Source organism: Lytechinus variegatus, chromosome 2 (genome assembly GCF_018143015.1).
Source record: "Lytechinus variegatus isolate NC3 chromosome 2, Lvar_3.0, whole genome shotgun sequence".
Taxonomy (NCBI): domain Eukaryota; kingdom Metazoa; phylum Echinodermata; class Echinoidea; order Temnopleuroida; family Toxopneustidae; genus Lytechinus; species Lytechinus variegatus.
In genome coordinates this window covers 69,152,083-69,296,261 of record NC_054741.1, presented here as the reverse complement: position 1 = coordinate 69,296,261, position 144,179 = coordinate 69,152,083, and the positions used below count along the sequence as shown (strand labels likewise).

Genomic DNA, 144,179 nt, shown 5'->3' with positions numbered 1-144,179 from the left:
GGTGTGGTCCTCTATGTACACCGGTTAACACCACAGTTTTTGCTGTGTTGATTTAAACAGATGATATAAAATTACAAAATATCCTATATATTGTATAGGTGATGACAAATATGCGAACGATGAAATACACATTCAACACGTTCAAATATGAATTTCAAAATGCAAAAAAAAAACAACAGTCACGACAGTAACGTATAAGCTAATGATTTTCTGAAAATAGCATGTTCATTAAAAATTACTTCAGGATCATTAGATAACTGTTTTGGCGTTATTGCAGAGTGGCGATTATCAAGTACTTGGCGACGAAGTATGCAGACCTAGTTCCTGATCACTGGTACCCGAAGGATCTTGAGAAAAGAGCCAGAGTTGATGAATACATGGCCTTTCATCATACAGGAACCAGAGGAGGATGTTGTTCAATCTTCGTCAGTGAGGTGAAAAGCATTCATGTTCAGTGTTTTTGCATTAAAGCTCCTTGATTTCATATGACATGAGCATATGAGCATGACGTCTGAGCACTATCAAATGGGAATGCTATACCAAAGAGATCTTCCAAACTAGTTTACTGAACCGGCTTCAGTGGGGTCTTAACGAAACTTTAGTTCATTCCAGCATCCCAGCTAGCTGAGGTCAGGCTCTGTTTATGACTCGGGCCCAATCCTCGAACCTCGCTCGATATGAAGGACTGTCCTTACGTTATGTGTACATGTATATCCTCGTACGTAACTGTAAGTACAATCCCTCAGTCGCGTGTGACCTCGCCCTGTGATGATAGATCTCTGTCGCGTGCGACCTCACCTGACCTCAAGCTGAGGACAAATCTGTTATTAGTCCAGGGTTCCCGCGAGGTATATAGGGTCTCTCTAGTCAACAGAGTCTGTCCATGTGGCCCTGTATTCCGGGGGGGGGGGGCACTTCCATTCACGAGTGGATACCATGCGCGACCATGGGGTCTCGAAAAGCACCCTAAACACGTAATTTCCATATTCTGAAAATGCACCCCTTAACAAGTATTGGCGTGTGAAACCCTACCCTTAACAAGTATTGGAAACAAAACGATACTCTTGGCAAATATTCCCTGAAATGAACCCCTAAACAAGTACAGGAATGTTTTATTGTTACGGGTCCTTCGGTCGTCGGCTTTACCTTATTTGGTTTAGTACGACCCCACCTTCTACACCTCGCGCAAAGCAGACTCTAAACACGAAGTGTTGGGACAAAAAGGACATCCTTTATAAAACATTTTAATTTTGTTTTATCATCCCCGCAAATTCGACCCTAAACACGTAATTTTCCTAGCGAAATAGATACCCTTTTTCATTATTTTTGTGTTTTTGACACCCTATACGTAACGTGCCCTATCGTAAAAAGGACATCCTTTTTACGTGTTTTTTGGTCGCGCATGGTATCCACTCGTCAATGTAAGTGCCCCCCGGCCTGTATTACATAACATCAAGGGTCGACGCTCAGCCGAGTTCCCTGGAAAACTAAGCCGAGGATAATAAATGATGTTCTTGGGTCAAGGGTAGAAACGAGCTCCAGGATGATTTGCTCAATGACAGTATGGATAGCTCTCTACATAAAAGCTGGTAATTCGAATATAAAAAGATAGTTTCTTGAGACGAGTCTGGGAGTTATTTTTAAGTTGACTGTAGTTCGATTGTGCATCTTTTCAATTCTTCGAATGTCTTATTGATAAAACGTCGGAAATGGCATGTTTGGTTTACATGTGCAACGTGGTGGGACTTAAGGTCCGAGAGAGAGAAATAAAGAATTTAAGTGAGAACTTGGAGATTTATGTAGAGATAATGAGATGACGAGTGAACATGGGCACCTGTGCTAGCATATCTTGGAAATTTTGTAAATTCCAACCGGAACCCTATAAATTTTGAAACCATATCAACATAATATGAATTCTATGCAAGGGTCCAGGGAATGTGTAGTTAGGCCTCGAGCTGTTTAATTTTGAACATAGCATAAGCTTCCACTAAATTAAGCATTGTTTTGCCTTTAACACATTTATTCTTGCAAGTCGGGCACGGCTATGTTCCATGCATTCATAAAGTCAATTATCTGCAAAGTCACAGTGTTTTGTGATACACAACTACAAAATATTAGTTTACACTACATTTCAATTTAATATCAAGGTAGGAGCTATATGGGAAGAACACCCCTCCCAATCCATGCACCCACAAAATCTCTAAATGAACATTGAAATTATCATACCTACCAATAAAATTTTACAAGAGAAAAAAAAAGAAAATAATAGCAGTGTTTGATCTACCAGTTAAATAAGCTAGGCACATAGATTTAATACTTATTTTATCCTTAATCATACTTATTTGCAGGTTCTAGTCCCCTTGTATTCGAAAGGAAAAGAGCATGCATCGGAGGAAAGGTTGACGCGAGATAAAGAGAATTTAACTAAACGACTCGATAAGCTAGAGAACGCCTTCCTACGAGACAATGATTGGTTGGCTGGAGATGACATCTCTGTAGCGGACGTGCTTGCTGTTTGCGAGGTAAAATAAACGCTAACGACCCACCCCCCCCCCCCCCAGAAAAGACAGAAGACCTCCTCCCTAAAACAAAACTTTAAGGGAGTCATCAAATCCATTATATTATTATTCTGTTAAGTAAAGTTTCGAAAATGGGACAGAAAAATTATATTTGAAAGAAACAAATTTTTCGTCAGTATGAGCGCATTCATTTGGACATCGAAGAGGGCGCTATTAATTTCATTCTCGCAACAGGTTTCCTCCTTGATTCGGGGGATTTCAAAATAAAAGGTTTGTGCAAATCATGGACCTACTATTCAAATGCAACGTATTCGCAGTGCCAGTAAGTAATATGAGGGTCTTCACGATATTATACACAGATTTTAAAACATTCAGAAATTGCGAATATTTCAATATTCTTTTCTGTTAAGTCACAAAAGATGGTTGAAATATAGAATTGGCATGAATAATATTTCAAATATTAGGTGCAAATTTTTCTCACGGTCAGATAGTTTCTTAATTTGTTTCATTTGTTTGCAATAACAGTCTAAAGCTACTGTAATCATTCGATAATATTGGCTGACAGTACACTTGTTCATATGGGTGTTTCACAAGTATGGCATATTCTAGATGATTACAGCAACTTTTTTTTTTTGAGGGGGGGTAATATGATCGTCTTATTTTCTTAAATGTGTAGTGATGCTTGCTTTTTAGACAATTTAGACCAAAGGTTCATTGGCCCTTACAATATTGAGAATATTGATGCGCTTAGTGACTTTCCTATAATTATAGAGGAAATAATTTTAATGCATTGTGACAAGAATAACGTTAACTTGCGCCCGCTTTGTCGAGCCCATGGATTCCTCGTTTTTATGAAATAGCATTTTATCCTATAAAGGGAATATAAAGAAAACGAAAAAAAGGAAATTTCATCACAATAGGTGCTAGCAAATATAAAAAATAATATTGCACAATTCATACAGACACTCAGTGGCGTACCGTGGGTCACGGCATGGGAGGGGGGGGGGCACCATCAAAAATTTGGAGTCACTTAGTGAGTGCGCACGCGCTCATTTGCCAGGTATACTGACATAATAAAGATGTTTTAAGAACAGTGCCATTAAACGGATATGTATCTCACTGATCAAATAATGTGAGCGCGTAGCGCGAGCTGAAATTTTTTATATCAGGCCCAAAAAAGGGACATTGTAATCAAATTTTTGTAATGATGATACGTACCTGTCTCGCTAAACAAACAGTGTGAGCGCGAAGCGCGAGTTGATTTTTTTTAATGTATTGACCCCAAACAGGGATATTTTAAGGACTAGATTTTATGAATCCATTAAGAGTATACATAATTATATCTCACCATTGTCATCCAATGCGAGTGCCAAGCGCTTGCTGATTTTGTTTAGAATTAAATCTAAACACATGAAGCACTTGTAGTCATTGTAATCATGAATAACATACGCATCTCACTAATCAAATATTGCGAGCGCGAAGCGCGAGCTGAAAATTAGGAAATTCAGACCTTGAAGAGGGGCATTCTAAGGCTTGTTTGTAGGAATTCATTAAGACCATACGTATTTCACTAACCGAATGATGTGAAGCCCGAGCTGAAAATTGTTGATATTCAGATCAGAAAAAGGGACATTTTAAGGACTGATTTAGGAATTCATGGAGAGCAGACATATCTCACCAATCCACTAATGCAAATGTATTCACGGACAGGAAATGTTTCATATATACGAAGACCTTAACATGGGGCAATCACTTTAAGTAGTCATGAAAAAGAAGCATATGTCACTACATAAAACAATAACAACTCAAAGTGCGAGGTGTATATATTTGGTGTATATTGACACGAAAACTTGAGGTTTTAGTACAACAGGATTATACATCCTGTTAAACAGACAATTAATAGGAACAATGAAGACATAGGCCTTAAGCAAATTATGTTTCATAAATTTAAGATAACAATGTTTCTTATGTAATATAACATAACATAATTATAATATAATATAACATTATTTATAATGAACAATAATTTCTTCTTTCCCACTACGTTTCTCTTCCTTTCTCCCTCTTTTTCTCATTTTCCCCGGGTTTTTTTTTTGGTCAGCCGATGGGGGGGGGGCACGTGCCCCCCCCCTCCGTAGTTACGCCACTGCAGACACTGTATAATCTGACGTCAAGTCCATCCTTTTTTCCATTAACGTGTATGCTCATTTATGTAATGAATAACCGGCTACCAATATGAGGTACATCAACATGATCAATCCAAATTCAAAGCTAGATATGTGTCTAAATCAAACAACCTTTTTTATAAAAAAAAATAATAATTCATAGGATTTGCAGGGCGTCCTTTCTATTTTGATTAATTGCTCCAGGCGCTTAGAAAAGCGCAAAAACAAAAAAAAAGTAAAGAAAAGTACAAGAAAAGGCACATTACAATGAGGAAAAATGTCTGTCTTCAAACCTATCTGCCATGCCTGCTGGTGAACAAATGCAACTTTGGGTTGCCCTTAAAGGATGTTGCAGAATATGAGTTCTTCGGCTTCTGTGGTAGTAAATTCAACAGAGCTGATCCGGCGTGAGCAAAGGCTCGATCGCCCCAGGATTTTTTTTTAGATCATTGATCATGTAGAATATGTAGAAAAAATGATTGGGATGATCGCAGTGTGCGTACAGGTTGATACTGGCGTGTTCATGGCATTAGACACTTGTAATCAGGTGCGGACCCATTGATGATTTTTTTTTAATATTATTGTTAAACACATTTCTAAACCAATGCAAACAAATTTTAAGCATAGATATTTTTATGTATTTTTTTTTACCATCAGATGATGCAAAATACGGTAAATGGACGTGACGTCACAGAGGGACGACCAAAGCTCAGGGCCTTTTTAGATCGGGTGAAGAATCGTCTCAAGCCTTCTTTTGATGAAGTTCACAACGCCTGGTATGCCATGTGGGATACATACAAATGGTAGGGTTTGTACTCATTAACCCTTTGACTGCTGAATTGTGTGATTCCCATATGCTTTGTACAGGGTTTATCAGGTTCCAGCAGGCAATGTTCGAGGGAAGTTTGGCTCCAAGTTGTCCTTACCACGTCCTTATTTCTCGTGTTTTCCCAATATTTTAATGTTAGCGGGAAGAATCATGACATAAACTAGCTCTGGAAATAGAAACGACAAATATGTATAACTGTTTCAATTTCAGTTTGGTTTATTTTCATATCTCACAAAAAAAATACAATGTGACATTCAACGAGAAAGAAAAAAACCCAAACATTAATGATGAAATATTGCATTTGAATAATTCAATAGAAATAATACAATAGTAATAACATTTTTTAGATTGCAGATTAGAGACTGACACATGAAGATAAAAATATAAATTATGGTAAACTATATAAAAGCAGAGATTGTAATTCGTATTTCCCTATGAATCACTCATAAGTATTGTCGATTTGTTAAAATATCAATGAATTACATTAAAAAAAATGTGCTTAAAAGAAAAAAATTAGGGTGGAATGACGATGCTTTAGAAAGAACGAAAGAACATAAACGAGCCAAGGGATTATAATTCATTCAGAAAATGTCATGATTTGTGTTTTCAAAATGTGTTAAAATAATAATATGGAACTGTTTTTTCATTAAATGTTAAATTGCACTTAGCATGTTCTGATGCTCATTATTGATTTGTTTGTTTGTTTTGATTAGTATCTCTGGGACACATTTATCTTGTTCATAGACAAATAACATGAATAAAGATAAATAATAAATCTTATTTTAGTCCTTTGTCCTGGTGTAGACTTTAATAAGAGTAAACGCGATATGTAATTAAAATCAGAACCTCCGCTATATAAAGAGAGAGAGAGAGAGAGATTTATTTAATGTATTTGAATATTTAAATAAAATAGTTGCCAAAGAGCTGTTGTACATGTATAACTTCACACATTTATATATATATATATATATATATATATATATATATATATATATATATATATATATATATATATATATATATATATATATATATAGCGGAAGAAATTTTCCAAAAGCCTCGTAACACTGGCGGTCATTGATAGTGGTGAGGGTCGAAAGCTTGATTAAATGGAGAAGCAAGGAGCAACGACCACTTCGTAGTCATTTTTTCCTCTCTCTCTCTCTCTCTCTCTCCCCCTCTCTCTCTCTCTCCCTCTCTCTCTCTCTCTCTCTATATATATATATATATATATATACATCTACAAACGAGTTGGTGACTAATTGCATTATAAGGTTGTTCATAGATGTTAAATCAAATGTTTAAGTTCGGGCTCTTGCACTCGGTGCCCTCCCCAAAGATAAAGACCATACACGTATTATACCACTATAAACGAACGTATTCAAAAGAGACACTTTCATTCTTTAATTAGCAAGTGACAGAGCGGAATGTCACCCTAATGGTGTACGTCAACCGGTCGAAAAATGAAGCGAGGGAGACAAGCATGAAATCGGCGCTCGACAAAATGTATTGATTTTGATTTGTTGTTCTCTCTATACATTCATGTAATCCGTATAAACACATTTGTCGTAACAATACAAACATAATATTGTTTACTATTCTTGCCATGAATCATAGATAAAGTGTACCTGATGGTATCCATTTATTGAAGATATTACTGTATTGTGCACAATACCATTAGGTACATCATGCACAGTCACTCAGCATGTACTCTGATTATTATTCACGATTGTCATTCAATAACATTTCTAAAACAGAATCATATCCCATTTTTTACACATGTACTCATAAAACAGGAATATCTTCAATAAAAGGAGACTGTAAAGACAATATTCCTGCTTTGTATTATTATTAATGTAACACTAAATTCTGTCAATATATTTTTGCTATGCATGATGAAAAAATAGACAAATAAACAATGAATTACTAGTAAATGATTTCATGAATGTAAAGCCCAAAACGTGCTTGTAGGTTGTGTAGTGATAGAGAGAAAACCTATTGAAAGCAAGGGGCTTGTAAATAAGGCTAACTTTATGAATTTGAAGGGGAGACATGTCTGTCAAGGGAGAGCAAATAATTCTAAAGGGAGTTAAAGTTAGCTCACAGTAAATAGGGGCCACAAGTTTGTTAATATACTCATTCTATTGTACAATCTGGCTTTGACCTTCACTCCAGCCATTACATTATGAAATAGATGATTGAAGTGGATGGCCATGGGGTGAAGTTCCCCTTCAGTTCTATATGCTACAAATCGATGACCCGATTGTTGAAAAATACCTAAACGCTATACTTCAATTCAATTAAGTTATTTCCACTTTAAAACATAATTTACAAATAAACAGAATTCAATACACATTTATTAATAATAAAAGTGACAAGGTCGCATTAATCACGAAATGGCGGCTAATTGAAAGAGACTCTAGATAGTCCTATCACCTACTTCACTCTAACTTGAATTGTAACAGAATAAAAGTGGTTCCAAACAAGACAACCTTGAACCAGGTATAATTGGTGATTAGTTGAAGATCGCATAAGCAACTACAGACCCTTTCTGAGACAATTAGTCTTTACTTTGATTAAAACTCGTTACTAACATACTTTTTACCTTTGGGATGGGATCCTATATAGTTGCGCAATTCTGTTCTCTAAATTTCAAGTTAGTTGATCATTTTACAGGTTTAGGGAGCTTCTGAAAGATCAAAATAGGTCTTCATTAATGGTTTAGTTATCTTACAAGCATTAACTTAGAAATTTGTAAGGACTGCTCATCAAATTTTCCAGTATAACAGAATAAGGAAGTATATAGAAGAAAATTGAGAATCAGATTTGGTCTCAGTATTTACCAGTTTACAAACTTTATAAATATGACTGATGGATATATGAATTAATATAATGATGACCAGAGATTGAAATTTCATTCGGACAGAAAATGGAAGGACGAATGCAAATCAGACAGTCACCTGTTGTAGTAGGTCCATGCATTATCATGGTAGGACGAACGCAAATCATATTGTTCCTGGGAAATAAACCAGACCTTCCCCTTTACGTATCATCATTTTACGCACGACATGCACACCAAATATTAACATCATGTCGGTGCTGACCAACTTTGGTCCACAACACCAGGCAGTCACCTTGACTTTGACCTGGTGATCTGAAGTGGTCATTGTTTGGTTGATCTTCACCGTTGAAGGGTACGCCCGAAGACTCTCCTCTCTGTCCTGCTGATAAAGAATTCTATCATGGTTGTCAAGGTGTATGTCGACATGCTCTCGCAGCCTTGCAGGGCTCTCATCCTTTTTCTCAAGAACACCAAGATCCCGTTTGAAGTGGTAACTATCAGCCTCCGAAATGGTAAGTTTTTATATCATTTTCTGAATATTATGCCAAAATCTATCACAAACTTGGTTTTTGTAATAAAAATATCGACATTTTTCTTAGCTCGCTTTTTATTAATTTATACGATACACCAGATTGAGCCCCCTCAACATTTTTGGCTCAATGTGCTACTGATTATGTCATAGTAATTCTGTAACAGTTTTGGGGTAGAATTTAAGATTATTATCAAAATCCTCTATTACATTCTGTTATTTCACTAAAGTCAAATGGGAAGTTTAGATAAATGGTTTTAAAGATAGCAAGCTAACGCAAAATTATAGTTTACGCAGCATATTGCTTTTTTTGTAGTGTTTTAATGGAAGTTCAAAATAATGAGCACTGGTAGATGGGTTCGTTTGAAAAATGGCACAGGTAAAAATGACGAGGTAATAATGGTAGAGGTAATAATGGCAGAGGTAATAATGGCGGAGGTAATAATGGCAGAGGTAATAATGGTAGAAGTCATAATGGCAGTGGTAAAAATGGCAGAGGTCATAATGGCAGAGGTAAAATTGGCAGGGGTAATAATGGCAGAGGTAATAATGACAGAGGTAAAAATGGCAGGGGTTATAATGGGAGAGGTAAAAATGGGAGAAGTAAAAATGACAGAGGTATGTTTAAACCCCCGTGTAATTATTGTCAAAAGCCCCCGCATGTACATAGAATCAGAAGTGCATGTCACGGTTAGGCATTTCATCATCATGATCATATAATTATGACTTCATTGGCGAACAATGCTATTTACGAATTAGGTGGAGGTGTACCGTGAGGGATTTTTAAAAAGAATTAAATCAAAAGGCAGATTTTTTTTCAATTGATTTATCAGAAGCAAAATGAAGCTACACTGTTCTCATTTATCTTTTTATAACATTCCTTTTTGTCTGGCTGGTTCTTTTGATCTAAAGCTTTGCCAGGTTTACCGATAAACATGATAAAAAGGAGGAAAGGTAGACATGAGAGAAGTCAAGAGACGGAGAGGATTTGGGGGCGGGGAAAAACACAGAGAATAAAGGGGGGAAAGCTTAGACGTTAAAATTGTCACGAACGATTGTGGTTGCATATTTTGTCTGTACTATTCTTTTTAAATATTTGAATGACAATAAACATGCATTCCCAGGTTCGGCACAGAATTTGTAATTTATAAATATCAATTATAATCTTGTTTTGCCTGGTAAACCATCGAGGGTCTGGTTCAGATTCTTTTGAATAAAAGAAGACCCTGGATTTTTACCACTGCATCCAATATGATATTGAATAAAAACACTTTGATGATCATAACCCTTGGAACCGGGAGTGCTGTTGGGTATTTTGTACACCTTAAGCAGCACCCCCTGGAAATTAGGTGGTACGGTAAAAGAAAAACTTTATCTCATTGTTATTTTTTTTTACTTTTTCTGACATAAATGAACTTCATTTAGTTGGAATAAATCCCTTTTTGGTCATTTTCCCCATTCTGAACAAAAGTCCCTTTCATTTTGGAGTGAAAACTTGTTTCTTGGCTTTTTAACAAACCAGCATCCCATATCTCTTTCATTTTTGCCTCTGCCATCTTTACCTTTGCCATTTTTTTTTAACTCCGCCATTTTTACACTGTTAGAAAATTTCTACTTAAATAAACAAAAATTCCTGCAGCAAAGTCTCGAGAACACCTGTAATCTTACTGCACTGTGTAATATTACATGCATTCGTGTAAAATTACAGAAAATTTGTATTTGGTGTGTGTAACCATGGTGTAAGCTTACAAATTTATTGTAATAAAACTGTTTATTTTATTATTATTATTTTATTATTACAAATTTATTGTAATAAAACTTTTTAAAACAGACCTGTTGTAAACTTCTGGAAACAGTATTAAAAATTCTCTCTTGATATCACAATTTACAAAATGATTTGGTTATTTCTTTCTGTAAAATCTTCTGTTTTTTTTTTCTAAAAGTGTACCTCTGCCATTATTACATATTCCATGTTTACCTCTGCCATTTATGCCTCTGCTATATTTACCTTTGCTATTTTTACCTTTGCCATTTTTACCTCTGCTATTTTTACCTGGCACCGGTAGATGAATATCACTTTTTTTATTATTTGTCTAAAAGATGAACACAAGATTTTATACCAACAGTCATCTAGGTCATACTTTACCCTAACTTAAAATGCACTGAGTAATGTAAATAATCATGCGTTTTCTTACGCGATTGTCAACACCCTATAATACCAATATTCGAAGAGGCACAAAGGTTGGAATGCAAGTAAAATATTTTTCTTTCAAGTAAAATCAAATATTGAATTTTCAATATTCTTTAAGTACAAAAATTCAACAATGGAACCGTGATGCAGCCACTGGAAATAGCAGATGATTTTTTTTAATCAGCATGATCAGAGCTGATCCCGTTCATTTATCCCTAACTTTCCCATTTTCTCCCTTTTTTATTCTTTTATTTCTTCCTTATTTTTTTTTCTTGGTTCTGATATCCCCTTTTGTCTAATATCCCTTTTCTATGAATTGAGGTATATTCTGAGATAATAGTTTTTATTTGATAATGACTGTATTCGGGGATACTGCTATTTTTTTCAGGTGACCAGAAAAAAGACGAGTATACCAAGGTGACACCTCTAAACACTGTCCCAGCCATACAAGATGGTGACTTTTGCTTGGGAGAAACGTAAGAATTCCTTTTCTTCAAACTCACATGCACACAGGCCGATCCAGGGGACCAAGCCCCCCCCCCCATTGGCGGAGCAAAAAATAAATTAAAAAGGGGGGAAAAGAAAAAAGAAGGTTAAAGAGAGAATAAAAAAAGTGGGGGAAGAAGTGTGAATAGATTAAGATGAGGGGAGAGTTTGAAAAAAATCTTTCACGTCACTATATAAAAATTTCGCTCGCGCTTCGCGCTCGCATTGCCTGTTAGGTGATTTACATAATGTTGCTCAATATGTAGCTTAAAATATCAAATGTATTATACAAAACATATTTCAGTTCGAAATCGGACTTTATTTTTTTTCAGGTGCTCTGTTCCTGAATATCAACATTTTCTGCTCGCGCTGCCCGCTCTCAAAATTGCGCGCTCCACTATTGGCGAAGGCTGGATCCGCGTAAGAATTCCTTTTTCTTCAAACGTACATGTATTACGTTTCTTCTTTTTCAGATACATACATGTTGTTTTTCAACATATACAGGCATATTCTATAGACCACATTATTTCTAATACATGTACATTTACATCTTAAGTGTTAAAATAAAATCTGTATTTCTTTTATCACTCCTTGAATCCCACTCACTAATGCCGTACTTGATACCAGAGCTAAAGCTATAAATGCGTAAAGTTGCCAAATGCCATTAAAAAATCATGAAGGCTTCAAACTATTATCTTAAGATAGCAAGTATTCTTAGAATTACAATAATGTTGAAAAAGAAGAGAGGAAATGCTTAATCTTACAGGGTTTTTTATTGTTTAACTGGTGAAACAAATAAAAGAAATTGCAATACATATCAACTAACAAAGTGACGATTAGCAGAATTGAATTGGATCAGAAGTGTTAAAATGACTTTTGCGATTATAATACTATCAGATGGATTTTGACTATTCGCATTATGAACCGATTTATTTTGTTTTGGATGTTCCGGATATTCTGTAGACGTTTTCATCACTACCATCATCATTAACGATGTTGTAATGATCATGAATGATATCACCATCATCCTCTTCATTATCATCATCATCATCGCCATCACCATAAGCATTATCATTACCATTAACGCTATCATCATTTATAAATTATTGCAAACATGGGGGATGAATCAATCAAAAGCAAATCAAAGCATAAGCGTGGTATAGGGGAAAAGGAGTAAACATTACATTGGGACTTCTATTGGTTAATTCTGACTAATTCTGACATTGATTTCGTATTACAGGGTGGCGATTATTCGGTACTTATCAGCAAGGTATCCAGACCGGGTTCCTGACCACTGGTATCCAAAAGACTTGAAGAAAAGGAGCAGAGTTGATGAATACATGGCATTTCATCATACCGGAACAAGAGGAGGTTGCTGTGGGGTCTTCATTAATGAGGTGAGATTTTTCACTTCTTACCTCCTGGGGGTGTTTCACAAAGATTTAAGTATGACTTAGGTCACACCAACGAACGTAGAGGGCAGCAACACACAAGCGTGTTGCTCTAATGAAGGTCAACTCGATACGCGCATGCAACTGAGCTGCGCGCATATTTTATTGTTCATGACAACGAAATCAAATGCCGATCAAATACAACAACAAATTAGTAGTGATCAAGAAACGAATATGAAAGAATATGACTACAACGATATCAAAGATAACATCAAAAAATATGTTGAGGGATATACATAAATATGAAAACATACTTTGATATTTAAAACTTTACAAATGCAAGTTTCAGGAAACTAAAATCATTACCAAATCGGTGATTGTTGTTATCAGCGATTTCACCAGACGGCTGAATTAGGTGATTTGCGCCGAGACGATTTTGTGACCACTCGCAAAGCATTTCGGGATTGAATATGTCCCCCTTATTTTCTCTGGGCTCTTCGCTGAACCCATCATCATTCTATCCTTAAGCTACATTATGCTCCGTCGTCTGCTTAGATTTCAACCCCCTAGTCTAGCACTGGTACTTGTTCTGCTAGGCGTCGATCAGCATTTATCTGCAGTCCATATAGGCCGTGACTCATTTATTTATTTATTTATTAGAGCAGGCAGCAATGCCAATGGGTATTAAAAAAAATAATTCACGTATCTACCAATAGTATTTTATCATTTCTTTTCACCATTGTCCCCAAAACTTATAAATTTAGAAATACATTCCAATCAGTAATAAGTGAAGTCCACATCTAACCTAGATCTTGATCATGTTGATCGATAGACCAAAAGCTTCAGTCTCTGTATTTTGGTTGCTCTGCTGAACTGCGCTGGCTCACTCACCGATAGAGATTATAGTAAAATGTCAGAAATTGTTGAATAAATCCCCAGAAACGACGGTTATTCCTGTCTAGTTGATCGATAGACCCAAGTCTAAAGATCTAACTTTATTTGTCTAACTAGACAAATGCTCTGACCAGTCTCGATCTGTTTGTTGAAGATGTTGTTCCACACTGGATATCTAAGTAGATCTAGAATATATATAGATCTAGCACGACTAGTCTATGCAACAATAAAAAAATACTAAAATAATAATAAACTCAAAACAGATGAATTCCACATTGTCTTTTATAGTATAGGACGCCTAAATCATTTGAGGGTCCATGCAAGCTAAGTTTGGTTCAATTAAGGCCAGCCTGCATGGGCTAGCCGCTAGGAGGTTATGATTTTTTTAGTCCGTACGTTAAATGCCTACAGGGTAAAATCTAGATCTAGAACTAGAAGATTTAATGGTTGACAAGTTACCGTTAGGCCTTACCGTTAGGCATGAGAATTAAAATTCAGTTAGATAATGCATAAAAATAAAATCACGACGAGCTTAGTCACTTTGCTCTTTCACTTTCGAAATTTCTCCAAAAAAAAATACGCGTTCTGCCAGCCAAGCCCAGGCCATGGAGGCCCAGGAAAATTTACCAATTCTTGCAATATGGCAAACAAATTATGTAAAAGTCTTTGATTGCACAGAATCAATGGTCAAATTAAGATATGGATGCTGTCTATCAAATCTACTTTCTGCCCAAAATCATAAATTAAGATGGTGTATAATATCCAGCTCCCATTTCTTCTAATCTAGGCCTAGATCTAAGTATAACTAAGGTTAAGTCTAACGCAAAACGATGATGGCACTCTGCAAACGATGTAACATTGCAATCAATTTCCCAGAATTGGCTGATTTTTCTTAGAAATTATTGAAGAAAACCAGGGAAAATGTGAATAGGTTTAATTTTATTCAAGCTTTAATTTGGCTTTGGAAGTTTGGTTGCTCAATGATTATCGACCTTCGACGCGACGCAGCGCCTGGCTGTGCAGCTCAGCTGCAGCGCAGCCAATGCAATGCATCCGATGCATGGTTTTTTTTTTCGCCGTCCATAGTCTCGGACTCGAAGTTGAAATTTATACCCGGATTTCGGGGTTTATAGGCGCCTTGTATTAAGATTTATAGACTTAAAAGTCAAATGCAAATTAAAATTTGAAATCTGACCTTGAACAATCATCGTTGATAAACTTCAGCCCTGAAGCGATTGCACTTCAAATCAGACCAGGCAAATTAGACGTCATTGTGTATGTTGCTAGAAGATCTATGACGAGTCGACTGAAGCCCCAGCGCATCATTAACGTTACTAGTAGCTACGCGACCGGCCCAGACTCGGCGCACCCAGGCCAGAAAAATGACCTCGATTATTACCGTAACGATGGTTGTCTATGCATTTATTAGTGGTGCAGCGAAATTCAGCAGAGGAAAATAAGAGATAAGAGGTATCCTCGTTATAGACTTAATATTCCAAAATGAGAAAAAATGTCAATATCATGATTATTTAAGCTAAATAATTTCTTTAAAAATAAAAGTAATATTTTTAATATTTCTAGCTAGAATAACCGACGTAATAATTGTTCATTAAAAATATTTTAAATTAACAAATGAAAAAAAATCAACTCGACAAATTTCCGAAAAGTCCCCCTTATTTTTTAGAGTGGTCACAAAATTCGAGCGGAGTTGACCTTCCTTAGAGCAACACACTTGTGTGTTGCTGCCCTCTATGTTCGTTGGGTCGCACTTAAATGTCGACGCGTACATGATATGCAACGCGCAATCTTATTGATCAATACGCAGTAGTGCGCGTCCTCTTGGCATGATCTGACCAATGATGTCATGCCTTTTATACTGCGCGCAACTAGGCATTTAAGTATTAAGGCCCGTGTGAATTCTTTCGCTTTGGAAAATGGTCTTCATGCTGATTAGCTTGTTCTGACAAGGTAAATATTCGATGTCGGACTTTTTAAAATTCTTTCGCAACCAACTGCATACATTAACCATTTTAACCAATTCTTTTTTATGCTTGATAGCAACAAAAATTATTTCATTTTATTTGAATGCTTCCAATTAGGTCTAAAAGGGTATTCGTGCCTGGAAGTGGCATGAGCAAATATGGTTTACTATTATTTAAATTAATGTATTTGAACTTTTTAAAATAAAACCCAAAATATTGTAATGTTCACCTGTATATGTATACTTTTCAGATCATATTTCCATTGTTTAATGGAGGTAAACAAGTGCCTGAAGAAAAGGCGAAGAAGGACCTTGAAAACATGGCAAAACAACTTGATAAACTAGAGAGAGCGTTCCTAAAGAATAACAACTGGTTGGCTGGTAATGACATCTCTGTTGCCGATTTACTGGCCGTCTCCGAGGTAAGTATTTTTTTAATCAATTTTCTTTTCTATCTTTGCTCCTCTTCTTCTTTTTCAATTCTAATCCTTCTTAATCTCCTTTTATTTCTTCAGTAAAATTTTTTATCCGTCTTACTCTTATTTTCCTGTATAGGTTCCACAAGCTTTTCCATTTCCATATTTTGTCTTTTTTCAAAATTATTGATTTCTTCCAAAGAATTCCAACGATAAGTCACTAAATTGTGTTGTTTTGTTAAGAATTGATGTTTTACAATCAATGTTGGATGAAAGTTTACTGTCCATGGTGGTACTGTATTTAGTTCGGGAATGTATTCTTATCTAGCGCTTAGAGAATTGTGATACTAGCCGGCTCTTTACAAGCAGGTACTAGTAGAGCAGCAGTGGTAGTAGTAGTAGTGATAGTAGTAGTAGTAGCAGTAGTAGTAGAAGTAGTAGTAGTAGTAGTAGTAGTAGTAGTAGTAGTAGCAGTAGTAGTAGTAGTAGTAGTAGTAGTAGTAGTTTGTTATATCACTTTATTTGCAAATCTGCTCATTAAAGGACAAGTCCACCCCAACAAAAACTTGATTTGAATAAAAAGAGAAAAATTTAACAAGCATAACACTGAAAATTTCATCAAAATCGGATGTAAAATAAGAAAGTTATGATATTTTAAAGTTTCGCTTTATTTCACAAAACAGTTATATGCACATCTCGGTCGGTATGAAAATGAGGGAACCGATGACATCACTCACTCACTATTTCTTTTGTAGTTTATTATATGAAATATGAAATATTTTGGTTTTCTCGTCATTGTCATGTGAAATGAAGTTTCATTCCTCCCTGAACATGTGGAATTCCATTATTTTAACATTTTGTGCTTCAGGCAATGAGTTCCTATCATGAAATTCGTAAAAATTGAAATATTGTATAATTCAAACGATAAAAAACAAAAGAAATAGTGAGTGAGTGACATCATCGACTCTCTCATTTGGATGTAACTGGCTCGTTCATATAACTATTTTGTTAAAAATAAGCGAAACTTTGAAATGTCATAACTTTCTTACTTTACATCCGATTTTGAAGAAATTTTCAGCATTGTGCTTGTCTGATTTTTCTCTATTGATTCAAATCAACATTTTTCTGAGGTGGACTTGACCTTTAAAGGAATACAATATACGCCCAGGACCCTTGTTTGGTCAGATATGGATGGTCAGATATAACCTATCCATGGTAGCAAACATTCGACCCCCGAATTTCATCCTTATTTTCATTATTTTTTTTCAAAGTGCCATTTTAACACACGAGTCATGTCTATGGGAAATGTTTAAGCCTGTGATACCTCCAGAAAATCCAAATTGTTCTCATTCTCTTTCCACAGATGATGCAGAATACTGTCAGTGGGCGCGATGTGACAGAAGGGCGCCCTCAACTGAAAGCCTTCGTTGACCGTGTGAAGAATCGTTTAGGCCCAACCTTTGATGAGGTGTTTGCAGCCATGTATGGATGGCGAGAGAGCTTCAAAAAATAGAAATATTGCATTCGATAACACAACTCCGAAGGGCCAATAATTATCTTCGTTGATTTTTAATGAAATTTTCAATCCCCATTTATGCTAGTTTGATTTTTTCTCTTTATTCAAATCAACATTTGTTTTTTCTGTGACGGACCTTTAACTAACTGTTTCATAATACATGGGGATAATGTATAAACGATAGACCCATGACTATATTGAAAAAAGTGAATATTGTTATGATTGAATATTTGCGAAAACAATGGTGAACAGAAAGAAATGACCAATAATAGTCTTGCGATCAACATCTACCCCTCGGAACCATTTGAATTAAATAAAACAGAAAGTCTAGGCTTACCTGATGCTGTAGAGAGACCAATGCTAGAGTATGCAGCAGCTGTGGATCCTTCTACCAGGTAAAATATCCAATCATTTGAAAGGGTTCAACGACAAGCCGACCCGTAACGATCGTAGGGAGGAGCTAGGGCTCAGTGTCACTAAAAGCACTTATCTTGGCTGGGAATCTCTTCAGACAAGAAGAAGAATCTACAGACTTTGTATATGCTATACAAGATGAACAATTAACGGTCATGTCAATATCATGAGTTTATCAGACAGAACACGACGTACAAGGGGGATTCCTTCCCAATATTCCTCCTTTGTAAACACGATAAAGGACTGCAATAATCTCCCTCCTCGATTGTTCATTAGCCTTCCCTGCTAATGATATTTAAATCAAAACTAAAACAACTTCAATACAAGTCATTCCACATACGATGCGCTACTCTCTTCACTAACTTGGCGTGGATGTGTCTCTCAACGATATCAACTATTCAGATTCAGAAAAAAACATATCGCTGAAACTAAAAAAATGAATAATTAATGATAAAAGAGGATATCTGAGCATTTGAAATTTAAGATCGCTGAAAGGAGATCCTCCGATTGATAATGCAACCAAGATTCGGAACATGCAGGATACGTTAACACTTCCAAACTGACTATACATTTTTACATTTCTATGCAGGTTCCTTCACAACTTTTAACTTCAAATCACTGTACTATTTAATTCAAATGAAGGATAATGCAATGTCTGATTTACATCATGTTGAGTCTTCTGATATAATGATATTTTTTAATCATGTACTTGTGAAATATGCAGAATAAAGTCAAATTCAAATTCATTTTTTTTACTTGAATTGTCGCTTATTTCACCGTATATCGCGCGTTCTCTTTATCATGTTTATATTAGGCCACATTCGACTTTTCTATCTTATCTATTATCACATTTTCACTGTTTATTTTTTCGGGGGTATTTTCTTTTATCCACGTTAAAAAAAATGTAAAAAGATATTTTTTAGAATTGACAAAAATCGAGTGAAAAATTTTGACATGATATTCAGAAAATTATATCATATTTCACCCTTCTCTCTTTCCTTTTCTTTCTTTTTTTCTTGGTCGTTATTTATTTTTTTTTTCTTGGAGGGGGGGGGCCACTAAACATCCCCGATCGAAGTTGCAATACAGTATACGTGGCTAATTGGCCAATGGTTAACCCTACACGGGCCTAATTGCAAGTTGCGGGGGGCAGGGGGGGCACTTGCCCCCCCAAATAAAATTTTGGGGGGGCAAAACGAGATTTTGCCCCCCCAACGTGCCCCCCTGAAAGATGAAAAATGATAAATTATTTAAGGACAAAAGTAAATGAAGGCACTTTTCTGCCTGAAAATTGTCATTTCCATTGTCAAAAATGAAAAAATTTTGCCCCTGACGGGGCAAATACATTATCATAGTAAGCCTCGCGTCTTTTGACGAACAGTTCCTCTGTGAAACATAGCTTTGATAAGCCCCTTTTCCATCTTATTACAGTGTGATAACGTTTAACCTTTTAATGAATACATTTCAGACTAAAAGCGAATGGCAAATTGATAGTGGTCCATCAATGATTAGGTTTATAATTCTATGATGCTGGCTGTGTCGTCTTACAAACGCGCGGTCGCCCAGAAACGCTCAGACCGGACCCGATATAACTAACGCGCGTGAACACTAGTTACTCGAGCAAGATATGGAATCTATGTCATAGCTGTCAAGCCCAGAAACCATAACATCTCGAGAAACTTGTTTCAATTATTTCATTTTCAACTAAATATAAATTGAGTTAATACAGTGATAACAAGAGAGCGGTGTTGGCTCAGTCGGTAACGCGTCTGCCCGTCGAAGTCGAACCAAAGATCGTAGGTTCGAGTCCACCCTGGGCGGATGACTGAAGTCAGTGCGTTGTGTGTAAACGTCTCTCCCATGTTTCATAGATGCAGGCTATGTTACAATGGAAAACACTCCGTCCCTCGGATAGGACGTTAAATGGAGGCCCCGTGTAGAGGAGAGTCACCACCTTGGCACGTTAAGAACCCACTGCACTATTCGTATAAGAGTAGGGGGAAACCCCGGTGTCGAGGTCCACCTGCATCCCCCCCCAATCAGTTATATCGGAGAGACCTGTGGATCATAGTGATTCAGTTCGCTTTTCGCCTCCCAGGCACAGGTGACGCCAAACAAATAATAATAACAATTCAGTGCCCTAAAGAAAATACCAAGGTCATTTCTACTCAATATAGACATGTTATCAGAAAATTACACTCAGAATAATCATGTGTAGAGGATTATAATTTATAATTTGTAAAAATGGTGAATCCCACTCGAAAGCAACTTAGAGATAATGTTTAGACATGAAAAAAATAAAATCATCTGTGAAAGTGTCTTCTTGACCGGACTCATATTATCCGAGATATGAATAATAATGTAAAGAATATAAAAGAAAAAAAAAATAAGCGTTACAGTAGTGCTCTACAGTTTTATAAAATAAATCTTAAGATATTTTCACAGCCCCGTATTTTCCTCTATTTCTATTCATTGGCATGATTGGAAGGCGTTTTGTCTGATACTATTTCAGCTCATATATAGCACTTATGTATTTTAGATTCCAAAACTTCTTCCCATTACCTGTTACCAATCAGATCGAGATGGCAGCTATGTTCTCTGGTTCATCCCAGCTTTTGTTATTCATGGACGTTTGCAAAAATAAAAAAAAAACAACCCGGGAGTGGGTGGGGCTGCAAGACCTAAATTTTCGAAGAAACGTAAGAGCGAGGGGATTTGTGATGGGGGAGCTTTTGCATTTTCTAGAATGAAATTGAAGGATTTCGTGCACACTTTTGGTGAATTTTGTGAATTTTGTGAATTTTGCCCTCTCGATCGGCGGTCCCCGGCTGCGTACGGTCATGTTTGTCATCTTAAAGTCTTTAAAAGGCCTATATTACACTGGTTTGAAACAATTTCGTTTGCAATAAGGCTCGTAATTTGCTGGAACTGCGACCCTGGTCATGAAGAAACACCAGGCTGGGTCAGAAGGGAGGAAACAGAAGGAGCAAAAAGAACTCCAAGACTGTTTAATTCTCAAGAAATTTATTTTTGAATGCACTTAGAAACGCAACTTTTATACTCTATTTTTACACAAAATCCTTACCGTGGGGGGGGTCCCATAGCCTCTCCCGCTCGATCGCTTCGGTTACGCTGTCAAAAATATTGTGCCCCCTCAGTCGGGATTTTGCCCCCCCAAAACTGAAAGTGTTCCGGCGCGCCTGAAATCTCTCTATTTATTCGAGCCAACCCCTGACTGACAAAAGGGAATGAGTGTGATTGTCCATGTAACACTGATTTCAGTTTTGGAAACTACTGAACTTCCTTTTCCTGCACTGGGAAGATATATCACTATGTTTGGAACTAAGTTTGACTGGCAGAAGAATAAGGGCTATTTTACTGTCTCAGGTGCTGAATTTGATCCTGTTAAGCGTAGCCTTCATAAATTGCCGATTTATTTCTAAAATGAGCCGGTCGATGTACTTTTCTGGTCAGATATGGAATGCCAGATATATCTCCTATCCACTGGTAGTAAACATTCGACCCTCGAATTTCATCCTTATCTATAATTAGTGTTTTAAATTGCCACTTTAACACATGAGTCTATGGGAAATGTTTCAGGCCTGTGCAACCCAATTAAACGGGGCTCCATCTCAGTCGACACTGAGATGTTGCCACTCTGACAGTAACCATAGTAACGACTAGGGATGCTTCTCAGCCAATCAGAACCACAAATTTCACATTAAGAGTTCATAAAGTTCATGTAGGGCCAAGATTCTTAAGGGGCAAGGCGAAGAAATATGTAAGCATGGAGATACGGGAAATATGCCTCGCCTGAAATAGTCAGGAATAAGGCACCGCCCCCCTCCCCCCAACAATCTATGATAGATCCATTTATTCAGTTGCCTCCTTCAGTACAATGGCTCAATACCTCTGATATAACAAGTGAAAATAAAGGAATCGGCCTAACTGGTTATACGCCCACATTATACAACAAAAATAACACTTTGTGGCTTTCATGCTTTGTCGTATTTTGCATGTTCACTTGTTGCGTAACTGCCCCATACATCAGGGGCTAAAGCAAACAGTCCGATCCAGGGAATTAAATTGTAGGAATAGAAAATCGACGGCCGTGTTACTGTGTTAGTCAGATGTGGAGAGAGACAGAGGGAAGCGACACGTACACCAGTACCAGTGCAGTGAGAACAGGTCATAGTCCAAGTTAAGATATCACCACCATGACTATCCAATTATTTGTTGATCTGAGATCCCAGCCATGCCGCGCCTTGGCCATCTTTCTCAAGTTGACTGGTATTCCACATGAGCTGCAATATGTCGACCTATTTACAGGTATGCTCTTCTATTATGATATGTTTATAAAATTATTGTCAAGTATCTTAATGCCCTCGATTGATTTTCGCGCTCATATACATGCTATTCCACAAACAGGTCCTATCAATAGCTGACACAGAGGTATGATGGCTGTAGCTGCTAGAAAATTCCTATTGTAATACTCTCCCCCACCCTGCCCCCCCCCCCCCCCCCCGATCGTATGATACCCCAGGTATGACATGTGTTTTATGTTAAATGATCAATATCTACAACGTGACAACTGTTGTACTTTCTTAATTATCCGTATGATTTTATCTTAGAATTAGCATGGAACGTCTAGATGGGGAACCTGCATACTAGGTCCATGACTCAATTCGAGGTATATTCGATTCTCTAGACCTGGATTATACGTAAAGTTAAAACGTGCTTCTACTGCCCAATATTATTTATCAACATTTTTATTAGGGCCTAGTCAATTCCGATCCTTTCCACTCCAGAGCTCACTGTTTGATACTCCCACCATAATCTCTTTTTCAGTTTTGAATTTTACGTTAGATTGGTCTTGGAAACTTAAAAGTAACACGCAAAGTAATCTTTATAATAATCGATGCCTACCCGCCGCCCCCCCCCCCCCCGTCTCAATCAGGTGTGGTGGAGCGGAACGGTTAGAAGGGAATGTGCATGACTTGCAAAAAAACAATCAGATGGCAATTTTTACGTTTTTGTAAACGTTTATTGAATAAAGAAGGGGCTGATGCCACCCCCGGTTTCGTAACCCCTGTTTATCATTCCTTGTCAACTTCAGGTACAGGTAACTTCATATAGAAATTCTTGGAGGTTTATCTCTGATGTAATGCAACAGGTTTTTTCTCTAATTAATCATACAGTCAAAAACATTGTATAATCATGTATCATCTCTATAGAGAAATGGTCGTAAATTTTGCAATCTTGAAAAGGTAATTCTCCCGGGGCGGGGGCAGTCAAATATTGCTGTACACGCGTGACAAAAAAAGAAACGCGATTTAAAGGGTGTTTTTTCAGTTTGTGACACGGGCCGTGGTTGCACTCGTTAAGGGTAACAAAAAAAAGTTTTTAAAGGTGGTTTTGAAAGACTGGTCAGTGGTCAGTCGCGGGGTCAAACGTATAGGGTATTTGTTTTTCCCCAAAGTTTTTTTTTCTTTTTTAAGACTAGCCAAACGTGTTTAGGGTATTTTCCCCCAAACTTTTCCCTCCTCGTTTCTGAAAAGTGTTTGGGTTATTCCCGATTGTGGTATTTTAACCCCAATTTATGTATTTATTTATTCTATTTCCAGGCAAAAGACAACAAGAATATGTACAAGAGAAGAAATTACCACCGACTAGTGCCTGAGGATGACTAAAAGAAAAACTAGTTTCTGTTATGAAGCTCGATCTCCTCACTAGTCGGGTTTTACAAATATACAAAAATAAAATCGGCATAAAATGAACCAATACCCATATGACTATAGTTTTGTCTATTTAAGCTTATAGTTATAGGAAGCAGACAAAACTTGTTTAAGGGGTCATATTCTGACGACAACATGTTTAGGGGTCTAAATGTGTAAAAGAAGCCCGCGAAAAACATGTTTATGTACATCAATACATTTGACCCCCCCCCTCCCGTCGGGGGTAATCAAAAGGCCTCGCTGATCAACGTCGAACTTATACTTAATTGCACCTTCTCCTTTTCGTTCATTCATTTTATTTCAAGTTGTGTCATTTTTATTTTCAATACCATAAACCTTTTCTTTTTCTCCAAGCATATTGTGCAAAATGCCAAGTCATTCGCATCGATAACCCCAACGCCGTTATGATTGAAAGCTTTGAAGTGAGCAAACAAAAAGCACGGGCACATTTGAAAAGAAATCGCTTTGTCATGCCTAATGGTCATCTCAGTCCTGTCCAGTGTACATACAATACCCCCGGGGGGAGGGGGAGCAGTCAAATATATTGCTGTACACACGCGTGACCAAGTAATTTCCAAATACCCCCTAAACGAGTTTGTCTCTGTGTGCAAAACAACCCCCTAAACAAGTTTTCGCGGGCTTTATTTACATATTTTGGCCCCTAAACAAGTTGTCGCCAAAATCGGGGAAAAAGCAAATGGGAAAAACATACCCTAAACACGTTTGGCTAGTCTTAAAAAAAAGCCTTTTTGGGGAAAAATATACCCTAAATAACGAGGGGAAGCCCTTGTACCCACAGAACTTAGCCGATTACCCTTATTTTCACTGTGGACATTTAAATATACGTGATACGATTGAATAAAAAAAAGTGTCATAGGCTAAAGACGTATTCGATGAGTGCATGTCGAAAAGCTATGTCCATGGACAGTAGGGTCCATGGAATTCCCGCTTGCCTTTTCCGAAAGATGTAGGCCTACCTGCCTACTACATATTTGGTTTGTCAGCTTGTGGATACCCGGAGTGGATATACGTACCATGGACTCAAACAAAATGAATCGTATATCTCTCTCGTTGTTATTCTGATAACATAATTAATAAGACAGGTTCAATAATTGCTTAATCATCCCGATCTCAACAAGCTCAATATGAGTGTTTTAATATTTGTTTAAAGGGCTACTTATAACGCGTGTAAGAGAACTGTTTACCGGGGCTGTTTAGCAGTGTTTAGTGTTGCTATAACAAGCTGGGGTTAAGAAGTTACTGATGGGTGCACGTAATATCTTTTACAAACATTTCCCTTTGCAAGGCAGAGCAAACCCAAGCCTGTAATTGTGGCCGATCATTTGTGAGAAGAAATACAAATACGAATTTAAGTCTCATCTAAAATTCCAATCTTTAAAAACAAAAACAGCGATGACTAAACTTTTCTTCATTTGATTCTTTGTAAAATGTTTAATTTACATTTTGGGATATATATACATCTCAATTTTTCAGTGATGTAGTTGTTCCATTCTGCATAAAGGGCTGCTTGAAGTTTTAATTTTCAAATTAAGTGATCTTATCAGAAAGCGACAAACACAGATTACATATTGAAATTTTCAACCCACTCCATGAAAGTGATTTTATAACAAATGAACCAATAGTCATTTTTATTTGGGTCGACATCCCGACCAAATTTAGTTTTAAGGAAAGAAATCAGAATTCCAGTAGGCCGAGAAAATGGTTTGCGAAATATCATTTTAGAATATGATATCAAATCAAATTATTTTATGCATAGGGAAAAAGTAAAATATCATCCACACTAAAACGCTGTTTTAGGATAGACACATTCATGCAATGTAGAAATAAATTGGAATATTAACCACATTTTGGAGGACCAATCGGTGAAGAATATTTCATTTCGGTTCATTCTAATAGCTGTTGTTTTTTATATGTAATGATTATTTGGTTTAACATTGCCCTAGTATATTATCATTAATTGGTTTCCAGGGTTAAAAAAATGTTTTACTTATTATTATAACCATTTTTGGTTTTAAACTTGGATTTATGCGAGAAAATTCGGAAGGGATTTAGGAATATTCGCGCAAAAATTCGGTTCGCTTTGAAATGTTCAAAACCAGTCAAATACCCTCAAAAATACTTTCGAATGTGACCACAACAAATTTCATTTGGGGCACATTTGAGATTATTCGGATGATATTCGGTTGGATTGGAGGATGCATTCAGAGTATACTGGGCCGATTTGGACCTATCGTATTTTGCGTTACGGTCCGAGCTCGGCGCATTTGGCCATATTCGTTCCTATTCTGGCCATCATTCGGCTGTAATCGGATCAATCTGGTCACAGTCGGCTTGATATTGTCTCGATTTTTGCCACTATTCGGATGGCATTCGGATTTTTTTCCGCCATGGCCAAAATTGATTCAAGTCAATTGGCGATCCTGTCCTGAATCGGGACCTATTCGGGACGCATTCGTCTCTATTGATTGATTGATTCTTTATTTCCATGCAAAAAAAGTATTCATAAAACATAATATTGACAATATTTCACGGTAAAATAACAAACAATCATTGCATGGAAGGGGACAGTCATAAGCACAAAGGCTTGAAAAAGACGCCTCTCAAGAAAGACTACGGCCCTGAATAAAATCAATATAAGTCAGATTTCTTAAAAATACGATAAAAGCGGGACCAAAAGGAAAACACATAATGCATGTCAAGAATACTCTAATGATAATAGCATTCGGGGAGCTCCCCGAATGAGAGACAAATAGGTTCCGAAACCATCGAATCCATCCGAACCAGGCCATATTCAGGCAGAATCGGTTAGAGTTTATTCGGGAGAATTCAGTTTTGATGTAACCCTAGCTTAATTACATAAAATTTGGCCTTTTTAACTTGAATTATTATCTATTCTAAGAACAAGAACTATAAAAGTATGCTAATTGGTCTCAAATCTTTTGATATTATTCATTATTTTGATATTTCACTTTATTTTGTTATAAAAAATTTAGAACTTTAAGTTATAGCCTTTAGAAGCAAGACTCGGTGTAAACTTGAAAAAACATTTAGAGAACTAAATTAATGATGCTCCAATCATTTTGATATGAATGGTATTCTTTATTAAAACTAGAACACAAATAAGAAAACTGATGATATGGTTGACAAAAATTTAATAATAAAAACAACAACGTTTTATTTACCCAGGGTAGCCACTTCAATCATGAGACTGCTCTTCCAGCAGGCCCTGCATAACATAATATACTATGAATACCCTTCTCCAGTCTAAATGCTGAGCACCTAGCAAGAAGGCAGAAGGTCCCATTTTTATATGACTTTGGTATGACTCGGCCGAGGATCAAACTCACGACCGATTCATGAGGCGGACGCTCTACCACTGAGCCTCCATGTCCGGTCCCTATTTTGAACATATATTATGCCAGCATGAACACATTATGTAAAGCTACACAAACAAGATAAATTATTCCCTACTATATATCGGAGAATAAATAATGTGTTTACACCTTTATTTTCAGGAGAGCACAAGAAACCAGAGTACGCTGACAAGTTCCCTCTTCTCACCGTCCCAGGACTCAAAGATGGCGACTTCTACCTCGGAGAAACGTAAGCTCGTTTTTACATTAGTGACTGTCCTTCTTGGTATAACGTAGATGCCAGTGAAAGGCATGTAGATGCAGCCTTGAAACATCCGTCCTCGAAACATTGTTTTGATGCTATTCAGGTTAAATTGTTATATCAATGTGTTTTTTTTTCTTCTATTCTCAGGGTGGCCATTTTCCGCTATATCGCTGCAAAGTGTGACGGTAAATTCAAGGAATCTTGGTACCCAAAGGACCCAAAGGCCCGGGCACGTGTTGATGAATACATTGCCTTCCACCATACAGGAACGAGGGGTAAATGTGTTGCCCTCTTCGTGGCTGAGGTATAGAAAAAAAACATATACAAGCCAGTTTGTTTTACAAGTTCTTGAGCAACTATTCTGGAATGAACTGTCCCATTTTCCATTAGGATAATCACGGAAGGAGTGATCGCAGGTTTAGATGGCGTTTTAAACGGCGTTTTGACAAATAGCTTGATCCAATCAGAGCCCTAGCTTTGCTTTTGGCCAGATCGCTTTTTAGTGAATTAAAACATTGCGCTTGCCCAACGAAGCAATGCGCGCGGCAGTGACCGCATCTAAACGGGTGGGTGTTTCATAAAGCTGTTCATAAGTAAAGAGCGACTTTAAGAACGACTGGTGATCCTTTCTTGTGGTAAATGGTATTGAATAGGCGATTGTTTAGCGTGTATAAGAAGGGTTCACCAGACGTTCTTAAAGTCGCTCTTAACTTGAGAACAGCTTTATGAAACGGCCCCCTGCATGGTGTGATGTGTGATCCTATACTTTTTAAAGAAGATGTCGCATGAGCTTTCCCTTCGTAGCATTCGATATACATTCTAAAAATAAAAGAAATGGCATAGACCAGCCACGGTCGATAGTGCGGAAATTATCTATTTCAATTATTGTCGTCAACGAAATCACCGTTTGTACCCAAAAGATGTTAGCAAACTTTTGTGACCAGCACTAGAAGTTGAAGTTGAAGTCATCGTCATGACTAATTTTCTTATGTTTGATTTTGTTTCTTCAGGTTCTAGTTCCCGCTTTCAGTGGGAAGCCGATGGATAAGGAAAAGGTGAAGACTGACGCTGAGAACCTCAAGCAGAGTCTGGACAAGATCGAGAAGGGCTTCCTTAAAGATAATAATTTCCTTTGCGGAAAGGAGATAACTATCGCTGATATAATGGCTGTTTGTGAGGTAATGTATAAGTAATGCACTGGTTATTTAAATTCCGGTGTTGATTTTGGGTGTTGGTGCATATTTACACCGGGACAGCCGTCCAGTGGCATACGCAGGGGGTGGTCAAATTTATTTGGGGATATGAAACGACCTACAATTTGTAGCGAAGACCTTTTTTGGGGGGGAGAGTTGTCAATATTCATTCATCTTGACCCCCCCTCTTAACTATCATGCGTACGCCACGGACAGCACTAAGTAAGGAATAAGCTTGGAATAATTCCCTCTTATCACTGATTTTTAAGAGCCATTTTTGCAAATACAAATCAGGCTTTTATCATTTATTTTGGAGCTCTGGAAGGTATGCTTTTGACACCAACATCCACCAGCACAAACTTTTAAGTTGAAATCTCCCTTTATCTGGATAGGCTTGACACGCTAGATGGAAGAGGTAACGTGATATTTTTATGATGTAATGCTGATGTACTGTCTTGTAGGTTTGACCTGAAAATGATTTTGTGATGGGGAGAGTAAACGAAACATGAATTTGCCGTGGACGATTGGTCATGGAAAATAAATAGATATAGGCCGAATAAAGTGCTTTACCATACTGCTTCAAGTGTATGATCCAGTTCATACTGTCAAAAATATTGATTCAAGCATTTGTCCTTTCTAGGATGCACATATCATTGCATATTGGTCCACATGATCTGTTTTGATTTTTAACCTTTTTTATGGTATCTGTACTGAATGTTCATAATATTTAGGGTTTGAGGTTCTTATTATTTTGTCCTCGTGACACAAAATGCTCAATTTGAGTTCACATTTACTGTCACGAGTGTGGTCAACAAATAGATGCCACCTACCGTATTTTAATCTGTGTAATCAACGAAATATCAACGGAATCAATAGATACTGCACAAACACAACGCCACAATTTGGATATCAGCCATAAGCCTTGCCATAATCACGGAGAAAGGGTTGATGATTGATTATTAAAGAAATGAAAACGAAAAAACGGAGGAAGAAAAGGAGGAAAGATGAATGAAGAAAAATTATTTAAAAAAAAAAAAGCAGCGGTGCCATGTATTCATGGAAGTCAGATAAGAAATGAGCTAACCTTTAGTTCAGGCCTTTAGCAGATTGCATTTTGAACGTTTTATCCCCTCGGTTTCTCTTCAGAACGATATATTTATCAAAACGCTTCGGAATCGATTACGTGACATTCACCACCATCATGATCATTATCTGCCCTTATATTGAATCTCGGCACCTTGGTAGTCTTTCAATAATTATCATTGGATTGTTTTAAGGTTTTTTGTCTGATGCTTTTCCCTGTCTAATCTAATCGACGTTCTATATCTCTCTTGTTTTTATCGTATCCTCAGTTTTCACAATTCACCGTGAACGGTCGCGACATCTTGAAAGACAATCCCAAACTGAAGGCATACTTTGAGAGAGTGAAGGCCAAACTCCAGCCAGCATTCGATGAGATCCATGCTAAGATTTACGCGTGGAGAGATTCCCTCCAGAAGTAGACCTACCTGTAAAGAAACCTGCAAATCGTTTCACGTGACTTTATTTCATCCATTTCTCAATACTGAATTCTAACACCTGGGGGAGGGATAATATCAAGGGCCGACGAGTGTCCGTATTTCTAAAGTATCATAATACTGTCTTAATAACTGAGTTAGGCATTATTATCTTTGCACTATGTCGTTATTGTAGTATTCGTTCCCAGATCAAGTGTTGCAGTCCATGTGTATGTGAGATTGACCAGCATTATCGCTCTGTTAATTATTTTTCAAATAATTACATGGTTTCGATACATTCAACCCCTTTTTTTTCTTGAAGCATTGTATGCTGTACAAAATTAATGATACAAAATTTCAACCGATAGAACAATAAAATAATTAATGACTGAATCTGAAGACTTTCATCATTTTTCTACGATTCTCTTTATGTTTTTCATTTCTTCACCATGTACTAAACATTGTCCTTTAAACAACAATCCTGATTTTACTCAATGTATATAGATAAGCCCCTTATGTGTACATTGTTCTATCACCATCGAGACATATTTTATGTCTCTATTTTTATGTTTTTATTTTCATATATTTCGTAAAATTCTTTACTGTCAAGGGCATTACAAGGAAAGGTATGAAAGAAATATATATTCTCTTATCATTAGATATTTCTTCAGTTTGATTGCGTTGTTACATGTGCTGCAAATTTTATCTGGGTAATACGAATACCGAACCAAATCGAAGTAATTAGATATACCACACTCACACAATATTCTTCTTGTGCCAAATGCTTCCTGCAATCATTTACCTCCAGATTCATTTCTTTACTTTGAAGTGTATATTATAACATCTTATATTCTTGAATAAACCTATTTAAACTCAAATTGACTGCCTGACTACAAGTTGTCATTATTTTGATCATTGCTATCTACAGGCGCTGACTGTGATTTATCGAATAAACACTATTTTCTTTATTTTACCCACACAAATCGGATTTTATGGATCGCATCTACCACAGAGGCTTATATTTTTGTTGGTTTTATCTCGTAACGAATTTAAATTTTGAAAAGGAACATTCTTCTGCTCTAGCAAAACGCCTTCCAAATAGTAAGAGACGGTAGCTTTTTGGCCCTTTCCTATACAGAGATGGAGAGGGTGGCTTGGGGAACTCTAAAAAAATAGGACCGAGGGGGAAAAATTGGTATATCATGTTGAAATTTTAAAAATCAGATTTTCATTTTAAAAAGGTCACATTTTATGCCCACTTGCAACTCCCTGAATATTTCAACCCATATGCTATGTTCAGTCCCTTAAAAATTCGGGCTCACTTCCTAACTGTTTTCAGACACCATTAGTAATTGTATACATAATAATTATGTTTGACTTGGGGACTAGATGCCACCACCCCCGATCTTCCTCCAAGATTTTATAGCCGTCCAACGATAACTATAACCATACTAAAAGATTCCAATTAAATTTCATCATCGAGTCAAATAGTTAATCATTGCGAGGGATGTGTAGGCCTATACAGTGCGTATCAAAAAAAAGGTAATCCAAATTTAGAGGGTTTAAATTCAAAGCTTATGTAATTTCACTATTTTAATATACCTAAATATGAAAGAGGGACTTCCCAGCTTTTCATTGATACCCTATTTGTACCACTGAAATTATGCTTGACCGAATGAATCAGTGCTGAAGACAACAGGTACAAATTCCACTTTTTGCAAGTTTTTGTAAGCTAGATGAAAGGGCAAGGGCTGAGTTAAGAACTTTTACGGAGGCCTGGGCTGGCTGAATTCTTTGTCTTCGAACATGGCTACATTGAATAGCATTTTGTAGGATTTGATAGTAATGAATACACAAATGAAACAAATGGAAAGGGTTGCTTTCCTCATGTTTCAGACTGATAGTCTGTAGTAGCTTATGTGGGTTACTTCTGGTCTTGTTCTACACAACTATTCTTGGAAAAATGGTTCAACTTACAGTTGGAGAGCGAAGCTTCCTGGTGACCACATTTCACCAAACACATAGTTTGCAGAGGACTCGAGAAGCTTTTAGGGAACGTTTACCAGAAAGAGGGCCTCCAGCAAACAAAACAATCTGGGCGAACGTTAGGAAATACCAGGAGCACGGGACCAGCCTTAATCGCAATAAGGGCAAATCTGGAAGGAGGCGTACAGGGCGGTCACAGGAGAACATTGAAGCAGTAAGGCAACAGCTTTTGGAACATTCCAGGGACACTAGCGCAAGACGAAACGGAATTGGATTGCCTTCGGCAACCTTTAAAAGAATAACAAGACTGGACCTTCACAGGCATCCATATCGGATACACATGCGCCATCAGCTTTTGCAGGGTGATCTTCCCAGGAGGCTGGCATTTGCCTGATGGTTAATAGGCCACCATGAGTGAGATGTCAATTTTATTCGGAATATCATTGTAGGTGACGAAGCTGCGATTTCCATGGATGGCAAGGTCAATACACACAATGTTTTGGAATATGCACTGGCAAGACATCCTTCAGAAATCAATTATGAGGTTAACATGAGTCGTCAAAAATGGACAGTCTGGGTTGGACTGTGTGGCAGTGGGCAAGTGATTGGACCTTTTTTCTTTCGAAGAAATGTTACTGGTCATGTGAACTTGCAGATGATCAATGAGGACGTCTTGCCACGGTTAGAGGAACATTTTGAGAGACAAGTTCGAGAGGTTTTCAGACAGCTCTGGTGGATCCAAGACGGTGCCCCTGCACATCGTCTCATCGCTGTCCGAGATCGACTCAGAGAACTCTTTGGAGATCGAGTCGTTGCCCTAAACCATGAGGTAGAATGGCCTCCAAGATCGCCCGATCCTTTGGGGACATTTAAAAAACAAGGTGTTTGCAACTCCTCCCCAAGATCTTGACGATTTGCAGGGCCGAATTCGACATGAAGTGGATGCTTTGCGAAATGACCCGGCTATGGTGAGACGAGCTTTCCAGGACATGGTCCGTCGCTGCAGGCTTTGTGTGCAAAGGGGAGGAGGACATGTCTAATCATCATTTCAAGAAATGACTTGATTTGTCATTGTAAAAGAAATCACTTTTAATGAACTTGAGTCTGCAAACCATCAGTTATTTATGTCACCCATTTTACCAAAACTTGCAAAAAATGGAATATGTACCTGTTGTCTTTCAGATCAATTTATTTGGTCATTCGTGGCATCAGTGGTGAAAGTAAGGTATCAATCAAAAGCTGAGAAGTTCCTCTTTCAGGTTCATGTAAATTAAAATTATCAAATTAAGTAAGCTTTGAATATCAACTCTCTAAATTTGGATTACCTTTTTTTTGATACGCACTATAGAATGCAGGGAGATGCTAGAGAGGAATGTTTTGGGGAGCTTGGTCGTTTTGCAGTGGTGCTATAGCCGACAATTTCTAAGGGGCAAGATATGGCGTATCACATAAAATCTATACAAAGCTGCGAGCAAAAATTTCAATATTTTTATTACAAACAACCAATTTGTGATACATTTTTACGCAATATTCAAAATATGATATCATATTTCACCCATTTATCTTTCCTTCTCTTTCCTTTTCTCTTGTTTTTTTTTCTTGGTAGCAGTTCTTGCTACCAAGAAAAACATAAGAGACATAGAACACGACCGTACCGAATGGGTCTGCTTTATGTAGTTTCTGTTTGCATTCGCCACATTAAAGTTTGCTCTATGATTCGATTTATCAATATACCACTGTAGAGAACAGTTTTGGTATAATACTTGGTAGGAGCTCAAGAGGCCGAGGGGGTGATGGGGCGACCGCCTTTCCACTGCCATATGTTTATTGGGAAAAACAGATATAGGGAAGTGGCGGAGCGGGGAAAACGCGGGAAAAGGATGCAGGAGGATAAGAACAATGACAGGAGTCTATAAAATCTGAAGATGATAACTAGACGATGAAGTACGGTAGACATGGTAGAAGGCCAAAAAAGAAGACAATTACTTATTAAAATGGAAGAAGAAAACAGAAAAAAAATTAAAATTAGAGACATGCACATGAAGATTACCAAAATATTACTTCTGAATAAAGATTTTCGTTTGTGATGATTACAGCGTTAGGAGACTTCTCTTTTCTTATTTGAATGAAAAGAAATAGATAAATGTATAAACTAATGATAAACTAAATAAAGTAACGAATCGTAAAGACTTGTGGAGAAACTATCTGCGTCTGCATGGCGTTATAATGCAAGAACTTTTCAATTTAGTAAGAAAATTGGGAATCGAACATTTATTTCAGTTTACAGCGTCAATTAAAAAAAAAAATCGTTTACCCGAGTCCCGACCGAGACAAGTTGCAACCTTGATGATGTTATTATGATTATCACGTTCATATAGTAGTGTAAAGTATTGGTGAGGATGGGGGTGGTGGTGGGTTTCTGGCGGGATTGCTAGTAGTATCATGATATTGTCACTATTTTACTACCACTCAGTCATCCTCCCGCCACTAGAATTACCCTGCTGCAGCCGCCCACAGTTATGTCGTCACGAAACGTCCTCTCTTTTTTCGTCCCTGTTTGGTTTCGACCCTTCTACTGCACGTAGCTTGCTTGTATACCATAAACATATACTATTCTAACCAAGATGGTGCCGTTCGGGTGCGTGCGATTTGCCTCGACATTTCTTCTCATGATATTATTATTGAAAGTCTGCCGTGGTCGTAAGCATTTTTCCCAATAACTCTCATTACTGTCTCGTTTTATTCTATTACTTTACCAGATACAGTGGTAGTTTGTTTCGTTAAGTTATAAGAGTTGATCGAAACAGTCAAAGCAATGGATGTGAATGCACACAAACTCTCTTTTTTATCTATTTTTTTGTCGTTGTTGTGTTCTAATGTATGCTATAGTTCGCGTGTTTGATCGTTATATACAGGGAGCCCGTGAATCATTATTCACTAGAAGGTATTTAATATACTATTAAAAAATAAATGATTTAGGCCGAATTTCTAAATAATCTGAAGATCTTTCTTTCCTTTTTTATTCTCGTTTCAGTTTGGCTCTTTCTCTTGCATTTTTTGTTATTCATAAACGGAGACACGATAATCAATTAATCATAATTGGTCATTGAAACATTAATTTAAGTTAATCATTTTTATCTTTATGCACATAGAAAACTGATAGATCTAGATATTTTGCTATAGGAATATCAAATTTTAACCAAGATAGGCGAGGTGTTGTACGGCGAAATTATTTATAAAACACGGATTCAAAAAAGGAGCCGCCCTCCCCACCCTTCCCAAAATAAAGTATAATAGAGAATTTATATTGACCAAAACCGCTGCGCAATACTGGATCATAACCAATATACTTAAAATATTCATATTCCTTGGAAACAGTCATTTAAGGGAAATCCACCTAGAAAGTTGATTTAAATACCAGAGAAAACTCAAATATGGTTAATGCTTAAAATGTCATCGACATCGGATGTCAAGTAAGAAAGCTACAGTATCTCACTTTATATTTTTTCACAAATGAGTGATATGCAAATGAGAGAGTTGATGATGTCCCTTTATACTCACTATTTCTGTTGTATTCTATTGTTTGAAATATTTTTTACAGATTTGACAATAAGGACCAACTTGACTGAACCATATATTTCCACATGTTCATGGATGAATTAATCATTGTTTCACTTGACAAAGTGGAGAAAATTAGAATATTTCATACAATAAAATACAAAACAAATAGTGAGAGGATGACATCATCAGTCTCCTCATTTGTTTATACACCGACCAGGATGTGCTCATCTATAATGTCCACACCAGAGAAGTGTTAAACAACACCAGTTTGGTTTTGGTCTAAATCCATATATACCAATTTGTATTAAAACAGCATCGGGTTTGATTCCAAACTGGTGTTGTTTTAATACTTCTCTGGTGTGAATATAGATTCCGGGCTGGTGGTAAATCAACACCGGAGCTTTTGCAGTGCGGATGGCATCATCGGTTCCCTAAGTTCATGAAGTTCGACCAGGACCCAGTTGTAGAAAAGTTACTCTTATGGTATCTCTGCCTTCCAATGGTAACTAGCATGGTGACATAACCCAATCAACAGCCAATCGAAATGAAGGATTCCTTGACAGATACCATTGGATAGCAAAGTAGCTTTTATGCAATGGGGCCCAGGATATGCACAGGCCTCCCGGACAGGCCTACAATAATTGTTTTGTGGCATTAGGCGAAAGTTTGGAATGTCATAACTTTCATATTTTACATTAAAAAAAATCAACTGGTTAGACGACACCCTTCAAAGGAAAAGAAGCGGGGAAAATTTACAATGATGGTGCGATGATAATTATGGAATCATTTGATAAATATGACTTTTACTATGACTATTACGTCTTTAAACCACGTTATCTTCTTCAGAATACTTTTATGACATTCGTCTTGTTGGCGGAAGTCATGAAAACGAAGGGAGGGTAGAGATATACTACAGCTCTCAGTGGAATACCATTTGTGATAGTGGCTGGGGCATCGAAGAGGCCAGGGTGGTATGTCGGCAACTTGGCTACAACACCATCAACGTGGTAGCAAGGCACAACGCTTACTATGGTCAAGGAACAGGTTCGACCCGAAAGCTACGTTGCAGTGGCCACGAGACTAGAGTTCAATACTGTTCTCTTACCTATTCATACTGCGATCATTCTGAAGATGCTGGAGTTGAGTGTGGTAGGTTTTTTCAAAAGTATGTAATTCTTTTGACGAATCGCTCTTCTGAGAACTCAAATATTAAGAAACAAATACATCCTTAAGACAACCTCAATAAGGCTGTGTTTTACTACTGAAACCACTAAAGGGCGATTCCATACGTGTCGTACGGGACATTTTGACAACAATTTCCAGTTTCCTAGCCGAATGCTTGAGCAATAAAATATTCTTTTATGTCAATGATAAAGCTATATCATGTATAGTGGATAGTGAAAAACTAATAAAAAAAAAATGATTATGGGTAAATTATAGGTGAAAATGATGTGTGTCCTATATACGGGACGCAGAAATGTCCCGTAGGACACGCAACATTTAAAGCTCTAATTCACCTATGGGCAACATATTTTTGTTGGTTGTCGTTTTTTGCATGTCTACCCAGTAGTACTTTAATATTACCTTACAGCAAATTTAAGTTCTTCTTTCATTTGGACAGCAGGTTGAAAAATGTTGTGTAAATGGCTGATTTTTCGAGCATGGAATCGCCCTAAAACGTTTAGTATACGGATTGAGATGATCAGACCAGGGAATGTGAAATTGAACATGTACCATTATTTCCAATTTCCTTAATTACTTTATCATTCCACTTTTTCTGATCTACTGTTCGAATATGTCGAGTGTAGTTTTCAGAATGTTCATAAATATTGCAAATTATTCTGCACCAAGATACGGATCATTTGGGACATTTCTTGCGAGATTTTTTTAACTGTCATGCCTCCGTTTTATAGGTATTTTTCTTAAACATTAGTCAGCGTTTGGGCTGCCCCGTATCCGCACAGCATGAATATGAATATGGTTCCATGACATTTGCTCCGGCGACAATTCCTCCGCTCTAAACTTCACACACTTATCGAAATAAAATAATGACCAATTTCAACCCTGAGTTCGACACCATATAATCTACCCGAAACTTTTCCCTAAACCTAAAAAAAAACCTATTGCAACCCTAACCTTATCAATTTAATCCAGAGCAATTGTCGCTGGATGAAATGTCGAGTCACCTAAATATACACCGCCTGAATTTTGGTGGACTACTATCATGGCTATTAACATCGTTAAAATTATTATTAGTAGTAAATCATAATCATGATAATCGCCATAATTGTCATTATCATTTCCTCCTTGGATGTATTTTAATCTATATCTCCCTGCCTCTGCTGATACCATACAGGGTGACATAAACGATCGGCTCAAGTACAGACTGACTAGACGTCATTTCGCAGTCACACCCACAAAACCGAGCCCACTCCGATCGTAACTGATGGGCTAATGACAATAATATACCACGGTTAGGTTTGGAATCGGTCCCTTGACTGCGACATAGCTGTTTAAACAAACCATATTACTTGCTCAGATCAAAACATTATTTGTATGGCATTATGTTAAATTTACTCTATCGTTGCGGGTAAATAATATTAAGAAGTTGGGATGGCAACGAAAACATGACGTGAGTCCACGGGTAGATCCAGGATTTTCCAAAGGGGGGGGGGGAGCAAATTTTCGCGAGGAAAATTTTGACAAGCAAAACAAATATTAAAGGAGGTCATCACTTTCAAAGGGGGCACATTTCTGTTGTAACGGCGTTTTTACTTAAGTTTACAAATTTCGGTGCCTCTCAAAAGGGGGCACGGGCCGGCTTTGCCCCCCCCCCCCCGGATCCGCCAGTGCGTGAGGTCCAACATTGGCAATTAAAAGGATGAATATGAATCAGAGTTTCCTATGGTTTTACCTTCACCAAGATTTTGTAGTACCTCAACAGGAAACTAAGATTGCGAAATTACAAGGTGGACACCATGCTCGTCCATGGACTTTCAAAAAGGACCTCATCCGATCGTCACCTCTATGCTGGATTGTTATCAAGTGTTGTTACTTGGGATCTTGCATCATTGTCAGATTACCCTGTCGTAAACAAAAAAAATTGTCACGCTTCCCCCATCCTAAATAATGTCTAAAACACTGGCGGATCCTGGAGGTACATCCGGTCCGTGCCCCCTTTTGAGAGCCATAATCAAAATTTGTAATGTAAATATGCAGTTTTTACCCAAGTGTGCTCCACCCCCCTTTTGGAAAATCCGCCCCTGGTCTAAAATATTACATTTTTCATAATAGGGTACACCCCTTTCACGCACCAAGCGCACCGCGGGAAGTTGAAGTGTTCGCTCCCCCCCCCCCCCCCCCCCGATTTTGGATGTTTGATACACTTTCCAATGTTCAGGAGACCGATCACGAAAAAGAAACACACGTGTTTTTGTTGAAATTTCTTTTTTTTATTTGCAAGACGGATACGAAGAGACTCAGTCCAGGTACTGGACCAGTCAATGTCCTGGACCAGTTAATGTCCGAAGAGGGTTTCATCAACATTTGCCGTCTGATTGTCATTGCCAACAACTTTTATAACAATATTCCCAGCAGGGGGGCATTATAATTTTAATTTCAAAATGGCCACAGTGGCCTATATACACATGAACTGCCATTAGCACTCAAGCAATCAATAATGTAAAGTTATCCGATGTTGATTTTTGATGGGGCGATTGGAGCTAAAGAGGCAAACTTGTTTTGATTCTCTCCAGAGGTGTTAATCTTAATAGGTTATGCCTTATTTTTAGCCACAGATAGCTGAAAATCTATCTCTTACCAAAAAAGATGAATCTTAATCCTGTTTTTATCTAGGATCTGAATCTCTTGAGTATGCCAATTATGACGTGAAAGATCTTGCTAGAGTTGATTTGGACCTGTCAGTTCTGTTTCTAGGCATGTTGGCCTGGATCCTGCAGTTATGTGATTGGTCTATCATGACTCGATCCTGCAGAAGTTGATTTGGACCTGTCCGTTCTGTTTCCAGGTGTTTTGACCTGGATTAATCCTGCAGCTCCAGGATCCATGACTTGAAAGCTTGTGCAGAAGTTGATTTGACCTGTTAGTTCCCATTGCAGGTATTTTGGCCAGGATTCTGCAGCTTCAAGATTGATCATGACTTGATAGCTCTATGCGCAACTGACTTTCTCACCTACGTATGTGAAGCACTTGTGATATCAGGTTGGCTGGATGCGATCCATACTCGGCCACAAAACAGTAGCTTTAAGTTCTGATATGATTCTTCTTCCTTCCATATACTTCCAATACTTGGAGGCATGTCCAACGCAGATGGAAATTACCACCTTGCCTCGCAATATAATTTCCTTATGGAGAGAAACGTTTCTTACATTTTGATTGATGAACATCAATGAACATCATCCATCGAAGAGGATGATGACTGTAACTTTCTTGATGTATTTCTCTGTTGCTTGTGATATTCTTTGTCGAGCATACTGCATGCTTCACAGTAGTCTTGTTTTCCCGTATTTATGATTAACCCAGTCTTAACTTAAATTCTGAAATAAATATATGCCCTACTTTGAAAAGGCATGTGCGACACATAAAATGTACGTTCGATTAATTTGCTAAAATTGTACCCATAGTCCCAAGTTTTTAAAAACTTGCAGTGTAGATATAAATCACTTATTTTCTTCATCATCTAGAAACTATTGCAAAATATCATGGTAATTATATAAATGAATCAAGTGCCCAGTATTATGATTAAATAAAAGAGAAACATACAGTGGAAATTGCTTCTAGTAAACTTGGAATTAGAATAATTAGTGTGTTTTTTTAAAGATGCTCAAATATAATGGGCAAGAATGATGAAAGAAGTCATTTTAAGCAGGTTGCAAAGCTCTGAACGAACACCTTCGCATTGCTTCCCATTTTCCATCCATACTTTTTGATGACCCGGTACAACATACAATATCTTGCATTTTACTGCTTCATCTTCATGATTTGTAGGATGCGGCGTTAATGATAAGTGTCAATTACAGAGATAACAATTTCCCTTAAAAGATTTTGTTGTATAATCGACAAATGTACTGCTTCGTGACATATTCACAAGTGGTACATGTACAGTCGATGCTTGAAGCTGTTTCATGTCTACTGTTCATGATGCTTGAGGCTGTTTCGGGTCTACTGTACGTGCTATTCAAGTCAGAAAATAATATCAAAACTTTACTGACAAGTAAGTGTGTGGGGCATTAATCGCCGTTGCTTCCCAATGAAGCTTTGTCATTTGGGAGCGATTAGTTCTAATTATCAATCAAATTTTAGCTTCCCCTAAAATTTAATTGTCTTTCCCAGTGTTCCATGTACATCCACTTCAATCGTGACAATACCCTGTCACATTTTTTTAACAGGCGAAATGCTAATAAATATTAATAGTAAGAACTTTCAATGACCCGGTGATGACTTTTGTTGGTGTGTTAGATTTGTCATGTATGAGTAAAAAGTATGAAGAGATATAATCACATCCTGTAGATCAAAAGTAGGTTTATTACCTAAATACGATTATTATGCAGATATTAGGATTATTTGGACTGCTTTTGATGTTTTCAGGCTTATTAGATAGTTTTTACCCCTAGGTTTCATACTTTGACCAATTTTCTAACAATTTTCATTCAAATATTTTTACCAGATGTGGTATTCAGGAATATTAACTATAGTTGCTATGGAAAATGTGTTGCTTAGCAACTGTTGCTGTAGACGATAGGAACGTTGCTTGATTGTGATAGTAAATTTGGCGCTTAGAAGTAAAATGCTGTTTTTTGGATGAAGATAACACCCCCAAAATGGTGGTTGCTAAGGTAAATATGTTATGTTGCTATACGAAGAGAGATCAGGTTGGCACCCTCTGCTAAAATGTTCAGCACTGTTTACTCTATCTGTCAGCCAAATTTCATGCTTGTACCATAATCTGAACAATTCTTGCTATATTTTGCACCGATCATCCAGACTATTACTGTAAGACCGAGGTACTCGTGCACATGTCATGAAGTAATAGACCATGGCAGGTGACACCGTAGTTACTGGTCCGTTGGCTGGGTGTAAGGGCGCACGAGATGCAATGGGCCAGCGAAGAAAATAGTTAAACGAAATATCGAAAATTAGTGAAATTAACCGATATCACAATATGGAGCATGCAACCTATAAAAGCTAAACCATCCTGCACGGACGACAATCGAAGTATCTGGTAGATCCTAATACGCAATCATCCCTAATGAAAGTGCTTCTTGAAGAGACATCTCCATCCTATAGTGACAATTAGATATAGGTTTGCAAAGTTGTAATAGGCAAAAATACCATTAGAAACCCATTTGCAATTTTTTGGTCGTACTTCTAGGTTACCCTTCCACAACCTATGATCCATTCTGGTGGCTGACAACAATTGATTACTATGATAGGAACCGTGTACGTCTTGTGGGTGGCAGTACTCCAAGAGAGGGACGAGTGGAGATCTGGTTCAACGGCCAGTGGAGCACAGTCTGTGATAATTCATTTTATAATGACGAAGCAGAGGTTGTATGTCGCCAGCTTGGTTACAACACCGATAACGCAGTGGCGAGAGGCTATGCTTATTATGGGGAAGGATCGGGACCTACAATTCTACGAGTCACTTGCTACGGTTGGGAGTTAACCTTAAGTTCCTGCACTGTCACGTCACGTTATTCCTCGACATGTGGTCATCATGAAGACGTAGGCGTTGAATGCGGTAAGCCTGCACTTCCAATTTCATGTGTGAATATCAAGAGATGCTATAGTATGGTCTGGCAGGAGTTTTGAAAGAATCACGTCCTGGTGTCATTGTCCTGGTGCACTGAGATGGTTAAAAAAATTAAATGGAAGATAGTCAAATGATCTCTTACAAAGATCTCTTACCTTGGTTAGTGGTGTAAGTTAGACATGGCATATAAACAGGATAAAAAAAAGTTCCTAAAAATATTAAAAGACTGCAAGTGAGCGAGCAATTTTCGGAAAATAATACATTTCACCCTTTTGATGGGAGGGGCGGGATCCACGGCCCCTAAAGGCCACCCCGACTTTATTTCATGCACATGCATTTGCATGTATGATAGATTGTGCGCTTTTAATGAAGTTTTCAAAAATTGCAAAAGGTTTAATCTAGTAATTGAAACGCAAATGCACATTTACTTCATATTACACGAATGCTAAAGTCAATGTTGTTTGCGAATCATGTGTATTATATTTTACAAGAAGGCTTTGATTTGGTAAACTTTGTTTATACTAAATGGAATTGTTTTGCAGGATATTCAACAAGTCCCACCTACACGCTACCGCCATCCTGGTACACATCCTACCCTTCATCCAGGATCGTCGGTATAATGTCTTTCATCGGCGTCTCCTTGTTCCTGCTGACCATCGCCTCGTTTGTGGCAGTGTTATACACCTGTAACAAACGCCAAAAATCGAATTCGGCAACGGTGGTTGAACTTCAGCCTGTGTCTTCCACATCCACCACACCTTCCTCAGCTCCCGGTCCCACTGCAATGACCCATATGCAGGTCAATCTACCCAGAGAAAGCGAGTAGGATCTATGCTTCATATTTCGTATTTTATGAAAAAATGATTTTCATAGCTCTATGTAAAGAATAACATAGCATTTTTCAATCTTTCCAAAAAAAAAACCAAGAATATAGTACCAGTAGTTTATATGCAAAATATGTAGTGGATGTGTCACACCACCGACTTATGACAGGCCGTTCATGCCATAAGCCATTATTCATTTACTCAACTCGAGTGAGTGAATGATCTGTACTTATTTTACAATCACTGACTCGGGAGAGTGAATGATTGAAGAGTTTTATTCAATTGGAGAGCTAGAATCGTTATCGAGACCCCCCTCACTGAAGTTGTACATTCACTCGAGTGGTTGTACATTCACTCGAGTTGTTGTACATTCACTCGAGTGGTTGTACATTCACTCGAGTAGTTGTACAACCACTCGAATGGATGTACAACCACTTCAGTAAGGGGGTCTCGATTACGATTCTAGCTCTCTGATTGGATAAAACTCTTCAATCATTCACTCTCCCGAGTGAGTGTTGGTAAAATCGTACAAATCATTCACTCACTCAGCATGCTCGAGTGAGTGAATGAATGACGGCTTATGGCATGAACGGCCCGTCATACCGACTGTCTCATTTACTTATCATATAATGTATTTGAATTATGAGAACTTCAAAATGGCAACATCCTTGATTTTATGTTCCACAAAATTGATAACGTTTCAGTGTAATATTTTGTTTGGATTTTTGCTCTGTTTTTGTTCAAATTAACTTGTTAGTGAAATATATTTTAATTATATTATTTTTCAAACGATAGAACATTGACTTACGGCTACAGAAAAGCTTGACAATGTAGCAGAAGTCTGATAAAAGTTGACAAAATCTATTATTTCCAACCGATGAAAGAGTGTTTAGAAATGTCGTTACTGGTTACATATATCCTTCTACTATTGCTTTAGTTAATGCTATAACTTCTGCCATTTTCCTTAGCACTTTGACCTCTACTTCACTACGAGCGGAGAAAATATGCATTATGTCACCAACAGCAACAAAAAAGAGGTTTGGCAATGACAGATCATAAAAAGATCCAGTATGTCTGATGTGAGCTGGTGAAGGTTTAAGAAGATTGCGCAGACTTATATATTTCAATTTACTGACCGATGGACCTACATGAACATTTGACATGTTTGAGAATCCACAATATTTTTTTATAAAATTGCCCCTAATCTGCCAAAGTTAGTTTGTATCATTGGTTCCCAATGATAGTTTACCATCTATAATTATGTTTGCGTGTTGTGAGCAGTTTTTAATTTTTGATGGTGAGGAGTTGTGCGAAATGATGTGCGGTAGAACGAGTGAGTGTGTGCGTATATGTACGTGCGTATACTGGTATTCGTGGGTGTGTTTAGTATAAACACACGGGATGTGTATCAACGAAAGGCAATCAACTTTTCATGTATAAGTATTGATGCAGCTTTGATATGGAGTAGATGTTGTCCCTATTTGCAATGCTATATAAGATTTGAAAACTGCAATAAAACAGATATACATATCGTATTCATGTAATGAGTGATTCTATCCTTCTTCGAAAATGTAGACACAGCAACAGAAATGATGCACGAGCTTTTAAAAATGATCTTTGAAGCCCAAAATGTCATGAAATAATTCATGATTAAATTATTTTCTTACTTCGTTTCCTTTTATCTTTAAAAAATTCAAATGTAATATATGTCTCAAGCCATCAAAAGAAATTGGAATTTTTCCCTAATTCCTGAAACGAGGGAATTTTCTTCTGTTTTGTTTCCTTAAGGGGAAATAAGAGGAAATGACTTTACGTGAAATCGTCATTTATTATCTCAATCGTGTAATTTCCATTTTGTTCACACATACCTTAGGAAAGCGCCTTATCTAAATTTAAACTTAATCTCTTTAGATTTTGAATTTGCCAACAAGGATTTTGTACCCATTCGTTCATACAATATGCACAATTAATGAAATCTAGACCACTCACATTCCATTCATCAAAAACTTCGTGTCCATAATTTGGGATAACTATCATGACTATTATACCACATTCGAAATGTCTCATGTTTAGAAAATGGACATAAACAGTTCAGGTGGTAACTTGATCATCTGACGTTATCAAATAATGACAGCATAATTTAATTGGAGGTGCACATATTAGTCCACCGTGGACAATGAAATCAAATGTTTTTCTTTTCTGACTCATCAAACAGATCGATCAATGCGATCTTATTTACTGGGTTAAAAGCCATCAGTATTAAATGGTTGGTTGGAAAGTTTCAATATATTGTAAATTACAATATATTGAAACTTTTCAACCAAGCCTTTAACATTCGATTTTAATCTCCACACCCCAATTCGACACTCACTTGGCCTTTCCTTTAATATTCTCAAAGAAAACCATGAATTGATTTGTTTAGGGTTGTAATGATATAGGTTGGAATAAGTAGATACATGTTTATCATAATGCATACAAACTAAAGAAACGGTAAGGGTAAATGTAATGGTAAGATTTATCATTTTCCAAAATCTCAACAGAAATTTTACTTTTCATATTTCAAATTCCAATTCAAACTCTCCATTTTTTTTAGATAAGACAATCTATTTATATGTCAATTATAAATTGTTAAACAAGAATTTTTGATAAATTTGGTTCTGGTCCTGCTAAGACATCAAATGTCTATACTATCATGGTAAAGGTTCAGTCTTCAGAAATGACAGTTAATAGAAATGACAATGTAGTCTGCAAATTTTGATATAACAACATTTCCTTCAGTACTATCTGAATTGTCCGTGCAAATTTCATTCAATGTATGTTGATAATCGATTGCAATCTCAAATTTACAGTTATATGGGGTTTTCAGATTCTAACCAACCACTTCACCTTTGACATTATTAAGTAAATTTGGAAAGTTAAAAATAGATCTCCGTCATCTATTTGTATTTCTACGAGTTGACTCGCCATCATGATGCAGTTTGGCTCTTGTGTATCGCAAGAAGGATCTACGATCATGGATACGTGTTTGTATTGTGTGAACTGTTTCATATAGCGTTCTGCGCACCATGGTGGCGCCAGTTCGAGATGAGGGATATACTTCATACTTAACGTTTCTTTTAGCGACAGTCCAGTGGTATAGTTGTTATAGCCGTACGTACTATGTTCTTATCTTCTTCTAGTCTTCTATTATGTTGATTTATATGACTTTCTAAATGAATTTCGGATGATATCTGTTTTCATTGAGGAAAATTAATATACATGAAGAAATAATATGAACCCTGTTATGGTGCAGTAACGACACATTCGATTATTAGTTTTTTCTGACCAAGATGGTGCCGTTCGAGTGCGTGCGATTTGCCACGATATTTCTTCTCCTGATATTACTGTTGAATATCTGCCGTGGTCGTAAGCATTTTTCCAAATAACTCTCATTTACATTTACTGTCTATTTTACTTTATTACTTTACCAATTATTATGAAGTGGTATTATGTTTCGTTAATGTAAGTTTTGAGAGTTGATCTTAACAGTCAAAGCTATGGATGTGAATGCACACAAACTCTCTTTTTAATTTTTTTTTGTTGTTGTTGTGTTATAATATTATGCTATAGTTCGCATGTTTGATTGTTATATACAGGGAGCCCATGGAGCGTACCCTGGATCATTATTCACGAGAATGTATTTTATATACTATTAAAAATGAATGATTTAGGTTTAATTTTTTATATTTATGCACATACAAAATTGATAGATCTAGATATTTTGCGATAGGAATACCAAATTTTAACCAATTCTAGATTGGCGAGGTGTTTTACGACGAAATTATTTTCAAAACACGGATTCAAAAATAGGGAACCGGTTTCCCCCACCCTTCTCAAACTGAAATAAAGTATAATAAAGAATTTATATTGACCAAACCGCTGCGCAATTACTACTCAAAATATTCATGTTCACCAGAGACAGTCATTTAAGGGAAATTCACCAAAAAAATTGATATCAATAACATAGAGACAAGTCAAATATGGTTAATGCTGAAAATGTCATCGAGATCGGATGGAAAATAAGAAAGCTATGGCATCTTAAAATGTCACTTTATATTTTTTTCACAAATGAGTAATATGCAAATGAGAAAATTAGTGATACCCCTTACTCACTATTTCTGTTGTATTTGGTTGTATGGTTCATCTATCTTTTTTCTCGTAAATTTGACCATAATCAGCCTCTACATTAAATCATTAATGGCAATAGCGATGGATATTCTACATTTTCCGGGCGGGATAAATCAAGTTTTATTTCACATTAATATAATGACATGGAGAAAAATTGAAATATTTCATATTTCATGTAAACAAAATTACAAAAGATAAGCACTGCAAGAACTCCGATGTTTATTCAGTTTATACCACCAACCCGGAATCTATATATTGTCCACACCAGAGAAGTGTTAAACAACACCAGTTTGGTTTTGGTCTAACACCATATAGGTGTTTATACATCACCAATTAGTATTAAAACAGCATCGGGTTTGATTCCAAACTGGTGTTGGTTCAATACTTCTCTGATGTGAATATAGATTCCGGGCTGGTGGTAAATCAACACCGGAGCTTTTGCAGTGCGGATGGCATCATCGGTTCCCAAAGTTCATGAAGTTCGACCAGGACCCAGTTGTAGAAAAGTTACTCTTATGGTATCTCTGCCTTCCAATGGTAACTAGCATGGTGACATAATCAACAGCAAATCGAAATGAAGGATTCCTTGACAGATAACATTGGATAGCAAAGTCACTGTATAATAGTAGCTTTTGTGCAATGGGCCAAGGATGTGCACAGGCTTCCCAGACAGTTCCAAAGTTTGGAATGTCGTAACTTTCATATTTTACTTCTTTTTTTTTAAATTCAACTGGGAAGACGACACCCTCAAATGATGAAAACCGGGGAACAATTACAATGATGATGCAATGATCATTTGATAATTATGTCTTTAAACCATCTTTTCTTCTTCAGAAAACTATTATGACATTCGTCTTGTTGGTGGAAGTCATGAAAACGAAGGGAGGGTAGAGATATACTACAGCTCTCAATGGAATACCATTTGTGATAGTGGCTGGGGCATCGAAGAGGCAAGGGTAATATGTCGGCAACTCGGCTTCAACACCGTCAATGCTGTAGCAAGGCACAACGCATATTATGGTCGAGGAATAGGATTGACCCGAAAGCTAAATTGCAGTGGCGACGAGACTAGAGTTCAAGACTGTACTCTCACCCACTATGACTGCTATCATTCTGAAGATGCTGGAGTTGAGTGTGGTAGGTTTCTCAAAAATATGTCATTCTTTTGATGAATCCCTCTTCTGAGAGCTCAACAATTATTAAGAAACGAAATACGTCCTTAAAAAACAGGAAGTTATTGGATTTTAAAGTTTAGCAATATTATGTGAAAACAGATATTCAAGTTCAAGTTTTATTTTCATTTCCATCGATAACATTACAAAGAAATACAAATCAGACATACATCATAATATAAACAATACAAATGAAATATGGTTACAATGATTACAAATCAACTACAAATTCCAAAACATTTGCAATGTAGCTTTAACAAAATCTTGTATGAAAATGAGGGGATCCACTAAGATAATGCACGCCCTCGTCATCATTATAGGTGGGCTGATGACGTCATATCGCCACATTCCTTTTCTTATGTTACTCGTTCATGGTTGTGTACTAAAGGGTCTCCATATTATTGCAGCAATGAATAACTAATGCAGTCAATAAGTTGTCGATCCAATTGTCTTAGTTCTTGGTAATTTTCTTTGAATAAACCTAATTTCATATAGTAAATAATATTAAGTATTCACGAAGCCATGTTCATTATACTGTTTCACTGGAATAATGCAAATCTTTAAAATCCAATAACTTCGTTGTATGTTATCCGATTTTGATCAAAATTTCAGCAATTTGCTTTGCATGTTTTACTTTATTTATTAAAATATTATTCAGCCTAGAGCATGGCTCTAAGACACCCTCAATAAGCCTGTGTTTTATTACCGTAACCACTAAAATGTTGAACGAAAGGACGTGACAAGAAACGGAAATGTGAAATTAAACACGTTCAATTATTTTCAATTTGCATAGTGACTTCATGAATATACAGTGCGTATCAAAAAAAGTTTACACTTTGAAAAAATCCTGTGAAATTATACATTTGTAATATCCTGAAGATTTTTCCACATTTTAACATTGGTACAGATCCATTTAAGCATATGAAGATATAACTATCAAAAAATATTTCCGCTTGAGTGAGCACCACATACTTTTGAAAAGTTAGTGAAAAATGATTTGCGCAGAACTTTGAAATAATAATATGCGAATAAAAGTAGACCTTATTAATGAAGAACACGTGGAATTTAGCTAGTAAAATGGATCTGAAGATACCTTTTACCTTTTTAAACTTGTTTCCTTGCCCAAAACATTTTGAAGAGTGCATTGCGCCCCACCCCACTCCCGTACAAACCGAGGCCATCAAGACGATATTTGCTTTACACTGAGCTGTGATTTAAATGAAATGGCTTAGGCTTGATTTTCATTTTGTTAATCATTGTCAAGCTTGGGAAAAGTGTAGAGAAACAAGTATTATATGAAAAATCAAATGTAAACCCACTTTAAATGATAAAAACTTAGTAAAAAATGCTGGAGATGTCTGATGTAAACTTTTGTTCAGATGAATTATGTCCTCAGATCCAGCTGGCACAAAAACGGTAAAGGTTGTGCTTACTAAGTGTTGAAATTTCAATTTGGGTGGCAAAATTGTTACAAAATGCTTGAATGTATCCGTTTTATCTAAATTGACTAAAAGTGCAAGGGAAATGTATGGAAAATGTTCGCAGGGTAAGTTTGATTTCGCCTGTTCCCCTTGACACAGCGTGAAAAAGAGCATTTCTGTGCAGACAGATTTCTGCAAGCTTTACAAAAATGGACAGTGCTCACTCAAGTGCAACATTCTGTCAAAACCTTTACTTTCAATTGATAGATGAGACCCAAACCCAAGATTATATGTAAAAAAATTACCCACATGTTGTATATTTTTTAATTCCCAGGGTTTTTTCAAAGTGTAAACTATTTTTAGATACGCACTGTATTTTTACTTTTACTGATCTATTGTCTGAATATGTCGAGTGCTGAAGTATTTTTAGAATAATTAGATTGTCATGCTTTTCCTTTCAAAGAAATCTCCCTAACATTTAAAACAAACTACTCTGCGTCAAGATACGGATCATCCTGACGGGTATTTCTTGCGAGAATGTGGAATTTGAATTCATATCTACTCTGCTATACCTCCGTTTTATGGGTATTTTTTTGTAAACATTAGTCAGCGTTTGGGCTACCCCATATCCGTACAACATGATTGTAATATGGTTCCATGACATTAGCCCTGGTGGCAATTGCTCCCCTCTAAATTTCACACACTTATCGAAATAAGTGACCAATTCAACCCTATAAGTTTAACACCATAATCTACCCAAAACCTATAACATAATACCCTATTGCAACCTTACTCCTACTTAAACGAAATTAAATTCGCAGCAATTGTCGCTGGATCAAATGTCGTGTCACCTATAAATATACACCTCCTCAAATTTCGGTGGATTACTATCATTCCTATTAACATCGTTAAAGGTCAAGTCCACCCCAGAAAAAACGTTGATTTGAATGAATAGAGAAAAATCAAACAAACATGACGCAGAAAATTTCATCAAAATCGGATCTAAAATAAGAAAGTTATGGCATTTTAAAGTTTCGCCTATTTTTCCACGATACAGTGATATGCACATCTCAGTGTCATGCAAATGGGTCAGTCGATGATACCCATCATTCACTATTCCTTTGTTTTTTATTGTTTGAATTATACAATATTTCATTTTTTACATATTCGACAATAAGAACCATCTTGACTGAACCATATAGTGTTTAACAATGCTAATTCCACATGTTCAGAGAAAATTGATTGCCGTTTCCCTTGACAATGAGAAGAAAATTATAATATTTCATATAATAAAATACAAAGAAATAGTGAGTGGATGACGTCATCAGTCTCCTCATTTAAATACCGATCAGGATGTGCATATAACTGTTTTGTGAAATTGAATAAATATTAAAAATGTCATAACTTTTTTATTTTACATTCGATCTTGATGAAATTTTCAGTGCTGTGCTCGTCGGATTTTTCTCTTTATCTTCAAATCAACTTTTCGTTGGGATGGACTTGTCCTTTAAAATTATTATTAGTAGTAAATCATCATCATGATAATCACCATAATTCTGATTCCTCCTTGGATGTCTTTTAATCTTCTCCCCTCTGCTGACATCACACCACTGTTATAATAGGGTGACATGAACAACCGGCTATAGCACAAATTGACTGTAGATGCTATGTCGCGGTCACACCCACAAAACCGACCCCACTTCGATCGTAACTATCGGGCTTGTGACAATAATATACCACGGTTTGGTTTGGAATCGGTCCCGTTGATGTGACTGCGACATAGCTGTTTAAACAAACTATATTACTTGCTCAGATCAAAGCATTATTTGAATGGCATTGTGTAATTTACTCTATCGGTGCGGGTAAATATTATTAAGAAGTTGGGATGGCAACGAAAACACGACGTGAGCCCAACATTGGCAATTAAAGAATAAATATGATTCAGAGTTTCCTAGTTTTAACTTCACCAATATTATGTAGCGCTATACCTTGTAAACGGAAACTAAGATCGTGGCCAAAAAGGTAAAATGTATAATTGCGAAATTACAAGGTGGACACCATGCTCGTCCACGGACTTAAAAAATGGACCTCATTCGATCGTCACCTCTTTGCTAGATTATCATCAAGGGTTATTATTGGGATCTTGCTTCATTGTCAGATTACCCATAACAAAAATTTTGATATGTTTCCCCCATCCTAGATAATGTATAAAACACTGGCTGATCCAGGGGTACATCCGGCCCCTGCCCCTGTTGAGAGCCATAATAAAAACATTTTATGTAAATATGACATTTTTACCCAAGTGTGCCCCCTCCCTTTGAAAGTGAGGACTTTTTTCTCTTTCTTTTTTGCTTGTCGATCTTCATCGGGAATATGTGTACCCCCCTCCTCCGTTTTGGAAAATCCACCCCTGGTCTAAAATATTTCATTTTCAAGATAGGGTACACCTTTTCCAAGCACCAAGCGCACCGGGATGTTGAAATGCCCCCCCCCCCCCGATTTGATACCCTTTTTACTGTACATGAACCCGATTTGATTGTTGATATTCCTTATTTAATTGCAAGAAAGAGATTTAGTTCAGCTAGGCCAATATAAATGACAGTCAATTACCGAAGAGGGTTTCATCAACATTTGCCGTCCGATTGTCATAAGCCAGTTCGAGTTCCTTTCTGCGCATGATCAAAAGATTATACGCATGATCAGTAGAAGGTCATTTGTACTAAAGTGACATGGTGCTTTAAAATCTAATGAGATAAGCACCAAATTTGATGTCTTGATTATTCATATATTCTTTTGAATTGTCGTTTCCATTTACAACCACAAAAAACAACAATGCTTCCACGAACGACTGGTATTTCACAGTTTGTCAAGTACATTGTGCAACATCCTAAGATATGCATTCAAAGTAGGAATGCAACAAATACCTTCATTAAGTGTTCATTGGTGTGCTATTCTAGTCACCTGGTCTATTCAATTTCTTCATCCTGCTATGTAAGGCAAGCTTACGTAATATCGTGCTTTGAAATCTGCCTATCATGATGAAAGAAATTAAAGGTCATTTGACCAAAATTGCCCATGAAGTAACTACGAACTGGTCTATTGCCAAACAACTTTTATAACATTGTTCCCAGCGGGGTGGGGGGGGGTTGGCATTATATAATGTTGATTTCAAAATTGCGACAATGGCTATGTACTGCATGATCTGCCATTAGCACTCAAGCAATGGATGTAGTTTTTCTTATCCCATGTGGATTATGTTTAAAATACAATATTAATTCAATTTTGTAGGTCTATATGATAATGAATTACATTCCTTTACCCTTTCCTAAACAAGATTTTAAACTTGTAGGATGTGCAAATAATCATAACTAAATCTATATCACTACCAAGACTACACACAAATTATAGATTTTGCCTAACTCTAATCCCCTAACAACGTTCTCTGCCTTCTGTGCGGTAATTCTACCCATGTTGTTAAGAGCTGATTTGTTAATGGATAATACTACACAGATTGTGATGTCAAGCGTTGATCTCAGATGTAAATAATGCATTATAGCCATCGCGGCGAGATTAACGGTTGTAACAGGGGCCCTTTGCTAGCGCATTGTTAGTGAAATGTTACGCTAACAGCGTTTCTGTGCGGTCGATACTGGTCTTTCCAGTTCCTCCGATTCCACAGAGGGAATGGCTTTTCTCATTGTTTTCTTAAATTCAAATGTCGTCTATCCGTTAATGTAAGACCGGGTACCCGTGCACATGTCATGAAGTAATAGACCATGGCAGGTGACACCGTAGTTACTGGTCCGTTGGCTGGGTGTAAGTGCGCACGAGATGCAATGGTCCAGCGAAGAAAATAGTCACAGCTGTCGAAATATTAATGAAATTAACCGACATTACAATGTAGAGTATATGCAACCTATAAGCTTTTTTAACCTTCCTGCACGGACGACAATCGAAGTGTCTGGTAGAGCCTAATACGAAATCATGTTTATACCTCATGAAAGTGCTTCTCTGCACCATTACAGTATATAGAGGCAGACATACTAAAGATGATGTTTCCATAACTCATTTGTTCTAAAATATATACAAGTTCTGTACATTGTGTACAGGATTATGTCACATCACTCGCCATCAGCTCAGTCCGCTCGCTTAGAAAACAATAATGCGGATATGATTATGACAATGGGTGATATAAGGCTAGTTGATTTTTATTGTAAGACTCACGATCTTACTTCAAGAATCAGTAGGTCTTACTGATGCTGTTCACAATTTCAGTAGCCATCTCCATAGTCACAATTACCTGTAGGTTTGCAAAGTTGTTCTAAGACAAAATACCATTAGATAACCATTTTTCGGTCGTACTTCTAGATGACACTCCGACAACCTATGATCCATTCGGGAGGCTGACAACCATGACGACCATTGATTACTATGATAGGAACACTGTACGTCTTGTTGGTGGCAATACTCCAAGAGAGGGACGAGTGGAGATCTGGTTCAACGGTCAGTGGAACACAGTCTGCGATGATTCATTTTATAATGACGAAGCAGAGGTTATATGTCGCCAGCTTGGTTACAACACCAATAACGCAGTGGCGAGAGGCTATGCTTATTATGGAGAAGGATCGGGACCTACAATTTTACGAGTCACTTGCTACGGTTGGGAGTTAACCTTAAGTTCCTGCACTGTCACATCACGTTATTCCTCGTTATGTGGTCATCATGAAGACGCAGGCGTTGAATGCGGTAAGCCAGCATTTCTAATTCATCAAATCATACTCATGTGTCAATATCAAGTTTGAAAGAGATACAACAATGTAGGGAAGGCCTTTATCACTATAGCCAAAGTCACATCATGATGTTGTATGAGAATATATAGATTCAGTGTATTTACAAAAAAGGCCTTGATATCCTGAACTTAGTTGATACGAAATGGGATTGTTTTACAGGATATTCAACAAGTCCCACCTTCTTGCCGCCATCATCCTGGTTCACATCCAACCCTTCATCCAAGATTATCGGTATGATGTCTTTCATCGGCGTCTCCTTGTTCCTACTGACCATCGCCTCGTTTGTGGCAGTGTTATACACCAATTTCAACCCTAACTTTAACACCATAACCCTTAAACTTTCCCTAAACCTAACATAAAACCCTATTGAAATCCTAACCCTACTTAGACGAAATTAAGTCTGGAGCAATTGTCGCTGGAGCAAATATCGTGTCACCTAAATGTACACCGACCAAATTTTGGTGGATTATACCATCATCGTTAAAATTATCATAAGTAGTAAATCATCTTCAAAATAATCGCCATAATTGTGATTTTCATTTCCACCTTGGATGCATTTTAATATATTTCTCCTCGCCTCTGCTGACAAACCAGACTAGGGTGACATGAACAACCGGTTAAAGCACAGACTGACTAGACGTTATGTCGCGGTCAATCCCACAAAACCGATTTCATCCCGATCGTAACTATCGGGCTGATGACAATGATAATATTATCACGAATTGGTTTGGAATCGGTCTCGATGATGTGACTGCGACATAGCTGTTTAAACAACTTATATTACCTGCTCAGATCAAAACATTTGAATGGCAATGTGTTAAATTTACTCTATCGTTGCGGGTAAATATAGTTATGAAGTTGGGATGGCAACGAAAATACGACGTAAGTCCAACATTGGCAATTAAAGAATGAATATGTATCAGAATTTCCTAGTTTTACCTTCACCAATATTATGTAATGCTATACCTCGCTTAGACAGCAATAATGCGGATATATTTATGACAACGGTTGATATAAGGCTAGTTGATATTCCTTAAAAGACTCACGATCTTACTTCAAGAATCAGTGGGTCACGGGGGGGGAGCGCTCGACCAAAAAAGTAGTGGGTATGTGCCGCGGGGGAGACAAAAAACGGGGGCCTTGGAGCGGGCTTATTGTAAAAGGGAGGGTCCTCGGAACGGGTTTCGGAACGACAAATGTTTATGAAAACGGGGGTCCTTGGAACGGTACGTCGCCTGCGTGTGATTGCGTATCCATCCCTATGGAGCGGGCATACGAGCATGCAGCTAGCCCGGCGGCCGTGCACGGGTGCCGGGTGCGCTAGCGCAGATGCGATGGTCGGACAGCTCTGCGGCCGCTTTTCACCAAAATTGCGGTACATTGTAGCAGATCAATACGGCTGGAACGTCGTAACGGAAAATGTTCGAAATTGCGAAGCTTTGGAGTGTATTTCTTTCTTCTTTTTTTCTCGATAAGAAGAAAATGCTAATGCTTTATATTGGAGCGGATTTCTGTGTTCTTTTTCTAAATAACACAAACAATGCTATGCCTTGGAACGGAAATTTGAGTGTAAAAATGGGGGTCCCCTCCGCGGCACATACCCACTATGCATTATATACTGAGTGCCCCCCCCCGGGGGGAGCTATATAGTGGGTCTAACTGATGCTGTTCACAATTTCTGTAGCTATCTCCATAGTCACAATTACCTGTAGGTTTGCAAAGTTGTTCTAGGACAAAATACCATTAGATAACCATTTTCGGTCGTACTTCTATATAGGTGACACTTCGACAACCAATGATCCCTTCGGGTGGCTGACAACCATGACAACCATTGACTACTATGATAGGAACACTGTACGTCTTGTGGGTGGCAATACTCCAAGAGAGGGACGAGTGGAGATCTGGTTCAACGGTCAGTGGAACACAGTCTGCGATGATTCATTTCGGGATGACGAAGCAGAGGTTATATGTCGCCAGCTTGGTTACAACACCAATAACGCAGTGGCGAGAGGCTATGCTTATTATGGAGAAGGATCGGGACCTACCATTCTACGAGTCACTTGCTACGGTTGGGAGTTAACCTTAAGTTCCTGCACTGTCACATCACGTTATTCCTCGTTTTGCAGTCATCAAGAAGACGCAGGCATTGAATGCGGTAAGCCAGCATTTCTAATTCATCAAATCATACTCATGTGTCAATATCGAGTTTGAAAGAGATACAATGTAGGGAAGGCCATTATCAGTAGGGAAGGCCTTTTATCTCAAAATTTATGAAAGAATCACGTCCGTGTGTCATTGTTCTGGTGTACCTGAGATGTCCTTGAAGTTACACTTATATGAATTGAATGGAAGACAGTTAAATGATCTCTCACAAAAAAACTTTGGTTGTTTAACGTATGGCTTTACATGAATTTCATCACGTGCATTAACAGAATGAACATTGTGTTCTAAAACGAGGTTTTCAAAAAAAAAATGCAAGGATATCATTTAAAATTGAAACCCAAATGCGTGTTTCCTTCACTGGCCAAAGTCACATCATAATGTTGTTTGAGGATATATAGATTCGGTGTATTTACAAAAAAAAACCTTGATAGCCTAAACTTAGTTGATACGAAATGGGATTGTTTTACAGGATATTCAACAAGTCCCACCTTCTTGCCGCCACCATCCTGGTTCACATCCTACCCTTCATCCAGGATCATCGGTATAATGTCTTTCATTGGCGTCTCCTTGTTCCTACTGACCATCGCCTCGTTTGTGGCAGTGCTATACACCTGTAACAAAGGACGCAAGATATCGAACTCGGCAACGGTGGTTGAACTTCAGCCTATGTCTTCTACATCCACCACACCTTCCTCTGCACTCGACCCCACTGCAATGACCCAGATGCAGGTCAATCTACCCACACCAAGCGAGTAGGATCCATGGGTTAATACTTATGATCTTTCGTATCTTATTAAATGGTATTTTTTTTACTCAAATAATGTAAAAAAAAATGGTTGCTTTCAACTTTGAAACACCTTTTCTATCTTGTAAATTCACACACGAAAAGAATATTGTAGTTTATATAATTTATGCAACATAATTATATAGAGGATGTGTGACATCACAGACTACTAAATAAATGTATTTGGTAACACCCTTAATAATATATCCCTCGAAATTGATAATGTTTCAGTGTTACATCTTGTTCTGAATTTGGCCTTGTTTTGTCCAAATCAACTTGTTATTGAAAAATATTTTAATTATATCATTTTCAACAGAAAAAAACATTGAGTTACAGCTACAGAAAAGCTTGACAATAAAGCAGATGTCTGATAAAAGTTGACAAAATCTATTATTTTTAAATTTTGTTTAGAAATGTCGTTACTGTTTACATATATCCTGCTACTGCTGCTTTATTTAATGATATAATTTTTACAATTTTCCTCAGCAGTTTGACCTCTACTTCATGAGAACCTTCCATCTTTTTATCATGGTTTCATTTAGTTTGTTAAGTTGCTACTGACAACCGTAATTTTGTTTGAGGTACGCGCAGAGAAAATATGTATCACGTCACCAACATCAACGAAAAAGAGGTTTGGCAACGACAGAACGTAAACAGATGTCTGATGAGAGCTAGTGAAGCTTAATAAAATACTAAATTTGGTCAGACTTTCCTCGATTTATGTATTTCAATTTACTAACCGATGGGCCTCCATGAATATTTGACATGTTTGAGAATCCACAATATTTTCATGAAATTGCTCCTAATCTGCCAAATTTAGAGTCTCTCGCTGATTCCCAATGATAGTTTGCCATCATAAGTTCGCGTGGGTTTTTTTTTAGCAGTTTTTACTTTTTGATGGTGAGTGAGGAGTTGTGCGAAATGATGTGCCGTAGAACGGGTGAGTGCGTGCGTATGTGTGGGTGCGTATACTGGTATTCGTGGGTGTGTTTAGTGTAAACTCACAGGATATGTATCAACGAAAGGCAATCAACTTTTCATGTATAAATATTGATGTAGCTTTGATTTGGAGTAGATGTTGTCCCTATTTGCAATGCTAAGAGTTGACAAATAAACAGATACACATCGTAATCATGTAATGACCTTTTTGTTCCTTCTCTTTTTTCTTTCCTTTATATAAGCGCATAATGAATAAGTCGATTAAATTTTCTTTATTTCCAAGGGAAATCCACACTTTATAAGCTTTGCTTTTTAGTGGACCCCCCCCCCCTCATTTCCATTTAAGCTCAATATCATCCTGTTTATTATACTGGAAGAATGCTCATCTGTAAAATTGTATTTGATTTATATTACTTTATTACTTTATATTACTTTGTATTATGTTTTGAATGGAAATGGAATAAAGAATTGAATTGAATGAGTGATTCTTTCCTTCTTTGATAATGTAGACACGGCAACAGAAATGATGCACTACATAGCTTTTAAATATCATATTTGAAGGGCAAAATGTCATGAAATAATTCATTATTAAATTTCCTTACTTTGTTTCCTTTATCTTTTAAAATTCAAAAGTAATGTATACCTCAAGCAATCAAAGGAAATTTTGTCCCTAAATCCTCAAGCGAGTGAAATTTCTTTTGTTTTGTTTCCTCCAAGAGAAAATAAAAGGAAATGACTTTACGCGAAATCGTCATTTGTTATCTCAATCGTGTAATTTCCATGTTGTTCACCTATACCTTAGGAAAGCGCCTTATCTAACTCTTAAAATTTCTTTAGATTTTGAATTTGCCAACAATGAAACTGTACAACAATCGTTCATAAAACATGCATAATTAATACATGATCTACTTTCCATTGTCAAATCTAGATCACTAACAATCCATTCATTAAAGACTTCGTGTCCCTAATTTGGGATAACTATCACGACTATTGTACCACAAAAATGTACATATCTTAAACAGTTCAGGTGGTAACTTGATCATCTGACGTAATCAAAATTAATAATGATAGCATAATTTAATTGGACGTGCATTCTTATATGAGTCCGCCATGGACAATGAAATCAAATGTTTTTCTTTTCTGACTCATCAAACAGATTGAGCAACGCGATCTTACTTACTGGGTTGAAAGCCATCAGTATTTACAATATATTGAAACTTTCCAACCAAGCCTTAAACATTCGATTTTAATTTTGTTGGTAAATACTACCATCTCCACACCCAAATTCGACACTCACTTGGCCTTTCCTTAAATATTCTCGAAGAAATATATGAATTGATTTTTTGAGGGTTGTAATGATATTCGTTGGGATAGGTAGATAATGTTTATCACAATGCATACAAACTGAAGAATCGGTATTTTAGATTTATCAATTTCCAAAATCTCAACAGAAATTTTACTCTTCCTGTTTCAAATTCAAACTCTCCATTTTTTCTTTAGATAAGACAATCTATACGTGTCAATTATAAATTGTTAAACAAAAAGTTTTGATAAATTTGGTTCTGGTCCTGCTAACATACCATTGTCCTGGCAAATTTCATTCAATTTATGTTGATATTCGATTGCAATCTCAAATTTACAGTGATATGGGGGATTTCAGATTCTAACCAACCACTTCACCTTTGACATTATTAAGTAAATTTGGAAAGTTAAAATAGATCTCCGTCATCTATTTCTACGAGTTTACTCGCCATCATGATGTAGTTTGGCACGTGAACGGAGGCGCTTGTGTATCACACGAAGGATCTACATTTATGGATACGTATATGTTTGTATTGTGTGAACTGTTTCATAGCGTTCTGTGCACCATGGTGGCGCCAATTCGCGATGGGGGATATACTTCTTTAAGCGACAGTCCAGTGGTAAAGTTGTTATAGTCGTACGTACTATGTCCTTATCTTCTTCTAGTCTTCTGTTATGCTAATTCATATGACTTTCTAAATGAATTTCGGATGATCTCTGTTTTCATTGAGGAAAATTAATATACATGAAGAAATAATATGAACCCTGTTATGGTGCAGTAACGACACATAATATTATGATTATTATTTTTTCGATGATATTTACATATATGTATTTACATTGGGTGCCTTTTACTTTGTACATTAGTTTATTGAACGAACCCAATGCAAATCAGACTCTGCATTAGTTTGGGGGGTTTATCGAATGAAAATAAAATGTATCTTACTACCCCGTAATGTGTTCTATTATGCACATGTTATCGATCTTTAATAATGCATGATGATAACTAACTAAAATCTGTATCCCAAAGGGTATACAAGAGATGAATGATTTCTAAAATGTGTCTTATATGCAACCAAAAGCGGAGCAAAGATATACCAACTATGGTGTAGAGGAGCATTTCCGGCTGCAAAAATTGGAAAATTTTGCATATTTGCACCTGTTTGACTTAGGGTGTAGGGTTACACCCCAAGGTGCTTTCCACTGGCGGATCCAGTGAGCGCACAGCTGGCCCGTGCCTCTTTCCTTTTTGTGAAGCAAAATTAAAATTCGTAATGTAAAAATGCCATTAAAACAGAAGTGTGCCCCCTCCTTTTGAATTTTTTTATGTTTGTCATTTTTTTTCTGGGACGAAATATTGATTTTTGGTTAAAAACCTTTGTTTTGTGCTTCCTCGAAAAATGTGCCCCTCCTTTTGGAAAATCCTGAATCCGCCTCGGTGCTTTCAGTGTTTCATTTAAGGTGATCCTGATCCTTATTTCTGAGAGAGAAGCCATTAATAAAAATTTGGTTCGCTGTTTATGATCACCAAGACCATGAAGGTAACAACTGAAATTTATTCATTTTATCGTATTCTCACTGAAAGAAAGTATTGTACATCTATATTAATTAAGGACTTGAATTCCGAATCGGCAGTTCGCATTACGGCAGAACTGGAGGGAGATTTTTTTATTTTGTAGCATTCATAGAAACACATTCTATATTCAGCGTTTAATTTGCACAATCTGTAGTAGATATGAACAGGGCTGTAATCTTGGTTCATGGAGTTGATAATTGTGCATAAATTTCCCCAAATACGTTCACAAATAAAAACACATTTATGCTGAAGAAGGAATCATTTAGACCCAGAACTATTATAAAAGTGGATTGGTTCTGACAGCCTCGCCTGCAATATGCAATCCAATATAGAAGCAGTCCTTAATTTGACCCGTTATACACAAAGGACGATGCTGAAGGAAGCTTCATTAAAGATGGAACATTAAAACAAATTTTGATGATTTTATTTTTAAATAAATAATTATTTGGTATAAAACCTAAATTTCATTGACCTGAAATGTCATTTGACCAATAACTTGGTTATTCATGTGACATCTATTTCATTTAATTAGATAAATATATTAGACATTGAACAAAGTATATATTTGAGACGTTCTACGACTTGTAAATTTCAGAGACTGCCTATGATATTCGTTTGGTGGATGGCAGTAACCCAAATGAAGGCTGCGTAAATAGGTCTACTACAATTTCCAATGGAACACAGTATGCGATGACACCTGGATGGGGAGCCGAAGAGACTGAAGTTGCAATGTATGTCGCCATCTTGGATACCCTGTCATTGATGTCATTCCCAGATTTGCAGGATATTTCGGCCGTGGTTCCGGACTCAAATTCAACAAAGTTCTTGCTTCGGTTCGCAGTCTAGTTTGGCTTCATGCTCTTTTACTTCTGGGAACATAATTTGCGGGCATTCGGAAGATGCTGGAGTACAATGTGTAATTATAGCCTTTGTTATACCTTGGTCACATTTGCTTCACGGCGGCCTTACGGCGAGTCGAAAACAGCCGTTTTATTCATTTTAATGCAAACCACCTATATGCAGTTGGTACAAAAAATGTTAAAACGGCTGTTTTCGACTCGCCGTACGGCCGCCGTAGAGCAAATGTGACCAAGGTATTACTGGACTGAGAGGTGGTGAGAGGTTGTACAGGGTTGAACAGCCTTCTTTTGCAATACGAATAACCGACTTATGTCATTTAGTTTAGTTCCTGAACAAAATTATTACACAGTAATTTAGATGCGGCATGAAAAAAAAACATATAATGTGAGAAAAAAATAAGAATGATAGAATTTCCGCATAATGCTTATATATGTACATACTTTTTTCCCATGTTCTTTGCCATTGAGTCTTTCGTCGATTTTTACAACTAAAAATGTTTATGATGTGAACACTTTCGATTTCGGTATTATCTTTTCTTACCCTTGAGTTGGAGACAGAATGTATTTTGAATGCACGGAATATCAAGCAGGTCGCTCATGACGACGGTCTCCTGCGTTCTGAAATTGAGTTGAATAATATTTTTCATATGCTTTTTTTATATTCAGAAAGAGATTGTAAATGATACGTGTGTCTAAAATGTATATGTATGTAAAATCTATGTAATAATTGATTATGTTGTATTATGTTGAACATGTTGAACGCAGAAATAAATTTCAAGCAAACAAAGCAAACAATATGTTTCATTTCATGTTAATCTTCATTTTGTTTCCCTAAAAGGGGTACTCCTGGCTAAAAATTACTATATCTATAGATAAATAGAGTAGAATTGTCTGGGCAAAATGATTAACTAACGATATTTTACATTCAACGAACATGACGAAAGGTCGGTTTGGCACACTCTAGTCTTAATTCTAAAACAAACATTCATCGCACAATGCCAAACCTTCATGGTTCATCTTCATGGTACATTACCGTGATTACCAACGGCTACATCTGCAAGTAATGATAAGTTGTAATTGTAGTAGTATTATAGAAGTAGTAGTAGTAGTAGTAGTAGTAGTAGTGGTGGTAGTAGTAGTAGTGGTAGTAGTAGTAGCAGTAGTAGTAGTAGTAGTAGTAGTAGTAGTAGTAGTAGTAGTAGTAGTAGTAGTAGTAGTAGTACAAGTAGCAGTAGTAGTAGTAGTAGTAGTAGTAGTAGTAGTAGTAGTAGTAGTAGTAGTAGTAGTCGGTATAGTAGAAGAAGTAGTAGTCGGTAATAGAAAAAGTAGTAGTATTAGTATAGTAGTAGTAGTAGCAGTAGTAGAAGAAGTAGTAGTAGTAGTAGTAGTAGTAGTAGTAGTAGTAGTAGTAGTAGCAGTAGTAGTCGTAGTAGTAGTAGTAGTAGTAGTAGTAGTAGTAGTAGTAGAAGCAGTAGTAGTAGTAGTAGTAGCAGTAGTAGTAGTAGTAGTAGTAGTAGTAGTAGTAGTAGTAGTAGTAGAAGTAGTAGGAGCAGTAGTAGTAGTAGTAGTAGTAGTAGTAGTAGTAGTAGTAGTAGTAGTAGTAGTAGTAGAAGTAGTAGTAGTAGTAGTAGTAGTAGTAGTAGTAGTAGTAGTAGTAGTAGTAGTAGTAGACGCAGTAGTAGTAGTAGTAGTAGTAGTAGTAGTAGTAGTAGTAGTAGTAGTAGTAGTAGTAGTAGTAGTAGTAGAAGTAGAAGTAGTAGAAGAAGAAGTAGTAGTAGTAGTAGTAGTAGTAGTAGTAGTAGTAGTAGTAGTAGTAGCAGTAGTAGTAGTAGTAGTAGTAGTAGTAGTAGTAGTAGTAGTAGTAGTAGTAGTAGTAGTAGTAGTAGTAGTAGTACCAGTACTAGGGGTATATCAATGCCCCTATTTGCCTCTATTTTTCAGGTGATTATACTGTTCTTCTTGTGACTGGGCCAACTTCAAGAGAAGGTCGAGTAGAGCTCTGGTATAATAGCCAGTGGAATACATTTTGTGATGATCATTGGACTGAAGATGAGGCACATGCAAGTTGTATGTCGTCAGCTGGGTTATGACGTCAGAAATACAATACCAACGACAGCGTCCGGGTGTGGGTCAGGAACAGGACAAGCTTATTGCTCTGGGGTAGAGGCTATTATTTCTACTCATGTTCTCACGCGTCTGGGAGTTTTGTGTGTCAACATTATGAAGATGTTGGGGTTAATTGCAAGTGTCACTTTTTAATTTTCATCAGTTGTATATGGTTAACAAGTTTTGCAGGATGTAAAAACCATGGACCTATTTGTAAGACCGAATGGGGTAACAAAGTTTTTGCGATCAACAACAAACTTTCGATCCAAAAAATATTTTGTAATATGCTTACTCTGTAAACTGACATTATTAAAACAGTAGTAAATTTTACAAACCCAATTTTTCTCTAAACACCTCTTGACCAATAGTAGCTTTCCATATTAACACCCCTCCCCGCCCCATTATTAGGGAGCTTTCGCAATTGCAACGGGGTGAGTTCTAGAACATAGTAAATGGTCTGAAAATGACAGTCAAATCGCAATAAACAGCTATGAGGTCTTTGTCGAAAATGTGTGAGCCGAGACAGCAGATCGTTCTAAGATTCGGAGCTCACACAAAATGACAACTATGTCGTTTGTCAAGAGTCACTGATAAAACTGCTGTTTTGATCAATCGATTTTCGAAAAAAAACTTCTTTGTCATGAAGGGCTTTTTGGCAATAGATTATCTGCGTTCCAAGGCTACGTAGTGGTTACGAAAACTATTCAGACCGAATATACATCACTGGACGAACTGCTGTTTTTTATTCACCGACTCTCGACAAAGACTCCTTTGTCATGAGGACTTTTGACAATAGATTCTCTACGTTCCAGAAATCGTCTGCGCAGTCGTTATGGAAACTTCCCATTCCGACCGAATATACACCACTGGTCAAAATAAAAGTTTGTATCCATATGGCATCGGGAGCAACTTTAGCGACGTCTTTGATTGGAGCCTCTCTTTTTTCTTTTCACGATACTTGCCCTGATTGCTGTTTGGTGTAGCTGCAGACACAAAACCACTCCTGTACCCATACAACTGCAGCATTTACATACTGACACTATGACCGACTATGGCAACAACACAATACATCACTACTACCCTATGAATAAAATTGCTCAAATTTTATGGATATTCAGTTCTAAGAGCTATAGATCGAGTTTTGCCCATTGTGCATGTCGACACCAAACTGAAACTTTTATTCTTGTGGGGGTTTTACCATTTTAATTTTGATGATATTTCTCTAAACGCAAGGGAAGATTATCAACGGCTTTTTACAATGGACAGTTTTAAGAATTTATACATTTGAAAGTTGTTACGTTCACCATAGATTTTATAAGTTAAAAGAAAATGTTTAAAGTCCAACTTTTATTCACTGAGATTTTCATTTTGAGGAGGAGGATTGCAAATGAGATCTTCTCTTCTGCACCTTATCAGGCTTTATGGTGCAATACGTACATGATTATAACATCAATTTTTATTTTGTTCCTTTATATACATGTACATATATATAAATGTGTGTATGGGGGTGGGTGTGTTTGAGGGTGTGTGTGTGTGTGTGAGGGTGTGTATGTGTGTGTACATAAGCGTATAATAAAGATTGACTGATTATAATGATTAGAGTCCTTGCGTCTTAAAAATTCCAAATTTCCTTGAATTATATTATGTCCATGATATCCAAAATGTGCATGTGTGCGTGTAGGTGCGTCTGTTTTCATTTGGGGTTTTTGTTTTTTGAGTGTGATGTTTTTCATGGGTGTTGTTGGGAGAGAGTCGGGTTGCGGTAGTGAGGGAGAATGGAGGGAAGGGGGTATGATGATTGGCTTAAGGCTTATAAGTATCTTTCTCTTTTAATGTTCTGTTATCACATTAACGAATGTCTCTAAAGAAAAAAAAAATCACGTAGATTTGAGTTGAATATTAGTAGTGCTTGATGTAAGGCAATTTATATTAAGTTCGTAATATTTTTTTAATTGTTTTAAGTATTTGCATATTTAAAAAGTATTTGAATGGAAAATCCAAGTTTAGTTAGACATCCATACTTTCATTAGGTGTGATACATTGTAATAATTTTCATGTTTGAAGAGGGAGAAATTACATATCATTGAAACATTAAGTAGTTTAATTTGCTAACCATAATGCTTATTATTACCGAAAATTCTTAGAATGTCCAGTTCTTTTAGTCTAAATCTTTATAAAAGATCCCCTCTCGCTCGTATTCTTTGTTGTTTATTGAAACATGCTAAAAAAGTGTCAAGTTCAAAGGTCGGAATACACAAATGTACGTTCTAAAATATCAATATGTATTAGAAATTTTCTTAACTTGTATTTTGAAAATCCATATCAGGTTTTTTTCTAAATTAATCCGTTCCACCATTAATCTATTGTAAAATTAATACTGTGCATTATTGCTTACATTTTGATATTTGTATTTTGTATTATACATGTATTTTTGGTAATAATAATGAATAATTTTATTAGAATGGAATAAATGATCGATCAATGAAATATTTTCAGCTCTCTCTGTTATTATCGCATTATTTGATTGGTTAGACATGTATCATTATCCACTGCAAACATTTCTTATTATGCACTTTATGAAAAAAAAAAATATCAACTGGGCCTTCAATATAAGCCAGTCGAACATCCTAAAAAGCAAAAGCTTTACGACGGGCATCTCAAGCAATCGGAAACCCAAATGGAAATAAACTGAGGAATTTTCGTTACGACCGCCATTCATACCAGTTCCGTATTTTGTGTAACTAGGGTATAATTATGACGCACAAACTTGAATGTATTGTGTCCTTTATTTTTGTTAGCTACCATTGTAACGCTCTATTGGTAGAATACAATCATCCTCACATTCCTGGTTTATACGAAGTGCATGCGGCGATGAACCGCAATACACTCGTGTATATCATTTCATTTTCAAAGTAACCATAATTTGATGCCAACGTTGAATATACATGTATGCCTTTATTAGTATTCACTGCATCAAAATGGCGTCTTTTGGGTGGTTGCGACACCACTTGTTCCTGTGGCGACCCATTCTGGTGTTTTTCTGGATAAATTGTGTTTACAGCCGTAAGTAAACTCACATCGATGCCCCTTTCAATAAAAATGAATTTGTGTAACCTGTTTTCTTTAATTGTAGCTCTAAATGGTATCATAATTTCCTTGAAATATAATCAAATTATACCACTCGTAATATGAAGTCGTCGCATGATATCATTCAGTTCATTGTGTTCATGTTCATAATTCTGTCTACAATAGTAAATAAAATCATGTTAATTGAAAGGAGTCAGCAATAAAATGGAGTCTTTCGTTATCTTTAAATATGTTTTTCCATTAGAACAGATGAAATAGTACTATATTACATATAACTGATTTAGTAGGGCATAATAAAACCTATTTCCTTAGGGTTCTTTGGCTCTCTCTAAACAGTTTTCATAATTTAACATGTATTTATTTAGAAACCTACAAAGTGATCGCATGGTTTACTTATAGTGTATCGATATTGGTGTTAGCAAATTGGGTATTAAGAAATTGGGTATTTCGATGTCGAGTGTCACCGGAAAGCGAATCTCCTTCTGCTATAAATGAACATTTCAATTTGTGCTTTCACATCAGGGGCCGCGGAACGGTTTTAAAGGTGGGAAGGGGGACCGGGCTGACCATGCAAAAAATCACAGTCACATGGTAATTTTTACGTTTTTGTACACGGCTGAAGCCCCCCCCCCCCCCCTCTTCCGCGGCCCCTGCACATGTAATCAATTATTAGAAGGGTCGTAGGCTTACATAATTATCTAATATCGCAATTAATTTCTTTCAAGCAGAACTATTGCCAGGTAATGAATACGGTATCGCGTGTACGCATTTGGAGCAAAAGAATAAGAACATACAATAGTTCACAAGTAATCATTATCACAGTGGTCACCAAAATTCACAACATATCCTCGGTAGTAAATGAATAAAAGAAAAAATATGATTAGGTATGATAATATCGATTTATGATAATATCGATTATGACCACCAATTTTAATTTAAATCTTCAGAAAGCGATGGCTCTGTCCGCCTGGAGGATGGATTTGGAGCTAGCAGCGGTCGGGTAGAAGTTTACTACAACAGTCAGTGGAACAAGGTCTGCGATTACTTTTTCACTCTTGATGAAGCCGAGGTTGTGTGCCGACAACTGGGCTACGATAATGTACAGTTGAGAAATGGAGATTTTGACTACGGAACATCCGGGATAAATTCATATGTACAAATATTTTGCATTTATTCGGGTTCTCTTGATCTGAATGGTTGTTCGATTTCACCTTTGATTAGCCCAACGTACTGTTCCGCTGCAGGAGTAGACTGTGGTTAGTATTTTTCTTTTCAATGCATGGGAAACCGAGGGATAAGGCAAGCGTCAACCCATAATAATTTTGTCGGATGTCTTGTATATCGTAGAATGGTTTCAATGTTGTTAATATCAGTCCATCATAATAATTGAATTTTCTTTATTTTTGTTCTTGTTCGCTACGCTATATAGCACAAGAAATCTAAGTTCAGGATGTTTTTAGACAGCAATCGGTCTAATGAACCTAGCTGCCGATTAGGGTTGGCATACTATTATAGGAAGCAAGGTGGCCAACATTTCAAAATGTACACGAAGATGCCTATTATTAGTAACTAATAATAGGCATCTTCGTGACCATAGCCAGGATGTAGGTGTAGACTGCGGTAAGTTTGATACATTTTGTTCATTCAATAAATTGGAGGGGCAAAAGGAGCCCCTCCCCCGGCCTCATGTAAGTAGACCCCAGGGGAGCATTTCATGAAAGAACTTGTCGGACGTTTTATCCGACAAGTCCCATTTTATCCGACAGTTACTACAGTAACAGTGCCTCTCAGCCAATCAGAATCGAGGACAGATGTCAGATCTGACAACTTGTCAGACAAAAATGTTCATGAAACGCCCCCCAGATGTAGGCTTAGTAATGGGAAGCTGGGAACTGTCTCTGGGTAAAAGTCACAGGTTCGCAATTTTGATAATAATGATAATACTAATGATTAAAAAAAAATATCAAGAAGATCACTTATGAATGCCCATCTTCCCAATTATTTATCATAGCCCGGATCAAGCGCGTGGAACCCTTTCCATAATTTGCAATACAAAGAAAGGCCCTGACGGGGACTTGTGAGCTGAAAGCCCCTCACTCTCGTTTAGGAAAACCTCTTCTTCTCCTCCTTGTTCTGCTCTCTGTAGCCTTTTCGTCCATTCAGGAGTCTTCTTCTTAGGTTTGTTAGAGTGGTTTGATGAATGCAACCCGGCCGGCCGGGCCCCATATTAAATTCTGCTACATGTTTTGCTCCTGCCGAAAGTGGATGATAATAATAAAAATGATGATGATGATGATGATGATTGTTAATGTCATTATTATCATTATTATTGTCATCATCATTATGTTGTCTTTATTATTATTATATTATATTGTTTTCCATATCCCTTGTTTTCAAGTTAAAACAATATTAGAAATTGATATCTGGGTGCCGTTTAAAAAAAGACTGTGTCAAGTTTTGTCAACCATGTAAGGCTCTTCTATTGGAGTACCATTAGTTTTCCTTTCCTTTTTCTCACATTGCAGGGTATGGGAGTTACACAACGACAATAACCCCCACGGACAGCATTGGGATCTACGATATTCGGCTTGTGGACGGTCCGTCTTCCAACGAAGGGAGGATCGAGATCTGGTACAATGGCCAATGGAACACCATATGTGGTAGTACCTGGACACACAACTCAGCAGAGGTTGTTTGTCGGCAGCTTGGTTATGACACTGAAGACGTCGAGATATCAACTGGCTACTATGGCCAAGGGTCAGGACCGATTCAACACGCCCAGTGCTTTGGATGGGAGTATACCTTGGATGATTGTACTCTTTCTTCTGGGATTTACTTATGTAATCATGATAATGATGCGGGAGTAAGATGTGGTAAGCCGCGTTTATCAGTCCTATATTATATTGGTGAATATTCTGCATGGGTGACGTGTGGTGGTTGTCACTTAGGGAAGACCAATTCGATTTACCATATATAGATATTTTGACATTCACCTTATTAATTTTCACATAATGTTTCAAGAGCAATATCAGATGTATATAGAAATGCCCGATAATTGGAAAATGAGTTTGTCTACCACTCATGATATGAATGCATGATATTAATCTTGATATTTATTTATCAAAGTTTAGTTCTCGCTCGGAATATCATTTCAATGGGGTTAAAAGTCGATGATCATCACATCATGACCAATTTTCGATGTGATTTTGGACCATGTGTCTTATCCACTCCTTTGTGACTTGCCATTTTTTTTATTAATGTCCTTAGTCTGGATTTAAACACTCCCTCCGCCAAATACAGTCTGGTAAATTGCAAATCCAAGATCGATTTCAGGTTCTTACCCCTCTACCTTAATGCTAATCATTATTTCCCCTTTTCATAATGAAAGATGGTCAGACATGATTATGTACCTCCAGCATGACATCCTACTTTGGTTTGATTTCACTTTTATATATTTTTTGGGGTCATCATTCTGTTTTCTTGATATCTGTCCTGACTCTGCTTGCAGAGCAAGGACGGACGGAAGTTTATTGTGAGATCCACATTCAAGATGTATTTTGGTCACCTTTAATTTGTAGGTTACACATCATCAGGGACTACATCTAGACGACTGATCGGTACTATGGCATTCGTCGGAGTGGCTTTGTTTCTCATTACCATCGCTGCCATAGTAGCAGTCGTGTTCGTGTGCAGCCAACAGAAGGCTCCTGCAGGAGCTACTGTTGGAATGCAGCAGCTCACTACTCTCACCACCACCACCCCTGGACCTACACAGGCATCGGTTGCACCAATGCCTGCTCCTGTCTCTGCTGATGTTCCAGTTTAGATGATATAGACACAATAGAGATAAACAAACCAAGATCAGGATGGTTATATCCAAGCAGCTGTTCTGAAGACTGACAATCTTTGCGGACAAGTTCCTCATTCAGCAATATAAAAGTTTTAGCAATAAATCAAATAATTATTATCGATATAGTCAAGACGTACAGTGAAAACAAATCATGTTAGATGGTAACGACTTATATTAGCCAAATTCAAAGCGATCTTATTTGCTTGAGAATCAAACCTTTCGGCTTCTGTCGTTGTAAGCAATGTCTGATCTGACATAGCTTTTGTATTTTTTTTTGTTAAACCCATATACAATTTACCTTTCAACATGATTGCTTATGGATTGTATCCATTTTTCCCAATGTCTATACTCAAATTTAAATGGTTATATTTATTTATATTTGAGTCCTGATATTGTTCAATATTATATGCAGACCCTTAATTCTACTCAAAGAGTGCGGTAATGTGATTTTGCTGCAATTACGTACACCTGACTCGAGGACTGATTTTAGGGCTATAGGCTTGGGATGTGGTATGATGTACAGTATAGTGTTTCATACGTGATATATGGGCAGATTTTCCATCCAGAAGAAATCTTCGCCTTGCAAATTCCATGGAACCGCGCTGAAGTGCCAGGTAGACTGACCTAATAGAGACATCCCACTGATCAAATAATGAGAGCGCGAAACGCGAGCTAAAAATTTTTGTATTCAGATCTTAAAAGGGATATATATAACTGCATGTATAAGCAATTTTTTATAATCATGACACATACCTGTCTCGCTGAACAAATAATGCGGGCGTGTAGCGCGACCTGAAATTTGTGTATAATTATATTGACCCCAAAAAGGGGTCAATATATATATATATATATATATATATATATATATATATATATATATATATATATATACATATATATATATTGAGACTCCATTAAGAGTATACTTATCTCATAGTCAAATGCGAGTGCCAAGCGCTTGCTGATTTTGTTAGAATTACATCTAAACTCGAGCACTTTTTGGTAATCAGGCATGATTATCATACGCAGCTCACTAATCAAATATTGCAAGCCCGAAGCGTGAGCTAAAAAAAATAGGAAATTCAGACCTGAAGGAATTCACTAAGACTATACGTATTTCACTAACCAAATGATGCAAGCGCGAGCTGAAAATTTTTGATATTCAGATTAGGAAAACGGACATTTTAAGGACTGATTTTATAGGATTTCATGAAGAGCAGACATAGCTCACCTAGCTATCCACTGATGCGAACGTAAGCACGGACAGGAAATGTTTTATATTCAGACCTTAAAATGGCAATCACTTTAAGAATTCATGAAAAAGAATTATGTCACTACATAAAGCAATAATAACTCGAAGTGCGAGGAAATATATTTGGTGTATATTGACGTGAAAACGGATTGTATGACTCGTAAACAGACAATGTGAGCTTCAGCAATGTTCACTGAACACATAGGCCCTGAGCAAATTTTGTTCATAAAGTTATGAAAAATATTTCTTATGTATCTTATAACGTACAATAATTTCCTCTTTCCCACTAGATTTCTCTTCCTTTCTCCATCTTTTTCTCCCTTTTCCCGTTTTTTTTTTTGCTAAAAAGGCTAGCGTATGGGGGGGGGGCACGTGGCCTTCGTCTTTTTTTATTTATTGGTGTAAAAAAATGTAAAGTTTAAGAAAAATTATCAAAACAATGGTCTGTAATTTCATAGGCGACAATATCCGTTGATTAGCGAGAGGTCGACCAAAGCTACGGTTGGTGTAACCAGGGAAGTGAACACTTCCCTGGTGTAACTGTACTGTACAGGATCATGCACACTTTCTACAGGGAAGTGTTATGTAGACTTCCCTGCTTTCTACATAGTGCAACATTAGTGCAAGGTGCCTTCTTATAATCACGTGACGTTATTTTATCATCGTTTTTAAATGGATTAAACTTGTAAAATTAGTTAATTAACTGATTAGGGCTATCCCGGGGGCTATCCTCCCGTGTTCATTTTGTTTATTTCACCTATATTGGTATTGTGACATGTTTTAACGAAAATTAATTCAAATAAAATAAAAATGTTACGCAACAGAAAATAAACATTCCACAATTAGATTATATTTTGTACATGATGGCGTATTTTTATACTTTATTTTGATATAAATCAATTTATAAATTATTCACAAAGTGATGTGATTTTAAAGGGGGTGCTCCAAGCTAAAAATGATTGATAAATAGAGTAAAATCTAATGAAAAATAAGATTTAAAAATCATCAAAATCTGAAGAAAAAAAATGAAGTTCTTAAATTGTATAAAGTAATGCAATATTTTGTGAAAATATGCATTACGTCATGACACAATATGTAGGTGTGTTAGTGTCATGTACCCGCCTTTTTTATGTTATTAAAAAAATCATAAATATTCAGGATTTTCATGATTGTGTATTACAACCGCATCTCCCTCAGGTTCTGCAACAATTCACCGTAAATCAGTACCCAACCCTATTTTTACATTCTTGGAGGATGAAATTTGAATATTTTGGGGGGTATGAAAATATAAAATCATAAAAGTATAAGTGGGGAGCCTGACCATCACCTAGCTCATTGCATATTCATCGAGGAATTGCATCACAGCTGTTTCATTAAAGTAGAGTAAAACTTTGAATTACCATTAAACTGTTAACCCTCGTCGAATTTTGATGACATTTTTGTTGTGTGTTTTCTCAAATTTTCTAAGTTTATTCTTCTGTTCAAATCAAATAATTTTCAGCCTAGAGTAGGCTTACCCTTTCATTAAAGTAAAAACTATAGGCCTATATATATATAAATCGCGAAAGATATTTAGATTGTGTTTAAAAATTAATCATTTCTTATTTTCTATAGATGAGTGTATTTAGTTTATTGATTTTGCTATATAATAAAACGCCTTCTGCTATATTGAAAAGGCTTTGTATAAAATATGAATAGTTTTGCGGTTCTTTTTTCTGTTTGCTGAATGTGTCTGATGTTGATTGTTCATGGGAGAGGAGCTCTTGATGAAATAAAAACAATATCTGGGTAAACTTTATGCAAGCTTTTAACATTGGGAAGACGTGCGTGTGTATGTGTATGTGTGAGTGGTATGGTGTGAGGATGGATGTTTGTGGCTAAAGTTTACTTAAGTTGATTTGAGATAATTTAGCTTGTTAATGCCAATGTGTTTAAATTGTTTTGAACTTATTGTCAGCCTTTATTGTTTGTTACTGTTATTTTATGAAAACCAATAAAAACAGAAAAAAATGTCGCATTATTTCAGTGTGCACATGATTTTTATTAGTTTGCATGATTTTATGAGTGAGCTGATGTTGTCATGTCATCACTTTGTCTTCTGTATTATTTTCTTCACAGCGAATTCAGATATGATTTGTACTTTTATCTGCTAAAAAAATACAGGCAAAACGAAAATGGAACTAGTATAAGGAAATGTCGAAATCATCATGAGCCCCATGAGCACATGCACTCATTGTACATTTTCGCGGTACATTCATTCGAAATCATAGGTATTAGGCCTATAATATAATAGATTGAAATTTTGCATTCCTTCAACATCATATATCATGTTTTACTCATTAATTTTGCCTTAGTACTTGAATTATGGGATTCTTGTCTGTGGATCCACTAATACATCCTTTAGGTATAAAAAAATACTTTGGCAAAATGATATAGCCTTTTATATATAGGCCTGAAAGATCTCCCACAACACTTTGTATTTATACTAGTTATGTTTTCCTTTTTCACACGGATCGTCTATGCTTGAAAGTAAACTGTTGAAAGTCGATCTGTATTATTCCAATTAGGGTACGTAATTCAGGTCTTAGGCTCAGCACAGAGAACTTTTATTTCCGACTATAGGCGACATGATCTGCAGAAATTCTTACTTTTCAATTAGACTTCATTCTGGGTTTGGCATACCATACTCCAAACGGTGTGAGTGTGATGCTGCACAGCTCTGCAACAATTCAACATGTTCGAACTGTAAGTTGTGTGGTTAAGAAGCTCTACGAGTGGGGAAAATGAGTGAGTATCTGTTTATGGAGGACATTTATGAATACCAAAAGTATTAGTACTTTATTATGTGAATGACATTTTCAAAAAGCTGTAAAATTGTGTGAAATTTTGTTCTCACATAGGTAGTTCACTAGTTGGTTCTACGGAAAGAGTTCCCGTCACTAACCCGAAGCTCTGGCGTAGGGTTCGCCCAACATGTCGGTCAGCATCGTTAATCCTGCTAAAGTGCTACTGCTAGCTAGCTCACTCATTCAATGAACAAGGTTATAATATAACCTTGTTCTCAGTTATATCTCCATGTGTGACAAAATAAGGGTGGCAATGTTTGGCTTATTTTCTCTTTTTCTTTGGGGCAAATGCTTGATTTTTTTACACTGACCAGCACTCATTCAATGAACAAGGTTGTAATATAACCTTGTTCTCAGTTATATCTCCATGTGTGGCAAAATAAGGGTGACAATGTTTGGCTTATTTTCTCTTTTTCTTTGGGGCAAATGCTTGATTGTTTTACACTAACAGTTTCCATCACACCTATTATTCATCCAACTTGGCTCTTATTTAAATTTGATTCTTATAAACATTTTTTTCTTAATTAAAAATAGAGATTAAAAAATGAAAATTTTCTTGCCATATTACTTTCCACCAATAGAGGGCGTACATAAAAATATGACCATAATTCAAGTTTTTGAGCGCTCTGGCGATTAAAAAAATTATTCCCAAGTTACTAATGAAAAATAAATTGCAACTGTATGGAAATTAGTAATTTTGGTCACAAAAGTGATATTAAAATGATTTTTTAAAGTGTGTGCCCTGTACAACATTGGCATACCATAGTCCTACCTGTAAATTCATCACAGGCAGGGTGGTAGCAGTGAACAAGTGCTGACAGTTTCCATTAGACCTGTTAATTCATACCGCTTGGCTCTTATTTAAATTTGATTCTTCATATCATTTTTTCTTAATTAAAAATAGAGATCAAAAAATGAAAATTTTCTTGCCATATTACTTTCCACCAATAGAGGGCGTACATAAAAATATGCCCAAAATTCAAGTTTTTGAGCGCTCTGGTGAATACAAAAATTATTCCCACATTACTAATGATAAATAGATTAAAACTGTATGGAAATTAGTAATTTTGGTCACAAAAGTGATATTTTAATGATTTTTTAAAGTGTGTGCTCTATACAGCATTGGCATTCCATAGTCCTACCTGTAGATTCTCCACAGGCCAGATGGTAGCAGTGAACAAGTGAGCTAGCTCAGACTCCGTAGCTGCTGGAGCAGAAATAAGTTAGCACTAAAATTGATTAAAAAACAAAGGCTTCGGAAAGACTTCCATATGTCCCCTCCACTAATTTTAAAAAATACTTCCCCAAAACCCCCTTCTGCCTTTCTTTTTTTTCTTCTTTTTTTTTCTTCTCACTTCCGGTGGGATCTTGGATTCGAACCTCTCGCTGCAGAACGAAGCATCTCCAGTCTGTCGCCTTACTCACTGAGCTAGCAGGAATTGTTGAAAGCCATGGGTTTCATAACAATTATCAACCAATATTACGACTAGTCTACTCTCCAAGAGTATTGGGTATTTATTTTTCTGACTAAATAAACTGATGCCATTGGGAATTACACACACTCAAATTTTTGACGGAATAAAGCCATATTTTGGTATGTATCCGACTTTTCCTTCTTAAATCTCTTAGATATATGTTAGATAATTCTTAAAGGGGAAGTTCACCCTGACAAAAAGTTTATTGTAAAAATAGCAGAAAAAATAATAAAAAATATTGCCGAAGGTTTGAGAAAAATTCATCAAATAATTAAAAAGTTATTAGAATTTCAATTATTTGATTTGTGACGTCATTTGCGAGCAGCATTCCTACATAGTGAATGGTAAAAAGTCAATGAAATGTCATTTTCTCAGAAAATTGAAAATGGTTTTCACTGTAACTTTTTTATATCAATAGACAAATCATTTCACACCCGATCATGAAAAGAAAATAAAATTAAGTCATCAGGAACTATACAAAATTTGAAATTCATACATTTTACATTACATAACACATGGGGCAGCTGCTCGTTTATGACGTCACAAATCCAAAATTTTGAACTCTAATAACTTTCTTACTCTTTAACGGATTTTCCTCAAACCTTCACCAATATTTTTTATTATTTTTTCGGCGATTTTTACAACAAAGTTTTCTTCAGGGTGAACTTCCCCTTTAATAAACCTTCTCCATATTTTTTTTTTCAATTTCAGTGGAGGGGACATATGGAAGTCTTGCCAAGGCTTCTTTGCTACAATAAAGCTCTTTGCAAAATAGACACTATCTACATACACTACTCAAAAAAAGTTAAGGACCACTTTTTGAAACGTATATAACTTTTTATACAAGGTGTTTTATTTCTGGAAATACCTCAGTACAACTGTCCTGAATGTCCTTAAACACGCTGTAATCAATTTCACGCATGGGTGGTTTCAGTTGTTGCACACTGTCGCTCTCATCACTGCACATCCTGAAAAGTGGGTTCACAGGGGTATCAACTATCGACATGAAGAGGAAAAAACGAATGTCTGAGTGTCTTTCAGGCAGCCTAGTATCGCGTATGACCTCCTCCTGCAGCAATAACGGCTTCACAGCGCTGTCTCATGGAGCTAATGAGGTGATTAATGTCTCTGACGACCAGTGCATCCCATGCAGCCTCCAGAGCCACACCCAGCTGCTGCAGTCCAAGTGGATGGGCTTCGAGCTGCTGGATACTTCTCCCCATCATATCCCAGACGTGCTCTATCGGGTTCAAGTCCGGGGACCTCGCTGGCCACTCCATACGCTCAATTCCATGGCCCTCAAGGAACTCGGTCACCACCCTAGCTCGGTGGGGACGGGCATTGTCATCCATCAAAATGAAGTTTTCACCCACATTTTCAGCAAATGGCACCACAATAGGTTCGAGGACTTCATCCCTGTACCTCACTCCTGTCATTGCTCTCCCTGGGACCACGTAGACACGAGTACGGTTGTCATAGGTGATGCCTCCCCACACCATGATGCTGCCTCCCCCATAACGGTCATGTTCTGCAATACAGGGGTCAGCAAATCTCTCTCCTGGTCGCCTCCAGACTCTCAAACGTCCATCATTGTGGTCAAGGGAAAATCCGCTCTCATCTGTGAACAGAACTCTACACCATTGCTGTCTGGTCCATCTGACATGCTGCCGAGCCAAGTTGAGACGAATTCTTCTTTGAGCAGGGGTGAGTTGGACACACTGAGCTGGCCGTCTGGCATTCAAATTTGCTCTGTGAAGTCGGTTACGGATTGTTTGAGTGGAAACAATCACTCCAGTTGCTGCAGTGAAATCATTATTGAGGCGGCGTGCACTGTGAAAGTGGTTGCGGAGACTGAGATTCGTCAAGTAGCGATCATCTCTAGGGGTTGTTGAAACTGGTCGGCCACTACGGGGTCTCTCAGAGTATAGCCCTGTCTCTCGGTGTCTTTCACTTGCTCTGCTAATGACACTGTGTGACACGCCCATCACTCTGGCTACTCTTCGCTGACTGAGGCCAGCTTCGAGCATCCCTAGGGCTCTGGCTACATCTGTTTCACTTAGGTGGTGTCTTGGCATTGCTGTTGTAGGCAAGTTGTTGATTTTAAAGACAGTAATTGCTTTGGAAGCCACTTTTATACGGGACCACTGCAATGATGTGAGAAACATCGTGAAAGAACTGCATGTTTGAAATTGATTTCATTGTGTTTGAGGATATTCAGGACACCTGTATCCTGGCATTACTGTTGTCAGCAATTTGTTGATTGTAAAGACTAAAGACAGAAAATGCTTTTGAATCCACTTTTGTACCACTTCACAATGGGCCCGCTTTTCAGGATATGCAATGATGTGAGAGACATCATGCAACAACTGAAACCAAATTGATTACAGTGTGTTTGATGGCATTCAGGACAGCTGTATCTTGGCATTGCTGTTGTCAGGAAGTTGTTGATTGTAGAAACACCTTGTACAGATGTATATAAAAAAAAAATTACATACGTTTTAAAAGTGGTCCTTAACTTTTTTTGAGTAGTGTATATTCATATTCTAAGATTATCCAGTATTACTATTAGAATGAAGGGACCAAGGGCAAGGTCATGAAGGTGGCAATTATTCTGATATGACCATGTTCATTGAATGAGTGCTGATTGACATTTATTGATGATGATTGGTGAGGTAAGTGCCAGAGTAGTGATATGGATTTTACCCAAACACTTAAGCGTCAACCTCTCAAACACACCGCGCGCCGCCGTGAAAAGCCGCAAAAATGTGCCATTTCCCCCTTTTTTCAACCACATATTTTGTCCGATTGGCCTAGTTCACCACCGGAAAAGGCATTAGAAAATTTAACTCTTCTTCGTTATGGTGATGTAAAATCACGATTTTTTTGTTGTGCCATTGCACCGTCATTTATTGTTTATTTTCCATCAATTTGGTCAAAATTTCTGTGGTATTGAACTTTTTGACTGAACGCTTCCGGCTAGATCTGGCAGTTTCTTGCTGGGAGTGGGCTATTTTTTACCACCGGAAAAAGATTCAAGTCATTCAGTTCATTCTGAACATTTTGATATATAAATGATTCACATTGGATGAAAAAAAAAACCTGTCAAAAGATAAAACTAATTGGAGCCTCCGTCTGCCTTGGGGAACTTTGCTACATTTGCGCATTTCATTTCTCCACGAGGAAGGGGAAGAGAAACCCAACACCGGGTATCGATGAGATTGAATGAGAAAAAAGATGAAGAGAGACGACATTTGTACTAATCTTCAGTAAATAATCACGTAGGCAGAGAGCGATGAGACAGCTAATGAATTGCATCTCACATTCCTTGAAAAGAAAATGACAAGAAACAATGCCTGCTGAAAATAAACAGTCTCAATAAATCGCTGTACGTGTCCCTCCCACCATGCCCACCTCCGTGTCACCCTTGCTCTAAATAGAACGGTCGCGAACCTAGCGTGATCCAATCAGATTCAACCGCACAGCTGAGCGACAATTGTACACTTAGTCAGTTCTGTGTGTGCACGCAGCTGACCTGGGCTGATTAAAAGCTTCAAATTAGGTGAAAGAAATCGGGGGTCTCAAATTCATATGTTGATGTGTGGGAATGTTTACCAAAATAATTTGAATTTGGAAAAGGGAAAATAGAGATGCTGGTGGAAATTTATACAGAATAAAAATGTCAAAAGTTAAATATAAACTTAGTTACAAAAATAGAATTGGAACTGATCATATCTTTTTACTTGCACTATATTTTAGTTTTGTTCAACTCCACCAAATGTCGTGTGTTTATGTAATTGTGGCCTCAGTCAAGTACAACGATACTCTACAAAGAGGACTGTACTCAACAGAAGAAGAATATGTAAACTGAGCTGAATAACTAAAGCAGGGCTCAACATTAGCAGTGGCCCGGTGGCCCGGGGCAACCAAAAATGAGAGTCGGGCCACCAAAAATTTGTAAAAGCCAACACTTGGTGGCCCGGTTGGGCTACCAAAGTTTTGATAAATTGTAATGTTTTCTATTGTTTTAGGGCCACCAAAAATATGAAATTGATGATTTTGGTAGATTGTTTGGGCCACCAAGAAAAAAAGTTAGTGTGGAGCCTTGACTAAAGATCCCATCATTAAAGTCAATTCAATGCCGATCATAGACCATAACTTTAATTCTTTAGTTTGTTTCATCAACATCAGTTCACTAAAACACACTTTCTTCAATTTTATAAGAAATAGATTCATTAAAGATAAAGAAAATTCATTTTGTGTGCAATGATTATTGAGCCTATGAGGCATAGGTCCCTCACACTTGTGTGAGATGGCTAACTGTCTGTGTAGGACTAGGACTATGAGGAGAAACCCCTGAAAAAAATAAAAATATGTTTATAAACTCCTCCAAACAGACATATTTCAGCTGTCTATGCTAACCAAAGCTAAAAGTGAAATCAAAACACTGTCGTAGATAAGGTATGAAGCATAACAGTGCAAGTTTTATGAATATTCATTGCTTGCCTGAGTATTTTAATGAAGAAAAGCTCTAATTAGGGGTAAGCTAATAACTAGCCAGAATGACATGACATCATCCAGATCCTGTGTCAGGAGAGTTGAGATAATATAGGATTTCATGTTTGAAAAAAAAAAGTTTTTCTTGATTTCCATTTTATAAATTCATTTTTAAAACAATATTCATTTGTTGCTCATATGGATTAATACTTAAAACTCTTGTCTATTTATTCAAAAATGCTGCAAAAAAAATTGAAAGCTGTGCCAAATAAGCAGGAAATGAAATCCTGGCAAAAACTAGTCCATCAATTTATGCATCTAGAGGAAAATCAATCCATAATATCTACATGTACAGACTGTGATAATTGTGAAGAATATCAAATGCTTAATCTGGAAAACAAGAAAATCATCCAGTTTTTCTGTGTTCAAACTTATGTAATCACAACCCTTCTAAGTCCTAAAATATGCTGATGTCACAGACTCTAGACCCATGCTGCGGCAGTGAGAAGATATAATACTTATTTTGGAAGAATACTTAATATGACATTTTCCCAAGCTAGTACTTTACTGGTGAGTGGTGAAACCATGAAAATGTATAAACATGAACCTTATATTTCTTCAAGTATTTTTTTTTTTAATTCTGTTTAATAAAAGATAGATTGTTGGGGGTAAGTACAACTCCTACAGAGAGTAATTTTCTTGGTATCTAATCACAATGATCATTGCCACCTTTTTATTACTGTCCTGCAAAAAAAATTGTAGAGCATTTCTTACATAAGACTGTAAAGAACATAGTCAAGAGCTTTTGTCTTTCAGATATAAATGTTATTGAAATTTGCGAACTGAAATGATTTACCTTATTATGTCAGATTTTCATCTCCATGTAATAATTTATAAATGATACTATCATTGATCTAAAATGTATTTTTTAGTTTAATCCATGATTTTCATCATTTGATTAAAAGTCATTTCCTGCTAGTGTCTTCATTCTTGTCGTAGTTGCGTAAACTTCAAAACTGATGAGATTAAGTTTCAGTTCATTTATCACACATTTGAAAATTAAGAGATTTACACCAAACATTGCTGTGATACCATTCTGTTTTATAGGAGTTCCAACCTTGGTTAACAATTGCAGAGCACTTGATGAAAAACTTGTTGGTGACTTGGAGCATGGGGTCAAAGGAAAGTAGCTAGATTCATATCATCATCCTGACGCTGCTGCCTGGTCTAACCCTTACCCAGTTTCAGTTAGAGTTGCTGAGAGATGCAGCTACAATGACATTTCTGAGGAGGCTGTCCAAGTTTGTGAACAACCCATTCTCATTACCATATAAGAATCAAAAGCTGAGTGGTAGATGGGACCGGCGAAACATCTTCAGCTTCAAAGGCTATCGATTTTCAGACTCATTTGGAGCAAGGCAAGTGAAGTTTTATGGAAGATATGGTGTTTTCTCTTTCAATTTTTTTTTTATTTCCTTCGCATATATTTTGTTTTGTTTACACTGATGCGCTATTTCTTACTCTTTTTATTGGTCATGATCTTACAATGTACTTAACGAGAGTTGATGACATGCATTCTAGTGATTATCAGCATCTTTTTTCATACTTGATGAATGCCTGAAAAGATCTGCTCTACATTTAATAGCTCATGAGATACTGCATTTATGTGCCTTCAAGATATGCCCAATGATAAACATTGTTTAAGAATGACAATTGGCTCTCTAATTGCCCCTCTCTCACTTTTCTCTGACTATCTCACTCTCTCTTTCTCTCTTCCTTTCTCTCTGTCCCCCCTTGCTAACTCCAGAGGTAATATTATGCACGTTATTGACCATGAGTATGTTTCTTTTTGCTCGGCAGATTATTTGGATTCACTTCCACACCTGTAACAGCACCTTACTTCACACAGACAAACAAAAGTTGTGCTGCTCGTTTTTCAAGTTCCAAGCACAGTGAAGATGGGATCCCAGCCACAACTCCCCCTGGCCGCAGGAAGAGCGCCAAAAGCTCAGCAGACCTAATCATGCAGCACACACAAGCCACGAGAGATCACCTGACTCCAGAGATAGCACTGAGGCTGATTACAAGAGAATGCCCCTTGTGGCATGAGACCACTGACCAGTGCCCATTTATTGACCCTTTCTGGGCCTTCTACTGGCCTGGTGGACAAGCTCTTACAAGGTGAACCATTGGTGTTTGGTGCGGCTAGTGATTGACTGAGTAGTTTTTATTGCTTGGTCAAATATCATAGCACCATGGATAAATTGAATTTGATTTATATTCATGCAATATTATAGAAAAATGTATATAATTAAATAATGTATAAAACAAATCTGATTAAAAAGATATAACTGGGCAAAATTTGTGAAAGACGGCTTACCTAAGTAACATCCAAAAAAGTAAACAATAAATATGATAATGCCATGGACCAGAACAAGCACGGATCCAGAGTTTTACAGGGTGCGAATTTGTCCAAAAAATTAGACAAACGAAAAAAAAGGTCATCACTGAAAGATGGTGGACATTACGTCTCCAAAAAAGCTGGACAAGCCCCCCAAAAAGGTCAGGGCCCAATTTACGGGATGCACAATGAAGGCATTCTATGGGGCACATCATTACGTTTTCAAATTCTACGGGATGCACTCGCACCTTCCGCCACACCTTCTGTTTTTTGTGTTTAATTCATGGGAGCCATGGTCTTATTCAACTAACATCTTGAGAAGGCCCTTGGGCCTGTTTCATTCTAGGTTATGAAGATTATGGTACAAGGCTGATCGGCAGATCAAAATAGAAGTTTCCAAGGTGCTTACAGATAATTCTGTGAAACATGTCCTCAAAATCTTGATTTTGAGTTTTAAGTGAGCCCTGATTTCAGGAGTTTTGAAAAAGTTAAAAATGATTCAACAAGAAGGAAAGAATTAAGGTGGTGAAGGATTAGCGAGATGGAGGAAGAGGGAAAGAAGGAGGCGGGTTATGATATAAGAAGAAGAGAAGGGGAAAGGAGGAGGAGGGTTATAGTCGTACTAGATCAGATATGGACATTAAATAGCTACGTCAAAATTATTCTTCATTAAAAAATTGAACTGATCCCTTTGGTTAGTTTTCTTCCATCTGATAGCTAGCAGGTCGTAAATTTTAAAATTTTATGGCAAAGTGACTTTCTAAAGTGCAATTTTCTATTTTGCAGTACAATTTAAACATATAGAGCACTACAGTATTTCTATGTCCAATGGGAGAGGCATCAAGGCTATTTAATAACTTTGGGTGGCCTTTGATGCCCAGAGATTAGTTTCAGCAATGGTCAGACATTTTATACAACATTTACCATAGGAACTGTCCTATTAGCCAATCAAAATCAAGGAAAGCTGTCCAACAAGTGTTGATGAAACCCTCCCCTTAGCTGGTATTATAGGAATAGTCTTTCTTAACCCATGATTATATGTCTTCCTTTACATCTTCCTGCAGGTTTATTCTGGATCATCCAGAGTTGGTCGAAGGTAGATCTGTATTAGATGTAGGATCCGGGTGTGGTGCTTCAGCCATAGCAGCATCTATGAGGGGTGCTAGTAGAGTACTTGCTAATGATATTGATCCCGGTGAGTCACTTTGCCTAGAGATGTTTCACAAAACATAAGTGTGACTAAAAGTCTTTCTTTTGGAAACCTCAAGTCTACAGTGTATCTTCTCGTGTAGGTTCCATAGGGTTACCATTCCAGCTGATCTAGCCCATTTATTTAACAACTTTGAGGCCTCCCCCGACTTAACTCACCATATATATAATTAGCTCTCAACTGAGTACATTAAAAATTGCCAACACAGATAAACTCATGTAGGCATGTGCACTGAATCTTCCTTGGAAAGAGACACCTGTCAACTGGTAGAGAGCCTTGCTGTTGGGCAATTTCGTAGCAATTATTCGTTTTCTAGCACAATCATCAGCATAAACAGGTGTTTATTAGTACATACACATGCTTGTCTTTTTCCTGTATTTTGTTTTTCCATTACTTCCTCTGGCGATTGTGTCTATGTGAATCCTGTTAGCTAAATGAATTCATTCAGTTTTATTAGGCTTACTTTACAAACCACTCATCATTTCATCATATTAATTACAGTCTACTGACGCTTTCAACTGTTAATTAATGTTTGAATACCCAATCGATCCCAACAAGACGTTGATTTGAAAAAATTAAGCAGAGCACTGGATATTTCATCAAAATATAATGTAAAAGTTTGTTTTCACACAATGATCTGCATATCCTCTTCAGTATACAAACAAGTGCTCTGATGATATCACACACTCTCAGTGATATATATATATGATGTATAATAAATTATTTCAGTTTGTATAGATTTAAGGATTTAGGGCTTTCCTCCAAATAATGCTGAATTGGAGGAGTTAGATTAAGTTCTGAATTGACAATGAAAAAAATCAAAGCATTCCATACCTCATAATAATAATACAAATGAATAATGAGATGTATGGCATCAGTTCACTCTTTTGTATATAGGTCATGATGTGCATCACTGTTATGTGAAGATAGGCAAACTTTGAAATTTCATAACTTAAAATCCAATTTCAATCATATTTTCAGTATTAAGATTGATTTTCATTCATTCATTTTGACTTATTCCTTGGGTAGACTTGACCAATAAATTCACATTTTGGGGGGGTATTATCTCAATTTCACACTCTAATTTTGATATTATGGATTTATTATCCTTTATTTTCAGTTGCAATTCAAGCTATGAAACTTAATGCTGTTCTCAATGGTATTACTATGGACACAACTGCTGAGAACTTGATACATCAACCTTGCCAAGAAAACAACCAATGGGATCTAGTGTTACTTGGGGACATGTTTTACGACAGAGACTTCACCAACCTGGTTGCTGATTGGTTGATTTCGTTGATCAGGAAACACAAGAGCAGAATTTTGATTGGTGACCCAGGTCGGGTGTATTTGAGAGACCATCCGATGAGAGAAAACCTTATCAAGCTGTTTGAGATTAGTCTACCTTCCAGTTGTGTTGAGGAGAATAGGGGTCATAGTTCTGGCTATGTATGGGAGTTTGTCTTATTTTAGTTAATCATTTGTAAAGGCCTTGTTGAGTACAGGGTCTGATGCAGAACAAATATACTTGCAAAATGCAATGAACATTGAGCATAGCAAGATGGTATATTGCATCTTTATAGAAGCCAGTCTGAAGCCAATGCCAACATTCCGATGATGGCTTGTTTTGATTGTTTAATTGTTGTAAAAGATGAACTTGATTTTATGCTGCAGTGAGAGATGAATATTTATGTATTTATCTTGCCGACGAGATTCAAAAGGCTGTATGGATAGCTTGTGGGTATGTAGTCTACATCAGACATTTCAGATAATCGTCAGTTATATATATCGTCAGTTGAGAACCAGAAGGGTGCTATTACATTTACTTTGTATAGCAATATTAGCACTGTTCTTGTTCTCAATGGAATATCTTCAAAGCTGCAATAACACCCTACTAGCTCTCAACTGATGGTATTTTAGTCTGAAAGAAAATATTTTGTAACTTAATCAAACTATGCACAATCTTTTAGCAAATCGATATATGTTTACTGGGGGAAAACACTGTTTATAACTCTGTCTTACTCTTAGCTGATGACTGTTTAAACAATTTTCATTATTTTTGTTACTGGCATACAATTATTGTCCTGGTATACATTACTCTTGTACTCTGATTATGGGGAGAAAGAAAATCAGCAACTAAAATTGTATTTATTTTTGTAAAGGTTATATTGTTTAACTAAAACCTGAATTATAAGTGACTTCATGTAGTAAATTACATTACAGCTCACTTGTTAACATCTTGGTTTCTTAAAATCATCTGACAATAATGAGATTTTGTTGGTTTTCATTCAATTTCAATGAAAAATTATCACTTTTCAATTTATTTAATATAACTTTATTTTGACAAATGTTTTTTTTTTCTTTAAACATGGGAAAGAAGCCCATTCAGTGTAAACTAAGATTTTATAATTGTCGGGATTCCAAAATTTTAGCAAAGATCTAGACCTTGTCATTGGGTCATTAAATATGAGCTCAGAATACAACTCTGTGTCGTTAATTATAAATGGTAAATGGTGATGATTTTTTACCTGATTGATAAGAAAGCATGAATGCTTGTAAGCAAGCAACCAGAGGACGGAAGGCTTAATGTCCTCTCCGAGGGACCTGGTAATGAAGATTATTGTCTTAACAAGAGGCACTAGCACACCAATTGGGAGTCGAACTCGGGTCACCGTAATCCGAAACCTCCGCTCTACTGACTGAGCTATCAGACCTCCTAATCTAAGCAGTCTCAAGGCTTTTTGTAAGATATTTGAAATCAATTGCAAATTTCTGCTGGAATCTATACAGTTGAGAAATCAAATCAATTTTTGCTGTAGCAAATCACTTTGACCCCCTTGTTAGTAGAAACAGATCAGTAACATATTGCAAAATTGAGAATAAATTGCGAGACATATGATTGACCTAGGGACTCCAAACAGATTTGCAATTGACCAGTATTTTCTAGCAATGCCCATTCAGATAAAAAATGTCAAGAAATTGAAAGAAACAATGCTTCATCCTTCTTGGTGCTGGTATTGACGTAGGTATAAGGATGAAAAGGAGTTTATTTATGCTTATGCTGATGTGTGCTTTAGTACAGGAAGAGGTTTTTTTACGATTATTGTCTTGTCTTATGTGGGGGTTTTTTTCCTAGCTCTTTCTTTGGAAGGCCAAAATTCAACTGTGCAATAAAAAGTTTACTGTTATCAGGAAGGCAGTTCCATAAAATACATGTACGTATGACAGATCCCCTTAATATTGGGTCTTCATGAATTTTTTTATCTCTGTTTCCTCGTTCATATGAGAGGCAGTAATGTCCTTCAACCATGGCTAGAGCAACCCATTAAGTGAGGTGAGAATGGAGCAGAATGGGAGCCGGACATACAAATGTGCTGATTATTTTATGGAATTGCCCAGTAAGAGGAGGAATGATATTACCTTGATTTGTATTATCATGGCGATATGATGATGTGAAGGTGTCATTTTTCTGTAATTTTTTAAAGAAAAAAAAACGTTGCTCAGAGAAGTGCTAGATACTAAACAATCATAAATTTGAATTGTAAATGTTAAAACAAAATCAAGATTCATTGGATTCTGCTACACTTATGTATAATTGTAAATTTGGGTGATACACATAAACCCTTTATGAAAAGTTTAACCAGGTTTTAACTTCCAGTATTTGTTATAGCTGTTTATTTATCTCTTTTGTTTATGTATTTTTTACAGTTTTTATTCATGCTATTTATTTATTTTTATTCCTTTCTTTACTTAATTGTTATTATTTTGGAAGACAGGGGTCATGCATGCACTAAACAATATAGATGAGTGCCCATGCTCTTGACACAAAGTCTAGATTTCAAGGGAACAAACATACCTTTACAGAATTCAAACATTTACAATAATGGTAACCAAAGTGTGTTGATTTGTTGAATTTCGAAAGTTCTTGTTTTTTTTAGAACATATATTTGTACTCAAATACTCAAGTCAGTACCATGAAATACAAAGAAGATTGTAACGTATTGTATTCTGTTGGTTGGGTTTTTACCATTAAATTCCTTTTTGGATTTATTTTATCTGGATATTGATGCATCACAAGCAGTGGCACTAGATTCTTTTGGCAAACATGCTTGAAACTTGTTCCCCCCCCCCCCCAGTTTTGTCTGCTAAAAGTATTCTTGGACCACTGATCAATATATATTTTGATACTATTTTGATTAATAAAATGAAAATCTAGTCAGATCTGCCTTGTCTATTTTGTGAAGTTTATTTTTCCCTCATTCAGTCTTTTATCTCTCATGTCTAATCACTTAATGTCAATGCCCCACCCCCTTCTCTCTCTCCACCTCTCATCCGCATCCTCTCACCCCCCCCCCCCCCACCTCTCTTTCCCTCCTCTTCCTCTCTCCCTCCTCATCCTCTCTTTACATCACTCAATCCCACTCCTCTTCTTCACCTCTCTCCTCCTCCCCCTTCCCCCTCTCCTCACACTTTATTGAACTCCACCTTGTCTTAACTAAATTCACTTCTCTTTTTCTACCCTTCAATCATTCTGCATGACTGTTTACAAAAAGGGAAAACACAACCAGTATACAATTACATTTGTATTTCAATGAAAAAGAAACTTAGAATATTCCATCTGTGCTTTACATATACATGAAGAATGTATCAAAGTGCACAAAGCATTAATATCTGCATATACTTTATGTATATATAAACATATTTATATATTCCTTACAGGTAAGGTATTCTCTGTTATAAAAACAAAAACAGACAATTTCATAACAAAGTTCAAAAGAAACACATTTCTAATCTTCCTGTATCACCAGTATTATGTTTTGGTTGTAGGTAAAGCATAATTCTGAAGGAACCTTATAATAAAATTAATCAATGCCATCCACCCCTCACCCCAAAAAATACTTTGCTAAAACTTGCAGATTAAATGCATTTCAAAATTTATCTTTTTAACATATTTATGCACACAATAATGAACATAACTTCATGAAAAGACGGATGGACCTACCAACAATATATGTAAATTTTGTGAACAATACATTTTTGTATATATACAAAACATTTGTATATATTTTATATACATATGTTCAAATCAAAGGTTACTATTTAGAAGAATACAATTATAGATATTCATTCATTTCTTAAATTCCACATTTCTTAACTTGATTATTTTAATACCAACTGCAAGGCCTAACTGAATCAGCCCTTTACATAATAGTAATATTCTGCATTTAAATTAGATACACAAGGTGCAAAAAAATATAGAGAAATGATGGAAAGACTTGGCTTAACACTACATTTAAAAATCATAGGGGTTCACAGTGGCAAGCACTGCTCAGAATTCGATCTAATTAAGGTATCTAAATTTAGGTTATTTTAGGAAACACCTCGAAACTGACCACAAAAAAAGTTCCAAAAGAGCAATGATAAGTCTTATCTATGATCTAATGTGAATAACCCAAGCCCAATAATAATAACAATAATAATAATAATTAACTTACTTATGGGTGGTGAGAGACCACAAATAAGAAGAGCAGCAAAAAGCTGAAATCTGCTGAAAAGCTCTGATACTGTAACGATTGAATTCATTTAAAAAAAAATAAGCTTAAGAATCCCCCCCCCAAAAAAAAGCTTCAAATCTCACATCCCTGTAATTAGTCTCATGAATACAATTTTCTTAAGTGACTATGGTTATATTGCTTGCTTTTTCACTCTGAAACATGCCATCAATGACATACAATGTGAGAATACCTGAATTCAACAAAAAAAACAAATAATTGGGTAAAGCAGCAGAGATGACCAAACTTGCATGGTATCAAAGCTTATAGCCAATCATACCTCCCTTTTTCAAGAACTTTTCTCGCAAAAAATCCTTTTAACCTTGTCTACATGTATGGTATGCTGAAATTAAAGAGTTAAAACATGGAACACAATGAATCGAATAAAACACTTTATGGTCTTGAAATCTTTGAAATAAATAAAGACTCAGCTGGCTATTTTAACATAGGCATACATTTACAAAATAAAAATTATTTCACTTGATAAAACAAGCAGACCATGAATATTAATCATATTTTAGTTGACCATATTTGGGGTATCAATAAAAATGCTAAAATTCAAAATTAACTTAAAATCAAACCATATCTGAGATATGTAACATCCATAAACTCAAAAAAATAAACTTAATTCATATGTTTCCATCAGTTTTTTTTTTTGTAATAGAATTACACTTTCTATCAACATTCACTTGCTAACAATTCCATGATATTACATGTATACATGACTTCATTTACAAATCATTTTTAAAAACCCTGAAATCCAGAATACAATAGTTTTCCAATATAAAATTTATTACTAGGAAGCCTGCATCATGTATATCGGTAACCATTCATAAGTGATTGGTTCCAATTCAAAACACACACAGTAAACCGTAATGTTGCGAAAATACCAGAAAACCATACTTTACAACATTGCACAAATGTACCATTATGATGGTAATATTTAGTTCCAAAATATACATATTGGGATGAAAGAAGAGAGAGCAGATATAGGGTATGTCGTACAGCAAATACATGAAAAAAATATTAGGTCAACATTTCATTATTAGTAAATGTGTGTGACTCTTTATTCTCTGAGCATATTAGCTACTCAATACCCAAGATATAGTCATGCTTGGCATGCCTAATCAAGATACTCTATTGACTCTGTGTAGAGCTGTGTAGCCAGTATACCTTAATAGCACTCTCAATACAGAACAAAATTACCTCAATCAATTATAACACACTTAAAGATAAAATTTATTTCTGGTTCCGAATTCGCATAATGCAGGAAACCATCTCAAAATTATTGAGAAAGGGTGTTTAGGATGCACCTAAGAACAGGTGTTTGCTAAAAAGCTAAGGAATCAAGTCTTAAGACAGTCACATGTACTGCTCACAGATACGCATATATGGGACTACCATATTTTCTGTTTCAGCTGTTAATTTGTCAAATTTTGAATGCGAGTGAATTTCAAGAGTAATCCCTGGACAATGGACTATTTTTCAGGATATTCAACAGCAATATCTTAAATAGAATTTGACAGATCACAATGATTTTATTCCCCATCTTTACCACATCTTTTGGTTATCTTTAAAGGAACCGTTTTACACAAGGGTAGAGAGTCGTACAATATGTATCAAACTATGCCACAATGCATAAGCAACACATTACATACAATGAATCAAAATCCAAGCAGTTATTTTTTTATTTTTAGTCTGGCAACCTGAAAATGATTCTTCAACTTCAACTATTGGGATTTATAAATTTTCCCCAGAATGCATATATGCTGCTGAATTTAAGCTTAATAAATTATTTTATCTATGCACATAGATTCCATACAATTTTGCAAAACCATTTATGATAAATATGAAACTGCTGATTAAATTAATGTGGTACACAGAATGATTTACAAAGGAAATGAGGACAGTACATAAGGCAAAGAAATTGAATATTTGAGTGTCAATATAAATGGCAATTGTTCATAATTCATATCAATATTCAATATTTATGGAAATAATCCATTGAAAATTGGTTATAAATCATTCACTTCATGAAAATAATAACCTGCTAATATGTACAAACAAATTTGAATCAATGAATGAATGATTATATATTTTCATTGCAATCGAATTAACGAGTTCTACTAAAGATTACCAAGTGGGTTCATGTTGACACAATTTTATTACAAAGTGTCAATGGTTGAGGGTAGTCGTTAAAACGACGAACAACGTGCAACACAATATAAATAGAGATAACAGAAGACTCTGAGCAGATATCAAAAGAGAATAACTTCAGAGGGTACTAAATTCAAATGCAGTCTAACAACTAAAAGAAAAAGAATACACTAAAAGTGTTCAACATACCTAAGACAATTAAAAGCTGTTGGAATAAACTGAAGATCAACTACCTAGAAAACTTATTGCAAACATGTAAACTCTTCTTTCCCCTCTGCCTTCTGGTTCTAATTCAAGGGGGGTTGTTTCTTTTTTTTCTTGAGCACTGGTACCCAAAGCACACACACACTAATCTACATGATATCTCATGAAAAATATGTCATAGAAAAATGTACCCTGCATGAGTATTCAATTTTTCTCCAATTAAGATATAAATTGATTTGACCAAATCAACAACAAACACACCAATAACAAGGATGTAAAAAATGATAACCTTATTTTCCTGATCTACATAGGGTGATTCAAGAGTATGTACATCTATCTAACCCCCTATTGGTGGAACCCTCATGAGTAATCATTTCCACTTTGTGTTTGGTGTAAGATTCAGATTATCATGACTTGATTCATCACAAAGTAACAGAGGAGAAAAAAGGATTACTTTATGGAATTGCCCTATAGTAAATACATTCTCATCTATCAGAATAGCTCCTATTTTGAATATTTTATTTTTATCAAAGTTCTCCTATGCCTCCAATTATAGAATTATAAAATAGTGCCTATCCTTTTAATTTGAATCTATTATTAATCATTCAATTATTATTTATTTGGCAATCAACTAGTTGACACCCAATTCTGAAATTCACATAGGCTTTGTTCATAGACCAAATTATTCCAGTATGCAATGGTTAACCCATTGACTACCAAGTTCTGAAATTGTCATAGGCTTTGTACAAGGATTGCATGATTCTGTTGACTGAATTGTAAAATTCACATAGGCTTTGTACATGGAGACCACAAGGTCCCAGTCGCAATTGGGTTAAGAAATGCTAAAACAATACACCGAGGACAAAGATAAACGGATGCTACAGAAGTTAAGGTATTAATCTGATTAGAAATCTATGCACACCAACGTGCTGTGACACAAAACTTAGCGATTGATCATACACTTGATTGTACACTGTGTTTGATAATTCAATCATAAAAAAGAGAGATTTCTACCAACATTTTTAAGCTCTGTGTTATGGACACATGGTGAAAATGAATCATTTCAGAATAGCAGCGCATCAAAAGAATTGTTGCAGTTACTTAACCAAAGTTCTATTAAAATGTAAGCTTCTCATTGGTTGAAAGCCAATTGTCTTTGAGTTGCACTCTTTCCACAATTGTCCTTAGATCGACCAAAAATTATATCACATCAGTCACACTTTGATAAAATATCAATATAAATAATAAATAAGCGTAACTCTAATTCATGAATACAAGGGCAGCATTAGACAGATTCAATTATCTTGGGACAAAAAATGGACAATGAGATTTCATTTCTGCTTATTCAAGGTTTATGGTACACAAATCTGTATAGAAATCTGATGACTGAAATGGAGATGAATGGTGTGTTATCAATTGGTTATCACGCACACTTCACTAAAATTACATAGCTAAATTCACTTTTCTATAATAGAAATTAGAATTAATCAACTGATTCAAAATAGACAAGTTCACTGATCCAAATGAATTTCCCAAATTATTCTACTAAGATGTGTGATGAATATGAATAGGAAACAATCTGAAATAATTACTTATTGCTGTGTCAAATAGATCCTAAGGAAGCTTTAAGGTTGTTGAATCAAATTAACCTTGTTTTAAGAATATGGATTTAAAATACATATACCGGGTACCGGGTATACATTACATCAGTAACCAAGTATCAAAAAATCATATCAAGAATCTGATGGCAAATGCAGAGTGTACAAAAATATCCCCATTCATGCAAAGGGTGAACGCTGAAAGGCAAGCAATTCTTTGAGGTATGTTGATCGTATCATCTCAGTTTCTATGACATATTTTCATTAAAGAGATACCCACTGTAGAAATACAAAATTTTGTTCATATAATGATATCAACCTCGTCATTGTCATCTGGTTTATGGTAATGATATCCTACACCATTCTCTTCTTTCTTCCTCAAACGAAACTTGGTGATCTGTGGAACAAAAGAGAGACCATAGTGTGGTAAAGAATTATAAAGTCACTACATATTTGTATATTCATTAGTTCAATATAACATCTAGTCCATATCAAATAGTGTCATCAATGATTTCATCCCCTCCCCCCCAAAAAAACTATGACATGCTTTTAAAGATAAAATTTAGTTTTGGTTATGAATTTGAATACCAGTTATGGAGGCAACTATTTCACAGTGACGAAACAATGATTTGTACAATGCACCTATGAACATTGGAATCTCCAAAGTTAAAACGAAAAGGACTCAATTCTTCTGACAGTCACATATACTAGAAGATAAGTATGCAAGTTACTACACAAACATTGTCAGCCTGACAGTTTCAGCTCTTGTTTCTTATATTTTCAATATGAGGGCATTGTAAGAGCAATCCTTTGCATTAGGCTTGGGCGGTTCTAGTCTTGGCAAGAGTCGACTCCGATTCTTGCCCCAGGCGTCGGTTCCGAAGAGAGTCGACTCCCAGCGCCGAAATTGGGCTTCGAGACAATGTCTCAATTATGCCCCTTCCATATACATGTACACTCTATACCTCTATCTCAGTGTGCACTCGCTTCGGTTCTCCTCCCGACTCCCTGGTCCTTTCATTCTCTCCCAGTCATCCATTACCCAACTCACTGCAGACATAAAAACCACACACACAAATTCTCTCCCCATCATCACAAGATCAACTCACTGCAAACATTATACACAGGACACAACGCAAGCACGTTTGACCATGGTTTGACCCTGGCAATTGTTTCTTTGAAGTGATTGTTTATAATTTTTAGTGCTGTGATGATACTGATAGATTGATTTTCGTGCTTGACTGATATCTGATTTGATTTAATCCAAGTTTGAATGTGTGGTACTTGGTTTGCTTGAGGTCTGTGTGTTTACTGTTTAGTATTTTAGCCCATTATTTGTCAAATTAATCAAGAAAGATCTGCATTCGTGTCCAAATACAATGTAAAAAGATAACAAAGTTTTGTTACAACTTTCGTACAATTCTGAGACAAGTAATTTTCTCATACAATATACCTGCAAGCCTGCAAATGTTATGAAGTTGAAATTATTTGAATGATGCATTTAAAAAAAAAGACTCCATCATGAATGCCGTCCAAAGCCTCTCTTTGCAATTAAATTTGCCCTGACCTAATTTCTCTACACAGAGGCCATGTAGCAGCCAAACCCAACACAGAATGAAAAGGGCGGCAATCTTGTACCCCCCACCGCAAGAATATCAGATTTCCAAACATGTGCTTCTCAAGATTGTGCAATACTAGTGGAGACAAAGAAAGTAATGTAAACAAGTCGCAGAGGGTTGATGTCCCTGAATGAAGGGACTAGTCTTTGTTTTCAGTCACTTAAGAAAATGGCAAACTGGATAAAGGTGAAATACATCATTTAAAAAAAATGATTGTTTGGAATGAAAAGACTAAGATTAAAGGAAATATGACTGAAAAATATCCATAGTTCAATCGCTACTTTCATTACTGACAGAACAATAATATGTTTTATTAACTTCTCGTCAATATTCCAATATGGCAAGACTCCCATTTAAGACTAGCCAGCAAATGATGGTGGGGGTTCTGGAATGAAAGCCCCCAAAAAAACTTCTCACACAAGTCACACACAAATCCCAATGCACTAACTTTGATGATACAATCACAAGTGTTGCTTAACACAACGCACGTGCTCTGTACTGGCTTTGTACAGTCACAGAAATACACACAACACACACGATGCATCCTCATACCATGCATGCACACGGCATACACTGCAGGCTCCAAGCAGAGAAAGTTCGTCCTCTGCTCGAAGTAAATGATTCTGTCGGCTCCAAATTCCATGTTTTTTCTATCTCAGTGCTTGGATTCGGCGCTGGGAGTCGACGCTGGGGCCGATTCTTGTCCATGAATGAGAGAGCACAGCAAAGACTCGAGCCCCTTTATCTCAGAACCGCCACCGCTTGGTACTCGAGTCTTCTGAGATTAGGGTCGACTCCCCGACTCTGGCATTGAGAATCGAGTAGACTCGAGTACTCGGCGCTGGCTCCCAAGCCTACTTTGCATCAGATCAATTTTATGATAATCTTCCTACATATCATTCGAAGATAGTTTTTCTTTCTTTTGATAGCTCAGTATTATTATTTTCCACCACTACCATTTATCTTTAAAGGACCAGAGCAGGAGTTTGGCACTAACTGGTTGCCAATGTGCATTATTCTTTAGATTGCTCTCTAGAAAGTGACCTACCTCAATAAGGAAGAGTCCTGAGTTAGAGTTGGGGTAGCGGTATGCATAAACTAGCCAGCCCACCAGGACTAGAACTAGAACACCAATGACGACCGACCCAACGATAGTCCCGATCCTCAGCGCCAATGTGGTATCATCTTTAGACTCGCCCTCTCTGGCCATCTGATTACCCTTACCATCTCTCGGTACATCTACAAAAGGCAATAGTGAGAATTATAAACTGCATGTTCAGATCTTTGATTGGTTGCATTTGTAACTCACTACTGGCTGCATGCAATATAGCAAATAATAAAGACTGGGTATGGTCATACTTTATATGAAATTCAAGAATGCAAAGAAAGTTTGCAATGGCTGCTCCTGTATCCATTTGTTTGGCTAATTCTCTGCATTTATAAAGCCCCCCCCCCCATGCACGATTCCACAGGCGGGATGCAGAATATAGATTTATGAAAACAAATTCTCATTATGGCAATAACATATGGCCCCTTGACTTTATCTCAGAGCTCAGAGGCTTGACGTCTTAAAAATTTAGCATTTCATATTGATGATACCTTTTGCAGCAAAACCCTTTGAAGTTCATTTATATTTTTGTACTCTTCAATGTCAAAAACTGAGGTTATGCAACAACAACAAAAGCAGTAACACTGCCCCCTTCTTTTCACTAATCTTGTATATAATGTTATCGCTCTCTATTATACAAATAATACACGTAAGCGTGTACATGCAGGGCCAAGTAATGAACAATGTGCGAGAAGAGCCAATGGATATACCGCACCGAGGTCCGCAGGAACGAGTGCGGTATATCCATTTGGCGAGCCCAGCACAGAGTTCATTATTTAGGTCCTCTACGCACCAGAATGCGTGTATTGTTTGTTTTATACAACCCCATCCTGAATGCTATATTTGATCTAAATTCCAGATAATTCTAGAAATTTTCAGACCTCGCACTATCCTGCACACTGACGTCAGAGTGCAGTATAGTGCATTTTGGATGCAATAGTGCAATTCGCTGAATATCATGTGATCCGATTTGGACCAATCAGATTACAGAACATTCTTGGGAGTTGTATAAAAACAGTTATTGAGCGGATGCATGAAATGTGCAACACTAGTCTGTAATGATGTACAGTATCATTATTTTACTTAAATATTTTACTTACATCTTTCACACCGCCTTCCTGTGTAGAGTGTAGGGCAAATACATTCCCCATAGCGACAAGCCCCGCCATTGAAGCAACTGATACCTTCTGAGCAGTCTGTAATGTAAATGAAAATCAATTTTACAACTCTTACTTTTAATAGATCTAAATTAGATGAAACAATAAATGTACATGTGTATCCAAACTGGGTATTAAAATTGCATAAATGAGATATGATTATTACCTAGTTGCATCAAGTCAGTTCATAGGTGGAGAAAAAGATCCAACATGGTCCCATTTCATCAAACTTGTTACAATAACAAATTTTCAATAACAGTGTTAAGATACTGAAATCCTTTAACCTGACTGGCTGATGGTGCATTTGTTATATAAATTGTACCTTAGTTATCATAACGGTTTTGATGAAATGGGACCCAGGTCTGTGTAGAAAGCTTATAGGAATCACAGAAAGCAGGGGTCACCAGGTCAATGATAATAGACAGTATTCTAGCAATAGAGATTATACCTGTGTAGATAGAAGGATGTTTTCCCATGGTAGACTGAGGGGCTCTTGTTGTCGGTCTTATTGTAGGTAGAGGGCAGTTGTATGGAACATCAGCAATATTAATCTGGAGGGAAAGAATGAATGAATAATCAATCAATCCATCTAACATCCAATGGTTATCTTTTCAAAACAACAATAATCATTCTGCTGTTATACGAGCACTTCAGACATTGGAACAATCTCCCTAAAAGCTTTGCTACTATTAATAGAAAATTCCCATGGTAATCAGATGCTGATTAAAACAATATACATGGCTTTCATAATGCACATCATCAACTCCCATTATACATTAATCATAAATTTGGGATGGATAGCAAAAACTATGTACAAGGCTTTCGTGATGCACATCATCAACTCTCATCGTACAGAAATCATCAATTTAGAATGGATGGCAAAAAGTATGATAAAAAGGATTAAATTCTGTTGCACCTTTCTGGTCATTTGGTAATAAATGGTAAAAAATACCTACGTCTTTATCACACTCTGCATTAATCCAGGACTGTCTGTGCCTATCCAGACCATCATCTGAACAACGTTTAGCTGTAGAGCACCAGGAACAGTTGAAGGAGATCTTACTGTTGGCACAAGACTCACAATCCTTGTGTAGGTTACATGCTATATAAAAGCAAATAATAATTATCATTGTGAATTCATATTGTGCCATTTCCATATGGTTACACACAACTGCGCATTAAAATACATAGCAAGTAGAATGAGGACACATGACATTTAACAAGATAAAGAGATATCATGAAGTGATTGCTATAAAAAAGGAGAATCAGGATTGCCTATGAGGATTTCAATTGATTTCAAGATTCATGATTTTGAAATAATTTCAAGAATTTTTATCCTAAATGTGATATATATTAAACATAATCATCAAGAGCTCTACAATGTAGAAATTAATTTATCACATATAAAGTAAGAATATGACCTAAATTATCATAAATTAATTTAAGCATTTACATCATTACAGAGAGTTACAATGATTTACAATGATTTCATTGTTATGATGAATCTGGTTTTGTTGTAATTAGGAGATTAAGCTGGATTCACAAGCAGCTTAATCAGACAGGCATGTAGCCAATAGAGATGGGATATTGAAGGGGGGCTTTAGGGTACTTTACCCTAAATTCCTCATAGCTGATCAAATTCTTTTGGAAACCGTAATATCAGGAAAGTGATATTTCAGATTATGCACAAGTCATTTTACTGTGCCTTGAGTTTTACCGAACAATCATAGGAAGCAGTAGGTATACAAATATTGACTGCGCATGAGGATTACTGTGTAAATTATCATTCCCGAGGAGTGTTTCATACCTGCCCTTCTATCACCCGGAGGCTTTGGCCGAGGGGTGATAGAAGGGCGGGTATGAAAAGCACAAAGAGAGTGATGATTTTTCTATGTCATCCAAATACAGAGCAGTCCATATTTGTTTTATACACTTCATCGATAATAACACAACTCTATCCCCAATTGATTAAATTTCAGAACAACTAGTGTATTAATGTCAATTGATTTACTAAATTTCTTGTTGTAATCTAAACAAGCTGATTCCAGGGCTGCTCGAACTCTGCTTTGGCCAAGCCAGGACACCGGTTAATCCAGATGGCAAGCCAGCGCACCGTTGGCTGTGCATACATGACCGAGCAGCAGCAGCAGCGCAGCCAGTTAGCTCGAGCCAGCTAGATGCATGCGTAGAAACACAACTTGTGGTCCCGCCCCCTCAGGGGTTGCGAATACTATCAGAGGGTTTGATAGCATAAATGTTAAGTAAGTCAAACCCCTGAGATGATAGATGGAATAGTACTGCATCACATGATGCAGTTTTGACCAATCAGAATTAACATCTTAGCATGAGGTATATAATTTAACCCAATGACCTACAGCGAGCAATAATAATTGCTTTCATATTGTAAAGGAGGCCTACGGCTATGCCATACTACCATGTTTTTTAAATAAAACAGTAGGGATGCCAACTTCATAGAAAGCAGTGTGACTTTCCGATGTCAAAGAAGGTTTTAACCCCAAAAGACTTTCTTCCCCCCCCATGGAAGCCAATTATGTCAGATTACCACAATAGAATATGTCACCTACATAATTTTTCGTGAATGACAAGGATTGAAACTGACAACAAAGTCAAAATTACTTCAAGGGAAATATGATAAAAAAATAACAGTCACTGACTTAATTTACATAAATGAATCCATCAATCCAAATATAAAATTCAGGGTTTGATTCTATTTGAGAAAAAAAGTGGAATTCCAGTCAACTTTATAAATACTGAACCATTCTTTCATGTTCACTTCACTACACAGCATTTCCTGATTAGCTATGTTTTACTGTTGCAGAACAGGGCATTGCCTACTGGACATAATGTTGTATTTTATGAAGTTGAATTTGTGTTTCAACACCACTTGCACAATTCAGGAAAATAAAAGGTTTTACAATATACTACTTTCCAAGCTCACAGTCTAAAAACAAAGGAACTTACTCGGAAGTGGAGTAATTGTGACAGCTGTAGCATTGTTCACGTACGTTGTATCTAAGGCTACTCTATGGTATTCATAAATGGTCCTCTTCTTGATCCCTATAAAATGACAAAAGTTAAACACACATACATTTGGGACTTAAAGGTCAAGTCCACCTCAGAAAAATGTTGATTTGAATCAATAGAGAAAAATCAGACAAGCACAATGCTGAAAATTTCATCAAAATCGGATGTAAAATAAGAAAGTTATGACATTTCAAAGTTTCGCTTATTTTCAACAAAATAGTTATATGAACGAGCCAGTTACATCCATATGAGAGAGTCGATGATGTCACTCACTCACTATTTCTTTTGTTTTTTATTGTTTGAATTATACAATATTTCAATTTTTACGAATTTGACAATTAGGACCTCCTTGCCTGAAGCACAAAATGTTAAAATAATGGAATTCCACGTGTTTAGGGAGGAATGAAACTTCATTTTACATGACAATGACGAGAAAATCAAAATATTTCATATTTCATATAATCAAATACAAAAGAAATAGTGAGTGATGTCATCAACTCTCTCATTAGGATGTAACTGGCTCGTTCATATAACTATTTTGTTGAAAATAAGCGAAACTTTAAAATGCCATAACTTTCTTATTTTACATCCGATTTTGATGAAATTTTCAGTGTTGTGCTTGTTGAATTTTTCTCTTTTTATTCAAATCAAGTTTTTGTTGGGGTGGACTTGTCTTTTAATGGTTTGCTGCACGTAATGTGTGATTGGTATGAACCATCACATATCACAATACATTGTATCTCACCCCCCAAAAAAAAAAACATAAATGAATAAAATAAATAAATACACGAATAAATAAAAAAACAAAGAAATAATAATTGAACAAATGAAAAATTGCAATACATCTGTAAGATTATTGCAGCAGCATTTCAAGACTTTCTCTAGTCTCACACACCCTTTGAGATCAAGAGCTACTATAGCTTTTATCAGTGCGGATGCAGACCGACATTATACAATGAAAGTATCCGGCCCATGCATAAACATAATAGGGCCTCTTTTGTCCCAAGACAATTGGGCCGGAAAAATGCATTTAACTCGGATATCTTGGATCCGCACTTGGCTTAATATGGTTCTAATGTTACACATAATTTTATACATGCACATCAAGACATGGAATTCCTCCAGAATGTGATATTTTGAGCAAATCCATTAGCTAATTTCAATGAATAGATATGATTATTTTTGCCACTTCTTAACATGATATATCAATTGATGAGAAAGGTGTTGCAGATAATTTCAACTTTCAATAAAAAAAAATAGCAACTGAAAATCAAAGGAAATATAATTTGAGATTAATATTCAATGTAAATTTGTTGAGAATATGGAAAGTTATGTGAACAAAATCAAGCTTAAATTAGTATGATTATAAATAAGGAAAGTACATTGTTAAGGAAAAGTATTATTTATAAGATTCTGAAGATTATGTGGTTGATAGCCTGGTGGAATAGAGGCAAATCAGCCAAGCATAAGTGCATAACACCAAAAAATGTCATTAAAACAAGGATATGAATGTATAGAACAGTAAAGAAAGATGCAACATTCTGAAGTTTTTCACACTTCTAGGACAATGACCATAATAGAGGACACCAAAATAGTGGGAAGCATGTGTTAAATATCTCAAAACCTTGTGTTTGTAGAGTTGTGCCCTATTGCATATCAAGCACTAAACTGTAATTAATACAATCAACTTGATCAACTTGTATACTTGACATCCAATACTGGCAGAGTAGAGTAGGAGAGAAGATCTAGTTTCAGTCTCATACCAAATGCGATTGCAAAATACTAACATAATGCTTCTTAATTAGTAAGCACACGAGGATTGAGAGATCACTTCAGTTTTCCATATCATCATGTATTTTTCTAATACTATGGCTTGATATTAATTACGAATGATAATACCAACAACTGTGGTTGAATACAAATGCTGCTATACTTTGCAAGGAATTCAAAGATATCATAAGGATTTTGAGCTCAATAGTATTAAGATTATGGTGCTGTTATCATAATCTGGAATAATAAGTGTTAGAATTTTCTTGTGGTTTGTGTTTGTTTGCTGTTCTTGTTTATTATTGTTGTATTTACAGTGATTTCATTGGTTTCCTTTCCTTGAGTGACATGCTACTCTAAACTGCAGCTCCACCCCTGGTTACATAAATACCCCCAAATAGGAAAATGTTGACAATTTCTTTGACTTGAAAACATTTTGTTTTCCAAGGTTGACCATTTTGATAGATGGGGACATGCCTTTGAAAAAGTGAACCGACTAAAAAGAGCTTGTACTGGCTTGGAATGCAACTTACATTGGCTTAGCTTCTGATCGATGTAGAAGGCATCAGCAATACCAGTCTTCATAGGGTGGGCCTCATCTGAGATGTTAGCAATAGGGATGGGAATCTGTTTAACAACAAAAGATAGTATGTTAATACCATTTTTGAAAGATTTATCATTTCATTCGGAATAGACCAACGTTTAAAGAACAAAATAAAAGCAATAGGATAAGAAGAGTCAATTGTGGATGCCAGGAAAGGTCAATTATTAAAATAACTACATGTATAACCAGTAGGTCATCCTTTCCCATCCATGTACCTTTACATACATGTGCACAACATAAAAAGAATGATAAAACACTATTTGAATAGTTAAAAATCACGTGAGAGCTCGAATTAAACAAATTAAAAAATTGAAAAAGAAAAAGAAAAGAAACCGGCTCATTTTTCTTATTTGTGTACAAAATCAATGGAAGATGAAAATTATAAAATGGTGACATTTTCATTGAAATTGATCTGCTTAACTAATATAGGATTAATTTTGGTTGTTGAATGGCATGTAATGCTTTTAGATTAAACAGTTTACTGACCTTCTTGTATGCAAATGTGATTTCTCCATTGTCCCTTAGTGTACTTTGGAAAGAAAAGAGACCTGCTAGAGGGTTGTCTCCCAGCTGGATATTAGTCCATTCGGAAATGAACAAAGAACCTAGGAAAGAGAGCAATTACATCAGGGTTCACTTTCAGAGAAGCATGATAAAAATAATAATTCCAACAAAAATAAAAAAGCAATTTGTGATAATTATTTTTAAACAGGTATTACAAGATATTTTGTACAAGTGACCATATATTATCATAAGGTGATTACTTTCTTCTTCATTCTTTATCTTCACCTCCTGTTAATTCTTACAACCATTTATTCTTCTTTCTCTCCATTTCACCTTCTCAAAAATTCTCCCTTCTTTCCTTGGATTATGCTCCTGATTTCTTTCTTTCCATTATATTTTTTTTCAATCCATTCACTTTTCATCTTTCCATTCTCATTATTCTATCATTCTAGGGGATCCATGATATTTGCCCCATCGGCAGTTGCTCCTCTGTAAATTCCATGCATTAATGGAATAATCAACTTCAACCCTAGCGCTATACCCTATCCTTAACCTTAACCCTCAGTCTATTCTTTTTCCACATACTCACCATTTGAGAAGTACTTTATAGAGCAGTTAACTGAGGATGCAGGGTCAAAATTTGCCATGAGAGGGGCGATGTATTGTGTCGCTGCAAGGTATCGATGAACATAAGAACCCAAGTACATAAAACCTGCACAAAGATTGAAATTGAAAAGAAAAATAAAAGTACAAATATCCATGAGAGGGGCGATGTATTGTGTCGCTGCAAGGTATCGATGAACATAAGAACCCAAGTACATAAAACCTGCACAAAGATTGAAATTGAAAAGAAAAATAAAAGTACAAATATCCATGAGAGGGGCTATGTATTGTGTCGCTGCAAGGTATCGATGAACATAAGAACCCAAGTACTTAAAACCTACATAAAGATTGAAATTGAAAAGAAAAGAAAAGTAAATATATCCATGAGAGGGGCGATGTATTGTGTCGCTGCAAGGTATCGATGAACATAAGAACCCAAGTACATAAAACCTGCACAAAGATTGGAATTGAAAAGAAAAATAAAAGTACAAATATCCATGAGAGGGGCGATGTATTGTGTCGCTGCAAGGTATCGATGAACATAAGAACCCAAGTACATAAAACCTGCACAAAGATTGAAATTGAAAAGAAAAATAAAAGTACAAATATCCATGAGAGGGGCTATGTATTGTGTCGCTGCAAGGTATCGATGAACATAAGAACCCATGTACTTAAAACCTACATAAAGATTGAAATTGAAAAGAAAAATAAAAGTACAAATATCCATGAGAGGGGCTATGTATTGTGTCGCTGCAAGGTATCGATGAACATAAGAACCCAAGTACTTAAAACCTACATAAAGATTGAAATTGAAAAGAAAAATAAAAGTACAAATATCCATGAGAGGGGCGATGTATTGTGTTGCTGCAAGGTATCGATGAACATAAGAACCCAAGTACATAAAACCTGCACAAAGATTGAAATTGAAAAGGAAAATAAAAGTACAAATATCCATGAGAGGAGTTATGTATTGTGTCGCTGCAAGGTATCGATGAACATAAGAACCTAAGTACTTAAAACCTACATAAAGATTGAAATTGAAAAGAAAAATAAAAGTACAAATATCCATGAGAGGGGCGATGTATTGTGTCGCTGCAAGGTATCGATGAACATAAGAACCCAAGTACATAAAACCTGCACAAAGATTGGAATTGAAAAGAAAAGAAAAGTAAATATATCCATGAGAGGGGCGATGTATTGTGTTGCTGCAAGGTATCGATGAACATAAGAACCCAAGTACATAAAACCTGCACAAAGATTGAAATTGAAAAGGAAAATAAAAGTACAAATATCCATGAGAGGAGTTATGTATTGTGTCGCTGCAAGGTATCGATGAACACACAATCCTAGGTACATACAACCCACAAAGATTCAAGAAAGAGACAAATGAATGTACCAATATTCCTGGGCCCTGTCTTTATACTAAGACTTGTGACAGATTCAAACTCAAACTCGAATTGAAATTGATCTAACTTCTTTTCTCTCAACTATACAATTTGAGATCAATGCCAATTTTCATCTTTCACATTTCTTTGTAACATGAAATTGTGGTGGTACCATGAGACAACATTTATTCAGATATGGAAGACCCTTATGAAGCCAAGATAACTCAGGAAACTTTCATGGAATAAAGGCAGAAAGTATTTGTGGATGTACTTGATTATCCATACGTGCTGAAGACTACGATACTTGGACAAAAAAAATTAAAGTGATTACACTGCCAAAGAAGAAAAAGCTTCTGAGAGAATTCCAAACTCAATCTCATAAAGGCTATTAGTATTTCTATATTCTAAGAAAAAAAGAATGTTTTTGTTTCAGTAGACGTTCAGATATTCTGAGATGCCTTCTCAAACAAACATCTAAGTAAGGTTTATACAATATTTTATAAATTTATGTATATCACAGAATAAGTATGTATGGCTTACCTCCTGTTGTCAGGAATAACTCTGTCACGTTGTGTCCATAGTAAGGAAACTCAAACTCTAATGGCAGTTTCTGTATGTAGGATATGATTTACAAATCAAATAAATCATCAACAATATGATGTAATATATCATATCCAGGGTTAGAGTGTATGGAGTATTTGTGAAAAGTCTGCAAGCAGAGACTCAGACACAAACACAAAAGTATTTTTTTGCTTCAAATGCTTCATGTACAGAGAAGAGGTACCAAAAAGTCATTTTGCAGGTGGTATCTGAATTTTGAAGGAAAAATACAATTTCTATGAAGTTAACTTTCTGACCTGCAAAAATAAGTCACCTCAATGAAGAAAATGATCTAGGAATAACAAAATTCTATTTGTTTTAAAGGAGTGCTTGCATTAAAAAAAAATTGTTTATACTGGCTATTTGCTATAGCATCAAACATATTGGGAGAAAAAAAAATATGCATGGCTGATTATCAACAAACAGAATGGTGTTTGAACATTCAAACTGTTTGTTTTTGTGGTATAAAACAATCCTGTAGTGAAGTTGTCCGTTTCATAAAATTATGGAAATGCATGCATTAGTTCATGCAGATAATGCTTTCCTATTCCTCCATCATTGAATAAGGTGCCATATTCAAGAGCAGGAAACAAACTTTCTAGAATATGATTTTCTCTTTGAAATCCATATACTGTAACTCCCACCAAATGACTTTATCTCTTTCCAAATTCTTTTAATTCACTTTCCATTGTCTGTGAAGTATGTGTAAATGAAATGGACTCAAATTACACAAGGGTTGATTTTTACAATGAGGTATAATATAATTATAATAATGCTTAGTCATGATCAAACATCTATTCTCAGTTTTGTATTGTTTTTGTGGGATACACTGTATGTTTTACTTTTTATCTTATTTGTTTAATGAAGAAAAAGAGGATATGACAAGGATGTTTATGAAGTGGTACAGGAAATACAAAGCCGTATGAAAGCGAAAATAACCTTGATCATGAAAATAGAAATATGATCAAACTATGAATTGTATATATGTACGTTAAGGATGTACATGTAATCATACTAATGATGTTCTTGTTTACATCACATCATGATACCGTATGTCTCTTCCAAAGGAATTAGATATTATGACCCCAGTTTTAGCATGAAAACATTTAAAGGAATGAATCATACCAGGTTGTACAGGTATATGCAAGAAACATGTATTTTCTATGATGCAACATTGTTCGCACCAGCACATTGAAACAACATGTGTGGGAGTAGCCCCTGAGGATTAAATGAAACTTACCGCTGCTAATCTTGGGTTGGTCGATAAGTTTGGATGTTTCTTTGCTTTCAGCTGCGTCAGATCAACCCAGTAACGACTGCCCTCATTATTAACACCCGAGTGATACGTCACTCGGTAGTAATTGTGATTATCCTGTTGAAAGCGGAATGAGGGGTGCATGGTTAATTATGTGGTATAGGAGGGTGTACAGTGAATACACATTGCAATCTCATTTACAAAAGGTATTCAGGTTTAAGATAAACTTTATTTATGCTGGTGATATCAAATCACAGAAAAGGTGTTACTTGTTTACAACACACAAAAAATGAAGGATTAAAGAAAAACGACAACTTTTTAATAGTCAAATGAGACAGGTGGCTATACCCTGATTGTACATGTAAAACAATTTATATTGAGATTAGCTGTGAGCACTGCATGTACTGTTATATTGTATGCCTTTTGAAAGGGAAAATCCCATTGTACATGTAGAGATATACATGTACACTAACAGTCACAATTCTTTGACTCACCAGAGATTTAGTGGACCGAATCTATTGTTCTCCTGCTCCAACAGGTAACAGTAAGTGAAAGAATTGCGACTGGTACTGTAAGTGAATCTAAAGTTAATATTCTGGTCTTAACAGGGTTGGCCAGATTCACCTCACAATCGCAGCAATCACCCTTACCCCCTCTCTCCAGATACATACATAAAAATAGAGGAGATAACTGGGATTGATCATTATCATATCAAAAAACAAATTGTTCAATTTTTCCACAAACACAGATTCAGAGAAAAAACACACAAAGAAACATACTATACACATGTCAAAAGTAATATTGATATGCTTGAAGTACTAGTAGTATACAACAGTCTACAGAAATATCACCCACCCTTTTAACTGAAAAAATAGTGATGATTTGGCTTTTGAAAGAATGGACAAGTGTAGTAAAATCACTGATGAAATAAGGAATAAGTATTAATGAGCTTAGAATGGTCAAAATTCAGAGAGCCTGGGAGATAAACTACAACCTTCAGGTCACCACTATGTACATATAAAATTTATGTAGGCCTTCATGCATTAATTAAAATCACAAAAGTATATAGATGGGGTCAACCAGGCCAGATCTCTTTCCAAAGATAATTCAGTGCAATATCATGTTTCAACGTGGAATAGCTTGGGAATTGATCTCAGTCACAGCGATTGCTGTTGGATGCCAAGCTAGGCTATTTTTGTAACCTGATCATAATATCATGCGATGATTCCTTGAGCCAAGTTTAATCGCTGGTATTTTATATTTCCTGTTTTTGAAATAATGTTATTAAGTAAAATGAACTCTTATCCAAATTGTTTATCAACGTCCTTGTACTATCCATGTCATGACACAGAAATGCACTTAATGATCTATCATTTTAATAACATTATTTTTATAAAACATCTTGGCATCAATCTCATGTTTATTTTTGTGGATCTCTATTATTTGTTTTTGTTCCTGTTACTGCTGTAGTTATTTCTAATCCTGCTATTGTTCGAGTTCTTTTTCTTAATCTAATTTTTGTTCATATCTTTCATCTCTCTCTCTTGTCTACTGTCTCCACTCTCTTCACTTGTATTTTGTCTTATATATCTTCGAACCCCTTTCTCCTGTTTCTGTTATCTTGCATCCTCTCTATTGTACCTTGACTGCGGTAGTTTGTCTACTTTCTCCAGTTTCCACTTTTGTCTCTTATCTCCTTTATTTCTCTTTTCAAAACTCTCTTGTATCACATTTTTGTCTAAACATTTTTTTTTTTTATTATTATCTCTTCTCCCAGTTCTTATTCTGTTTTTGTTATTATTTTGTTCTTCTGCCTCTTGGTTTTTAGGGGGGGCATAAGTTCCTTTTCCATTCTTTGTATTGTTTTTTGTCTTGTTCTTTTCTCATGCTTGCATTTGTTCCATTACTTTTTAATCATCATTCTGCTTCGCCCATTACAATCCCCTATCACCTTCTCTAGAACAAAGAATCAAACAACAACACTTCCTGACATTAAAAAAATAAGTTTCCTTCAGATCACTATAACCGTGCCAATGGGTGTATGACACACACACACCCTTGAAGGTGAGTCAGAGGGTTTGCAGACGTAAAAGATCCAAATCAATTTATGACGTTAATGTGATAATTTGGTTTGATGTCTGACATGGGGACAGGAAGAGCCTAAAGAGGGGGAGGGAGGAAGGTGCGAGAGGCCATGTAATCTACATTGCCTACACTGTGTATATTGTGCATGTTACAGTACATCAACTACAGTACAAAAACATGTGATGTATATGAACAAGTTCAACCTTTTGTATTGAACTATCAAGAGCCAAAATGAACCGAATTGAACTATGATGTAATAAACACAGCATTGTGAATATGTTGTCATACCTGAAATCCTGAAAATATATGTAAAATTTACATAATTTACACAACCTACATGTATAGTATAAAGCAAAATTGAACCATAATGAAATGAAAACAGCCATAGGAAAATATTGACCTACGGGACAATCCTAAAAGCCTTAGTACTATTAAGCTCTTGGAGAATGAGATATGATGTTGCATGTGTATTAAATTACCAAAGAGGAAAGAGTGGGATTATGATAAACAAACTTCAGTCAAATTGATCAATAATCTAATTCATGCAGGCCTAGAGACATTTTCAGACCTTAAGTCATGTGAAATACCAAGGAGGAATTCTTAACAATACAAACTGACCAACCCTTGATCTCCATTTACATGTATCATTGCATGCACGTGACTCTACCTTATGCGAGGAATCCTTGCCCAAGAAAAATAGTTTAAGGATTTTGCATATATCATACCTAAGGAAAAAAGAGATTGACTGATAATAATCGTTCCCCTTTGCTTCAGCACACACACAAATCTTTTTTTTTTTTTTGCCCTAGGGTTTAAGGTTATATGAGAGCATTCGGTTCTGTACAAAGTGAAGATTATGATTTAAGTGCAGCTTTTAATTGGTGCAATCATCATGGAATCCTATAACGATAAATGAAAGTGGTTACGAGGAGTAAACACTAATCCTTGAGAAAATCTGTGAAACCAAGATTAACTCTCACCATACCATCCTAGATCTTAATCTCGCAGTTAAATAAATTCAATTTTGTAAAATCATGAAATCAATGCTGAAAAATAATCACACAGAAGATCGCCAACACAGATAAGCAAACATGTATGTGGGACAGTGTGTTATTATTGTGTGGAAAAAAAATATCCCAAATTTTGGTAAAATATCATACTTATTTTGCATTTCTAGGCAATTAAACAATATCTTCCTGAATCCTTTGGCACATAGTTTTTTTTATTCATACATACAGACACTTGGGTGGTCAGATTATTGGATTCTGAACGAACTCAATTGGAAATTTGGCATTTATCAGTGTCTTCAAACAAGTGTTCCTGATTGTGCACTTACCACTTTGGTGATATTTTCTGTGACTGGAGTATTGTCTACTGCTTGTCTGACACTCCGATGTACATGATTTTCTCTGAATTCAGGGTTGTATATCAAATCTTCTGCTTCTAAATATAGGTTATATTCTGCAGAAGGGAAGACAGGAGGAGGTCATTGGAAGTAGACAATATCAATGGAATATAAAAAAAGATGATATAGTACAAATATAATGATAAATCAAAAAGTGATATGAAAAAATGCATACAATTCATTATATCACCTGAATAATTCATAGAAAAGTACGTCCAGAAAATTATATTCAGAAAAGGAAAAGGTTTGAAACTGGTAAACAAAAATGAATAATTTAGTATTAAATTTGTCTTCACAATATGTTTTGTTCATTACACAGTGCAATTATGAGATTTTTCAAATACCGGTAATATTGCCACTCAAGTCATGACTGGTGTAAGACATCATTTACATGTATACTTTATTACCACTTATGACAAATAGGCAAAAAGGCAACCAGTAACATGTCATCAAATGTCAAAAATGAAAAATTTAGTATTAAATTTGTCTTCACCAACGTTTTGTTCATTACAGTGTAATTGTGAGATTTTTCATGTGCTATTGCCACTCAAGTCGTGATTGGTATAAAGCATCATTTATACTTTATTACCACTTACGACAGATTGGCAAAAAAGGCAACCAGTAACATGTCATCTAATATTTATTACAACTATCAAGTTTTATATTCCTCGTTCACAGCATTCTGTGCTGCATTATAATGTGCATTATACACATTTTTCAACACATACATTACAATGGAATAATGGCGCACAATGCATCATGCGACATTGAATGATGGCAACTTGCTTCAAATACTATTATTTTTAGCTCTAGGTCATAATGGGTTTTTTATCGGTAACTGCCCAAAATTTCTCTGCAAAAATCATTGGACTGCAATAAAAATAAATACCGAAAAATTCAGTTTTACCAATGACTATAGATATCAACTACTTTTAAGTGCTATATTTCCTTGTGTAAATCTATAAATCAAGACTTTCATATGATACAAAACCATTAATGAATCAAGAAGAGCTTTAGAAATAATACATGTAGTAGCGAGCAGGATTTCTGAATTTTCTTGCTTGAATTTACCGGCCCATATTACAATCCCAATTTGTGGGTGCTGCCATTTTGTTTAGTTTGCAACATACCCCACTGCAATTCTGCAGCGGGGTAATTTAAAGTCGCAGATAGACTGAACACTAACATGGCTGCACCCATATACATGATACAAAACATGAAATTCCAATTTTCAAATGTTAATGATTGATGAACAAATTTGTGAATCTTTTCACTTGACCATATACATGTATATTCAATGAAAAAGTAATTGAAGTAATTATGTTCTACTTTTCTACTTTTGCTCACCTGTTAATGAATGACACTCTTTGCACAATAAAACAATAAGGCATGCTAAAATCAGCATCCATGATGATGACGATGATGATGTGGTTGCCATGGTAACAGCTTACTTTACACACTGGTTTCTGACAAACCCTCACGCATCAACAAATATCTGCAGAGTAAAAAATATATAGGAAGGGGAAAAGTGAAACAAACAAGTGTAAATGTGAAAAAAATTTCGATTATCATGCAGTGCTCCAATCTTGCAATCATAAAGATGACACATTCATGGAGACTGCACTTGGGGACTAATAGAGAGTATACTGTAGGCCTAGATGTCCGACACTTCATACAATGTATACCAAGAAATTTGATGATAAGTCAACATGTAAATGTCAAATGTCCTACAGGCATTTATGTACTAGTAAATATACATGTAGTTAATTCATCTAACCTTCATACGAGGGACATTTAAATTTGAAAGATACTTCATTATCAAGAGGGGATCAAGGTAAAACATATTTTACTCCAGCTGACATTGTCTGTTTCATGTCCTCTATGAGGAAATGTGGCATGCCTTTACCAATTTTTGTTATCTGTTAATCTGGTAATCGTAATACATAAATGTAAATTTTTGTTTACGTATTACTAAATGAATGGGCATGATGGGCATAGAAATTACAGTCTGAATGTTGCTCATTACAAATTCTTTCTACGAGATAGAGAAGTGAACAACTGATTTTTGCACACAACAGTAAATGGTGTCCTAAAGTTATAGAATGTGTTGGTAATATTCCAAGGATTTAATTAACTCTTTGAACTACCTTCCAGCTGACTGATATCATCACTCAAAAGGTTATTTTAAGACCATTTCAGACAATCATTTTTTTTCATCATATACCTCATTAATGGAACTTGATTTAGGGTACATACATTTGTGTAATAAGGTAGCAAAATGAAACGACTGTGTATACATAAAAGCTCAATACACCTCACATTTCAGTGCTCGTTCTATTGGTAATGTACATTACATATATACAAGTACAATGTAGGTATATCTGAAGTTACATGTACCTGCAGAAATGCAAAACCATCAAATTGAAATGCTACAGGAAATGAACTTAAAATTCTAATTTGAATTGTGTCTTGGGAACAACATTGATAACATTACAATGACTGAAAACGCTACTTTTCCAAGGAAAGTTTGATTTCTTATTCACCTTCTATTTCTAATCATTTTTAGTATCATATAGACATACTTAAATCTGCAGTATTATGCAGAGTACATGTTTTCCTTAACACAAAACAATACATACATTTCTCATAAAACCCACATTTTGGAGCGAACTACCTTCAATTTCATGAATATTACCTCACCTGACCTATCTAATATGTATATGAAACATACTAATATAAAATCTTCACTTGCTAATTAATGCCATAAGCATTGGCTTGTATCCCATGACAGGTCCTTTTATTCAAATTTTTTTCCACATATTAAAGCAAACCTGTGAAAGGCTGGCATCTCAATTTTGAAATTTCTGACAGAAAGAAAAAGTGTAGTACTCACATGATTGGTGCGACTCCAGATAACAGTGATCCTGTTCCGCATAAAAAAGATGAAATGTTGCTCAGACTCAACTCCAGATTCTCTATATTATTGTGGATAGCTTGTAAACAGCCCTCTTGTGTTTGTTTTTATTAAGCTCTATCTGTTCAAAGGCAAACAAAAACAAATCCAATTCATTTAATGTTTTGTTGGATTGTGTAAAAACTATATTAAATCTACAAAAGCGGGAACTTCCATCTTGAAAACAAATTGTCACAATCATAAATGGTACTGAAGCAAACCACATGAAATGTACACATGTATTGTTCACAAATTCAAAATCAGATGAATATAAGATATCCAAAATCCTTTCTACATCAATGGAAAAGTACAATAAAAAGTGCAAACTTCATGATTTTATTGTCCAGTACCTAGCACCGCCCATTCTAATTACAGCATTCAGAAATTTCCTCTGCTCACTGTATATAAAATCCCTGGTATGTAGTCTATCATGTAACGGATGTGAATCTTCTGTCTCCGTTTATTATCACAGTACCAGCAAATGTGGCTAAATTTAATCAAAAGAAATAATCAAAAGAAACTGAAAAGCACTTGTACATTATTGCAGGTACATGCATCACACTACTCCCACCATATACACAGACTTATGTAACTATTCATGATTTTGTCTTATTTTACAGACTTATGTAACTATTCATGATTTTGTAATCCCTTAAATGACTTAAGTCACATTTGCTACATTAAATATTCCAATCAATTACCGGTATTTAAAGCCATAGATTACCTTTTACATGTATACTTTGAATTGGCAACACTTACAGTATTTTCTGTTGTTGCTTCATTTTCCATAACCAATATACATGTATTTAAAAATGAAATGTCTGTGAAATCATATACATGTATTCTTCTCTTTTTCTTTGTTTCTGTATGCATGTAGTCCATTACTGGCAAAATTGTCACTTACATGATTGATTTTATGATCAAAACTTCCTCCTTTTTGCTATTTCATTTCTTTCCTTGTGATTTTCTTTTGAAAATAAGCTTTCCTATAATTTTCCTTTAAAAAGAAATTGTCACTATGTCTGTATTTTGTTTAGTCTCATCCAAAATGATCTAATCCTGGCAAGTCTACTAACCATGATTCAGTCTAATTGCCATACTTAGCCTATTAACCCATTGTATTTTATTTCCAGTGATACTACTCATTTTGTCTAATATATACTTGGTCTATCACCACTTATTCTAAATGGCTAGATTATCTGTTTACGCCATGCAGGAGATGTCACAATAAGTGAACAGGTTGGTAATCAGCTACAACGTATCAGCTGATTTTTCCAAACTCTAACATCAAATCTTGATGTGTTATTTTACGAAGCTGTTCCTGAAAATAATATATTGACTAATTTTTAAATGCCTCTACCTCTTCAAATTTCTTTACTTTGCAGTGCTGCAAAGTATGACGAATATGACCATGAGTTTGATTAAATAGGATAGTGGTGTAGAATTTTCCTTATTCAAAGATTGTACTTGTTAAATTTGTTATAAAAATTAAAAACTTTAGATATTTTTGTTACCTTTCACACCTTATTTTCAAAATTGAAGGTGCTACTACTCTTTAAATAGCGAACAAATAGCAATATGAGTGGATTCTTTATCTTACACTCAACTTTGTGATCTCGTTCGGTTTAAAAGAGCAAAATTATTCTTATTGCGTATTTCTTGAGACCTTGCAAATGGGTGAACTTCAAAGCTCGATAGCAAAAAATCAAGTACACGAACCCATGTTAATTTTAGCATATTTGGAATATTCAGGTGCTATTTGTAACTCTGTACAAATTTTGGTGAAAATGACATGCTTAACTCTGGAACATCCTTAAAAGAAAGTGGCTCCCAGATACATGCATAAAGTACATACCAAATGTGGCTAGTTTGGTACAAAATATGAAATCAGAACACCACACTCTGGCTGTCCTTACATCATGCTACCACTCAGGAAAAGTGAGTCATTCAGTAAGTTAAAAATGATATTTTTCATGAACTCGATTATTTGAAGAATACTCTCCACATGTGACAACTAGATCACATTCATACTACAATAGTATAACTGTACCTGTATGTCTATGAATGTACTGTACTTCCACAACCATCTTACAAAATAAAAATATGTACAAACTTGGTCATATACTATTTTCTGCACTGCACACTTCCTCATATTTCCCAATCTTTGTCAAATGATGATCAGTTTGTCTTAAAAATTGATCTACAGAAAGTGGTGTTGGACCATTTCGTCCTCAGTCATCTGACCGTCGTATCACACATACGACAATGCAAACCCACTTCAGAGAAAACTTCAAAGTTTACTAATATTTTCACACTAAGACACTTAGTTCCCCAGCCTTACAACATATTCATTGCTAGAAAAATACATGGTTGGAAAGACCAAAACAATTGCTTGACATTGGTACCCATATTTTAACAGAAAACCAAGGATCGATCAGAGAAAATATCACAAAAGAGCTCTATGCTTGTAATTTCGGTTTGAGCGGTTTAGATTTCCCCTGTACAAAAACGCCATTAGGGATACAACAATCCTGACTGTGATTTCAATGCGCACGGTCAGTCAAAACGTATTGCTTTTCATGTGCAAAGTCAATGCAGTGTCAAAGGCCGCATACGACGATTTAGCTGACCACGCGCATTGAAATCATGATCAGTCAAAACATCGTATCACTCTGCTACAGTACACATTCCAATGGGTTTGCACATTTTATTAAAATTGTTTGTCATCGCCGTGAAAATCACCTCATATACATGTATCTCAAAAACTAAAATAAATTACTGCCTAGAAATTTAGTTATAGAATAGGACTTAAATTGTACTTTAATTTTCTGCATTTTTACCAAAATTGACTGATACGATGGTTCGGATGAATGCTGATGATTTGATTTTGTTTATGATGCCAAGTTATGACAAACCATTTTAAGGCAAGCCATTTTATCATAATTCAGTTTTTGATGTCAAGAATTGCCATTTATCACAAAACAAAATATCAATAAATACATACAGGAAAAGGTCCCTATGATAAAATGGCTTGCCATACGTACATGTACATGGCTTGCTGGCTAAATCATCCAGTTATGACAGCCGTTTACATGAATCAGCATAACCTAGCTCAATTTGAAATTGGTAATAAAAAGTTAAATTGGCTATTAGGTAGCAAAAATTATTTTAAAATGGTCAATAATATGCTCTTCTCACAAACAATTTAAACAAATCCTAGTTATGTATTCGAAGAACAAATGAGAGAGATCTTCACCATAGACACAAATTGCTATAATTTCAACAGAGGGTCAATTTCCCTTTTATGCAGAAATCCTGAAATTGTCTTCAGATTTCTTACCTTCATATTCATCATACACAATACAATAGGAAAGCCACATTTTAAAGATGCATTATATAGCACCTTTGTAGTGGATTCAAAGGCAATATGCCAGTGTCATACATCAACACAGGTCTGACCTTTTTAGTAAGGTGCCCGAGTGAAAATTAAATGCACCCATTCTGTCATCAAATAGACTTGATATTCACCTTTTTTCTTTTAGTAAAATCTCACATAATCTTAATGCATCTTTATATATCAGGGTTTATATTTGAGGCAAGGCTACTTTTCCATAAGGTAAAATTACATAATACAGTGCTCACAAAAGGTGGTTTCAGACCGCTTCGAAGTTCGTCAGTTCCAGGTATTCTCTGATCGGGAAATTTACCCCGATCAGAAAATACCAGGTATTTTGGTAATGTGAAAGCAAACTACGCGTAATTTCCCCGAAAGAAAATACCCGCTAAATAGTAGGTACTTGGCGAAATTACGAGAACTTTCGCAGGGATTTTTCCAAGGTCGCAGGTATTTTGGCGATGTGAAAGCAAATTACGGGAACTTTTAGCCCAGTGGGTCGTTGGGCGCGGAAGCCGCGGGTGGCTGCTGGGCTAGTGATTTTGAATCTCGCGCCTTGCCTGCTTATCAGACCATACTGTGCATGCTCGTAACTTCGAAAACTTATTCCGAAAGTTTATGTTTCAGGGCGGTGTGAATGCAGGAATAATGGGTATTTTTTAGCCTAAAAAAGTTCTTGTAATTTAACGGGGATTCTTGTGATCTAGGCGGTTTGAAACCACCTAATCAGAAAAATTTCAAAAGGGTTAAAAGGGCACAACAAATCTTCAAGGTCAATGAGAGGGGAATCAAGGTCAATTAACAGGGCAACTACAGCTATGGCCTTCAATGGCGTTTTAAGTCCTCTATTCAAAGCAACTTTGATAAGTTTCCAATATCAATTTTACTGCAAACACTGTGTACATAACCTTCATGCTGCACTGAAATGAGGCAAACCAAAATGTTAGTAAAGTTAATAATAGAACTAGGGGGATTTGTCATATCCTTCATGCAAATCATTAAAGGTCCAAGACCAGATTGTTAATTGACCAATATCCTTACAATCCTGAGTCAACAAAGCTTGGCTTCATAACTCTTGATGGATCAGATAGAGCAAAAAAAAAATCTACAACTTGGGCTTTTATGCTTCCCATTATAAGACTTTATTACATGTTCTTAATAGTTAAAAATAAAACATGTCCCTATGATATCATTTTCATTTAAAAGCTGATTGTAAACTAACAAAAAAAGTGTGAACTTATAATACAATTAAAGTTAATCCAAGAAGAATTTCTGGAGAAGCATAAATGCAACTTAACCTTAGGTTTAAGATTTCGATGTTGATTCCCCCAACAGGGTCTCAATTCATTGACCCCAAATGACCTTTGACCTTGGTCATGTGACCTGAAACTCAGGCAGGATGTTCAGTAATACTTGATTACCCTCATGTCAAATTTTCATGAACTAAAATATGATGTCATTTTTAAAAATAAACTTTCGGTTATGATTCCAATGTTGACGCCTCTGCAGTCTGAAAAAGGCGCCTACACCTAAAGTCTCGCTCTGCTATGCAGGCGAGACAAAAATTGTGCACCTCAATTTGACCTTTCCTTCTCAGTATTAAACAAAACATATACCTTTAAAAAAAAGAAGCACAAACAAGACTCTGTGAAAGTATGTTTATGGAAGTGTTTCAGAACACTCTGAAAATGCTTATTCTGCCTTTGCAAAGGAGCACTTCTATTACATTAAAGTAACTGTAGATTATCTTCAACGCATTTCTACATCCATTTAGCTGAAGCTATAGCTACATGTACAAGATTGTGGTATTCCTTTGGGAGGGCAAGGGATTTAAAATTCTGCATTATTTACAGCATGGCTTTACAGTGTGCCTGTTCTGAGCTCCCTACAAAATACACAGATCAAGAAAGGATTAAAGAGGATTATCTATGAATGACATGAATGAGATTTATCATTCAAACACATGGCTGTTATCACTTCTACGATTGTAACATTAAAATGAAAAACCTTAAAACTCTGCATTTTGTAATAGCTCCATGGTATGACACCATACAAATTGCTTGAATGTATGGCTCTGCAGAGAAATGTGCAGAATGAAGTTTATTATAACATTGGCAAATCCAGGTGGGTGTTTCATAAAGCTGTTCGTATGTTAAGAGCGACTTTAAGAACGACTGGTGATCCTTTCTTGCGGTAAATGGTATATTAATTGGCGATGGTTAAGCGCGTAAGAAAGGATCACCAGTCGTTCTTAAAGTCGCTCTTAACTTATGAACAGCTTTATGAAACAGCCCCCAGGTATTCCATGAATACTAGTAATAGTAATAGACAGTTCTTGTATAGCACATATCACATACTGGGGGTAATGAATAAAGTCTCTATGCGCTTCCAAAGGACTTAGATATATTACCCTGGCTGTAGCTCAAGCAGCATTCCAGCGGTCAGTGCATTTCAAGGAATAAATTCCTGCCAGGTACCCATTCTCTTCACCTGGTTGAGTGCAGCAAAATGTGAATAAATTTCTTGCTGAAGGAAACTACACCATGGCTGGGATTTGAACCCATGACTCTCTGTTTCAAAGTTTGCAGACTAATCTACTGGGCCACAATGCTCTTTTGTAGGGGGGTGCAAGCTGCTAAAGGGTCCTTGAAGCTATTGAACAAGATGAAATTGTTTTCTTTTTGCAACAGTGAAAGTGTAAGCCAGCGTGTCTTCCAGTGCAATGCAATTGAGCAATTGCAAAAAAAAGGCTCAATACAGGCATCTCTTAGCTCATTAGTCTGTTCAATCAGACCTTATGGCAGCTGGGTCTCTACATAATCTGCTGAGCTGTGCAAACCCCTCAACTGATTTACAGCTTCTGAAGGCACCCCCTACAATGGCTTGTGTACTGGAGACCCTCTCACTCAGGTGCTAGTCTTCGGTGAAGACCCACTTGTTGATCAAAGTTTCAATCATGGACTGTATCTGCAGACTAGTCTCCATATCAACCAACCCTCCTTGCCACTGATTTAAAAATCCCCAATGGCTTCCTCTAGTTTTGGAATCAGAGTCTGTTTTGAACCTCTACAGACCACTGTCTGTTGATGAGTCAGGACTACAGACTACAAAACATGTAAATGCAAAAAAAAGTATGTAGAAAGAGCATATCAACCAGATTTGATGAAAATTTCTGCATTGTATACACAGGCAGTTATACAAACTGTACCCCCCCCCAAAAAAAAAAAAGCAAAGAAAACAAAGGTACATACTACTACAACTAGGTGTAGACCAAAATAATCTTCATAGAATAGACCTGTATATTGAAGGTCAACAAGGAGTGCTGAAGGATGGGCTACAATCAGAACAGTAGAAAAGAAATGAATAGATAATCATCCCATTGTGGTGATTATCCCTACTCAACATCCCTCAATAGCTCTCTTTGCCATCTCTATGTGTGTTTTTTTCCTTTTTCAAATTTTTTTTAATTCTCTCAAACTTTTTCTGGAAGAGTATTATCTCTCTTAATTCTTTTTCTCAAAACTATTTTCTTGAGATGCTTTCCTCTATTAGATTTGTTAAAGTACAAAGTGTGACATTTATTATTAAAACACATGATTACTTCTGCTCTCAGAATGACTTGTGCATATATTTCTAAATAATTAAGTAAAACAAATGAATGGAAAAATAACTTATGTAAATCTATTAATGAATTATATGACCAATGCTTTACAATACAATACAATACATGTACCTCTATCAAGGCTCCACAGATCTGAAGCAAGACTTTTGTGCTCATAAATGATAGATAAATGTAAAGCTGTATGGTGCATTATTTTGTTAGATTCAAGAAATCTTAGACACCAATAAAATCTAACTTGAAAATGAACGATTCCCTGGAAATCAACACAACCAAATCTCTTGTACAACAGAATCAGCAAATCTACATCAAACAACTTGTGTGCAAATGATATCATAATCCCATGGTGTACATCATTGAAGCTATTTGATATTCATGTATCACTTGTATCTTTTCAGATACAAATCAAACATAAGTATAGATTATAAGATATGAATATCAAAATTGTTATCTTTCACTCCAAATGCAACATAAGTGTACGGAAATACAATACTCCAATGAGTGATGACTATGTCACCATCCTCATTAATACGTCTATGAGCTTTCACTGAAAAGCAACAAAAATGTTCACAGGAGCAGCTGCCAGGGTATTTGTATGTTTTATTTGGTCAATGATAAAAACAAAGAGAACAAATAAAAACTCAAATAATAATTACTGTGAAACTTGTAAAAACTACCATAAAATGCAGGGAGACAAGAAAAGTGGTCTTTATGAGAAGGTGGTCATGATCATGGACAGTCTTTTGTGGGGGGAGGGGTGTTCAAGGGTATTCCTTCTATACAGGTGATTGCTTTCATAAAGCAGGTTAGCTTTTGTATTGAATAAAAAAAAACGCTAAATACTGAACATACTATATGTAGGCCTATTGTAAGAATCCTACACATCACACAAAAAATGTGACAGATAAATTTAATAACGCACCATCCCATTTATAGGATTTCTTTTGTATTGCAAAGTAGAAAATAGAAATTATATTTCTATGAACAGTCCATGTGCCCTAACTAATTGGTAAATTTTAAAGCAAACTTACCAAATATAGAAGTAAGAATCAGCGATTTTCAGAACCTATATTCCTCCAAAATAATATTCCATCAGATACAGTCTACGAATATAGTTGCTCAGCACCTATATCCAAATGATTTGTACAATCCTCAATTAAGTGAAAGAGCCCCCTTTATGTCAACTGCTGCTGGCACTGATCATAATGACCAACTTCCTTCTTCTTATAAACTGTGTCTTTTCTCTTTAATACACAGTCAGGACAACACGCAAGTGAGCTACACAGGATTAACACAAGTTGGTTCCAAAGATTTCTGCAGCATGCGTGTTGAGTGTACTCCCTCACAATTGCAGACATTTCTCTGGGAATGAAGATGGGGCTCTAACTAAATTTGGATCACTGAAATATCATGTCCTTGGTAATTTCTAGATCCTTGTCTCTGAAAACTGCAAGTGCAGGAAACTTGAAATTCAGTCTACCCCTCAATCAAAAAAAGGTATTGAGATTTGACTGACATTGTTTAAATGTCACATTTACTTTAAAACTAATTATAGTGTATACATGTATGTGTACAAGTAACGGAAAACAAAATGTTTACCTAATAATGAAGGAAAATAAACTTTACCACATACTTGCCCACACATATTGTGATTTGATATTGATTTCAGATGAAATGTAAGTGAGAAGCGAAAAACATCAATGTATGACTGCAGTCTGCACCCCAATTATTACACTGTACATAATTACTTGCCCATTTTTTTCTGATTTGGAAGCAGCACATCCCCCCCCCCCTTCACATTCTGTGTACTTGTATGAAAACAGAATACATAAATGTAATACTCCCTTTTAAAAACGGTAAACATTTACATTTGATGAAAGTGAGTGAATCACATCAAAATAACTAGCAAACAAACTGAAGACCAACACTTTATACCCTATGAGTATGAGCAAAGTACAACACAGGCAATAGCATTTTTCTACCTACCTGGTAAATGTTAATTCTTATCCTACAAAATCCAATGCACATGGATACATGGTGGTAGTAATGCTTAAATGTTCACAATTTTCCATACATGTGCTTTTTACAGGAGCGGAAGGCTGTATTAAGATGTTCCAAGAATTACTCATCATGGAAGGTACTGGTACCCCTCCAAAGGAAGTCATAAAGAACTCCTTACCCCTATGACCTCTACAATTCTAATTCATATCCATTGCTGATTGGTCTACACTCACCTTGTCTACTTTTTGTTTGGTCACATGATCTCATCCTACATGGTCTTCCTACTTCACTTAAAACCAGACTGTATACTAACAAGTTGGTCTAATTGTCATCTCGCACATTTACCACTTTGTATTTAAATATTTCCAGTTAAACAGTACTCATATTGTCTCATATATATATATATCCACTTGGTCAAAAAAAAAAAACATTGAGAATTGGTTCCATGGAATTTGCTCTGGCGACAATTGCTCTGATGGAAAAATCTAAAAGTTAAGCCAAACCTAAAACCTAACCTCCAAAACTAAACAAGTGGAATGCCTCTGGCCGTCTCACCTGCATCACGCGATTCAACATAGCAGCATTGCTGACTTTGAAAACTACTATAACTCGCACAAGATGTTCAGTGACACTTGGTTACTCTTATTTCCACGTTTTATGAACTAGACCAATAGACTTACAGAGATAGGATGGTAATTCAACAAATACCCCCAATGTGGCCAAAATTCATTGACCTCACATGACCTTTGACCTTGATCATGTGACCTGAAACTTGCACAGGATATTCAATGATACTTGATTACTCTTATGTCCAAGTTTCAAAAGTCAGATCAATAAACTTGCAAAGTTATGATGGTAATTCAACAGATACCCCCATTATGGCCAAAGTTCATTGACCTTTGACCTTGTTCATGTGACCTAAAATGCGCACAGGATGTTCAGTGATACTTGATTACTCTTATGTCCAAGATTTATGAACTAGACCAACATACTTTCAAAATTATGGTAATTCAACAAATACCCCCAATTCAGCCTAAGTTCATTGACCCTAAATGGCCTTTGACCTTGATCATGTGACCTGAAACTTGCACAGGATGTTCAGTGATACTTGATTACTATTATGTCCAAGTTTCATGAATCAGATCTAAAAACTTTTAAAGTTTTGATTGTAATTCAACAGATACCCCCAAATCGGCCAAAGTTCATTTACCCTAAATGACCTTTGACCTTGGTCATGTGACATGAAACTCACGCAGGATGTTTGGTGATACATGATTGACCTTATGTCCAAGTTTAATGAACTAGGTCCATATATTTTCTAAGTTATGATGACATTTCAAAAACTTAACCTCAGGTTAAGATTTTGATGTTGATTCCCCCAACATGGTCTAAGTTCATTGACCCTAAATGACCTTTGACCTTGGTCATGTGACATGAAACTCTAATAGGACGTTCAGTAATACTTGATTAACCTTATGGCCAAGTTTTATGAACTAGGTCCATATACTTTCTAAGTTATGATGACATTTCAAAAACTTAACCTCAGGTTAAGATTTTGATGTTGATTCCCCCAACATGGTCTAAAGTTGATTGACCCTAAATGACCTTTGACCTTGGTCATGTGACATGAAACTCTAATAGGATATTCAGTAATACTTGATTAACCTTATGGCCAAGTTTTATGAACTAGGTCCATATACTTTCTAAGTTATGATGTCATTTCAAAAACTTAACCTCAGGTTAAGATTTGATGTTGACGCCGCCGCCGCCGTCGGAAAAGCGGCGCCTATAGTCTCACTCTGCTATGCAGGTGAGACAAAAAACCCTAATCCTCATCTTTACACTATTCTGAACCAAAAGCTTTATCACAACGCTAACTCTAACCCTATGCCCTTTGAGATATTTAGACAGGAGCAAATGTCTCAGCACCTCAGATTACAAAGTGGGTGTTGGACCAAGAATAGTGTCAATCAAATGGTAAGTATACCAAATGAGCTCAGCCTATGTGATATTTGATAATCTGAGAAGTAGACCACTGCTTGTAAACCAGTGAATATAAACCGATTCTATGACCTCTACAATTCTAATTTATATTGATTATGAGGAGTACTATGCAGATAGAGTATTCTAGTTGTTTCTTTGTTCAATTCTACCCAACCTTCCCTGGCCTTGAAAGGCAGAAGACTGTGCGCTTGACTCACTTCCATAAAAGCATTGTGTCATAGCCACAAAGGCTAAAATGACATCAATGTGAATCTATTTCAAGAAGTGACAAAAAGAACATACACATTTTTCTTCCTTGTACTGTAGAAACATACTTTTTGTGCACATCAAATCCATGTTTGAAAAATTAAGTTGCAAAATAAACTACATGTAATGACTGTGTACATGATCTGTATCTGCATTAAAATGTAAAGGATACTGCTCCAAGACAAAACTTTTGGGAACCCCCCCCCCCCAAAAAAAAAGGCCCATATCCTAAAGTGGTTTTGGCATGGATTGTATGAAAAAACATATTTCATTGATGTATTTCAACAATTTACAAGAAAAAATTACCTTTGTCAGGATCCCCACAAAATTCTAACTTAACCACAGGCATGTTTTGCTACATGGTATAAACCACTATTCAAGTATGGAATGTACAAATATTTCAGGAAATTATCTTTGCAGTTTTCGATAAGGCAAGTTTTAAACACTAATAATACCGGGTATTTTGCAGGCTTAAAAATCAAAGGCTGACGAGTTCATATAATATGAAAGGTAGGGGGAACAAACCTTTACCCCGTAGGATTTCAAAAGCAGTAGTTCCTACCCCGGAAAAGGTGAGTTTATTTTTAGTTCCTCATGATCATAAATAGACCCGACGTATGACGAACCTGGGGAAGGGATTTAATATTTTCAGCATGTACATCATTTCATCATTGAGTGTATACAAATCAAAATTACTAAATGGAGTTTCAAGGTACTGTTGAGGAAAGGCAAAACTCATGATGATCTTTATAAAAGTCCCTGAACAATATACATGTAGTTGGATGGTTGCTTATTCCTCCTTTTGAGTGTTTCAAGTCCTTGTTGAATGTTTCCTTCTCTTCTCATTCTCCTTCTCCTCCCTCTTCTTCTCTCTGCCTATTCCTTCCTCCCTGTTTCTTTTCCCTCTACTTCTTCTTCTTCTCCTCCTCATCCTCCTTTTTTTCCTCTTCTATCTACTCCTTCATTTTCTTCTCTTTCTCCCTCTCCCTTCTTCTCTTCCTACCAATTTTCCTTCTCCTTCTCCCTCTTGACATGATTCATCATCTCTCCTGACCCTAAATCAAGACAATACTGAAGATTCAATTCAGGCAAAAGTCTTTATCAGTCTAATTATAAAATCTCCCCAAAAATGTCCTAATATAAGTACAAAAGACGGCTTGTTTTAAAGTTTACAGTCATAAGTAAAATTTATATTCAGTAAAAAAATAATAAACTCACCAGCAATGCAGATGAGAACTTTTTTTTAAGTCAACTTGAGCGATGATGGGAAATAGTCAATAAAATCCTACGACAGACATTTACATCCTGAAATGGCTTCTCCGTGCTCTAATCACATACAAGTTAACCCAACTGTCTACCTTGGTGCTAATGAGCCACTAGGATCTTTGCCCCTTGCCTGCCTCAGATGCACCAGTATTTACTGAGTAATTCAAGACTAAGCATATTTCCCGGTCACATGCCGGTGAATATGATCCTGATCGAAAAGTTACTCCCGCGTCTTACTTGACTAGTCTTTGGTGTCATCTGATTGCAGACCAGCTCTTAAACCAAGTACTGTACGGGTAAAGTTGGACATTTTACAAAATGTCTGACAGTATGTCTGATTCAGAATCATAAGTATTTTTAGCCCACTATTAAAGGGATACTCTGGGCTAAGAATTATTATACCTTAGCTTAAAACATATTTTGCACAAAACACTGGGAATTTCATAGAAATCTAACAAATAAGGAAGTCATTGATGTTTGTTAAAGTTAAGGGATATTTTGTGAAAACCGCTCTATTCATGGTGTCAAATAATAGGTGGGATGATGTCATGTTCCCACTTTTCCTTTTCTTATCATGTACAAGAAATCATAATTATGTCACATTTTCAAACATGTATGTAGGATACATAGATTGTAACAAAATGTGTTGAAGTGATGATCTAATACACATTGAATCATTATTACGAACGAATCCAATATTTTTTTTTTCCATTCTTAGAGGACAAAATTTGAATGTAAAACTTCATGTAATACAAACTATACAAAAGTGGGGATGGAGTACATGTAACACAATACAAAAGTTGGGATACGACACCGCTGGCTTACTCATTGCATATTCATGAAGATGCATTAAACTGTTTCTCTAAAATAATGCAAAATTTCAAATGTCATATTTTTTTCATTCCTTGTCTGATTTTGGTTAATTCTTATGTTTGTCTGAATTTACTAATTCAAAGCCTTGAATTATATCATTTTCAACCTGGAGTACCACTTTAAGCAAAGACTATTAAAGCCCTCTCCAGACCCTAACGTATCAGATCCTACTTCCTCCTTTTCCCACTCTCTCCACATCTCCCTACCCTACCATCTCAGTCTCTCTCTCTCTCTCACTCTCTCATACAAGGATGTATCTCATTACATTCAATCTAACCACTTCTCCTTTTTCATCAGTTCATTTCTCTTTAAATCAATCTCATTTTATAAGATGCATATTCTCAGCCTCATTTGTCCACTTCATTATTTTAATGAAATACCTAACCAGTATTGATAGTTTGATACCATGACATTAGTTTTTATGGACTGCCTCATAGTGCAGACCTTTTACGGCCACCGAACACCTTACGACTGTTCGCGATCCGATTTTGGAACAAATTGCATTTTGCTCATTTTCTGAAAAAGTGAATGGAACATATCATTTTATTTGAGGTTAAAATTAATTGAAAGAATACTAATATCACCATTTTGAAAAATTACAAGCCTTTATTTTAGAGTAAAGGCCAAATTAGCTTCAAATTGTATGCATTCGTACGGCTGCTATGACATCATTACGACTCGATATTAAATTCGCTTTTATTCTAAGGATGATAGCACAGTCACAGATTTGAACACAGGTATTCGTACCATGATTTAGAACATTACACAGTAAGATATTCCAAGTCTCAATACTAGCATCAATTTCTACTACATTTTATTCTGAAACTGCATTGCAGACTGTCAATCGTAAGGTGTGCGGTCCTTTTAAAGGAATTTTCCATAATTTAGATACTGGTAAATGTGGAACTGCCAAAAATGACAACTAAGAAGTACAACTATAAAAAAAAATATGATTTGATTCTGGCAGAAAAATAGTACTCAGTACATGTAGTTGGCAAAATTAACAGCTGAGTCTTTTATACAATTTTGTAGATTTCTTGTGAAATGATTGGCATATCATTACCACAGCCCTCTCACCCCCCCCCCCCATCCCATCCCATCCCCACTGTGCACCAAATAATCTTTGTCAATTATTATTAACATTTTTAATATCATAAACATTAATCATACTCAAAAATCTAAACATGACAAAACATTAAAATGTTACAGAGTCCCTTCTCACATACAGTTAAATTACAGATAGAGAAGAAAACAATATCCTCTCTCAGGTCTGATTTCTTTTAATCTTTTAATTCCCAATGTCTAGGGTTTGGGGAAATTTATACATGATGAAAGAATGCTTGGAAAGGAAGTTCAGTGTAAACATATAAAAGAGGAACAAAATTAATATACATCTCCTTGCTAATGACATGTATCACTGGTACTTAAAGGGATGGTCCAGGCCAGCTCCAAAAAACATTTAGCCTGTAGCAAATAATTACAGGAGTCAATTCAAAAGTATTATCTCTGTACTTGACGTAGGAGATTTTTAAGAGCGTTTCTTGTAACAGTTATTTGGGGAAAAAGAAAATATGCATTGGAATTTGATTCGTGATTTGAAAATAAAAATGATAGTACTTAGTAGTGAGCAATGTCATCAATGAGTTTTCTGCTTTATGAATACTTATTACAATAACAAATGCGTAATTTCTACAAGTTTATTATCAGCCTATCAAATTTTTAGTAGCTTTAAACTGTTATTGCAATTATAAATTTTTTTAAACAAGTCCAACGTCTGTTGATAAAGTTATGGAAATTATTACTATTTTATCATTTTCAATATACTTCCCTTTTTTCCACTAGGCCAGGATCCATTACAAAGTTCCAATTACAATTAGACACCGTTCTCACTTCCTTCGTAAAACTAGTTTACTTGAAACTAGTTTTAGTGGAAACTTGTTAAACATGTAATGAGAATGGACGAAGCGATCTTGGATGCGATCTTCAAAACCAGTTCAGAAAACCACCTCGCGATGTAGTTTTCAAGATCGCTTTGCCTCGTTAAACAGATTTTAGCGTAAGTGAGGACACAACCGTTCTTTGGGAAGCAATCTTCGCACATTTTGAGCGTGCTACTCCACACGACAGACAGAATACCTATGCTGGGGTTTCTAGTTTTGCGCAAAACATGTCATCCCTCTGACAGCGTTTCCATAGCAACAAGATCACTTTACGTGAAGTGATTTTGAAAACTACTTTCGTGTTATCAAGTGGGAATGCTAGCAAAGCGATCTTCCAAACTGGTTTCCTGAACACGTTTCCAGTATTACATGTACATGTAGTTCTAGAATGTGTGTCATAGATATCCTTTTACATTTGTAACTACAAACTGCTATTATACCTTTAATGCCCTTCTGCAAAGAGTCACAAATAAAACTGCAAGGTTGTATTAAAAGCATACATAATACATTGTATGATATTCCACCTGAATCAATACCCTTCTTAAAATAGTTACAAATAAAGACTGTGTGGTAGCATGTGTCCAAGCCAGGTTATAAAGCAATAAATGAACATAAAATCAAACACTGAAAATATATCAATGATGACTTTTTATTACAGGCATCAAACAAGAACGTGTATCCTTTTACTACCCATTTTTAGAGGGGCCTGTTCATGAAATTATTTCACAAATTATAATCCTTTGTGATGATGATCATTATATAGACAGGGAGGGTTATGATGTTTGCATTATCACCAGTTTATTATTCCCCATTTATAATCCGTAGTAAAATATAAGGCCACTAAACCACAGCGTAACAAAAAATAATATTTATTCACTAGTTCAGACACATACCAGTGCACACATACATGTAATAATCTAGTTTAATTATTACATGAATTCATTCTGTTGTTCATGCTACATACAAGAATACCAGAATGATTCTAAAACTTCAGTTGGTTTCAAATGCTACCAAATTGTTTTAATGTGGATCAACTGGGACCGAATAGCGAACCAGTTTCAATTGAATCTCATACCCTTTTTTATTGATGGAGCGATAAGTGTCATCAAACAGAAGTAGGGGGTGGCATATTAACGCAGAGCTCAGCACAGGGAGAAGCTTTGAGAATGAAGCTGAACCAAACAGTGTAGCTGAGTACTATGTATTCACCGTTTCATATTGGCAACATTTTTTACTACACCCATAGACTACCCTTCTAGAATTGCATAATTCATGATGTTCTTATAAAAATTAATCAAAATGGAGCAATTTCAGGAGAACAATTTTTTGTATGTGTGGATACTTACAAAGATTTGCAAAAAATTAAGTTTGTCTAAACAAAACTGGATATTGAAGACTTCTGATCAGAAAATACTGATGTCAAATTAACATGCATGCATGCATCTCAATCTCAAAGTATTGTTTTGCCTTGCAAAATATGAAGCTCATCAATTTATAGGGGAATCGAACCCAAATAAAATTAAGAAGTTGTTTTTACTTTTAGAGGAAAAAGAAAAATCAAACAAGATAACAACCTCAACATGTGAAAGTTTCAATATTGGACAAATAATAAGAAAGATATGAATTTCAAAAGTTGTAAAAAAAAGTTGGTAATCATCATACCCAATGGAGGCTTCAAATTGGCTGCATTTATGATGTCATAGTCATGTAAGGCAAGCACTACTCTTCCACTTACTCCAATATAAAATGGCTACATTGTCATGGGTTTTTTTACTTCAAATTATACTTTTCTTTTATGAGGACATAAAACAATATGCTACCTAGTAATATTTTTAGTATTGCCCCAGGGGAACAGGTACAAGTATAAAGAATTATGTGATTGCCTATAGTTTAAAGAATTAGGTTATTTCCCATATAAACATGTTTTAGGGCATGATCACGTATGTACAGGGAAATTGGAAATTACATGGTTGAAAGTTCTATTTTTCCCAACCACTACGCACATGATATGGATGCATGCCCTGGCTCCGTGGAGAGTAAGCTCACGTAAGAGAATTATTTTTACTCTCTAGGAACCTCCTGCAGTCCTGGCTATCCCACACTGACCATGGCATGCGCCTTGAAAAATTAGTAAAATTATGAGGATAATATAATTTGAACAAGAGTGTCGCTAAGGCGAGAGTTGTCTGCCTGTAATGCGAAAAATGGAGTTATTGGTCAAGCAAGAAAAGCGGAAGATTGCGACTTCACCTTTGACTTCTGACCTCAAAATCAAAAGAATTCCTGGGATCTATGCTTGTATCATACACATCAAATTATATGAGCCTAGGTGAAGTTAAAATAAAGTTAACGTGTTAACAAATACTTCAGAAGGGTAAGAGGAAAACATGTCATTATGATCTTGACTTTTGACCTCAAAATTACTAGGATCCATGCTAGAATCATACACACCAGGTTACATGTATATGAGCCTAGGTTAATAAACTGAAGTTATCGTGTTTACAAGGACTGCAGAAGGGTATGATGAAAACAGGTCACTGTGACCTTGACCTTTTTACCTCAAACTCAATAGGCTTCCTGGGATCCATGCTAGTATTATACACACCAAATTATATGAGCCTAGATTAAGTTAAACTCAAGTTATTGCGTTAAGTTCATTCAAACTACATTGTAAAGGTATTCCGTTTACAAGGACTGCAGAAGGGCAAGATGAAAACATGTCGCTGTGATCTAGACCTTTGACCTTTTGACCTCAAAATCTTTAGGCGTCCTGGCATTCATGCTAGCATCATACACATCAAGTTACATGTACATGAGCCTAGGTTAATAAACTGAAGTTATCGTGTTTACAAGGACTGCAGAAGGGTAAGATGAAAACAGGTCACTGTGACCTTGACCTTTTGACCTCAAACTCAATACATGTAGGCTTCCTGGGATCCATGCTAGTATTATACACACCAAATTATATGAGCCTAGGTTAAGTTAAACTCAAGTTATTGCGTTAAAGGGGACCAAAACCCAAGAAGAGAAGCAATCTTACTTGGAAAAAGTAAAATGAGAGGAACAATTAAAAAAAAGTTTCATCAAAATCGGTTATGAAATAAGTTATGGGAGTTTGAAAACTCTTGTTGTACTTTCTATGGGGATCCTCAAAGTGACAAACGTGCTTCAAAATGGCTGATTTTGTGGACAACTTTCCAATGGCATTTGTTTTGTACACAAATTTCAGATTTTCCTCATCTTTCAAATTGCATCTTGCCTCCTTCTGAGCACAACATACATGTATGTCATGGGAAAATACAATTCACACCACATGTCAAATTCAGGAGATAATGTGAAATCTGTAAATAATGGGGAAAATCTGAAAATTAGTATACAAAACTAATTTTTTAAAAAGGTAAATAGTAAAAAATTTCATGCAGCGGCCAAAATAGATGCGCGCGAGAATAATCAACTACTTTCTTTTTTTACTTGGCTTGGCATAAAATACTGTCTAATAGTAAACCTATAAAGTATTTTAAAATTCATGCTAACACAATTTTTGGAACACCAATCGTGTTAGCTAACACCATTTTTGTGCTAAAGATACCCCCCCTGAAAATGACAAGCTAATCAGGCCAAGGCCTAACGTTAGTATACCCAGTTGTTGTGTGTCCAGACAGGTTGTGTGTCCGGACGATCAATTTTACTTTATTAGAAAGTCATTTGGAAAAAATTACAAGCAAATTTTCATCAATTTTTAGTATAAAATGTTAGGAAATATAAGAACAAAATAGAAGACGACTACAACTATTGAATTTATACTTTTAGTGTAATCCAAAGACAAAAAAGAAGGCTTCAAAAATATAAAGTGTCCGGACACCCGACCCCCCATCCTTCTGTTGGAGCTCAGCTCCGACACCGCTTGGGCCGGGCCGTGCCAGTGGCACTGGCTGGCATAGCGTCGTGTCACGTCTCAACAAGGTGCACATGTCAATTGTCATCAGGTACCGTACCGTGCCGGTGTCGCACTCATACATGTACCGTACGCGCGTTTCCGTTTTACACCCTGGCGAAGGCATTTTCCGGAAAAGTAGCCAAAAAGCGACTAGTGAAGAGTCTACGTTTGTATACATTATCAGCTGGGCGCGCGATCCAAAGTCCGCACCGAATGCAGCTGAGCTTATACTTTCCAGGTTCAATACGAATGTTTGCCTTGATCATTTGCCTTGCCGATTTGCTGATGTCTGTCTTTCTCTCTGTCTATCTCTATCTATCTATGTAACTGCAGTATCTATCTAATAATCTTCTCTGTCTCTCTCATTCTTTATCTAACATCTATCTATAAATTCTCTATCTCTCTCTCTCTATCCATCCATCTGTCTGTCTTTCTCTCTCTCTATCTATCTAGTATCCTTCTCCGGCTCTTTCTCTCTCTCCTCTCCCTCTATATATCGACATCTCTGTCTCTCCCCCTCTCTCTATTTATCTATCTCCATCTCTCCCTCTTTCTCTTTCTATTTATCTATCCACCTCTCTCTCTCTCTCTATTTCTATCTATCTATCTGTCTATCTTGTCTCTATCTATTTATCAGTCTTCTATATCTATCTTTCGGCAGCTTCTAAGTGTATCAATCCATCAAACTTCAATTTGTCTTTCCATTATAAGTATCTGTTTATTTTGATTTTGTCTGTCATTCTATTCATTTAGTTAATAATTTATAAAAAAAAAAAAAACTATCATAAACAACGCGACTGCAAAAGCATGTTCGGATTTCACTCCTGACTGCCGCTCTCTCTGTACATGAAGTGCCGATGAACTCTGTGCTCTGATCAGTAACTGTGCAAATTGCATGCGGTGGTGGACTCGCCTGTGTCGCACGCTGCATGCAACCAGCGACGTGTGTAGACTCTTCACTAGTCGCTTTTTGGCTACTTTTCCGGAAAATGCCTTCGCCAGGGTGTAAAACGGAAACGCGAGTACCGTACATACACGACTGGTACGGTTCGCAAAATGTGTTACCGCTACAAATTCCCTCATCGTCAGGATTATCTTACCACATTACTGCTTTTGCACCTCAAAATTCAGGCTGGGTTAGCTTAGCTGGTTAATTGGGACAAGAAACTCGTCATTCAGTCCTGACGTCCACGGATCGATCGACGATTTAATTATCCCCAAAACTAGGGCTTCATCAAAAATTGCAATGCAAAAGTCACACAATATTGCTAGATATTGATACAAGAGGGCGTACTTCTCGTGGAAAGAATGTGTTCAAAACATAGCTATAGTTTGCGTTATATAATGGTTCAAAATTAGAGGTGATAATTTCAATATAATTGCACACAAGTTACACAACCGGAAACACAACTCATACTTGCCATTAATAAATCATTAAATGTCAAGTCCACCCCAGAAAAATGTTGATTTGAATAAGTAGAGAAAAATAAAACGAGCATAATGTTGAAAATTTCATTAAAATTTTAAAAAGTTATGACATTTTAAAATTTTCGTTTAATTATTTTTCACAAAACACTCAGTGACATGTAAATGAGACAGTCGATGATGTCCCTCGATTCACTCACTATTTTTTTATTGTTCGAATTATACAATATTTTATTTTTACCGATTTGAAAATAAGGGCCAACTTGACTGAACCATATAATGCCCCCGGGGGGCACTTTTTTTGACGAGTGGATACCATGCGCGACCAAAAAAAAACACGTAAAAAGGATGTCTTTTTCACGATAGGGCACGTTACGTACGTAACGTGATAAGGGTGTCAAAAACACAAAAATAATGAAAAAGGGTATCTATTTTGCTAGAAAAACTACCTGTTTAGGGTCGAATTTGCGGGGATGATAAAACAAAATTAAACTGTTTTATAAAGGATGCACTTTTTGCCCTAACACTTCGTGTTTATATAGAGTCCAATTAGCGCAAGGTGTAGAAGAAGGTGGGGTCGTACTAAACCAAATAAGGTAAAGCCGACGACCGAAGGACCCGTAACTTATAAAAAAAATCCTGCTGTTTAGGGGTTCATTTCAGGGAATATTTGCCAAAGGTATCGTTTTGTTTCCAATACTTGTTAAGGGTAGGGTTTCACACGCCAATACTTGTTAAGGGGTGCATTTTCAGAATATTAATATTACGTGTTTAGGTTGCTTTTCGAGACCCCATGGTCGCGCATGGTATCCACTCGTGAGTGGAAGTGCTCCCCCTCCCCCGGGATAATGCTTACATACACTCGTGATTTTATTTTTGTTCAACTGCACCGTCAAGCACAAGCACCAGACACAAAGGTCTAGCCTAAAGATGTAAAATTGAAGAATGCTATATGGCATCTGAAGCAGTATAGTCCGTAGTCCCAATTCACGTTCATGTGATGTGCATCATGTGAATTCATATGAAGACGGTGATGGGCGGCGGCACTGTTCTTATCAGGAGAAAACTCATTAATATAATGACCTGAACTATATGGTGTGCGGCCTTCAGATGTGGTGAAATGCCTTTACTTCGAGAAAAAAGGTACAATAAAGTGAAAAAATCGATATCATTTTTTTTGGAATATATTTATGAAGTTTTCAAGTGAAGCCTATTGAAAATTGAGAATTTTAAAAGTGGGGACAGGATGGTGATCATTGAAAGATGCATGAGTTTTTTAATAGGCCCTAACAAATGGATGCTCTGCTGGGAGTTTGATTTAAGCAGGGGCGTCGATCCATTTTTCAGATTGGGGGGCAAAATCATTTACGTTCCAAAGGCGCTGGATCGTACAACACACCCACATATACACGCGCTCACACACACACACACACACACATATATATATATATATATTATGAAGAGAACAATGGTAGACGTAGCTGAAATCAAGGTTCCCCAGAGCTATCTACCCTTTGGAAAAATTGGTTATGCCGAAAAAATGTCTCTGCCGGGAATCGAACCCCGGCCCCCAGCTTTGAACGCCGGTGCCTTAACCACTAGACCACAGAGACGGGCTAGTGGCTAGGTCGACCGAGATCCGATTGACCGTCATAAAGACAGATTTTCGACACTATACCAATTACCTTTGTCGGGTGAAGGTGGGTTTTGAACAATGACAAGCCGTCATGCCTCAGCTGGATCAAAGCTATTGCTTCGATACAGTACACGTATGTGAGAAAGTATACAAATGTGTGAAGCTATACATGTACAACTAGCCCGTCTCTGTGGTCTAGTGGTTAAGGCACCGGCGTTCAAAGCTGGGGGCCCGGGTTCGATTCCCGGCAGAGACATTTTTTCGGCATAACCAATTTTTCCAAAGGGTAGATAGCTCTGGGGAACCTTGATTTCAGCTACGTCTACCATTGTTCTCTTCATCCATTTCTTTACAATATTTAAATAAAAGAGTTGCCAAAGCTGTTGTACATATATAGCTTCACACACACACACATATATATATATATATATATATATAGTGTACAGAAATGGATGAAGAGAACAATGGTAGGCGTAGCTTCAATCAAGGTTCCCCAGAGCTATCTACCCTTTTCCAAAGGGTAGATAGCTCTGGGGAACCTTGATTGAAGCTACGCCTACCATTGTTCTCTTCATCCATTTCTTTACACAATATTTAAAATAAAAGAGTTGCCAAAGCTGTTGTACATGTATAGCCTCACACACATTTGTATACTTTCTCCCATACGTGTACTGTATCAAAGCACTAGCTTTGTATCAAAGCAATAGCATTGATCCAGCTGAGGCATGGCGGCTTGTCATTGTTCAAAACCCAACTTCACCCGACAAAGGAAATTATAATTGGTATGGTGTCGAAAATCTGTCTATCTGACGGTCAATTGGATCAGGCTCGCCCTAACCATTAACCCGTCTCTGTGGTCTAGTGGTTAAGGCACCGGCGTTCAAAGCTGGGGGCCCGGGTTCGATTCCCGGCAGAGACATTTTTTCGGCATCACCAATTTTTCCAAAGGGTAGATAGCTCTTAGTATCCCTAAATTAGACCTCAAAATAGCCAATCTGGAATAAAATTATTGGAAATGGTTTTTCAACTGATTTGAGTAGGTATGGGTGTCAACATTTACCAAAAAAAAGTTAGGAGGAATACGGGTTGGGGAAAGTGGTTTTTTTCAAGGTCAAAGGTCAATGACCTTTTCATATATACCGTATAATGATATCTCTGAGATGGAAAGGCGCAGGTTGGTGATAATGGTGTCAAAATGCACAAATTTTTACCAGAATATCAAATAAAATAGAATTAAGTACCTACCATGCACATTCACCGATGAAATTCAAGGTCAAAGCCTTTCAAAGGTCAATGACCTTTTTTACATTATATACCATACTGTATAATGGTATCTCTGAGATGATAAGGAACAGGCTAGTGATCATGGTGTCAAAATGTACAGATTCTTACAAGAAGGTATATAGAATGAATGTGAGTACCTAGAATGGACATTCACTAATAAAATTCAAGGTCAAAGCTTTCAAAAGGTCAATGACCTTTTTACATTATATATATCATACTGTATAATGGTATCTCTGAGATGAAAAGGCACAGGTTGGTGATCATGGTATCAGAATGCACAGATTCTGATCAGAAGATCAATTAAAATAAAATTAAGGACATAGAATGCATATTCACCCATAAAATGTAAGGCCAAAGGTCAATGACCTTTTATACATTATACACTATATTATATACTGGTATCTCGAAGATAAAACGGCGCAGGTTGGTGTTCTTGGTGTCAGAATACACAGATTCTTACAGGAAGATCAAATAAAATGAATTTAAGTATCGACAATGAACATTCACCCTTAAAATTCAAAGACAAAGGTCAATGTCCTTTTTGACATTAGATAATAATAATGGTATCTCTGAGATAAAACACCGCAGGTTAGTGATCTTGGTGCCAAAATGCAAAGATTTGTACAAGAATCTTCTGAAAATGGGTAGGATAGGTCTAACTCTCATGTCACAGCTAGCATCATCTGAGAGCATAAATCCAAACAGCAGAGGGATGATGATGAAGTGAAGGCCATCATTAGAGCTGCATGTATATCAACTTCAACAAAGATGAATTCCCGTATTATTATTAATTACCTCTCATTGCGAGCTGCTGAATCTCTTGAGATGCATGCTGATGCTGCAGGACAAAACTTCATATCTGCTCTCTGCCGTACGTCACCCATGATGCTATTTCTACTAGGTGTCAGTTTGTACAAGGATCATTATTTGGTCCAGAATAACTGAGTGTTATCATGCACAAATTAGGCATATGATATGATAATGAAATTCAAAAGGAGATAATAGCTTAAAAGTACACATCCATTGACCTAACAAAACTCCTACAGCACCACGTCCAGTTCTTGAGAATCAAGCTATGCAACATATCAGCAATAATATAGACCCTGGTCTGATATCCCTTGACAGAACGTTATTAGGCTTTCATTGAATGGGCCAGATCAAAGTCCTGAAAATGTCAGGTTTTCAAAAGTTTAATTACTCTTTGCTGAAGTTGAGACACTTAACTTCATTTACTATGACAAAAGCTGCAGCTCTAATGATTGCCTTATTTTAATTCTTCATCATTGCCCCTGGCTATATGAAAATGTTCTTAGATGATGCATGCCATTAGGGTTAGGCCTATCCTTTCCATTTACAGATTAAGTTATAGTTTATAGTATTGATTGTAGCAATTGAGGTTAGTGACCTATTGCTACAGAAAAATTAGTACCTTGATTTAGATTTATAAAATGCATATGTAAATGCTCCTACTTTAGACAACTTCACCATTTTAGATTATATCATACATGATTTTTTTTTACACTTTTGGCAATGCATTACTACAATATATATTAAAAAGTGCTATTTGATATCGATTTCACCTCGAACTTGTATTTTGACGTCATCATTGGTCAAGGAATCAACTGAGCATTGTAGGTACCTTATTTGATTTTATTTGATCTTCTTGTAAGAATCTGTGAATGTTTGACACCAAGATCACCAACCTGCGCCTTTTCATCTCAGAGATAGTATCTGATACCATTGTACCGTATATGGTATATAATTTAAAAGGGTCATTGACCTTTGAAAGGCTTTGGCCTTGAATTTCATTGGTGAATAATCATTGTGGGTACTTGATTTGATCTTCGTGTAAAAATCTGTGCATTTTGACACCAAGATCACCAACCTGTGCCTTTTCATCTCAGATATACCATTATACCGTATGTGGTATATATTTTTAAAAAGGTCGATGACCTTTGAAATGCTTTGACCTTGACTGTTTTTGGTTAATGTGCATTCTGGGGACTTAATTTTATTTTATTTGATCTTCCTGTAAGAACCTCTGCATTTTGACACCAAGATACCCAACCTGTGCCTTTTCATCTCAGAGATACGACTATACCGTATATGGTATATAGTGTAAAAAAGGTCATTGACCTTTGAAAGGCTTTGACCTTGAATTTCATCGGTGAATGAGCACTGTAGGTACTTGATTTTATTTTATTTGATCTTCTTGTAAGAATCTGTGCATTTTGACACCATGATCACCAACTTGTAGTATTTTATCTGGGAGATACCATGATACAGCATATTTAAAAAAGTCATTGACCTTTGACCATGAAAAAAAGCCCTTTCCCCAACCCGTATTCTTCCTAACTTTTTTTGGGTAAATGTTGACACCCATACCTACTCAAATCAGTCAAAAAACCATTTCCAATAATTTTATTCCAGATGGTTACTAATTATAGGATACTATATTTCATACAAGCTCATAGCTCTGGAATGTGATGTTTTGACCCAAAGACCATATAGCATCACTCTTATCCAGAAAGAGTGTGATTCATACTTCTTAAAAAGCATGAAGATTGATAAACATTTCTACTTTTTACTAATTCCTGTGCACTTCCTGTGAAGGCATCTATTACCTACAAACAAATGATTAAGAGTAATGAAAATATATGAATTTTCAATAAACAGTTCATTTTGACCTGTTACATACTCCCCTACTTAATTGAGTGACGTCCCGGCACTCACTATACCAAAATTATTACAAATTAAAGTCCTACTTTAGATAACACTACCCAGAGATGCTTGTTCCCAGTTACAGAACAAATCAATTTACAATTAATCATGACATTAAAGATATAAAGCCAATAATCACCAAATACAGAATATGAAAATCTCGGCAATAACACGGTATTGGCGAACCCGCACCACTAATACGAACTTCCTGGTCTCGTGACAAGAATAAACACAGAAAACATAATTTATCTAGTGCAAAAACTCAACTGTTTCAGTTTTCAACTACACTCCTTATTATGTAATACTGGTCTCATGTTGAGGCTCCTAGCATTAACATTCCAAGTGCTTCCTAACTGATCCTAACAGCTCCAGAGTTTATACCAACCAATTGTTTAGTTATCGACATAAACCTTCACAATCCATGTATCTCAACGAATAACAGACCATTATATAATTATAGCCAGTAAATCAATCACTACAATGTCATCCTTAAACCTCCCAAAAATATACTTCAAGCTGATTCAAACTTTTAAAGAATTACAAGACAATAAACAAATAACAACGATTACCAGATGTTTCCCCAAATCTTAGCAATTTCCAATAGAACAATGGTTCACCAATATAACATACTGAAATATCTCGTAACTATTGACTAATTCTCTCAACTACCAATGCGTCCTTTCCGGCCTCGAAGGTTAACAGAAAAACAAAGGTAAAGAGAAAAACCTTACTGCCCCAATAGTCACTCCAGTATAAATGCAATCCTGGTCTCAGATTGAGGTTCTCGAAATTAACATTGATACTTTATCCTGACTAAACCTAGCAGTACTCCTAGCCAAATCCCAGTTACAAATCAGAAAGATCAGCATATTACAATATGATGATAACCATTATAACACACAGACACATAAAAAACACTTTCATCAACACGTGGGCTCCCCTACTTTTTCAAAAGTAGCCCCTAAAACTATCAAATAGACAGTCTGGATCAAACAATTAACATTAATTCATGCCATAGCTTAATTAAACCGAATATTAATCAAGACCCAAAACTAAACTTAAAAAGTTAACAAACTTCGATCAAGTATCAGACAAAGAAACGCCTCAACTATTCATTAATTAATCACGTTTGCCAAACCCAGAGCTTCTCTGCACATACTGTACTCCCTCCTATCAACATATAAAGTACTGGTGTCTCTGGCCTCCTACACCCCAATGTGTGGTTCCCATCCAACCAGCCAAAATTACATAAGAAAGGGGGGCATGGACTGTTCCAAAACACAGCATTACCATGACAACACAAAATTAACCTTGAACAGTACTCAGTATTCCCTTGACCAAAGCCATTTGATCTGAAAACTCTTACAGGGTATCTCATAAAATACCTTCCCACTAGTATAAATCCCTATCAAATACATTGTAGCCTCATATTACTTTCAAACAAACTACATTTTGGCTACAACATTCACACTATGCACACACACAAATACATCTTAAAGCTACGTTCATATTTACAAATTTAAGATGTACAACAGACGGATGAGCTCCTCATATTGTCAGGGTTTGAACATGGTTGTATCCAACGACGAACATCGATCCTGCTGACAACGCCACTTTGGAACACGCGGAAACTGATGCAGAAAGATGACACACGACACCATTCCTTGTGTTTCGGTTCGTTTAATAATCGATGGGTCGTTATATACAAAGCTCCAAATACAAGAACAAAAGATGAATAAAGAAAAAACCATGGCAATCTGGCCTAGAGGACCATATTTCCTCTGGTGATAGCCTCACCCGCTACACGAATGTCATGTCAAATACCTATAATTCTGACCCAAAAATGAAGAAGCCTCTCTGCCTGCCCCATGAATGGGGTGCAGTGCAGGAGTGAATTGGAGCAAACTCCTCTCTCCCTTTTATGCAGTTATCACTCTCCATTCACAGATGCTAAAGCCTTACCTACGTCATACAAGCTCATAGCTCTGGAATGTGATGTTTTGACCCAAAGACCATATAGCATCACTCTTATCCAGAAAGAGTGTGATTCATACTTCTTAAAAAGCATGAAGATTGATAAACATTTCTACTTTTTACTAATTCCTGTGCACTTCCTGTGAAGGCATCTATTACCTACAAACAAATGATTAAGAGTAATGAAAATATATGAATTTTCAATAAACAGTTCATTTTGACCTGTTACGACTCATGAGACACAGACACGTATCTCACCAATAAATTAATGCGAGCGCGAAGCGCGAGCTGATTTTTTTTTTTAGTATACTGGCAGGAAAAGCGTGCCTGTTTAGAACTGTTTGTAGTAACTCATGAGGAGGATACATATCTCATTACACAGATAGTACGAGTGCCGAGAGTGAGCTAAAATTCTTTAGATTCTAACCTAAAAGCTTGATATTCTAAGCATTTTTGGTACCAATGTTTAAGATTGGTAAGAATAGATGCGAGTGCGAAGCGCAAGCTGAAAATTTTGATTTTTCGATCTGAAAAAAATGAGAGTTTAATGGACGTTTTCGATAAAGAACAAGATATATATCCAAGAAAAGATGAATGCAAATCGAAGCAGGAGTTCTTTTGAGGCTTTAAAGTGAAAACGGGACATTTGCATTCACCTATTTAATCATGAGAAGTATGGGTTTTTGCTACAGAAATGATGCGAGCGCGAAGCGCGAGCTGACATTTTTATATTCCAATCAGAAAAGCAGACATTTTGAGCACAATTTTAAATAAAGAACCAGTTGTGTATCTCATTCTCGCTTGCTGAACATTACAATCTGTTTTTTTTTGCCATATCCGGAATTATTGGGGGGAGGGCAAAATGATATGTTTGCCCCCCAATATTTTCATTGGTGGGGCGATCGCCCCCCCCCCTGCCCCCCCCCCCAGGATCGACGCCTCTGGATTTAAGCTATACGCCTAACACTACACTCTATCCCACAG

General features: G+C 36.3%; 8 protein-coding genes across 15 annotated transcripts in view; 7 read left to right on the top strand and 1 right to left on the bottom strand.

Annotated features, from left to right (window-relative positions):
• LOC121409613 (glutathione S-transferase theta-1-like) overlaps positions 1-5,838 on the top strand; it is an 8,976-nt gene extending 3,138 nt beyond the window's left edge. Inside the window, exons 4-6 of the mRNA XM_041601521.1 lie at positions 278-434; positions 2,349-2,522; positions 5,342-5,838. Coding sequence (XP_041457455.1) covers positions 278-434; positions 2,349-2,522; positions 5,342-5,491 — 481 coding nt within the window. The 3' untranslated portion in view covers positions 5,492-5,838. The remainder of the gene's footprint in view (positions 1-277; positions 435-2,348; positions 2,523-5,341) is intronic.
• Positions 5,839-8,613: 2,775 nt separating this feature from the next.
• LOC121409612 (glutathione S-transferase theta-1-like) lies at positions 8,614-18,443 on the top strand. The gene is made up of 5 exons (XM_041601520.1): positions 8,614-8,867; positions 11,464-11,551; positions 12,802-12,958; positions 16,079-16,249; positions 17,607-18,443. Exons 1-5 carry the CDS (start codon positions 8,756-8,758, stop codon positions 17,754-17,756), a joined length of 678 nt encoding a protein of 225 aa, XP_041457454.1. The 5' UTR covers positions 8,614-8,755; the 3' UTR covers positions 17,757-18,443.
• A 3,805-nt stretch (positions 18,444-22,248) lies between these two features.
• On the top strand, positions 22,249-31,102 carry LOC121408810 (glutathione S-transferase theta-1-like). The gene is made up of 5 exons (XM_041600465.1): positions 22,249-22,502; positions 27,445-27,532; positions 27,695-27,851; positions 28,558-28,725; positions 30,093-31,102. The coding sequence occupies exons 1-5, from the start codon at positions 22,391-22,393 to the stop codon at positions 30,240-30,242; spliced, it is 675 nt and encodes a 224-aa protein (XP_041456399.1). The 5' UTR covers positions 22,249-22,390; the 3' UTR covers positions 30,243-31,102.
• Positions 31,103-33,977: 2,875 nt separating this feature from the next.
• Positions 33,978-43,461, top strand: LOC121408808 (deleted in malignant brain tumors 1 protein-like). The gene is made up of 4 exons (XM_041600463.1): positions 33,978-34,922; positions 36,630-36,932; positions 42,175-42,543; positions 43,098-43,461. The coding sequence occupies exons 1-4, from the start codon at positions 34,847-34,849 to the stop codon at positions 43,379-43,381; spliced, it is 1,032 nt and encodes a 343-aa protein (XP_041456397.1). The 5' UTR covers positions 33,978-34,846; the 3' UTR covers positions 43,382-43,461.
• Positions 43,462-46,416: 2,955 nt separating this feature from the next.
• On the top strand, positions 46,417-58,487 carry LOC121408807 (deleted in malignant brain tumors 1 protein-like). The gene is made up of 5 exons (XM_041600462.1): positions 46,417-46,529; positions 48,381-48,683; positions 54,508-54,885; positions 56,707-57,084; positions 57,562-58,487. Exons 1-5 carry the CDS (start codon positions 46,445-46,447, stop codon positions 57,846-57,848), a joined length of 1,431 nt encoding a protein of 476 aa, XP_041456396.1. The 5' UTR covers positions 46,417-46,444; the 3' UTR covers positions 57,849-58,487.
• A 9,044-nt stretch (positions 58,488-67,531) lies between these two features.
• Positions 67,532-72,411, top strand: LOC121408809 (neurotrypsin-like). The gene is made up of 4 exons (XM_041600464.1): positions 67,532-67,722; positions 68,694-69,002; positions 70,272-70,619; positions 71,325-72,411. The coding sequence occupies exons 1-4, from the start codon at positions 67,605-67,607 to the stop codon at positions 71,570-71,572; spliced, it is 1,023 nt and encodes a 340-aa protein (XP_041456398.1). The 5' UTR covers positions 67,532-67,604; the 3' UTR covers positions 71,573-72,411.
• Positions 72,412-75,519: 3,108 nt separating this feature from the next.
• LOC121408806 (electron transfer flavoprotein beta subunit lysine methyltransferase-like) lies at positions 75,520-89,495 on the top strand. Of its 3 annotated transcripts, none has more exons than XM_041600461.1 (5): positions 75,520-75,635; positions 82,799-83,081; positions 83,524-83,844; positions 85,129-85,259; positions 86,395-89,495. In XM_041600461.1, the coding sequence occupies exons 2-5, from the start codon at positions 82,939-82,941 to the stop codon at positions 86,745-86,747; spliced, it is 948 nt and encodes a 315-aa protein (XP_041456395.1). In that variant the 5' UTR covers positions 75,520-75,635; positions 82,799-82,938; the 3' UTR covers positions 86,748-89,495. The 3 variants fall into 3 exon arrangements, with proteins under 3 accessions (XP_041456395.1, XP_041456393.1, XP_041456394.1); XM_041600459.1 differs by having other exon boundaries at positions 82,771-83,081; XM_041600460.1 differs by having other exon boundaries at positions 75,534-75,593; positions 82,771-83,081.
• A 5,386-nt stretch (positions 89,496-94,881) lies between these two features.
• LOC121408805 (plexin domain-containing protein 2-like) lies at positions 94,882-135,431 on the bottom strand. Of its 6 annotated transcripts, none has more exons than XM_041600452.1 (16): positions 135,256-135,431; positions 114,816-114,957; positions 113,270-113,417; positions 111,854-111,978; positions 108,418-108,549; positions 107,118-107,187; positions 105,590-106,326; positions 105,179-105,248; positions 104,572-104,690; positions 104,015-104,108; positions 101,652-101,747; positions 99,626-99,771; positions 99,118-99,220; positions 98,613-98,708; positions 97,453-97,643; positions 94,882-95,182 (listed from the first exon to the last, which is right to left on the bottom strand). In XM_041600452.1, exons 3-16 carry the CDS (start codon positions 113,358-113,360, stop codon positions 95,087-95,089), a joined length of 2,166 nt encoding a protein of 721 aa, XP_041456386.1. In that variant the 5' UTR covers positions 113,361-113,417; positions 114,816-114,957; positions 135,256-135,431; the 3' UTR covers positions 94,882-95,086. The 6 variants fall into 6 exon arrangements, with proteins under 6 accessions (XP_041456386.1, XP_041456390.1, XP_041456388.1 ...); XM_041600456.1 differs by lacking the exon at positions 135,256-135,431 and adding an exon at positions 127,358-127,782; XM_041600454.1 differs by lacking the exon at positions 135,256-135,431 and adding an exon at positions 123,875-123,986.
• Positions 135,432-144,179: the final 8,748 nt, after the last annotated feature.

Excerpts from the sequence above, each read along its gene's own strand:
- LOC121408806 (XM_041600461.1), top strand. The coding sequence starts at position 82,939 with ATGACATTTCTGAGGAGGCTGTCCAAGTTTGTGAACAACCCATTCTCA. Across the intron at positions 83,082-83,523 it reads TCAGACTCATTTGGAGCAAG|ATTATTTGGATTCACTTCCA; the intron begins GCAAGTGAAGTT and ends TTTGCTCGGCAG. Across the intron at positions 85,260-86,394 it reads TGCTAATGATATTGATCCCG|TTGCAATTCAAGCTATGAAA; the intron begins GTGAGTCACTTT and ends CTTTATTTTCAG.
- LOC121408810 (XM_041600465.1), top strand. The coding sequence starts at position 22,391 with ATGACTATCCAATTATTTGTTGATCTGAGATCCCAGCCATGCCGCGCC. Across the intron at positions 27,533-27,694 it reads GACTTCTACCTCGGAGAAAC|GGTGGCCATTTTCCGCTATA; the intron begins GTAAGCTCGTTT and ends TTCTATTCTCAG. Across the intron at positions 28,726-30,092 it reads ATATAATGGCTGTTTGTGAG|TTTTCACAATTCACCGTGAA; the intron begins GTAATGTATAAG and ends TCGTATCCTCAG.
- LOC121408807 (XM_041600462.1), top strand. The coding sequence starts at position 46,445 with ATGGTGGCGCCAGTTCGAGATGAGGGATATACTTCATACTTAACGTTT. Across the intron at positions 48,684-54,507 it reads AGATGCTGGAGTTGAGTGTG|ATGACACTCCGACAACCTAT; the intron begins GTAGGTTTCTCA and ends TCGTACTTCTAG. Across the intron at positions 57,085-57,561 it reads AGACGCAGGCATTGAATGCG|GATATTCAACAAGTCCCACC; the intron begins GTAAGCCAGCAT and ends ATTGTTTTACAG.
- LOC121409612 (XM_041601520.1), top strand. The coding sequence starts at position 8,756 with ATGGTTGTCAAGGTGTATGTCGACATGCTCTCGCAGCCTTGCAGGGCT. Across the intron at positions 8,868-11,463 it reads AACTATCAGCCTCCGAAATG|GTGACCAGAAAAAAGACGAG; the intron begins GTAAGTTTTTAT and ends TATTTTTTTCAG. Across the intron at positions 11,552-12,801 it reads GACTTTTGCTTGGGAGAAAC|GGTGGCGATTATTCGGTACT; the intron begins GTAAGAATTCCT and ends TTCGTATTACAG.
- LOC121408805 (XM_041600452.1), bottom strand. The coding sequence starts at position 113,360 with ATGGCAACCACATCATCATCGTCATCATCATGGATGCTGATTTTAGCA. Across the intron at positions 111,979-113,269 it reads AGAGTGTCATTCATTAACAG|AATATAACCTATATTTAGAA; the intron begins GTGAGCAAAAGT and ends TCCCTTCTGCAG. Across the intron at positions 95,183-97,452 it reads CAGGACTCTTCCTTATTGAG|ATCACCAAGTTTCGTTTGAG; the intron begins GTAGGTCACTTT and ends TTTGTTCCACAG.
- LOC121408808 (XM_041600463.1), top strand. The coding sequence starts at position 34,847 with ATGGTGCCGTTCGGGTGCGTGCGATTTGCCTCGACATTTCTTCTCATG. Across the intron at positions 34,923-36,629 it reads ATTGAAAGTCTGCCGTGGTC|AATACTTTTATGACATTCGT; the intron begins GTAAGCATTTTT and ends TATCTTCTTCAG. Across the intron at positions 42,544-43,097 it reads AGACGTAGGCGTTGAATGCG|GATATTCAACAAGTCCCACC; the intron begins GTAAGCCTGCAC and ends ATTGTTTTGCAG.
- LOC121408809 (XM_041600464.1), top strand. The coding sequence starts at position 67,605 with ATGTATGCCTTTATTAGTATTCACTGCATCAAAATGGCGTCTTTTGGG. Across the intron at positions 67,723-68,693 it reads GATAAATTGTGTTTACAGCC|AAAGCGATGGCTCTGTCCGC; the intron begins GTAAGTAAACTC and ends TTAAATCTTCAG. Across the intron at positions 70,620-71,324 it reads TGATGCGGGAGTAAGATGTG|GTTACACATCATCAGGGACT; the intron begins GTAAGCCGCGTT and ends TTTAATTTGTAG.